Source organism: Quercus robur, chromosome 5 (genome assembly GCF_932294415.1).
Source record: "Quercus robur chromosome 5, dhQueRobu3.1, whole genome shotgun sequence".
NCBI classification, from domain to species: Eukaryota; Viridiplantae; Streptophyta; class Magnoliopsida; order Fagales; family Fagaceae; genus Quercus; species Quercus robur.
This window is the reverse complement of record NC_065538.1, coordinates 68066823-68211001: the sequence shown is the minus strand read 5'-3', so window position 1 is coordinate 68211001 and position 144179 is coordinate 68066823. Positions and strand designations below refer to the sequence as shown.

Here is a 144179-nt window from a genome sequence, read left to right as displayed (position 1 = left end):
GGATCTTACAAGAGTTTGGTTTTCAAATTTTTCTGGAATCATTTGCATGCTTTTGCAATATGAATGGTTAATGCTTACAGCTAGATGATTTGTCAATGGATAGTGTTTGTTTCAGTGAGATGTATCAATCACCAGGCCAATTGATTCAGATTTGTTTTGGTGCTGATGAATCCTGTTTTACTCAATACCAAAAGAGAGTCAAAATTCTGAAGACGATATATCATTTCAGGTCCCATGGCTTGAGTGGCTTTGGTACAAAATCTCGTAGTGGTAACCACGCTTATCTTGTCCGCATTGCTTAGTTTAAATTTGGTAATGGTCAGCAAAATAATGGGCCTACTTTGAATTTTTGAAGGCATGACCTGGTCTACTCTAGTCCCCATTTTGGAATTGAGATTGAACCCCCACTACACCATAAATATGTTCTCATATGAATTAAAATAGAAGACCCAATGAAAGCTTCAGGACATGGGGTATCTAGATTTGCTGTTGTCGTTTATAAGGTACTCTTGGAGTATGGTGTTTATAAGGTACTCTTGAAGTATGGTGATATGATGTCTCCTCAAATTAATGGTGTATTCTAGACATGGCAAAACGGGTCAGGATTTTCTAACCCGACCCGACTAAAAAAATATCTGGTCCAAACATGATTTTTTGACCCGAAGCAAAAACGGGTTGATTCGTGACCTGACCCGTGACCCAACCTAAACTCGAACCATTTTTTAAAACTCTTTTTTTGGTAAAAAAAAAAAAAAAATTAAGACAATATTGATTTAATTGTTTGTTGTGAGTTTTAAGGAAACAATTGAGACATTTACATAACTGTATATAAATTAATTAAAAGATGAATGATTGAGCATTCTGTAATTAGTAAAGATTTTTAGATATTAAATAACAAAGTGCATGCTATAAGATAATTTGGTTACAGTACAGTTAAAAGCATAGATATAAAATTGTAAATATGTATGAGAAATATTCACTAGTGTGAAAATAGTGAAGTCAAAGTATTAAATTAATATAAATTATGAATGCTTAGACCTATTTTTTAATAATTTATGTTCAAAATAAACTGTTTTTCAAAATAAATTATGATATTTCCTAGAGTTTGTGTTGTTTAGCGATGATATGATATTCATAAAAGAGACCATGTATAAATAAGTAAACAATTAAACTTTAATATATAACTCAAATTGAAATAGAGTGCCAACCACAATTGACATAGAGTGCCAACCACAATTGACAATAGATTATAAAATTAATTTTTAAGATTGTAAATTTCTTATATGTTTTTATTCTTTGTCAAATGAATTATCCAATAAGTCATTTGTAATTTTGTTTTATATTTTCAGATAGCAATGTTAGGATTTGTATAATTTTAAAATTATTGAATAAGTATTAATAAGTGTAATTCATTCTTGATATAAGTGGTGAATTCAAAGTAATGCATTTTACATCAAGTAATTTGTTACATAACTTTCTAAATGACAAATACATGTTTTCTTTTTTAAAAAAAATATATATATCATGTGAAAAATACAGGTCAACCCAACACGACCTGCAACCCGATTGACCCGAACCCATTTTTAACCAGCTTCAAATGACTCATTTTGACCCGTAATCCGATTAACCCGAATAGAACCTGATCAGCCTGTTTTGTCATATCTACAAATACCCAGCTCTTGCCACCTCAAAGCACCACAAATACCCAGATATGTTCACATGGCTTACACGGTAAAGGGGCCCATTTTTTGATGTCACCGAGTCACAATGGATAATCCAGATGTTTAAGCCGACTTCAATTAAAATTTTAAAACTTATTATTCTTTTACAAATTTCGCTCTGGAGCAAGAACTTCATTGAAATAATAAGGAAAATTATGGACTAATTGTGTTGCACTGTGTGCAGGCTGATAAATTGTGCATAAAATTCTTTTTGCTGAAGTACATTTTGCGGAGGAGATGCTGTTGATGGAGTTGTCATAATGGTCGCCGTTTTAAGGGAAAGAGGGCAGTGGCAGCCGTAGAAATATTTTTTAGAATGGTCGTTAAGAAATTTAAATTATTCAAAATCTAATAAAGTGATAATTTGAATATTTGTTACAATCACAAGTCAAGTTGCTAAAAAGAGCAAAATCATTGCGACTATAAAGCCAGAAAGAGTATAATTGTTGTTACCATTAAGGAGAATCCACAACAACAATATTTTTCTTGGTACCATTTATTAAAAAAAAAATGAGATTAGAAATTATTTTATTGAATAAGTTGAACAAGCTACAAATTTGAATGATTAGAGATTTTTATTTTTTTTTGTTTTATAATAGGCATTTTGTTCAATAATTTGTTCATTTGTTGTTTGGTTTTGTTATTGTTTGGTTTATGTTAGTTGTTATTTGAGGTAGTATTTATTGCGGTTATTTAAGCTTTTTTTTTTTTTTTTAATAAAATGGATTAAGGATTATGTTAGTGGGGGCAGAATTAATTTGGAGTAATATTATGTCCACAATAATTTTACAATAAATTTTAAGCAAAAAGCTAAGATTGGTGAGTAAAAAAATAATATCAGTATTGGGTCCAAATTAGAATCAGTATATTAGAATTAGTAGTAGCTTACCATATTAGATTTTTTGTGAAATTATTATAAAAATGTCGTGAATGTAACATTACTCTCAATATTGTTGAACCCAAATTTCTGTAATTCTCAAATCAAAATGTTTGACATTATTATTAGGATAGTCACAATAAATTAGTTTAACATATAATATTTTGTTGGCAAGGGTATATTTACATTTTTTTCTAAGTCGAGCCACCGGTGGAAGAGGGACTGGACTGCTTGACGTTGATGGCGACTTCGCGTGAAGGAATCTAGAGGGATGTGGGTTGTTTGGTTACAAGGTTTTGTTACGATGTTATCCATGTAAGAATTGCTTGATAGAAACATAAATTGCTGACTGTAGGAGTTGGGCCGGGTGTTTAATAGTTGTTGTACAGGTGTTTAAAACAAGGGACACGTCCTGTCCTTTTAATGTAAACATATAAACATTCAAAACAATAGTATTTTTAAGAGCAAATAGTTGGCACTTCGAACAATAGATCGCACAGAGAAATGCACTGCAGTTGCAATAGTTTTCTATGATTTGTTTAGTCAATACTAGCACAGTAAGTTAGATATGATATGAATATGTTTAGAGATGATGAAATCTTCCATTGTTGGTAAATGTTTAACTGATTGCCAGCTTTCTCACTTAATAAAATTTGATTTGATTTCAAGTATGTTTCCTTCCATGCTTGATGTGATCCTTAAAAATGTGTCAAATGAGTGTATTTTATTTAATGCAATAAACAAATGATTAGGATAAGGCTCCCTTAATTGTCTCATTATTTAAAAATCCTCTAACAACACTAAGTGAAGGCTAGTCCACTTGGTCGTACGATCTTAGGTGCCTAATACATTCTCAAGTTCGCACTCAAATTCTAGACTCATCGTTAGTTCATTAAACCTCTATTTAGAGGTCCAAAGTTGGTTTATTGTGCCAAACGAAATGACTACTCTCATTTCTCTAACTTAGCCCAATTGCAGGGACGAAGATACTCTTTGGTCGGGGGCCACGCCCCCTTGGATTTTGGGGAAAAAATTTTCTATGGTCATATTTAATGTTCAATTAGCCTTAAAAAAAAAAAAAAAAAAATCGTTATCATTGGTCTCTTCTTGCTTATTATCAACTCACTCTTAGCATTTTGGACCCAAATAAATTTATGGCCAATTGGGCACTCTGTGAACCACTACCCAGGCTACTCTTCATCTCCATTTAAAACAGAGGAGAAAATAAGATGATGGATCTGAGTTTGACTAAAGTAATCAAAAGGCACAGTGAGAGAAAGGAAAGTGAGAGCAAAATGAAGAACATGATATAACAAAAAAATTTAAAAAAAAAACATAAAAGAGACACATTGAAAAAAAAGACAAAGAAGAAGATTATTAGAGACAGATTTAGAGGCACACTGATGAAGAAGAGCAAGCGGAGATGAGAAAAGTAGGTAACACTTGTTTAAAGGCTGGATATGAGATAAAGAGTAAAAACACAGATGGGTGGGATTGGGGATAAAAAATGTGATTTAGTCAAGTGTACAAAATATCCTACATGTTTGTTTATTTACAAAAATACCATAATTGCTTTATTTTTAATAACAATCTGATAATTTTATTTGATTTTTGTAAAAAAAATATTAAATTCAATATAAATTATAATTTCATTTAGTCTAATAATGGTATGTGTCGTGTGGGTTTGTGTGTGTGTCAATATATATATTCAATGTTAATTGTGAAACAATGTATCAGTACACGTAGATACCAAAATATATAATTCCAATAGTCAATCCAAAATGGAATTAAAAATCTTGGTCTTAATCCCAAAAATTGTTGATATTTCTGTAGGAGTAAGGGTCCAAGATCATATATTGGGCCTTGGGTTTTATCCGAAAATATAAATAGGTCCGAGGAAGAGCAAATAATTATTAGATATTCCCAGTTCAAGTCCCATAAGTAGGGAGTAAATGAAAGGTTGTCCGAGAAGGAGCTCCTCCTCGGACTTGATGAATATAGTTCAAAGTATATAATCCAGCAATTAGAGTGATCTTCCAAGAAGTTCCAATGATAGGGACATGCCTCATGAACATACGAGAAGGAAGGAGACCTAGAAATATCAAATGGAAAGCTGCCACCACCATATTAAATGCACTGCAGCTGCTTTTCTGACCGCATTTATGTGGAGAAGACCTCTGAACAGTGCTACCTTGGCTACCACAACTCACAGAGAACCAGAAATGGTGTTTGATGGGACAGGTACTCAAGTAAAGGCTCGGATGATCAACAGATGTAGGATGAGGATGGTCTAGAGAAAGATATATAATGTGAAAGACTCTTTGTGAAGAAGGGATTGGAAAAATAGAGAGAGAACACTGTAGCAATCTAAATTGTCTTTGTATCCAACTGTGATCAATACATATAATTTTGACCTCCTCGAACTAAAAGTCCATTGATATCAATATCTCTTATTTGTACTTGATTGTCATTTAATTCAATACTAGCCGTTGTTCAACTCATTAGGGCCTAGTTTTTTGACCCATTCTCTACAAATTTATTGTATTAGGTTCATTGGGCTGAGATCCCATACACTTTGGGTTTGGGCCACAAATCGGGACTCTACAATTTCAATTCCATAAAATGTTGACATCCCACTTTTCAAAAATTCTTATGCGAAATTTTAAAAAGTTGTTGTTAAGTTGGGTTTTTTTTTAAAAAAAAAATACTGCAGCCCCACTCAATCAAACTCCTGACTCCATCTCTACCCACTTGACTAGTAGCATACTCTCAAGCCTATGTTTAAGATGAACATGACTACAACTAATCATGCATTATGGTGCTCACATCCACTAAAACACAAAGAAAAGATAGTGTGTACATGACTTTATATGAGAAAATTTGAATGCCTTAAGACTTGTAGCCTTTAGACTTGTAGCCTTTAGACTTGTAGCAAACAAATGAGAGGAAGGGGGACAAGGATAGATGGTTTATCCTTTTGGGTTGGGAGGATAGAAACGATTTTAATTTCTCCCATTTTTGTTTGGTTGGGAGTAGAGAAGTGGAAGGATGGAAAAATTTTTTGTTTGGTTGAGAAGAAAAATAGGAGGATAGAAAATCGAGTTTATATATATTTACACTTATATCCCTATTACATTTTTTTTTTTTTAGTTAAGATTAAATTTTTTTAATGTATATAAAATTGAAAGAAGTCAAAAGTGAATAAAGAAAGCAAGAGGAGCGGAAAAAAAAAAGGTAGATTCTACTAACATACATTGAGGTTTGGGAAAATACCAATTAGGTCAAAGACATTTCAAAATTAACAAATTTGGTCCCTTAAGACAATTTAATCCCTATCCTTGTTACCTTCCGTTACTCAGTTTTCCTTTTCTTTCTCAAACATCTCTCTCTCTCTCTCTCTCTCCCCAAGCCAACCCTTCCTCTGTCTCACCCTTTCATTGTATCTTTCTTCTCTTAGGCAACAACAATGGTGTGCTATCAGGTAATGGTAGTGTTGGGTTTTTGTTTTTTTTTTTTTTTTTTTTTTTTTTAAATATTTGGGTTTTATGGCTAGTGGTGGTGGTCAGTTCCAATCTGGGGTAGATTTGCGTGGAGTGGTTGTGGGTTCTGATGTAGAGGGTTGGTTTGTTATGGGTATTTTAGATTTGGGTTTTGTTGCTATGGGTTTGGCTAGGTTTTATGGCCAGTGGTGGTGGGTTCAAATCTAGGGTGGATTTGCAGTGGGGGTGGTGGTGGGTTTGTTATGGATTTTTTGGATCTGGGTTTTGTAGGATAATTTGGGTTTTGTTGCGGTGGGTTTGGCTAGGTTTTGTGGCCGATGGTGGTTTTTGGTGGCGGTGGTAGTGGGTTCTGATATGGGGTGGATTTGTAGTGGGGTTGGTGGTGGGTTGTGATGTGGTGGTGGGTTTGTTATGGGTTTTTTGGATTTGGGTTTCTGTTTGAGGATTTGAGTGGGTAAAGTTGGGTTATTAGTTAGTTGTGGTCGTGGTTGTGGCTGATCTGAGGTTAGAAAGATTGGGATGACTAAAGAGAGAAGAGAAGGGGAACGCAGGAGGAGAGAGTCACAATGAGAATAGAGAGAAATTAACAGAGGATAATGTGGTCAGGGATTAAATTGTCTTTAAGGACCAATTTGGTCAATTTTGAAATGTCTTGGATTTGATTGATATTTGTCCAAACCTTAAGGTATGTTAGTGGAATTTACCCCAAAAAAAGGGAGAACGAACAAAGAAGCACCAAGAAGCAAGGACCAAATAGTATCTGTTTTTTTTTTCCATTTTGGAGAGATTGCAATTTGGTTGGCCCGAAGAGAAAATATTCCCCCCCCAAAAAAAAACTAATCAACAAATCCAAAGGTGTCAAAAGTTTTCATAAAAAATTAATAAATGACGTGACAAAGAGATGGCAGTGGAAAAAGACTTTTTAGCTCATATATCATTAGTTTTATAAATTTATGTTATTGTTTTGTTTTAAGGAAATGTTTTATTTGGTTGGAATAAAGATATTAAAAATTGTAAAATAAAAAAAAAAAAAAATTGTAAAATCCAATTGTATTAATCAAAACCATTCGTGAAATAAAATTCTATATTTTCTAATGTTATAATTATTTTTGATAACTTTTTTTTAATTTTTATAAATTTATTATTATTTTTTTATAACTTAAAATTTTTTTAATATCCTTTTTAAAATTTATAATATTTATTTATACTTTAAATTGTTTAGCTTAGCTTAAAAGGTCGAGTCCATGAGTACATCCAGAATAAAAACTACAAATTGCAAAAGGCTCCAGGACCCAAGTGGATCATTTCTCTCATCGTAGAAATAAGAAACAATGAAGAAAAAAAATAAAGCAATAGCTTTATCTTATCCTCAACATCATCATCAACAAAACCACACTCTACTTTTTTTCTTCTTCTTCTGTATCTTGGTTTGTTACTTGCCCCGCTCAAACGGCAGATCAGAAGAAAAAGATGCAGTCCTAGTTGGGGATGGATACAGAATTCGATCCGTGTCTATTGATCCATCCGGCAAATCATTGATCGCATATCTTGGCCTCATTAACAGCTCCTCCATTTTTGGGCCTGACATTCAGAATCTCAACTTCATTGCCAGGTATGCTTGCGTATATGCTATTGCTCTCTGTGAATTATCTCCAAAAATCTGCTTATCATCTCCAAAAATCTGCTCGTCATATTCATATTGATATTTTCCTATTACCGTTGACTTTTTTGGATTACCAATGCTGTGGAGCCACGTAAGCATGTGAAACCTGAATAACAATAATTCTCCAACACGAATATTCTAAACTAAAGACATGTTTGGTAGACGGTAATAAACACTGTAATGTAATAGTTATTTATATGGTTTAGTTATTCTTTAATTTGATTATATTTTTATTATAAGAAATAATCATTCCTTATGAATTGTTATTCTTCAAAATGAGGAATAATTATTCATCTTTAAAAGATTGTATTAGCTATTCCTTAGTAAGAGCAATAATTTCAAAACTTAATATATTTCCAAATAAACAAGCTTTCCATATACATCTAACAATTATAAAAATAAAAAATCATAAAAAATAACACATATCTCTCTTAAATTTAAAAATAACAATTTTTAAGGAGATATAATTGTATGAGTAGGAAATTTCCTAAAATAAATGTTAAGTTTTATTCTAATGTTATAACTCACAACCAAACTAATGAATAGGTTTAGTTATTATATTACAACACATTTTATTCCTAGTAATAAAGATTACAATTCATATCGTAATCCTCATTCAGTGTACCAAACGTACCCTTATTTTTATAGCTGGCTCACTAAAGATTCGAGTGTTAGTCAATAGTCACATGCAATAGATGGTCAAATAACCGGTGGATGAAAAGTGAAAACACTCAAGTAAATAATGGAGGATGAGATATATATATCATAAATGATGATATATATAAATAAATAAATAAATAAATATATATATATATATATATAGGGTTGGGTTCAAGTTACCCTTAATATAACTTTAAGTAATGTTACACCACTTAATATTTTTTAATTAGATGCGAATATTGACAAATCCACCGTTAGATTACATTATTTTCGTATATTCTTCATCCAAACAAAATTTCGAGGTGATCAAACATTAATAGTCATGTCATCAATCAATTGTTAAATTTCAAATTTTTGTAGTTTAAAATAATGCATAAAATATGAGTTTATAGATCAAATGGTAAATAGTATCTGATTGATATAAAAATTGACATGCATATTAAGAACATATAGAATATGTAATTCAATAGTTGGATTTTCAAAATATTAATTCAATAACAAGTTATTGGATGATGTAACATTGCTTAGAGTTACACTAGGTGTAACTTGAACCCAACTCATATATATGGGTTAGGTTCAAGTTACACCTGGTGTAACTCTAAAGAATATTACACTACTTAATATTTTTTAATTAGATGCAAATATTGACAAATCCACCGTTAAATTACATTATCTTCGTATATTCTTCATGTTTGCAAAATTTCGAGGTGATCAAAGATTAATAGATCTGTCATCAATCAATTGTTAAAATTCAAATTTTATTTTATCTTTGATTATATATGTGAAACTCCCTCCTGAAAAGTGGAGTGACTATCGCGCCAAAGGTGCACGATGGTTTTATTTAATATTTATAATTGAAAGACAAGAGTTAGGTATAGTATCTCATTTTTTACTAAAATGTTAGGTATACTACCTGGGAAATATAATATACTCCACTTATGGTCCTATAAATCAATATTGCACATAATTTATTATTTTGATAAATTAAACCCTATATTTTAAAGAAAATTTTGGAAACTACCACAAATTTTAGTACATAAAACTTACAAATTAATGTGTCAATGAATATGATTGTTGGAATTTAAACACCAAGGCCACCAAATAGTTGCATGCAATAAATAGTCAAATAACTAGTGGATGAAAACACTTAGGGAAATAGTGGGCGAAGAGATAAATATATATATATATATATATCATAAATGATGACATCTAATATTTATAATTTATTTTATTTTAGATTATGTTTGTGAAGCTCCCTCTGAATAATGGGTTGACTATTGCACCAAAGGTGCATAGTGGTTTTATCTAATATTTATAATTGAAAAGTAAGAGTTAAGTATAGTATCTTATTTTTGCCTAAAATGTTAGGTGTACTACTTGGGAAATATAATATATTCCACTTATGGTCTTATAAATCAATTTTACACATAATTTATTATTTTGATAAATTAAACCCTATGTTTTAAAGAAAATTTTGTAAACTACCACAAATTTTGGTACATAAAACTTACAAATTGATGTGTCAATAAATATGATTATTGGAATTTAAATACCAAGCCCACCAAATAGTCACATGCAATAACTAGTGGATGAAAACACTCAAGGAAATAGTGGAGGATGATATATATATATATTTTGTAGGGTCACGTTTTGCAACCCAAGCCCAAGATGTATGGGATCTTGGACCAGTGAGCCCGATACAATAAATTTGTAGAGAATGGGTCGAAGAGCTAGGCTTTAGTGCATGGGCAACAGTTAACATGGTGTTTATCACGGTCAAGCAAGGATGAACTGAGTTTATCAAAGAGGGTTGGTCCTCGGCACGGTCCGAGGAGCTTTTTATGGTGCCTCTTGAGTGATAGGGGTTTCAGCCCTCCTTTTCTGCTTCTCTTCACCCTTTTTATAGTAGTTTCCTTCCTCATGAATTGGGTTCCTAGTGCTGATACTTGTCTCATCAGCTCTTCTCCTAAGTGATTGGGAGTGGTTGTAAAGGCAGAAAAGCATGGCTATGTCAAGTACAAGGCACTGAATGCAATAATGGCAGCTTTTCCCTTAGACATTTCTATTCTCTTCGTTATCCTTTTCTGTTTTGGTACTTTTCCTGTTCCATGGAGTGACCCGAAGTGCCACTCTCAGTGATAAGCCGTTTCCTTTGTCCTCGGCCATAACTGGCCGATGAGGGATTCTTCCCATGGCCGAGGAGGGGTTCTTCCTTGGACTGGCCCCCTGGCCTAACATGTATATTGATATGGGCTCCCCAGTTTATTACTCCCACAATAGCCCTTCGAGATTCTTCTTTTCTTCCCCATGGGAGGAAAGGAGGATCTCGATGTGATGATAGTCCTTTTGCGCCCATTTTGCACTATGTCTGATTGTAAGACATTCTTTTAGTTTATCCAAGCTGCGTTCCTACCGTTTCGGTACACGAGACGCACTTTCATTAAGGTCTTTTTACAAGGTGACGCAAATCCAACGGTTGGAGACTGCTTTGGAAATTGAGCGAGATTTATCTCGCTTGTAATTCTTTCTTGGAAATTTGGGCGAATTAATTGTCACCGGGTTTGCCTCCTATATAAGACACATGGGGGGGGGTCGCTCCTCTTCATTTACAGATCCTTGAGTTCTACGAGAGTTTCAGGCTCTTAACTCTTCAGAAATTCCCAAGGGCCCCACCAAGGTGGTGATTGAGATTTAGGGAATGAAATGGCCAAGGATAAGGGTGAGGGTGGATGAACTAAGCCCTCTTCAGAAGCCAAGGGCATCGCCAAGATTCAGAATGATACAGTTAAGGCAAGGAAAGCAGAGACCAAAGATATTTCTTCCCTTCGACCAGATAAGAAAGAAGTCTCTCTTCCTTCAGCCAAAATCCGAAGCTGGTGTAGGTCACATCAGATTTTTGGTGCGACAAAGTTTGGATTTCATCCAGCGCCGTGTGTCACGTGTGTGCGGATTGGGATTTCTCATCACCGGTACCATCCATACTTGCTCAGTCGCTGCTAGAGCAATACTTGCTCGATTGCTGCTAGAACAAAATTGTGGATCTAGCGTCTCTACTTCTTCTTCTCTCTCATCGCCGGTACCATCCATACTTGCTCGATTGCTGCTAGGGCAAGATTGTGGATCTAGCATATCCACTTCTCCTTCTTTCCCATTGCCGGCACCACCCATGCTTGCTCGATTGCTGCTAGAATAAGATTGTGGATTTATCGCTCCCATGGACTGCTTTTATAGTTAGCTTTTGAAACAGGCTTGTCTAAGCCCTTTTTTGTACAATGTACCTCTTCTTTATCTAATAAAAAGATGACTTTATTTCACTTTGCAAACCTTTCCTTTGTACAATTGTTTTATGAATGGGTGTGTTGGTATCTTTTCTTTCGAATAGTATTTATAATTGAGGCCGTTGATGGTAAAGAGTTGTCACCCTGAATTTATCAAAACTGACGGGCACATGACCGCTAACTTTAAATTAGTTAACTATATAGGACTAATCAGGAAAATAATTGCATGTTCTTCATTGCGAATAGCGCATTTGCCGAAGGACATGTAATCTAAAGTAAACGGTCCGAGGGGATCATCGGGTACTAAGGTTCTTTTCAACATTTACAATGATGTTTCTAGTGTTAACCTCCCTTAAGCGTCTGGTCCGAGGACCGAGGCGTGATTGAATTTAGCTAAAACATTTAGAAAGTTGCCAGTACGGGTTAGTTTCCACAAAGCAGGAGGTCCGAGGACCATGCAAGACCTTGGTTCTGTCTAGTACTTAGGCTCTTCTTGAAGTAACTAATTTCCCCATAGGTTTGAGTCCGAGGACCATGCAAGACCTTAGTTCTGTCTAGTACTAAGGTTCTTCTTGGAGTAGCTAGTTTCCCCATAGGTTTGAGTCCGAGTACCATGCAAGACCTTGGTTCTATCTAGTACTTAGGTTCTTCTTGAAGTAGCTAGTTTCCCCATAGGTTTGAGTCTGAGGACCAAGTTAACGCATCACTGCTCTTCCTCTTCCTCTTCCTTCCTTTTTTTTTTTTTTTTTTTTTTTTTTGCTGTGATTTGATGGGTGGGTTTAGTCAGTGATGTGTGCGTTTAGATGGTGTCGGCGGTTCGGTTCTAACGGTGGTGGGTGGGTTAGGCTGTGGGTTCCGATGGATGGGTTGGCGGTAGGTCTCCGACGAAACCCAGGCCGGAGCATCAAGCTAGGCCGATCTTTATCGCATTGGTTTCTTTTCTTTTCTTTTCTTTTTTGTTGTGATTTGATGGTGAATTCGACAATGGTTGTGTGGGTTTTGGATCGGCATTCTCTGTGTGGGTTGTGGGAGGATTTCGACGGTGGTGGCTGTGAGTTTGTGGCGTTGGTGGCTATGGGTCTGTGTTGGTGGTGGTTGTGGGTTTATGGCGTTGGTGGATGTGGGTTTGTGCCAGTAGTGGCTGTGTATTTGTTGTGGGTATGAGTTTGGTAATGGGTTTGTGTTGGTGGTAGCTGTTGGTGTTGTTGTTGCGGTACTGGTTGTTGTTGGTAGCCATTGTTGGGGCAGTGGTGATTGTGCCGTTGTTGTTGTTGTTGTTATTGAGGAGTTAATATGTTATTTTAATATGTTATAAATATTATTTTAATATATAGAATTGAAAAACAAAACATGTGATGTAGGAGATATTGTAAAATGATGTGGTAAAATATTAAAGTAGGTTTTTAGTGTATTAAAATGACATTTTTTTTATAGAACAGCTAATGGGAATGCTCTAGCCAGCACACCCCAACACACCTCACTTAATGGATTGGCACAAATTGGGCCGCATCGGTTTGGGTTGGGCGGGCTAGCGGGTTAGGGCTTTTTTATTTATTTGCACAGCCTGATCTATAGACACTCATAATAACACAAAAATTTTGGCTGATCGGTAGCTGCCTGTCCACAGCTTTGAAACCAAGGATCGGCTGAGAATTCAAATAACAGACTCCGACCACCGCAGATGGGAGATCCCACAAGACATCATCCCGCGCCAAGCCCACTCCCCACTACACCACTCTCTCCTCGAAACTCCGTCATCTCCACCCCATTCCCATTCCACCACCTCCTACTTCCTCTCCGACCCCAACTCCGACCTCATCCTCACTCTCCACACCACCTCTCCCTTCACCTTCTCCATCTCCCGCAAATCCACAAACGATACAATCTTCGACACCGCCTCCACTCCCTTCATCTTCAAAAACCAGTACATCGAGCTCTCTTCCTCGCTCCCCAAAACCAAGTCCTCACTCTATGGCCTTGGCGAGCACACCAAGCGGTCCTTCAAGCTTGTTCCCGATGACACTCAGACGCTCACTTTGTGGAACGCCGATATCGGCAGTGCTAATCTTGATGTCAATCTTTATGGGTCGCACCCGTTTTACATGGACGCTAGATCAACATCACCGGCCATTCAAAGTCATGGTGTTTTGCTGTTGAATAGTAATGGGATGGATGTGATATACAGTGGTGATAGGATTACGTATAAGGTGATTGGTGGGGTTATTGACTTGTACTTTTTTGCTGGGCCATTGCCGGAGTTGGTGATGGAGCAGTATACGGAACTCATCGGCCGCCCTACGCCTATGCCTTATTGGTCCTTTGGTAACTTCTATCTTCTCTCTGCTCTTGTCTTGTTTGCCTTTTCATATATTGTGAATAGAAAAATGCTGAAGACTCCGTGATAGAGTTCTTAAAATCTTATCAATTTAGTTTCAAATGAGTAGATTGGATTGTAATAGTCAACATTCTTTTTAATATTGATGTATTGTTTTAAGAATGAATGCATAAACATATTAAGAACTCTACAGTGGAGTTACTTTGAAAACTCTAGAGAATCTTAATTTGTTATTCTTATGATTGGAATTATGAATTTACAACATCACCTTCATATATCATGTCATATGTAATACATTCTTTAACATTATATTTTATTTCTAAATATTGGTAAATTATACATGCAACTATAGTGCCATCACTTCTGACTCCAAAAGAACTCAATTCCATCGAGATAAGAGCTATACTAAGAATGTCATTTGACACACTTCAACATTAGATTTTTTTTTTTTTTTTTTTTTTTTTTTTTTTAATTTTGATTAATGCACTTCAACATTAGATGTGTTTAGCATATGTGATAATGAACTTCTTTTTGCAATCAACAAAAGAGTAGCATGCCTGGCAAGGAGTGCATCATGATCCCATTTCCATGTGTGACCCAAAACATAAAAGTGACAAAGCTTAAAAGACAGTACATCGTACATAAGTGTTTCTTTAAGCTTGCTTCTTTCAAATGTGAAGGCACAATTTATCAACATTTAATATTGTATTAGTGATCCATATCATATGATAAGAATCCAGATGTGACTCTACTTCTATTCTCAATTTCTACACCGCTTTCTTAGATATTGCATTAATATAATTCTCAATGTCAATTCCGAAGTAAGGTAGTGGTTCACTTGAACATCTTGTTTAGAGACTGTAAGAAGTAGATGAATGACACCTATCTTAACCTCACCATCTAGATCTAGGTAATTAAAGTTAACTTTCAAGTTAGCATCAAGGGATTCACAAATCTCATTTTCAAGTTGTTCTAACTCTTTACTTTTTAATTGCCTTTTGACTTCTTTTAGGATTTTTTCTTTTCAATTATAATAAAATTGATTTTGAAAGACATGGTCAAAACTGACAAGTGTGACACTTCATTCTGAAATTAGATCTATTACTTCCTTAGAATGAAGAAGAATTTCTAGAACAAGAAAATATATGTTTGTCCATCACATAGGGCAATACAAATCCTGACCAAATTGAAGTTTAATGAATACTACCAGTAATAGTCACCTTTATAGAAAGACACCATATGTAATTCTATTTGGGAACATAGTGGGTTACAGAGTACTTATAAAGAAAAAGAAAAAGAAGACTTTTTGATGGACCAATTGAAAAGATTGATTTCTGTAATGCGTTGTTCTTTTCTAAAGTTAATTTTAGGACATTCCCTTATATTCAGGCTCAACTGTATGCCAATATAATCCTCACTCCAAATTAGGATTTGACCTGCAATGTTTTTATCGTGACGTAGTTTATAAGAAATGCTAACCTGAGTGGTTATTGTTAACTTTGTGTAAAGGATTTCATCAGTGTCGATATGGTTACAAGAATGTGGCTGACCTTGAAGGCGTGGTTGCTGGCTATGCAAAAGCTGGTATACCTCTTGAAGTTATGTGGACAGATATTGATTACATGGATGGCTATAAGGATTTTACCCTTGATCCCATCAACTTCCCATTGGACAAAATGCAAAACTTTGTTGATACTCTTCATCAAAATGGTCAGAAATATGTGCTCATCTTGGATCCTGGTATGCTTTACTTGACATGCAATTGTTTTCTTCTGCTGTAACTATTCTCACTCTCTTTTTTGATGTAAAAATGTGTTATTTTACAGGTATCAGTGTGAATAAGACATATGGAACCTACATTAGGGGGATGCAAGCTGATGTGTTCATAAAACGTGATGGTGTCCCTTACTTGGGTCAAGTTTGGCCAGGCCTAGTCTACTTCCCTGATTTTTTAAATCCAGTTAGTGAAGTATTTTGGGGTGGTGAGATAAAAAGATTTCAAGATATTCTTCCCTTCGATGGTCTTTGGCTTGACATGAATGAGATTTCTAACTTTATAACTTCTCCTCCTACTCCAAATTCTACTCTTGATGACCCTCCCTACAAAATTAACAATGCTGGAGTTTCGCGGCCCATTAATAATAGTACTGTCCCTGCAACATCCTTACACTGGGGTAACATTACGGAGTATAATGCCCACAACCTATATGGACTCCTGGAGTCCAAATCCACTAATGCAGCCTTAATCAATGTGACTGGTAAAAGGCCATTTATACTTGCCAGGTCAACTTTTGTAGCCTCTGGCAAGTACACCGCACACTGGACTGGAGACAATGCTGCTACATGGAATGATTTGGCATATTCAATTCCAGGAATTTTGAATTTTGGACTTTTTGGCATCCCAATGGTTGGAGCAGATATATGTGGGTTTTCAAGGAATACAACAGAAGAACTTTGTGGGCGTTGGATTCAGGTAAAAATTGATATATATCAAAACGATTAGTTGATATTGTACTTTTTTTTTTTTTTTTTTTTCTCTTAAGCTTTTACTTGGCTTGGCTTTTGATATGATATTTTACTGTTTTGTAGACTTGTAGTAGATAAAGGGAGAGTATGACCTGATTTTGTGAAACATCCCCCCCCCCCAGTTTCTGCTTTCTTTATTAAGTAAAATATATTTTGTTCCTGCTAACTTTAGACTTGTTGCTTTTTGAACCATATAGTTCTAATTTGAGTAATTTTGATCCCTACAAATTTAAATTGTTGTCAATCTAGTCCTACTGTTCAGTTCTGTTAATTAGTGCCGTTAAATGTCATATGATCTGTATACACCCATATCGAGTGCACAAGTCTCAACATTCACCTGTTGCTAACAAAGGTAGTGGAGAAGGGATAGAGGGCACTTGCACGACAGACATTGTAGAGGAGGAAGGGGTTGGTGTTGTTCTTTTGCTGTGGTCAAAGTAGGCCTTGACATGAGTGGTGAGGGTGTTGGACTTACTATGGTGCCTCTTCTATTCATACTCAATTGGGATGAAGCAACTCTGAATACTAGCTATGGATCTTTTCATTATGGTCATGTAATATTTATTGATCTAAAGGTTACTGTTGGTGGGTAGTGAATTGTGAAACATATATCTTTGCAGGAAAGTTTGGATAGTAAGGTTGTATGTGAGTGAGGTTGATGGTTGGTGGTTGAGGGTTGAGCACCTGATCTTGGTGTGTCCTTTTTGGAATATCATGTTGCTCAAATCTGGGGATCCCAATGCACTTCCCTATGAAGCAGATGAGGATGATGATGAAGAAGAGGAATTCCTCATCTCTCTTGAAAAACAAAAAATTTACATGATTTTTCCTCACAATATTACAATTTTATTTACCCTTTTTTGCTCATAACATTTTCACCAAATTGATATGATTTTGATTTCTTATGTAGTCATGTGACACTTAATGGCATTTAGTGAATAGTGTTAGGCTGAAGGACTATATTGACAATAATCCAAAGCTTTAATGATAATATGATATAAATTAACTATGGGGATTTAGGCACCAAATTGATTGTTTGTTTAATTTTGATGAGAAGCCAAAATGTATTATATCTGTTTTAATTTTATTGTTTGTTTGTTATTTTATAAGAAGTGATGCTTCCAAAGTTTGTATAACATTGGTGGTTAACTCTCTCTCTCTCTCTCTCTCTCTCTCTCTCTCTGCATGTTTATCTTTCTGGTTTTTTAATATCATTTTGTAGAAATATATTGAATATCTTTGCAAATGCTATGCGAGACAAAGTGATTAGGCATAGAAGTCTGAGTGCCATTAATAGGGAATAAAGAAAAGTCGTGCATATTATTTGATTGAATATATTTATGCACCTAATATCTGTATTTTGTCCAAATGCAGCTAGGGGCTTTTTATCCCTTTGCAAGAGATCACTCTGCTAAGTATACTATTCGTCAAGAACTCTACCTTTGGGATTCAGTTGCTGCAATAGCTAGGAAGGTGCTTGGGCTTCGCTATCGGCTTCTCCCCTACTTTTACACGTTAATGTATGAAGCACACCAAAGAGGAACCCCCATTGCACGACCCCTTTTTTTCTCTTTCCCTCAAGATATCAACACTTACGAAATCAGTACCCAATTTCTGATTGGTAAAGCTGTAATGGTCTCACCAGTATTGAAGTCAGGAGCTGTTTCAGTTGATGCATACTTCCCTGCAGGAAACTGGTTTGACCTCTTTAACTACTCCCATTCGTTGAGTGTTAAATCAGGAAAGTATATCAAGCTTGATGCACCACCTGATCATATAAACGTGCATGTTCGGGAAGGTAATATTCTGGCTATGCAAGGAGAGGCCATGACAACACAAGCAGCTCGGAAGACTGCATTCCAACTCTTGGTGGTTGTCAGCAATAGTGGAAATAGCAGTGGAGAAGTTTTCTTGGATGATGGTGAGGAAGTGGAGATGGGAGGAGCGGATGGGGAATGGAGTTTAGTGAGATTTTATGGTGGAATAATAGGGAATAAAGCATCAGTTAAATCACAAGTTGTGAATGGAGCTTTTGCTTTAAGCCAAAAGTGGATCATAGATAAAGTGATTTTCATAGGATTAAAGAAGGGTAAGAGATTGAAGAGATATGAACTAGAAACTACAAATGGAACAAACTTGAATGGAAACTCGGTTGTAAAGGAAAGCTTCGACAGCTTGGGATTTCTTACTGTAGAGGTCTCAAAATTGTCACTTCTTATAGGAAAGGAGTTCAAGTTGGAGGTAAACTTCTGAAATAGTGAGACAACTCGTAAGAGAATTATCAGTTGCACTCAACTGTAATAACTGTTTGAAATTGTGTTGCTGGAAAAAATCGCTATTTTAATAAATTTCTAAGTAATAATTGAGTAATTTTTTCGAGTGTTGGTAAATTCTATTAACATGTATTGTTTACGTCAAATGAGCATTTGGTTGAAGTTGAGAGCAAATTACCAAAAGCAAAAAGGATATAAAATAAAGATAAAGGGTCTCTCTTTCTTCTTTTTTAGAGTGATGCCATTATCTAATTAATTAATGAATGTCACTCACAAGAAAAAATAATCAAATAAATATGTTCATACATAAGGAAAATATTTCACTATATCATAGGCAAATTGCCAACTAATACTACAATTACCAGAACTTATAGCTAATTGAGTTTCAATTTATCATTGCGCAGTCATCTATCTATATGACATCTGAAAATTGAATCTTTGCATTTATTATTGTGACAGTTTTGTTGGCTATTGACTACGCATTTATTATTGTGACAGTTACCTTGGACTAGTTTTTTAGTCCATTTTGATCTATTTTAATTTATTTGGTTTATTTCAATATAGTTATTTATAGTTATTTAAGGATGTGAGAAGATAAGTTTAGGCTGAGATTAGACTTATTTTAATATTTGAATTAAATATATATATATATATATATATAGATCTCAAACTCCAATAACTAATTATCAAATATAACAGCTTGTCGGTACCTTCAGGCTCGACGGATCTGGTTGGGGTTTGGGCCGCTGCGTCAACGGAGATCTGAGACAAGTCTAGATCAGGGAAGGAGGCCTTGATCTAACGGAGGCAGTCGTTGAAGCTGTCAGCAAAGCAACCGCCGAGCTCGTAAAGGAAGGCGTAAGAGTTATGAAACTCCGTTTTCCCTTCTTCCTTAGCCCAAAGGACTTGCTTCCTCAACAAGGAGATCTCCCCCTCCTTGTTCTTAAGCACATTTTTCAGCACCTCAGCTTGTCCCTCCAACTCCTCCAGGGCTTTCTTCGTCAAGTCAAGCTTCTTGATCTGCACCTCCCCTCAGGCCTCAAGCTCATGTAGCCCCGTTTCCACGGTCTCAGCCCTCTCTTTCAAATGCTTAACCAACTTCTCTCGGGCCATGCAGCAGTCTATCAAGCCCTTCATCATTAGTACCCCTTGCAAAAATCAAAACAAGGTTAGAAATAAGGGTAACAAAGTGACGGGAGAGAAAGAAGGACGAATACGCACCTGAGCCAAGCTGAAGAGGCTTGTCTCCCCCATGGCCTCAGTTGCATGGTTGCCCAAGTTTTCATAATCATAGTCCTTAATGATGGACGAGAGCTGCCCGATAGCATACCACGAATCCTTGTGGAGGAGGGTGGGGCACTTCTCAGAGACGGGACCTTTAACCATCATTAAACCCTTTCCTGCCCCATGATGGGGCGGAGGAGGCAGCTTGGCAGACGAAGGCGTCTCCTCGACGGTTGGACCAGTCACCACCTTTGGCTTCTTGGCAGGGCAGTCAACTTTGTCTATTGTTTTCCTTTTGATGAATGGCTTCAGTGGACCCGCTCCTTTAGGGGGCATGCCCTCCTCTTGCTTTTTCTTCGCCTATGCGGCGGCTTGTTGGCATATGTAAGCCCTCCTCTTACCGTCTTCCATTTCTGTACCAAAGGAGATGGAAAGAAAGAGTTAGACAGAAAGCACTAAAAAGTTTTAATTTTTTTTTTTAAAAAAAGGAATAGGCGACAGACTCACGTTGGCGTGCTTATGAGTCATAGCGACGGGCAATAGCTGTAGGCTTGGGACCCTCATAGTACCAGTGCAGGGTGTCCAAGGTGACGAGCTTCTTCCACGTCCTCTCTTTTAATGAGATTTTGAAGATCTTCTCCAAAAAGCTCCACTCTTGAAGGTTAACCTCTAGACGATCCTGAGCTGCAATAAGAGATGGTTAGACTAAAAAGTAAAACAGACAAAATAAATAAACGGGCAAATTTAAACAAGCAGACGCTTACCAGACAGAGGCATTATACCCTAAGTTCTATCAATAAGGGGCATGTTTTCCCATTCATCAGGATGGCACATCCAGTTGTCCCCCTGGATGAAGAAGTACCAGTTCTTCCAATTTTGGTTAGAATTAAGAGTCTTGTACACTAGCCTGAGCGACGGCTTCCTTGGTAGGAAGCTGTAAATGCCCCTAGGCTTGACAATCTTGGAAGGACGGTAACAATGGAAGAACTCCTAGACGATTAGTTGACGTCTCCCTTTAGTTAGAACCCCATATAGCACCTCCGCACCAAGGAAGATTCTCCAAGCATTCAAAGCAATCTGGGTGATGGCTAGTCCTAGGTATTGGAATAAGTGATGGTGGAGAGCACTTAAAGGCTATCTAAATCCTGCCTTGAACATTTGCTCATACACCACGACGTCATTAGCACCATGGTAATAGCACTTTTCAAACTTAAAGGGTAGACGGATGGGGATGTTGATGGGAATCTAATATCTCTCCCGTAAGGTGTAAAAATGTTTTCTTTTAATGGTCGAGTTAAAATCGTTGACCGTCCACATGAGGGGAAGAACAAACTTCCTAAGGCAGTCAGGGCCAATGACGGATCTAATAGGAGATTCAACGTTCTCCTTGCAGTTTGAGTCTTCATTTGTCTTACTCTCTGACTCGTCCACGTCCAAATCCTCATCCTCCTCCTCGGAAGGTGAGTTGGCAGATGGAACCCTTTCAGAATAAGAGGCGCCGGGGTCGTCTTGACCTGACGGGTACACCTCATTGTAGCCCGCTCCTTCACGAACACACGATTGTTCACTTGACGCTTCACTAGACATCTATTACACCTACATGTGATGGATAAACTCCTAAGACTCTACAGGTTTGCATATGCGATGGACATACAGTACTTAAAGAAAACAAAGAAAAGAAAAATATGCGTATAGGACGGAGAGCACTTACAAGTGTACGATGTAGAAAAGGGACGGAAACAACATGGTGAACGAATGCGCTAAGGTGACGGAGTAACAGGTGACAGTGGCTCTTTGACACTAGAAAATGGTTGCGAAAAGTAGAAATGAAGAGGAGAAGCAACATATATATAGAAGAAACAGCACGGAAGACAAAGAGACACTTCGGTTTGAGTAACCAACCACTAAAATTGTGCCATGTGCCCCCCCAGCATTTATGACTCTCAACTGGCCCGTCAATCAAAACATGACTCCTTAGAAACTAGGTGAGATCGTCACTCTAGGTGTTCGTCTGGGATACCAGGCGACAAACCCATAGAGTGAGGGGGCAGCTGATAGGGATAAATCCCAAGATAGATGAATCCAATCAATAGAGTTAGTCATAAGTGACAGTGTTGCCAAAGGAGATGGTCTAGATGGCCTGACAGTCAAAGAACTAGTAGAGGGGATCGTATGTCAGACAGAAAGGCAGAAAAACGAACAGACCCTTCGAAGTAGACGGACTTAAGTAAGACGGGCAGATTCTTTGTAGAGAATGGATTCCAATGAGACGAACGGATGCAAGGGAGACAGATAGTGAAGCCACGTGGCACCCATGTGGCCTAAATGGTCTCTAAGAAACCTAATATGGAAATGTCTTGCATCTCACGCCTAGAATCCCTACAAGGAAATAATCCCATGATATATGGGCATTAAAAAGGATCTTCTCTACAAGGAAATACCTTCTCCATCAAGAAACGAAGGTCAACTCTATACCACTATAAAAATACAAAATCCCTCACAAGCCAAGGTATGCGTAATTTTTTCCAGCTCTGGCATTCTAGAATCTAGAGTTGTAGAAATTCTCTCTGAATTAACTTTCGGAGGGTATTTGGCCGGTACCACACTGGTACTCTATGTAGGGTTTTCTTTGTTTCCGTCTCGCAGATTTTGTTTAGAGCACGTGAGGGCTGCGCAACTCATTGACAATTTTTTGGCATCATCACCATATAAGATTTTGATGATTAAATATTTTACATTAATTAGAAACTGAATGTGCATCGAGGTATTTTTATACAACAAGAAAATAACCAAATCCCTAAAACTAACTCCAAACTATACTGATCTTCCCTCCAAAATCTGTTATGAACTATCCTAATCAGCAAAAGACACGTACCAATAATTACAACTACCTAACTATTACAAAACCTAAACTACAAGTAGTATTACAAAGATACAAGCTAAGCTACTGCCGTCTATACAGAAGCAATTGTTCCAGTGCTCTGTTTTCTGCAGAAGCTCCAGCTTAGGTTCTTTGATCAGCTCCAATTCAAGTCCTTGGCTCACCTTTAATATGATCCTTCTGATAGGGTTTACAAATTTCAATTTCAAGTTGTTCTAACTCTTTACTCTTTAATTGCCTTTGACTTCTTTTAGGATTTTCCTTTTCAATTATAGTAATTGATTTTGAAAGCCGTGGTGAAAACTATGACAATAGTATGACACTTCATTCTTATTAAGATTAGATCTACTAATAGAGCAAGCAATACGTTGGGCCATCACTTAGGGCAATACAAATCCTGGCCTAAATGAAGTTTAATGAATACTATCAGTAAAAGTGACCTTTATAGAAAGACGCCATAGTGGGTTACAGGTTACTTATGAAGAAAAAAAATAGGTGACAGTAGGAGATGTTATGCGATTTTTTGAAGAAGATTTATAACTGTATTGTCAACATATATTCAGGCTTCCATTGTATGCCAACATAATCTTCACTCCAAAATAAGATTTGACCTGCAATATTTTTTATCCTGAAAAACTTTATAAGAAATGCTAACCCAAGTGGTTATTGTTAAGTTTATATAAATGATTGCATCAGTGTCGATATGGTTACAAGAACGTGGCTGACCTTGAAGGCGTGGTTGCTGTCTATGCAAAAGCTGGAATACCTTTTGAAGTTATGTGGACAGATATAGATTACATGGATGGCTATAAGGACTTTACTCTTGATCAAAATCAACTTCCCGTTGGTTCAAATGCGAAAATTGTTGATACTGTTCAGTCTTCACCAAAATGGTTAGAAATATGTGCTCATCTTGGATCCTGGTATGTTTTACTTGACATGCAATTATTTTCTTCAGCTGTATTAGTACACGCAGATAACAAAATATTTCATTCTAATAGTCAATCTGAAATGGAATTAAAAATCTTGGTCTCAATTCCAAAAATGGTTGATATTTCAATTCCATAAAATGTTGATATCCCACGTTCCAAAAATTCTTATGCAAAATTTTAAAAAGTTGGTGTTAAGTGGGTTTTTTATGCAAAATTTCAAAATTTTAATACTCCAACCCCCACTCAATCAAACTCCAGGCTTTGTCCCTACCCACTTGACTGATAGCATACTCTCAAGCCTATGTTTAAGATGAACATGACTACAACTGATCATGCATTATGGTGCTCACATCCACTAAAACACAAAGAAAAGATAGTGTGTACATGATTTTATATGAGAAAATTTGGATGCCTTTAGACTTATAGGAAAAAAAAAAATGAGGGGGAGGGGACAATTATAGATGGTTTATCCTTTTTGGTTGGGAAAAAATATAGAAAAGATTTTAGTTTCTCCCATTTGTGTTTGGTTGGGAGTATAAAAGTAGAAAGATGGAAATTTTTTTTGTTTAGTTGAGAAGAAAAATGGGAGGATAGAAAATCGAGTTTGTATATATTTACACTTATATCCCTATTACATATTTTTTTGAGCTAACATTAGTTTTTTTAAAGTATATAAAATAAATACACACTTTATTATAAAATTTCTAGATAAAAAAAATTACAATGTCAATAAAAAAAAAAACAATTCAATGAAGAAGAATAAAAAAAATAAGTATGACTATCAAATATTAATTAACTACAACCATATCCCAAAAAATTAAAAATATTCTTCAATTCAATTAAAAAAAAAAAAAAAAAAAGAGGCATCCAAATTAAAAAAAGAAAAAGAAAAACAAGAGATAGAAGCGAAGAGAGGAAGCGGAAGGTAGAGGTAAGTAAAAAAAAAAAAAAAAAAAAAATGAAAAGGAGTTAGAAGTTATTAGAAGTGAAGGAAAAAAAAAAAAAAAAAGAAGAGAAAGATTTGTAGAAAGGAAAGCAATAGCTGACCGAAAAACAAAAAATAAAAGAAAAAGGAAAGAATTCGAAAGTGAATAAGGCTTCGTTTAAGAGTTCATAAGGGAATAGAATGAAATGATCATAAAGGAATAGAAAAGAATAGAATGGAATGGAATGTATTTAAGTAAGGAAAAAAAATGGAATGAAATTAAGTAACCTTGAAAATGAATGGAATGTAAGTAATCTTGTTTGGGAGTAATATGGAGGGAATAGAATGGAATCATTTTATGACAATATTACTATTAGACCTCTATTTTAAAATAAAAGATTGAATATATAAGGGTGTTTTGGGAGTTTTAATAAAAAAATTATTAAATCTAATTCCATTCCCTACCATTCCTCCCAATTTCGGGGGGAATGAAAATTTGAGGTTTTAAGGGAATAGAGAGGAATAAGTGTTCTCTCCTACCCATTCTATTCCCTTCCACTTAAACTCCCAAACGAGAGAATGGTTCCATTCCCTCCATTAAAACTCCCAAACAAGGGAAGGGAAGAATATTCTAAAATTATTTTTTTCATTCATTTCTATTTCATTCCATTCCCTCCTCCCAAACAAGGCATAAAGAAAGCAGGAGGAGCGGAAAAAAAAATGGTAGATTCCACTAACATATCCTGAGGTTTGGGCAAATACTAATTAGGTCAAACACATTTCAAAATTGGCCAATTTGGTCCTTAAAGACAATTTAATCTCTATCCCCGTTACCCTCCATTACTCAGTTTTCCTTTTCTTTCTCAAACATCTCTTTTCACTCTCTCTCTCCCTACTCTCTCTGTTCCAATACTCTCTGTTTCTCTCAGGCCTTTCTTCTCTCTTAACCCTCTCTCTCCAAGACGACCCTTCTCTATGACTCACCCTTTCATTGTCTCTTTCTTCTCTTAGGCAACAACAGTGTTGTGCTCTCAAGTAACGATAGTGGTGGGTTTGTTGTGGGCTTTTGAGTTTTTTTATTCAAATTTTGTGGCCAGTGGTGGTGGTGGGTTCCAATCTAGGGTAGATTTGTAGTGAAGTGGTTGTGGGTTCTGATGTTATGGGTTGGTTTGTTATGGGTTTTTTGAATTTGGGTTTTGTTAAAGGATTTGGGTTTTGCTGCGATGGGTTTGGCTGGGGTTTATGGCCAGTGGTGGTGGGTTTCGATCTAGGGTGGATTTTCAGTGGGGGTGGTGGTGGGTTTGTTATGGATTTGGGTTTTGTTGCGTTGGGTTTGGTTGAGTTTTGTGGCCGGTGGTGGTTTTTGGTGGCAATGGTAGTGGTAATGGGTTCTGATGTAGGGTGGATTTGCAGCGGGGTTGGTGGTGGGTTGTGATGTGGTGGTGGGTTTGCTATGGGTTTTTTGGATTTGAATTTTTGTGTAAGGATTTGGGTGGGTAAAATTGGGATGTTAGTTAGCTATGGTTGTGGTTATGGCTAATCTGAGATTAGAGAGATTGGGATGACTAAAGAGAGGAGAGAAGGGGAACGCAGGAAGAGAGAGTCACCTTGAGAAGAGAGAGAAATTAATAGAGGGTAATGTAGTTAGGGATTAAATTGTCTTTAAGGACCAAATTGGTCAATTTTGAAATGTCTTGAACCTGGTTGGTATTTGCCCAAACCTTAGGGTATGCTAGTGGAATTTACCACAAAAAAAAAAAAAAAAAAAAAAAAGGAAAAACGAACAAAGAAGCAGCAAGAAGCAAGGACCAAATAGTATTTTTACATGCACACAAGTTTTCTCTCCATTTTGGAGAGATTGTAATTTGGTTGGCCCGGAAAAAGAAAATATTTGGACCCCACCAATTTTCTCTCCCCCCTCCCAACCAATCAACAAATCCAACTGTACCAAAATTTTTCATAAAAAATTAGTAAATGAAATGACAAAGAGAGAAAAAATGGCAATGGAAAAAGACTTTTTAACTTATATATCATTAGTTTTATAAATTTATGTTATTGTTTTGTTTTATGAAAATGTTTTATTTGGTTGGAATAAAATATTAAAAATTGTAAAATCCAGTTGTATTCATCAAAACCATTCATGAAATAAAATTCTATATTTACTAATGTTATAATTATTTTTGATAACTTTTTTTAATTTTTATAAATTTATTTTAATTTTTTTAATATCCTTTTTAAAATTTATAATATTTATTTATACTTTAAATTTTTTATAAAATTATTGATATCATTATCATGGTATTTCACTGTTAATTAATCAATATAAAAAAGCAACAACTTGTTTGTCTTAGCTTAAAAGGTCGGGCACAAGAGTACATCCAGTATAAAACTACAAATTGCAAAAGGCTCCAGGACCCAAGCGAATCATCTCTCATTATAGAAAATAGGAACAATGAAGAAAAAAAATAAAGCAATAGCTTTATCTTATCCTCAACATCATCATCAACAAAACCACACTCTACTTTTCTTCTTCTTCTGTATCTTGGTTTGTTACTTTCCCCGCTCAAACGGCAGATTAGAAGAAAAAGATGCAGTCCCAGTTGGGCATGGATACAGAATTCGATCCGTGTTTATTGATCCCTCCGGCAAATCATTGACCGCATATCTTGGCCTCATTAACAGCTCCTCCATTTTTGGGCCTGACATTCAGAATCTCAACTTCATTGCCAGGTATGCTTGCTTATATGCTATTGCTCTCTGTGCATTATCTCCAAAAATCTGCTCATCATATTCATATTCATATTCATTTTATCTTATCACCGTTGAATTTTTTGGGATTACCAATGCTGTGGAGCCACGTAAGCACGTGAAATCTGAATAACGATAATTCTCCTACGCGAATATTCCAAAAGAATCCAAACTCTTATTTTCATAGCCTGCTCACCAAAGACTCGAGTGTCAGTCAATAGTCACATGCCATAGATAGTCAAATAACTAGTGGATGAAAAGTGAAAACACTCAAGTAAATAGTGGAGGATGAGTTATATATATATCATAAATGATGATATAAATATATATATATATATATATATATATAATCTTAGATTATATGTGTGAATCTCCTCTTTGGAGAGTGAAGTGACTGTCGTGCCAAAAATGTATTGTGATTTTATCTAATATTTATAATTGAAAGGCAAGAGTTAGGTATAGTATCTCATTTTTGACTAAAATGTTAAGTATACTACCTAAAAAATATAATATACTCCACTTATGGTCTTATAAATCAATTTTATACACAATTTATTATTTTGATAAATTAAACCTATATTTAAAGAAAATTTTGGAAATTGCCATAAATTTTAGTATATAAACTTTACAAATTGATGTGTCAATGAATATGATTGATGCAATTTAAACACCAAAAGCCCACCAAATAAATGAATGATTGAATTATTATTATTATTTTTTATTTCAATTAATGACACAACAATTTGTAAGCTCTATATAATAAAATTTATAATATTTGTGAAATGCTAAAAATACTGCAAATTTTACTACATAAAACTTATAAACTGATGTGATAATCAGTGCGATTGTTGAACTTCAACCACTTAAAAAAAATGAATGTTGGAATTATGAAAAATGCTAAAGTTATACTAAAAACTTTAATTAATAATTTTTAAATTATAAAAAGATAAATTGTTTCTAATTAGTTATGTCTATATTTAACTTTGATAATGTTTATATGTTTTTATAATAATTTTTATAATGATGATAATTTTACGCACAACTAATAAATAATATTTAAATATTAAAAGTAATTTACATATAATGATAATTCTCCTGCACTATTAGATTATCTTATCACAGAATATTGAAGCATGTGAAATCAGAACAATGATAATAGGGCATCACGTGATAATACTTTTTTGGGATTATTAGTGCATCTCGTGTCTAAGAATTTTTTTTTTTTGATAATCGTGTCTAAGAATATTTTAAATAAAGAGGCATATTGACAGGTGGATCATTTAATGATTGAACGATGAGGATTAAAGCCACTTTTAGAGCATCCACATCAGTGGATATAAACATTTGCAAAATACAAAAAGCAACTAATTTTACATATTTTATCCCAAAAATCTTTCACATTAGTCCTTCTAAAACTATACATATTTACACATTTGTTACAGTAACTGTGCATATATACATGGTTACTATAGGTGTGTATCCTATTATTTTATTAATTTCCCATTTCGCTCTCTTTTTTCTCTCTTCTCCATCTACAAAAAAGAGACTCAGACTTCTTCTCTTCCTCATCATCTTCTTCTTCCTCTGATACACACAAATACACGCACACAGCCAAACCAACATAGAGACGCACAAAAACACACCGACCATTTGATGCTTGTGGATCGGTGCTGCAACGGAGATTGAAGCTTGTTGGCAATGGAGATCCGTTAAAACAACGGAAACCCAAAATCAACCCAAAATCCACAGAAAATCAACTCAAAATTAAACCATTAACTGAAAACCCATAACCCAAACCCAAAATCAAAATCAAATACAAACCCAATGGTGGTATGGACTTAAGGGATCTGAGAATTAAGGAGAGAGACGAGGGATTTGAGATGTAGAGACTTTAATGAGGTTCTGCTCTCAGATAAAGAGAAGAGGGGTGGAGATCGTTCTGAAATCCGTAACCCCTCTTTTCTCCCTAAATGCATGTGGAGCCGATGATTTCCTTATGTTTCAATCGTCTTCATCTTGATCATCATCATCATCATCATCATCATCTCTCTTCCTTGTAGCTTTCAAATTGTCAAAAAAAGAAAAAAGAAAAAAAAGATGTAGAGACTTTGAGGGATTAGAGAGAGGCAAAGACTTTGAAGAATGAATTTGTGGGTTAGGGAAAAGAGAGAGGCAAAGAGTTTGAAGGTTAGGGATAAGTAGAATAAATATATATATATATATATATATATATAGAGTGTATAATAGATAAACTGATGTGAGTGTTTTGTAAAAATGAGTGTAAAATAGAAAAGTGTGTTTTTTCTTGTAAAATAGACTGAAATTATGCACCATTTGATGCGGTTGCTCTTAGTGCCACTATCAGGTTACATTTTCACCATTTATTACAGTATCTTCCAATTATCTACTAAACTTGCAAAAGCCAAATCAGTTCTCTGTTAAAAAGATCTTTGCCGCGATGGTACTCCATAAGTATAAATGTTTGTGGGGTGTGAGAGTTAAAAGTCACGGTTCAAGTCTCTAGAAGAGAGTTTCATATATTTATTTACTTAGATTATGATAAAGTAGAATTTCTAATTTGTATAAAAAAATTAAAAAAATTATAATAAAAAAAGTGTTGCTAGTGCATATATTGGCTCTTCCATTTCCAAAGGCTACTTCATCCTCTGTAATACAGATCAAGTTTTCCATTTTGTTCCATTAAAAAAAAAAATCTTGCATCTTGTTTTGGAATATTGGTTCGCCACCTGTCTCTGCCATGGTGCAATTGGTGTTCTACTTTTATGCTTGGTTTTGTGTTGTGCACAAGAACTTTGCCCGAACTTTCCAAAACCTATCAAACTAGAACGCTTCTCAGTTTTAGCGATCGAATAGGAGGTTTTTGGTTAAAGCTACTTTTTCCTTCATTTTCGGTTATATTAGTGTCTGGTTCTCGGTTTAACCGATTGGTCCAGTCATTTGACAGTATATTATTTTTCGATGGTTGAACCTTTATGGACTGAAAAAAAAAATGTAAATTACAGTAGTTTTATGTACTTAAAGTTGTAAGCTTTTTTAAAAATTATTCGCTAATTATTGTTTGCATGCTAAGCTATACATTATTGTACACAATCCTTTATTTTTTTTTTTTTGGATAAAAAACTGAAATTCCATTAACATAAACTAGAAACAAGTACATTAGTTGAGAGAGCACGTTCTAAGAAATAAGGGCTCTCCTCAATCCAAGCAACATATTGCTCAACACCCTGAGCATGTTTTGCTCACAAGTGGGCTACTTGATTACCTTTCCTACCATGTGAAATAGAAAATCTCCGAAAAGCACTTAACATAGAACTAATTCCATACACAACTGATGTAATCGAAGATGGAGGAGAAGAAATGCCAGCAATAGCATTTGAAACCATAACAGAATCTCCCTCAAGGACAATCTCATGAAATCCCATATCTTTAGCAAATGTAATGCCCAATTCATAAGCTTTTGCTTCGACTTCCAAGAATCCCAGATGCTGATTTAGCTTCATTGACAAAGCTCCCATGAACAAACTCCAATTGAAATCATGTTTTGATAATCAAAACATGATTTCAATTATAATTGTGAAATTGTTTTACAATTATAATTAAAATTGTGTTGGCAAAACACTATTTCAATCTACTGCCCATAGTGAGTGTATCTATTATTTGACATGCATTCAAATTTTAATGGTTCTAATACACAAGAGCTAGTTCCATAAATATATTATAATATAATATAAGTGGACGGGCAGACCCCAGCACACCTCTCATAATGGATGGGCACAAATTGGGTCGCATCGGTTCGGGCTAGGAGGGCTACCGGGTTTTTTTTTTTTTTTTTGGCACAGCCTGATCTAGACACTCATAATTAACACAATAATTTTAGCTGATCGGTTGCTGTTTTGTCCACAGCTTTGAAACCAAGGATCGGCTGAGAATTCAAATAACAGACTCCGACCACCGTAGATGGGAGATCCCACAAGACATCATCCCGCGCCAAACCCACTCCCCACTGCACCACTCTCTCCCCGAAACTCCGTCATCTCCACCCCATTCCCATTCCACTACCTCCTACTTCCTCTCCGACCCCAACTCCGACCTCACCCTCACTCTCCACACCACCTCTCCCTTCACCTTCTCCATCTCCCGCAAATCCACAAACGACACGATCTTCGACACCGCCTCCACTCCCTTCATCTTCAAAAACCAGTACATCGAGCTCTCTTCCTCGCTCCCCAAATCCAAGTCCTCACTCTATGGCCTTGGCGAGCAAACCAAGCGGTCCTTCAAGCTTGTTCCCGATGAAACTCAGACGCTCACTTTGTGGAACGCTGATATCGCCAGTGCTAATCTCGATGTCAATCTTTATGGTTCGCACCCGTTTTACATGGACGCTAGATCAACATCATCATCACCGGCCATTCAAAGTCATGGTGTTTTGCTGTTGAATAGTAATGGGATGGATGTGATATACAGTGGTGATAGGATTACGTATAAGGTGATTGGTGGGGTTATTGACTTGTACTTTTTTGCTGGGCCATTGCCGGAGTTGGTGATGGAGCAGTATACGGAACTCATCGGCCGCCCTACGCCTATGCCTTATTGGTCCTTTGGTAACTTCTCTCTTCTCTCTACTCTTGTCTTGTTTGCCTTTTGCTGAAGATTAGCCTTCACAACTGAAGTTCTTAGATAACTCCGCGATAGAGTTCTTAAAATCTTATCAATTTAGTTTCCAAATGAGTAGATTGGATTGTAATAGTCAACATTCTTTTTAATATTGATGTATGGTCAAATGACTCAAATCTAATAAATTGTTTTAAGAATGAATGCATAAACATATTAAGAACTCTACAGTGGAGTTACTTTGAAAACTCTAGAGAACCTTAATTTGTGATTCTTATGATTGGAATTATGAATTTACAACATCACCTTCATATATCATGTCATATGTAATACCTTCTTTAACATTTTATTTTATTTTTAAATATTGGTAAATTATACATGCAACCCATAGTGCCATCACTTCTGACTCCAAAATAACTCAATTCCATCTAGTTAAGAGCTAAAATAAGAATGTCGTTTGACACACTTCAACATTAGATGCTTTTTTTTTTTTTTTTGATAAGTACACTTCAACATTAGATGTGTTTAGCATATGTGATAATGAACTTCTTTTTGCGATCAACAAAGGAGTAGCATGCCTGGCAAGGTGTGCATCATGATCCCATATCCATGTGTGACCCAAAAAATAAAAGTGACAAAGCTTAAGAGACAGTACATCGTACATAAGTGTTTCTTTAAGCTTGCTTCTTTCAATTGTGAAGGCACAATTTATCAACATTTAATATTATATTTGTGATCCATATCATATGATAAGGATCCAGATGTTAATCTACTTCTATTCTTAATTTCTGCACCGCTCTTTTAGATACTGAATTATTATAATTCCCAATGTCAATTCCAAAGTTAGGTAGTGGTTCACTTGAGCATCTTGTTTGGTGACTGTAAAAAGTAGATGAATGATACCTATCATAACCTCACCATCTAGATCTAGGTAATTAAAGTTATTTATTTATTTATTTTTTTAATTAAAGTTGTTTAAAGTTAACTTTCAGCATTTCAGCTCCTCAGAATGCCTTTGTTCTAAATAGGCAAATTCTTGATTCCATCCTTATTGCTAATGAATGTCTTGATAGTAGATTGAAATCTGGTCATCCAGGGTTGTTATGTAAATTGGACATAGAGAAAGCCTTTAATCATGTGAATTGGGGATTTCTTTCCCACTTGCTTGAACATTGTGGTTTTTCGGATAAGTGGAGGTGATGGATTTCATTTTGTTTATCAACGGTTCGTTATTCTATCCTTATTAATGGTTCTCCTCATGGGTTTTTTGGGAGTTAAAGAGGGTTGTGGCAAGGTGATCCTTTATCCCCTTTGTTATTTGTGTTGGTTATGGAAGCCATTGGTAGAATGTTGGATAAGGCTATCCATGAAAGTCGTTTGTCAGGTTTTCATGTAGGTGATTCTGCAGGAAGATCTTTGGTGATTTCCCATCTCCTTTTCGCTGATGATACTCTAGTTTTTTGTGATGCCAATATTGATCAATTGCTGATTCTCCATATGGTGCTCATTTGGTTTGAGGCTGTGTCCGGTTTGAAGGTAAATTTGGGTAAGTCTGAACTGGTGGCTGTAGGGGTAGTTCAAAACTTTGATCTTTTGGTGGTTGTCTTAGGCTGTAAGCAAGGGTCTCTTAAAATGAAATATTTGGGTCTTCCTTTGGGGGCAAAATACAAGGACAAGACAATTTGGAATCCAATTCTTGAGAAGATGGAAAGAAAATTAGCAAGTTGGAAAAAGTTATATTTATCCAAGGGAGGTAGAGTTACTTTAATTAAAAGCACTCTCTCTAACCTTACTACTTATTTTCTTTCTTTATTCCCTATTCCTACTTCAGTGGCCAATCGAATTGCAAGACTTTAGAGGGACTTTCTATGGGGAGGCCTAGGAGATGAGCCCAAATTTCATCTTGTTAATTGGTCTACGATTTGTACTCCTCTCTCCTCAGGTGGTTTGGGGATTTGGAACCTGAGAACCTTCAATGTAGCTTTATTAGGGAAGTGGTTATGGAGATTTGGGCAAGAAAGTGATGCTCTATGGTGTCAAGTGATAGAGGCGAAGTATGGTTGTGATTGGGGTGGTTGGTGTTCTAGCCCTTTCTTTGGTCCTCATTAAGTTAGTTTGTGGAAAAATATTAGAAGAGGGTGGCCCTCTTTATCTCGGTTTTTTCTGTATGAAATTGGAGATGGATCAAAAGTGCGGTTTTGGCTAGATAGATTGTGTGGATCATCTCCTCTTGTTGACTGCTATCCTGATTTATATAGGATTTGTCGAAACAAAGAATCGAGTGTGGCTGATCTAATGAGGTACTCCAATGGAGTCCTTCATTGGGAGATACATTTTTGTAGGGATGTTCATAATCGGGAATTGGAAGCCTTCTGGAGCTTCATTATTGCCATTTATAGCACTCCTGTAAGGGGGACTAGGGGGGACAAGGGATGTTGGCTTCCTTGTAAGAGTAAGGGGTTTACAATTAGTGTGTACTACCATCTTCTAGTTGGCCACAGTGATCAGTTTTTCTCTTGGAAAAGCATTTGGAAGCAGAAGATTCCCTCTAGAGTGGCTTTCTTTGTTTGGACCGCTGCCTTGGGGAAATGTCTAACAATTGACAATTTAAGGAAAAGAAAGGTTTGCATTTTGGATTGGTGTTATACGTGCAAGTGTAACAGTGAAACCATTGACCATCTATTCCTTCATTGTCCGGTTGCTCTGGAGTTGTGGGATATGGTTTTTGGTTTATTTGGAGTTTGTTGGGTTATGCCAATGTCTGTTGTTGAGCTTTTTGTTTGCTGGCAAGGTTGTTTTGGTCGCCATCACAATGGGGATATATGGATGGTTGTCCCTCATTGTTTGATGTGGTGTATTTGGAAGGAAAGAAATGGTAGGTGTTTTGAAGACAATGACCGTTCTATGCCTGATCTCAAGCTTCTTTTTTTCAAAACCTTACTGGGCTGGTTCTTAGTATGGAGAAACCATCATTTTTCTTCTTTTTTGGATTTTCTTGATTTATGTAATCTATGTAATTGATTTGTACACCCCTGTATACTTCCTGTGTACTTGGGTGTCTCTCTCTTTTCGTTATCAATAAATCCTTATTACTTAAAAAAAAAAAAAAAAAAAAAAAAAAAAAAAAAAAAAAAAAAAATTAAAGTTAACTTTCAAGTTAGCATCAAGGGGTTCACAAATCTCATTTTCAAGTTGTTTTAACTCTTTACTTTTTAATTGCCTTTTGACTTCTTTTAGGATTTTTTCTTTTCAATTATAGTAAAATTGATTTTGAAAGACATGGTCAAAACTAACAAGTGTGACACTTCATTCTGAATTTAAATCTACTACTTCTTTAGAATGAAGAAGAATTTCAGAGCAATAAAATATATGTTGGGCCATCACATAGGGCAATACAATTCCTGACCAAATTCAAGTTTAATGAATACTACTAGTAAGAGTCACCTTTATAGAAAGATGCCATATGTAATCCTATTGGGTACATAGTGGTTTAAAGAGTATGACATTAGAAGATGTTATGTGAATTTGAAAAATAAATGTGTGACATTAGAAGATGTTATGTGAATTTGAAAGAAAACTTTTTGATGGACCAGTTGAAAAGATTAATTTCTGTAATGGTTCTTTTCTAAAGTTAATTTTAGGACATTCCCTTATATTCAGGCTCAACTGTATGCCAATATAATCCTCACTCCAAATTAGGATTTGACCTGCAATGTTTTTATCGTGACGAAGTTTATAAGAAATGCTAACCTGAGTGGTTATTGTTAACTTTGTGTAAAGGATTTCATCAATGTCGATATGGTTACAAGAATGTGGCTGACCTTGAAGGCGTGGTTGCTGGCTATGCAAAAGCTGGTATACCTCTTGAAGTTATGTGGACAGATATTGATTACATGGATGGCTATAAGGATTTTACCCTTGATCCCATCAACTTCCCGTTGGACAAAATGCAAAAATTTGTTGATACTCTTCATCAAAATGGTCAGAAATATGTGCTTATCTTAGATCCTGGTATGTTTTACTTGACATATGATTGGTTTCTTCAGCTTTAACTATTCTCACTCTCTTTTTTGATGTAAAAATGTGTTGTTTTACAGGTATCAGTGTGAATAAGACATATGGAACCTACATTAGGGGGATGCAAGCTGACGTGTTCATAAAACGTGGTGGTGTCCCTTACTTGGGTCAAGTTTGGCCTGGCCTAGTCTACTTTCCTGATTTTTTAAATCCAGTTAGTGAAGTATTTTGGGGTGGTGAGATAAAAAGATTTCAAGATATTCTTCCCTTCGATGGTCTTTGGCTTGACATGAATGAGATTTCTAACTTTATAACTTCTCCTCCTACTCCAACTTCTACTCTTGATGACCCTCCCTACAAAATTAACAATGCTGGAGTTTCGCGGCCCATTAATAATAGTACTGTCCCTGCAACATCCTTACACTGGGGTAACATTACGGAGTATAATGCCCACAACCTATATGGACTCCTAGAGTCCAAATCCACTAATGCAGCCTTAATCAATGTGACTGGTAAAAGGCCATTTATACTTGCCAGGTCAACTTTTGTAACCTCTGGCAAGTACACGGCACACTGGACTGGAGACAATGCTGCTACATGGAATGATTTGGCATATTCAATTCCAGGAATTTTGAATTTTGGACTTTTTGGCATCCCAATGGTTGGAGCAGATATATGTGGTTTTTCAAGAAATACTACTGAAGAACTTTGTGGGCGTTGGATTCAGGTAAAAATTGATAGATGTCAAAATGATTAATTGATGTTGTACTCTTTTTTCTTTTCTTTTCCTTTTTTTTTTTTTTTCCTCAAGCTTTTACTTAGCTTTTGATATGATATTTTACTGTTTTGTAGACTTGTTGTAGATAAAGGGAGTGTATGACCTGATTTTGCGAAGCACTCCCCCCCCCCCCCCACAGCTTCTGCTTTAGACTTGTTGCTCTTTGAACCATATATTTCTAATTTGATTAATTTTGATCCCTACAAATTTAAATTGTTGTCAATCTAGTCCTACTGTTCAGCTCTGTTAATTAAGTGCCATTAAGTGTCATATGATCTGTATACACCCATATCGAGTGCACAAGTCTCAACATTCACCTGTCATTAACAAAGGTAGAGAAGAAGGGTTAGAGGGCACTTGCAGGACAGACTTAGTGGAGGAGGAAGGGGTTGGTGCTGTTCTTTTGCTGTGGTCAAAATAGACCTTGACATGAGTGGTGAGGGTGTTGGACTTACTATGGCCGCCTCTTCTATTCATACTCAATTGGGATGAAGAAACTCTGAATACTAGCCATGGATCTTTTCATTATGGTCGTGCAATATTTATTGATCTAAAGGTTACTGTTGGTGGGTAGTGAATTGTGAAACATATATCTTTGTAGGACAGTTTGTATAGTAAGGGTGTGTGAGTGAGGTTGATGGTTGGTGGCTGTGGGTTGAGCACCTGATCTTGTTGTGTGCTTTCTGGAATATCATGTTGCTCGAATCTGGGGATCCCAATGAACTTCCCTATGAAGCAGATGGGGATGATGATGAAGAAGAGGAATTCCTCTACTCTCTTGAGAAACAAAAAAATTACATGATTTTTTCTCACAATATTACAATTTTATTTACCCTTTTTTGCTTAAAACATTTTCACCAAATTGATATGACTTTGATTTCTTATGTAGTCATGTGACACTTAATGGCATTTAGTGAATAGAGTTAGGCTGAAGGACTATATTGACAATAATCCAAAGCTTTAATGATTAAATGATATAAATTAACTATAGGGAGTTAGGGACCAAATTGATTGTTTGTTAATTTTGATGAGAAATGAAAATGTATTATAGCTGTTTTAATTTTATTGTTTGTTTGTTATTTTATAAGAAGTGATGCTTCCAATGTTTGTATAACATTGGTGGTTAACTCTCTCTCTCTCTCTCTCTCTATGCATGTTATCTTTCTGATTTTTTAATGTCATTTTGTAGAAATATATTGAATATATTTACAAGTGCTGCTTATTATTTGATTGAATATATTTATGCACCTAATATCTGTATTTGGTCCAAATGCAGCTAGGGGCCTTTTATCCCTTCGCAAGAGATCACTCTGAGAAGTATTCTATTCGTCAAGAACTCTACCTTTGGGATTCAGTTGCTGCAACAGCTAGGAAGGTGCTTGGGCTTCGCTATCGGCTTCTCCCCTACTTTTACACATTAATGTATGAAGCACACCAAAGAGGAACCCCCATTGCACGACCCCTTTTTTTCTCTTTCCCTCAAGATATCAACACTTATGAAATCAGTACACAATTTCTGATTGGTAAAGCCGTAATGGTCTCACCAGTATTGAAGTCAGGAGCTGTTTCAGTTGATGCATACTTCCCTGCAGGAAACTGGTTTGACCTCTTTAACTACTCCCATTCGTTGAGTGTTAAATCAGGAAAGTATATCAAGCTTGATGCACCACCTGATCATATAAACGTGCATGTTCGGGAAGGTAATATTCTGGCTATGCAAGGAGAGGCCATGACAACACAAGCAGCTCGGAAGACTGCATTCCAACTCTTGGTAGTTGTCAGCAATAGTGGAAATAGCAGTGGAGAAGTTTTCTTGGATGATGGTGAGGAAGTGGAGATGGGAGGAGCGGATGGGAAATGGAGTTTAGTGAGATTTTATGGTGGAATAATAGGGAATAAAGTATCAGTTAAATCACAAGTTGTGAATGGAGGTTTTGCATTAAGCCAAAAGTGGATCATAGATAAAGTGATTTTCATAGGATTAAAGAAGGGTAAGAGATTGAAGAGATATGAACTAGAAACTACAAATGGAACAAACTTGAATGGAAACTCAGTTATAAAGGAAAGCTTCGACAGCTTGGGATTTCTTACTGTAGAGGTCTCAAAATTGTCACTTCTTATAGGAAAGGAGTTCAAGTTGGAGGTAAACTTCTGAAATAGTGAGACAACTCGTAAGAGAATAAGTATCAGTTGCACTCAACTGTCATAGCTGTTTGAAATTGTGTTGCTGGAAAAAATCGCTATTTTAATAAATTTCTAAGTAATAATTCAGTAATTTTTTCGGGTGTTGGTAAATTCTATTAACATGTATTGTTTACGTCAAATGAGCATTTGGTTGAAGTTGAGAGCAAATTACCAAAAGCAAAAAGGATATAAAATAAAAATAATGGGTCTCTCTTTCTTCTTTTTTAGAGTGATGCCATTATCGAATTAATTAATGAATGTCATTTGCAAGAAAAAATAATCAAATAAATATGTTCATACATAAGGAAAATATTTTACTAGAGAGGTCTTGTACGCTTTTGCAATGGAAAGGATCTAAAATTGAATTACAAAAGTGATCGAGAGGTGCACTACATTCACAATATTTTCACAACATGACTTTCATAACAAATTTTCTGTGGCAAGTTATTATTAGTTTTAATTTATATCCACCACTGAGATTATTTTTTTACCCTCAAATAATAGCAAGTAATAAGTTGCCACTTAGGATTTGTTATGAAAATATTATGAACTTAACATTTCTCAAGTCATCTAAAACTTTTTCTTATCAACCATATTCTCCTATGTAATTTCAAAAAATCAAATCAGAACACATCCAATTTATGAATAATGTACCCATCCAAAAATATTGAAGCTCACCTTGTTTTTTCCACCTTGCTATAGCCTAGATAGAGGCATTGAAAAAACACCCAAAAAAAAAAAAAAATCACCACCTTTACCGTTCAACCCAGTTGCGTCCCATCACAATATAAATAGCAAAAGGCATTTAGTGATTTTTTTCAGTGAATTTTTACGTGCGTCTAAACTATTTACCAACTCAATTTACTTATAGTGAAAATGGCAATCAACGATTTGAGAAAGCATTTGTAAGACAAGCAGATAGAGATACAAAGATATAATTTAGACCCTGGAAGAGGCAAACCTAAAAAAGGCAACGCCAATTGCTCGTTCACTACTAAATCAATCAATCTAAACCCAAAACTATAATCAGAGGAACAAAACCTCATTGCTCTATCTCTACCTTAAAGCAACTGAAACCTGGAAAAAAACTCTAAACATTAAGCCATGAACATGAAATTGAACCCACCTTAACTCAGACCTCGCAAGTTTAAATGCGCATCTCACTGATCTCATCTTAATAGCAAGACGATAAGATCTTACAAACCAAGCTGTGAATAGGATTCTACAGAACATGACTTGTTAAGAGTATATATGCAGCATAATATGAAGCATCTTTATCAGGAGGGAGAGACTGACTGATAAAAAGGACTTGTAGAACAATCCCTGAAGAAAGAAATGGAAGCATGAAAGCTAAGTAATCTTTAATGCATGCAATCTTATACCGTACCGTTAAGGGCATGAACAATGTATTTACGTGCCTTTCTATCACATAAAACCACTTTTGATGGTTAGTTAATTGCATGGAAGGTCATTACAGAATTAAGGACTTACATAGATCATATTCTAAAAAACAAAAATCAACAATAATGTTAAAACTTACATGACACCCCCCAATCATAGTACAATATTCAAATATTAATTTCAAAAAAAAAAAAAAAAAAAAAAAAAAAAACTCTTAAACTACATGTTGAATCTTAAATTTGACTATCTACACTTAAACTTTATCTCAATTTAATTAGTTAGTTGTAAGATTAGATTATTAGCCAAAGTGTAATGCCCTCCTTTTACATCCAGCGATAAGTCAACCAAATGTGTGAACTAAGATCGATGAGACAACTAACTAAATTGGTGCAAGATACACACAAAGCACCACTAACGTGAGCTCACAATGCACACAACAAAATCCTCCACACTCATTATTGTTTTTTGAAACTTCCATTCAAAACATGGCAACAAAAACATTATTGTTCTTGCTAATGTTTATGTTTATGTTTATAATGTTCTATTCGTGTTATATTGATATGTACAAATTCTTATCATATATTCATAATCCTCATAAATTTCTTAACTGTGCATAAAAAAACCAATGGAATTTATTAGGCTGTCAGTTTGAAAAACATTTATTAGGCTATTTATACAGAACAATACATATTAGAAAAAAAAAAAAAAAAAAAAACATTTAAGTACGCTAATAGTGGATGCATAAGACATTTTACAAAATTTAATTTACTTTTGTGATTATGTATAATAATATACACATTCAATTATAAAGAAAAAGAAAAAGAAAAAAAAAAAAAACACATGCTATAAACAAGAACAGTAACAGATAGACAAAGTTTATGTACAAACTGGTTATGAGAAACAATTCCTCCAAACCGCTAGGTAGAATTCTATTAATTAGATAGGTTTTCTTGTCATGTGAATGACATAAATCTCAATTTTTTTTCTATTAAATTTTTATTATTTTTGTTGTCAGTCATATCTGTTGAATGTGACTTACACCATTGGACTAATTATTTTCATTCTTGGTTTTGAATTGAATCTAGACCACTACAAAACCATGCATAATCATTTTTTTATCTTACAAATTGTTCTCCTACAAATTTCTATTGCTGCAGCACACTATGATATATGTTTATTTTTTCCCAGTCTATTTATTTCTTAATTTTTTCTGAGGAAATATTTATTTCTTAATTATGTGGTGATGAGTTGTGAATGTCATGTATCAATTAATATAATTCAAGAATTCTTTCCACTCTTTGGGTATTTTATAGTAAATTACTAATTCAAGTTTAGCAAATTTATGGCGTACAATAACAATAGGCTTTTGGTTTCCACTGGGAAGGAAAGAAATATAACTCGAACTGCTATCTTCATTGTAGTCCCCCGATTGGTATTGCTATAATACAGGACAAAATGGGCTTCTGCCATTTTCAGGAAAACTAATTAGCCTTTTACCCTTCTTCCCAAACTAAATAGGAAAATGTCCCTATTTTGAAACTCGACTTTTTCAAAATCGAGTTAAACCCTATAGTGACGTTTTCAAGGACCTATAACTCGATTTCATGGATATCAAGTTATAAAACGTCACTATAGGTCCTGAAAAACGTCACTATAGGGCTCTAGAATTTTTTTTTTTTTTTTTTTTAACTCGATTTTGAGAAAGTCGAGTTTCAAAAAAGGGGCATTTCCCTATTTAGTTTGGGAAGAAAGGCAAAAGCCTAATTAATTTTCCTGAAAAGGACAAAAGCCCATTTTGTCCCTATAATACATGTCATTAGTTTTTGCATTCTTTTAGCATATGAAATCAATTGGCTGGCTGATTTGCCATGATAGTTTCTAGATAAATGTGTAACAACTATTCCAAAAAACACATATACTTGAAAGTAATATATAATTATATAATATTAGATAGCTCACATGGACCCACTCCCATAAATATTATATTATACACACACATTATAAAATCCATGTGGGACTAATGGACTAATTTAATGTATCTTCAATTGGGCATGTTAGGAATTAATTTCTCATTAGTAATTCAATGGTTTTTGTAATTGACTACATAGAGTTAACTTAATATTTATTTGTCATATAATTTTTAAAAACTTAGTACAAATCACCCAAGTGAATGGCCATGTGTGACTTAAGACACACTCCTACAACATACACTCATCACTATAAAACATCACAAAAAATAATAATAGAATTTTAAAATATTGCAATCAACTAACATAGACATAGACAAAAACAGAAACATAAACATTAGCATTAATGTAAATTTTTTTTTTTATTCGAACACAAAGAAAAATGTATATGAAAAAAATTTATGTTAATTAGCGAATTTATTAAATTGTTTACACATTTTATTCCTTTATTTTTCGTATATAAATTGATTTAAAACTATATGTGCGAGAGATGGTTAATTCATATGTTTATAGTATAAAAATAAGAAAAAAATGCTCAAACATTCCTTAACTTTTAACTACTAGCCAAAACACTCCTAAACTTTTATATTAGCTAATTTTCTCCATAAACTATGCACATCGGCCAAATCAAACCATCTATTACTTCGGTATTAGAAAACTAACGGGTAACTCACGTGAGAGACCACATGAGAATAAAAATTAGCAAACGTCGAGGGAGAGAGAAAGCTAGCTTTAGAGAGAGAGAGAGAGAGAGAGAGACAATCAAACAAGAATTCCAGAACCACCATCGTCAACCTTCTCTCCTGTGCTGGAATCTTTGTCCCGCAGTCGTCTTGCCATTGGTATTCTTTTTTTCTTTTCTTTTTTTTCCTGTTCTCTGTTTTTCCAATCCTCCATGTGCAAGTTTCTATTGCAATTTTTTGGTTTTGGTTTACTTTTTGGGCTTAACCAATGTATAAAGCTTGATAGACACTTACCTAAGTGTTTCAAGGTTTGTGGTGGATTGGGTAGAGTTGGTTGTGGTAAAATTTCCATTTGATCAAAAATGGTTTTGAGTGTGCTGTACAATTGTTTGATGAAATGCCTGAGAGAGAGAGATGACTAGGGCTTTAATCTGTTTTTCAATCCTCTATGTGTGAGTTTCTATTGAAATTTCTTGGTTGTTTTAATTTTTTGGGGTTGGGGTTTATGTGAGCTTGTTTGCAAAGGCCTCATCAATTACTTGTCCTGTCAATTGTATCAATATTGGTGAGCCTTGAATTTGGATATAAAACTTATTTCTATTAATCACTGGCACTTCTGATCCTTTGGCCACTTTAAATAATTAGATTTTGATATGAGACAATTTCAGATCAACATGAGCTCATTCATTTACTGTACAAAAAATGAAATCTTGCAGGGTTTTATGATGGGAAGGAAACAATGGAAATGAAAGTTTCTTCTTCCAATTATTTGAAGTTGATAATGTTGCCATTCCTAAACAAGAGATCTATTATTATTTTTCTTTGTCCTTTTTTTTTCCTTCTTAATTTAAACCAAAAAAAAAAGAAGTTAGCTGAGTACCTCATGCAGTGCCATGCTATCCCTATTAAAGTTTGCAATGCAGTGGATAAGCTGATTAGGGACTTCCTTTAGGGATCAATCCTCTGATGAAAAAAGAAGGTTTCATATGGTCAATTGGCTTCACATGGGAGGACTAGCCCAAATGAAATTCAGGAATCAAGCTATTCTAGCTAAGTTGTGTTGGAGGCTGGCTAATGAACAAGATGCTCCTTGGGCTAATTTGCTGGCTAAGAAAGATCTGTCTGCTTCGAGATTGACTGAAGAAGGAAAAAAGCACCCATGCTCAAGGATTTGGGCTGCTTGCAAGAAAGGAGGTCCAGTGTATGTTAAAGGGTTGATGATCTATGAACAATGGTAGTTCTATCAAATTCTGGCAAGATTTCTGGCTTTCCTTGGGACCCATGAGAAATCTTATTGAAGGTCCTCTCTCAAGAGATGAGGAACAACTCACAGTGCAACAATGCTTTGATATGAGCATTGGTTAGAATTTACAAAACATGTCTTTCTACTTACCGGATCATATTATTAATTCAATTCATGCCACCCCTTTCTCTTGTGACCAGACTACAAAGCATTCGTTAGCCTGGGCTTTTTCGAAAGATGGCAGCTTCGCTCTCCAATCATCTTACTTATTGGCAAGAGATTCGAACCTATTTCACTTGGAGTCTTGATGAAGATACTGACTAATTTTTTTGTTTCTACTTACCGGATCATAATTTTTTTGTCTTGATAAAGATAACAACTATTTGTAAACACTCATTAATATTTCAATTTATGGCAGATTGGGACTCATTCATTTTTTGTGTAGTTATGCTATGATATGATATTATTCCCTTACAAATTTGAATTAATTACTGATGACTAGATTTTCTTTTTCTTTTTTCTCTGGTTGTAAAAAAATTGATTTTTTTTTTTTTTTTGAATTATACCTCACCCGTTATCAATGAATTACTCAATGTCTTTTAAGGACATTGTAGATCTACACTGGTTGAGACTACTAGTCAGATGCGTGGTTCAAGAAACACAACCAATGGTATTGACTAAATCATTTGTTAATTGTGAAAAGAATATGTTTCATAACTCAAAAGAGTAGTAGGACAGAGCAAATTGTGAGACAGTTCCTCACAACAATGAAATCATCTATTGTGGGGATCAGGTAGTCCCGAGAATTCACAAAGCAAGCCTCATGCATGGAAAGTTATGATTACCAATTTCGTTGAGGACAATGATAATTCCCAATTTATATAACTTGTAGTGACTTAATGCAAGCCATGAATCTATATATAAAATAATAGGTGAAGCAGAGAGAGTGTGAAATTGAATTCCAAATTAGAACTCTAATTTTGTGCCATGTGTCTATAATCTGAAATTGAAGTTGAATTTTGCATCATGTGGTTAAATGTATGTGGGCTCATTCTCATTAAAACCACTTCTATGTATCGGGTCAAGTGGGTTACTGTGCTAATTAAGTTTTTTCTTGATTTTGTAGTCAAACGTGAAAACCAAAGAGATTAATATCGGTGATAAGAACTTGGTTTGGGTACATTGCATAATTTCCAAAAAGATAGCAAAGCCAGAGTTTGCATCTTTGTTATAAATTGCTTACAAAGTTTGCATCTTTACATTTGCACTGAGTTTCGGATTAAAGTGTTTTCTTCTTGGTTCTGACACTGAGTTTTGTTTACTATTTACTTACAAAGTTTGCATCTTTACATTGTTATAAATTGCTAATATGTGATTAGATGCACATTATGCCTAAAATTCACTATCCTTATATTTGGCTTATTGTTCAGGTTGGGCACCTATAACAATGAAGAAAGCACTGCTATGAACCGATGGATGATACTTTTTATAGGCTGCAAAGGAACTTAGTGATCAATGGAATCTCACGCGAATTGGAGAGGACCCGACTATAGATGTCTGGATGGCAGATGTGAGTCACTATGTTTTTAAAATGTTCAGTGAAGGTAAAGATTATGAACAATGTAAATTTTCCGGAGAGAGATTTATTATTCTATATTTACGCAAGTTTAGTCGCCTTCTTGGAGTGGATCACTCCACCCTGTTTTTCTACTGGAATTTTTTATTTAGATTGTTGCAATTTAATTCGAAATTTTATTTGAATTTTCCTATTATTGTTACTATCATATATTATCATTCCAATTTTACTATACACGTGTACAATCTAATTATTTTTAATTTTGCTATCATGTGCAGAAGCCAATGAGATGAAATTAATAACACATTAAACACTCATGCTTTGGGAATCGGTAGTACCAATCTAAATCCATTGGACCTGCTTCATGATAATACAACTATGAAGGATGTATAAAAACACGCACAAACCCATCTCTCTATAAAAAGAGATTGGAGAGAATTTCTTTTATCAGCCATGGAACTTCAGAGGTTTTTTTTCACACAAACGCCCATCATGTTACAAAATGACCCATCGTAAAACTACAAAATGAGTACAACTCTGAGGATTTTTTTTTTTAATTTTAAATTTTTTAAGCTGCGAAAATTTCAATCACCAATAGAGATTGAAGATTCAAAAACGTGAATGGATCTTTTGGATAAACATTGTCACCAAGGTTCATCTTTCTGTGTAAAATCTATATACTGCTAAGTTTTGTTAATGAAATTTTCTGGTTAATAATATGAATTTAGACTTAACTAAGCCTTTTAAACATGAATAAACTCATGATTAATAATATATTCATTCCTGTGCGGTAGCACGGGGCTACATACTAGTTTATATAACTCATGCAAGTTATATATTGGCCTCAAATTGATATAATAAATTTCCATTAACTCATACAATAATGAAATGCCATTAATTTCATAAATTGAACATTACATAGTTCTAAATATTTTTATATTATATTACATCTAATTTAAATAGGTAGATACATTACATTACAAACCCCTTTTTTTGAGACTTTTATATAAATAGTCACTGCAAATAAAGACGACTTTCAACATTAACATTTGGACACCATACAAAAGGCTATCAAAATCCCACTGTTGAATTAAGAAACCACCAATAAACACCAAAGCCATTTAGGGATTCTCTTATGCATTGTAGCTTCGTTCTTCAGCTTTCGGTTAGTGTCCAATAGTCCATTAATAACACATTTTCTTCTTTGTGTGAATTCAATGCCATGCTTCTCAAAGTAGTTCCAGTCGCATGAATGCTCTTAATTGCACACAATTGATCAATTCTTCACACTTTCTCACACACAATCTTTACATTATTCCCACCTAAATACAGGGTTTCAAAATGCTAAATTACAAGCAAATTTGGCATGGCTATAAAGCCAACACATAGTTAAATAAATTCAACCTTACAAAATAAAAAATAAAAAATTTTGATCTTGCTTTTGTGTTCTTGTTATAACTCTTGAAGCTTCCATTTTTTTTTTTTTTAATAAAAACCATTTTTTAATCTTGTTTCTTTTAACTTTGTTATTTTTTTTGTGTGTTTTTAACAATGGTGGGTTACGGAAGCCTAATGGAGTGAACCTTAGGTTGGCAAAGTGCCAACTTTTAAACTATAGGTAAACAACTTAAATTTCGACTAAACCACATGTGGTAAGTTGTAATTTACCCTATTCTAAATTATGAAATTTTACTAGGCTATTTATACCACAAAAAAAAAGATTACATATTAGAAAATAAAAAATATTTAAGCCCAACAGTGGATGCGTATGTTGTTTTTGTTGGATATATTACCAAAATTAATTCAGTTTTGTGATTTTGTAAATAAGAATACAAATAGATTACTCTATTTTCGCCACCACTAGAGAGCCACTCTCACCTCCACTGAAACCAAATTGTCACGTCTCTCCAAAAAAAAAAAAAAAAAAAAAAAAAAAAAAAAAAAAAAAAAAAAAAAAAAAAAAAAAAAAAAAAAAAAAAAAAAAAAAAAAAAAAAAAAAAGAAGGTTAAACAACACTAAGTGAAGGTTGGCTCACTTGGTTGTACAAGCTTAGGTGCCTAACACATTCCCAAGCTTGTACCTTAATTCTGGACTCATAGTTTAGTTCATTAGATCTCTACATAAAGGTCCGAAGTTGGTTCCTTGACCAAAACCAGCTAACCACTCCCTTTCTTTACCTTGGCACACTTGACTGGTACTGTACTTTTGAGCTTAAGTTTAAGATGGATGTTGATACCGTATTTTGTCCGCCCTCAATTTGTGTGTCGAACCCCCGAAAATCCAAAAATATTGTTTTCTCTTTACGGGGCCATGAGGACATCTAGAACAACGTGGAACAACCCGTTCGGGCACCGGAGCACCCGAAGTGCCTTTTTCAGCCAAAATGACCAAAATGCCCCTAGTCGTCCCTAGGATTAATGAAAGATCAAATGAGGTCCAAACTCTCGCAAAACAACATTTTTCACAGTTTTACTTCAAACCCAAGCTTCTTAGAGATTTTTAACAACTTTGACTGAGTTTGAGCAAGTTTGGCCCGAAGTCGATCCTAGGTAGGCCTAAAAACCCTAATTTTGATCTAGCTGTCATAACCAAGGTTATTGATTCCGTACCATACTAGCCGATACTGCCGGAATATACCGTACTGGCCAGCAATCCGGTATGCCCGACCCCCTTGTTTTGTACCGGAAAAAATACCGGCCGAACCGGCCTCGTACCGGCCAATTTCGGGCAATACCGGTCGGTACAGAAAAAAGTTTTTTTTTTTTTTTTTTTTTTTTTTTAAGTTTTGTAATTTTTGAATTTTTGTTAGGACAGAATGGTAACTTATTTGCATTAACTTATTAGTATTATTTGTTTTCTTAGTATGCAATGGTAACTTTTAAGCTTTCTATTTTTTTTTTTCCCTTTTAATTGATACTAAAGTCTAAAACCATGAATAATTAGTTCTGAATTGAGGAAATGTTTTATGGTAAACTTTTATATTTATTATAATATATATACACAGACACATATATACATACATACATATATATATATATATATATAAAATAGCAGTAAACCCGAAACGGTACACCGGTATTGACCAGTATCTGAAATATATCGTACCGGTGGCCAAACCGGTACGGTATTGACATCCTTGGTCATAACAGATTGAAACCAACGCCATTGTGAAAATTATCAAATTCTCGTTCCAACGACTATTCATGGGTTGAAATCGGAGTTAGAACGGCCTAGATATCACAAAAACCGGGATGACACACCAATCGACGCACCACAAACTTCCGAGAGCCATAACTTTTGATCCGACCGTTGGATTTTTGAGTTCCATACCTTTGTAGAAACTAAAGATCAAGATCTATCCAAGGGTGTCAAGATCAACCAATCAAAGAAGGTTTTAGTTATCATCCACAACCCTAACCCTCTAAATCTTTTTCTTGCATTTATCTTGCTTTTTTCTTTTTTCTTTTTTTGATTGAATAACATGATTTATTGCTTTCTTTAGCATGTTTCTTGCTTTATGTGTATTTCTAGCCTAGATTTCTTGGTTGTTATGTTTTATTCCATGTTTTATGTTTAGATCTATGTTTTTACATGCTTGTATGTTTGTATCTACATACTTAGGGTTTTATGCCATGTTTCCTTTGTTTCGATCTTTTCTTGGCTTTGCGTTGATGTTAGAGTTATGTGCTCACATGCTTGATATCATGTCTATGGTTATGCTTTGCTTGAAGCTATGTGTTCGTATGCTTTTCACCATGTTTTATGCTTAAATCTGCATCCGTACATGCTTATATGCTTGGATTCATGTTCTTCCATGTTTATGTGCTAAGCTTTCACATGCTCACACACGTGTTGCCATGCCTATGCCTAGATTTATGTCTATGTGCTTAGATCTATGTTTTCACATGCTTGCGTGCTTGGATCTCGGTTTTCACATGCTTATATGTCTAGATCTATGTTTTCACATGCTTATGTGCTTGGATCTATGCTCTGCTTGCTTTATGCCATCCGCCATGTGCTTGTGCACTCCATGACATGTTTGAGTGCTTAGACCTAGGCTATATTTGTCATGCCATGTGCTATTGTAGCCCTTTTGTCTCTTTATCTTTCTTTCTTGTGTTTTAACCTAATGGTTAGGACTCAATCTAGACCCTATGGTCTTTGTCATTGTCCATACACCTTAGCCCATTTCAAAGGGTTTGGATCACTTTTTTTGCATGTCTATGCTTGCTTGCTTCTATACTTTATGCTTGTGTTAGCCTCTCTTGTTCTATGCTTTGCCACATTTGACACCTTCAGCGGGTTTGTGGTTGTGTGTTTCCATCTAACGCCCATAAGGCCTTGTTTGGGTGTAACCACTTGGGATCAGGGACGAACGCAGGATTTTAAGCAGGGGGGGGGGGGGGCCCAGAGATAAGCAAAAAAAAAAATTTTCAAATACGCATCCATATAGTATTAATAAACTATCAACTAAGCCCGTCGAATTTTATCACGTTGATTAACATGATATTCCCATATTTGTTTGCGTGTTCCGGGATCATAATCCAAAGAATCAAGGTCAATTCTTTGAAATTGTGTTTGAGAGATTGGAACATCCGCATTTTCCGGAATTGGAACATCCGCATTTTCCGGAATTGGAATAGCAACATTAGTTGTTGGCAATTCCACGTTGACTTCGGAAGAATTTGAAGTTGAACCTTTTCTTTTGAAAAAATCAAGCATTGTAGTTGATTTTTTCATGATCTACAAATAAAATAAAAATTATATAAGAATTACCGTTATTTTTTAAAATTTGTGTGATAATTTTTTATATTATATGATTTATTTTTTTCTTTTTGTCTTTGGTCTGCCTTTAATGTCTTTGTGTTTAAATTGCCTTTATTTATGTCTCTGTGTTGTCTCTTTCTTTATTTATATCTTTTATGTTTTTTTATCTTTGTGTAATTGTGTTGTCTCTTGTCTTCATCTTCCTAATTCTGACCCACTAACCCAAATATCCAATGAATCCCACTACAGACAGTCAAGCACTACTAACAAAAACTTTTCTTAATTTAACCTTTTTTTTTTTTTTTCTCCCCTGTCACTTGCCTTTGCCCAACAGCAACTCCACTTTTCCCTATTCCCTATTATTATGTCCAACTAATGTCCAACCACCGGTCAACAAAGAAAAAACCATCTGACTTACTGACTATCACTACAATCTCTACTCTCTCTATCTATCTCTTTTATCAATATAATGCAAGAGCCACAAACACAGAGTCACAAAGCCAAAACCCAAAAAAAAAAAAAAAAAAAAAAAAAACAAACAGTTCAGCCGTAGCACAAAGCACCAAATCAGTGAAATCACCAAATCAGTTCAGTAACTTCAGTTCATCAGTAAAAACACAAACAAGAAACACTTAAAACACCACAAGCACAGTTTCTTTGATTCTCAGAATCTCAGATCAGATCACAGATTCACAAGGTTTTGAAATTTGAAGGAAAAGAAAAAGATAAGAGAGAGTAAATACCTGTGATTCTGTGGACTGTGATTCTGTGAAGGCTTGAAGCTGGGCTGGGCAGATCGGGAAACGGCAACCGGCGGCAGCGGCGGCAAGTGGATCTCGTCTCGCGTGGCAGCGTGGGTCTCGCTCTCGTTGGCGTGGGTCTCGCTCGATGCTCGAAGCTAGGTTCGCAATCGCACTTCGCACTCTCTCACAGTCTCGCTCTCGTCTCGCTCTCTGTCTCTCTTCGTCACGGTGTCATGGCGACACCGCTGCGGCGCTGCCTCTCTGTCTCTCTCCGTCTCACTCGTAGGCTCGTAGCTCTCGCCTCTCGGTCTCTCACTTTCCTTTTTTTTTTTTTTTTTTTCTTTTTTTTTCCTTTGGTTTTTGCTTTCTCCGTTTGGTTTTGGACTGCTGAGGGCTGAGATTTTTTCTTTTTTCTTTTTTTTTTTTTTTTTTTTGGTTGTGGATTGACATGGGTTATGGCCTTATGGGCTCTGCTCTGACTTCTAAGCTGGCCGGATGATGGGCTAGGGGAAGGGGGGGTTCATGCCGGATGATGGGCTAGGAGAAGGGGGGCCGGAGCAAAAATTTCAGGGGGGCCCAAGCCCCTTTTTTTTTTTTTTTTGGAAAAATTTTACTTGCTAAAAAATTTTTTTTTTGGGCCCAGGAGGGGCTCGGGCCCCCTTAGCCTTGTACGTGGGTCCGTCCCTGCTTGGGATGCATCACCATGATGCTGGTTGCTTCATGCATACCTTTCCCCTTTTTCACTCCGTGCGATGATATGCTTACCTTGCTTTTTTCTGCCCCCCGTTGGCTTTGTATGCATCTTTACACACTTTCTTACATGTCCATGCATGAATCTTGCTTGCTAGTGCATTGTCCATGCTTCAACACAATAAAGCTATGGACATTCAATCCAAAACTACATTTGTCCCTCGCGAACACCAGCTTTTGTTTGTTTCCTTGCTTGTTTGTTTGCTCGCTATCTTGCTTGTTTGTCTACTCGCTTATTTGCTCGCATCCTGGTTTCTATGCTTGCTATGTCTATCATGTTTACCTGCTTTATGCCTCATTATTGTGCTTTTTGCATCTTTTCCTTCCATAGCTTGTCTGCTAGTTTCTTGTCTTTGCCTTTGCATGTAGACATATGAAGTGAGGACGTATGGAGTTAGGGCACAATCTCTCGGGCACAAGCAAAGGGGCGAGGATGTGAGCACCCAGATATGAGCCAAGCAGCTACAGTCAGTAGGTTTAGGAGTTTAGCTTTTCCCTTCGATTATGTACTCTTTTAAACCCCCTCCTTTCTCTTCCCTTTTTCCCTTAGATGGTTTGTATTAGGTATATCATACTTTGTACCATTCATCCTCATCTCTATAGTATGGAAACTCCTGTTTATTTTCCTACACTTATATTTTGGGCCATGCTCTAGGGATATAGGCATTTACTTTCTTGCTTTGTGTACTAGCATTGTGCATGATGTATGTATATATATACCTGCTCGCCCCCCTTCGGTGTGACTGTCACAGTCCATGTCACCTAAGGCAAAGCAATGCCTAATTTCTGCTGCGAAAGTAAAGTGATGTGTCGCCAAATTTTTGCCGTGGAAATTTGGTACTCGACTCGAATGCCATAGGAAAGCATAGATTGGGACCACGCCCTTTCAAAAGCTAAACCTTAAAGCCCCCATGCATGCAAATCCCCGAAAGCTAATGCCAAAATGATGTTTTTTACTGCCAATCTCCAAAAATTAAGATTTTATCAAAACAAAGGACTATCCTTGGATAGGCATTGTGGGGTGCCTAACACTTTCCCCACACGTAACCAAACTTTCGGACCTAAGAATCAAGATTTTTTTTCCATCCACATTAGATTAGGAAAAATTTCCTTTTTCTTAACCTAGGATCAGTAATAAAATAAACTAGAAACAGGTGACCAATCACACCTTAGAAAAACCCAATGATTAGTGGCGACTCCACTTACCTTTGGTAATCCCTTAAAATGTGGCCCAGATTCCTGCTACAATGCCAGAGGTAGACCTACCTCCCTCCACTAAGATAGAGAGCACCTGAAGCTCCACGCGAAGTGAACAACACGCGCACCATATCAAGAGGGGCCCTCCAACGGGGCCCCGTGCGCACAGGAACTGTCACCACGGCGGGTGGTCGAAAGAAGGCACAGCGGCAACGGTCTTTTCCACTTCAGTTCGATTGAGGCCGAGCATCGACAATGGACTGCTACTAGCTACGTGTAGTGACTTTGACCTCCGACTTTGCTGCTTAGTCACTGAGAGGTTTTTTATTTATTTATTATGTCTTTGATGCATGTATTTGGATATTCTTATAAGGACAAAACTATTTTATTCAAAAAATTTTAAAAGGGCCAGGTTGTTTGTGGAATCTTATTAAATTCATATAAAAGCTATTTTTAGTGTGTTATGGAGTCAATCATGTGTGGTTCCCTTGTTGCTCTGTTGCTGCATTATTCACAAGTTGCTGCTCTACACCTAGTCTAGTTCTAGTGTATTAGTTATTTGGCCATCTAGTCAACTACCTAGCTAATATACTTATTGTGGGTCCAAATGCTAACACCAAAGCAAAAAAAACAAAAACAAAACAAAAATAAAATAAAATAAAGCATCAAAAATACCAAATTGTAATCACCCCATCAACTTTTTTTTCTCAACAAAGAATAGTAACCAAATAACACCACCCAAGCAAGCAACAAAAACCTTAAAACCCAGCAAAATAAAAACTATACGAAACAATTATGAAGTTTAAACACTATACTCTAACTTTGTATACCTTATACATACCTTCAGGCGGTTTAATTCGTCCAAAAGTCTTTCATAAAGCTCTCTGGACCTTTCAAACTTATCCTCTAATATTTCAAAATCAACGTATGCTTGTTATTAAAAAAAAAAAAAAAAGAGAAAAAAAATTAATGGTAACAAAATTCTTTTACAATACAACAGAACCAAGGGCAAGTATATAAAACAATACTAAAGAGAATTGCTTTTTGAATAAATAGCTTTCTCCTTTTGTTTTCCTAAACTCTGTGGTTTTTTAGATTTAATAAACTCAATTACTTATAATAATAAAAAATCTTCATTTACACATACCTAAACAATTATAAAAATAAAATTAAACAGGCAATTAAGCTAAAGCTAAACCAAATCTACTAAAAAAAACCTAGATAGCAAAAAAAGAAGAACATGAAACTTAAACACATGAAAGTAAAGAACATTAAAGCAAAAGCTATAGGATTGTTGTCTCCAAATTGTTTAAGATATTGAGGGCTGAGAGGCTCTTCAATACTACCCCCACAGCCCCTCTACCAAATACATCCAATCCACAATATATGAGGGCCATAACTTTGATAATGACCCATTTAAAATTTGGACGCCAAGAAGAGAATTTGAGTGAATAGAGTTATTGAAACTCAAACTTTAGCACAAAATCAAAGTAAAAGAATGCTATTAGTCTTATTTTATTGGTACCTTCTTGATGAGAAAAGAATGCTATTAGTCTTATTTTATTGGTACCTTCTTGATGAGAAGCAAATGCAAAATCCACAAAAATAGTTCCATTTTTTGGTCTTCACTGCTAAGAGATCACCAAAACAATCAAACAATTAAAGTAGTGGGATCTTCATTTTAGATGAATTTCAAATGAGAGAGGGGATACGCTTTGCATATAGTGTAAATCTAAATTTGGCTTTTAAAAATAAAAGGTTAAAAAATAAAAATAAAATATTGATGATGTAGAAAAACTGCAAAAGCTGCAAAGCTGACAAACAACCTTCTTCGGCAACAATTAAAAAACCTAGCAATTGAAAATTCAAACCCATTCAAAAGACTCAAGATGAACAAACCATAAAGCGGGAGAGCTCCAATTAAAAACTATCCACACCACAGCACAAAAGAGGTGGTAACAATATGGAAAAAGGAAATAAAAAAACATCAAGCAAAAGAATAGAGTACAAAACAAACTAGGATTTAGAGATATCTCAACTGAATCATCTAGCATTTTTCAGTATTTATATTTTGTGAGGATAGGAGGAAGGAAGACAAAGAGGCTATCATTAGAAGGTGGGGAAGGAGAAGGAACTAAATTTGACAAGGTGAAACAAACATGGGGAGACTGGAATTTTAAACCGTGCAACAAAAGGGAAGGAAATACAAAAAGTTGTAACCGTGATTTTCAAAGGGTTTTCGATAGAAAAGGCTTGGGTTTGAGCTTTATGGTTGAATTAAATTTATATGAAGTGGGCTGGTGGAATTAAATTTATAAGAAGTGGTTTTATGGTGGAGATAGGCTGGAAATTATTTTAATTTTATTTGTATTTTAAAATTGATAAAAACTATTTTAAAATTATAGGACAAATTTAGAAAATAGGATGGGAATGACATGGTTGTTTATGTGGCTCAACGTGTGCATAGCAACATTAAATACTATGCTTCAGCTTTTTGTATTATATTATATAGATATATTGATTGATGGTATGGACGTGATATATAGTGGTTGATAGGATCACGCATAAGGTGATTGGTGGGGTTATTGACTTGTACTTGTTTGCTGGGCTATTGCCGAAGTTGGTCCTTTGGCGACTTCTCTCTTCTCTTCTCTTTTCTTGTTTGGCTTTTCATTTCTGTGATTATTATGATTGGAATTTTGAATAGGAAAATGATAAAGATATTACAAAATTCACTATGTAATTTTTACAAACTGATATGATAATAAATATAATTGTTTTTTCATATATGTGGTTACTGGACTATGATCTTCTAGAGGTTTTAGTTAACTTCAATGTAGAGTTCTTAAAATCTTATTAATTCATTTTGAAATAAGTGGATTAGTTTTTTGTCATACCGTTAATAAATCAAATAGAATAAATACTGAAATGGTAATAGTCAACATTAGTTTTAATATTGATGTGTGGTCAAATCTAATCAAATTCTTGGCCTAACTCTTAATGGAATCAAGTTCTTTTGGAGGCGAAAGAGATTCAAATGATTCGTTTGAAGAAACATTTTCTTTCTTTGAATATGGAACGTCATCTTCTTCAAATTCAACATTTTTTTTTTTTTTTTGCTAAAAGAAAAATGAGTAAAGATGGGTGCCCTGAGTTAGAATTTTTCACCTAGGTGTGACCATCTTCAACTTCAACATTAGATATGTTTAGCATATGTGATAATATACATCTTTTTGCCATCAACGATGGAGTAGCATGCCTGGCATGATGACCATCATGATCCCATATCGAAGTGTAACTTAAAACAAAAGAAAAGAAAAAGTGACAAAGCTTAAGAGACAGTACCTCAACATGTCCATCATGATCCCATTTCCAAGTCTATTTAAGCTTGCCTATTTCAAATGTGACAGCACAATTTTTCCACATTTAATATTGTATTAGTGTATTTCAAAAAAAAAAAATATTGTATTAGTGATCCATGTCATATGATAAGCATCTGGATGTGACTTTACTTTTATGACATTTAATTTTAATTTCTACTCAGCTTTCTTATCAGAATCTCATCATCCAGACCTAGGTAATCCAAGTTAACTTTCAAATTAGAATCAAGGGGTTTATAAGATTTTGATAATTGAATTTTTTGCATTAATTAGAAACTGAATGTACATCGAGGTATTTATACAAGAAGAAAATAACCAAATCCCTAAAACTAACTCCAAACTATACGGATCTTCCCCCCAAAATCTGTTATGAACTATCCTAATCAGCGAAAGACAGGTGCCAATAATTACAACTAACTAACTATTACAAAGCCTAAACTACAAGTAGTATTACAAAGATACGAGCTAAGCTACCGCCGTTTATGTAGAAATAATTGTTCCAGTGCTCTGTTTTCTGCAGAAGCTCCAGCTTAGGTTCTTTGATCAGCTCCAATTCAAGTCCTTGGCTCACTTAAAGATCCTTCTGATAGGGTTTAAGAATTTCAATTTCTAGTTGTTCTAACTCTTTACTCTTTAATTGCCTTTGAATTCTTTTAGGATTTTCCTTTTCAATTATAGTAATTGATTTTGAAAGCCATGGTGAAAACTATGACAATAGTATGACACTTCATTCTTATTAAGATTAGATCTACTAATAGAGCAAGCAATATGTTGGGCCATCACTTAGGGCAATACAAATCCTGACCTAAATGAAGTTTAATGAATACTATCAGTAATAGTGACCTTTATAGAAAGACGCCATAGTGGGTTACAGGTTACTTATGAAGAAGAAAAAAAAGGTGACAGTAGGAGATGTTATACGAATTTTTAAAGAAGATTTATGACTGTATTGTCAACATATATTCAGGCTTCAATTGTATGCCAACATAATCTTCACTCCAAATTAATATTTGACCTGCAATATTTTTTATCATGACAAACTTTATAAGAAATGCTAACCCAAGTGGTTATTGTTAACTTTATATAAAGGATTGCATCAGTGTGGATATGGTTACAAGAACGTGGCTGACCTTTGAAGGCGTGGTTGCTGGCTATGCAAAAGCTGGAATACCTCTTGAAGTAATGTGGACACATATAGATTACATGAATGGCTATAAGGACTTTACTCTTGATCAAAATCAATTTCCCGTTGGTCCAAATGCGAAAATTGTTGATACTCTTCAGTCTTCACCAAAATGGTTAGAAATATGTGCTCATCTTGGATCCTGGTATGTTTTTTTTGATCCTGGTATGTTTTACTTGACATGCAATTATTTTCTTCAGCTGCATTAGTACGCGCAGATACCAAAATATTTAATTGCAATAGTCAATCCGAAGTGGAATTAAAAATCTTGGTCTCAATTCCAAAAATTGTTGATATTTCAATTTCATTAAATATTGATATCCCACTTTCCAAAAATTCTTATGCAAAATTTTAAAAAGTTGATGTTAAGTGGGTTTTTTCTTTTTCTTTTTTAATACTCAAGCCCCCACTCAATCAAACTCCAGGGTCCGTCCCTACCCACTTGACTGATAGCATACTCTCAAGCCTATGTTTAAGATGAATGGGACTACAACTGATCATGCATTATGGTGCTTGCATCCACTAAAACACATAGAAAAGATAGTGTGTACATGATTTTATATGAGAAAATTTGGATGCCTTTAGACTTACCACTTATAGAAAAAAAAAAAAAAAAAAAGGCCGGGGGGGTGGTTGGGGGGCGAGTATAGATGGTTTATCCTTTTTGGGTGGGAGGATATATAGAAAAGATTTTAGTTTTTTCCATTTGAGTTTGGTTGGGAGTATAAAAGTAGAAGGATGGAAAACTTTTTTATTTGATTGAGAAGAAAAATGGGAGAATAGAAAATCGAGTTTGTATATATTTAAACTTATATCCCTATTACATTTTTTTTTTTGAGCTAACATTTTTTTTTAATGTATATAAAATAAATACACACTATAGAGAGGGCAAATTCCTGGCCTATCACAAGCTGACACATCATACTACCAAGTCCACAAAATACGGCTAATTATAAAGCGTCACGTACCGCTACTAGGTTTTGCTATCACTACTCAAAAAACCAAAAAAATTTGCCAAGTGTCATTGAAATACGGGCATAAAATGCATGCGAAAACCAATCACACATTAGCGCGTGTAAGTGATGGCATAAGCAGCCCAGTGCGTGTAAGCGATGATATAGGTAGTCCAATCGAGTGCATCAATGTGTCACCTTGAAAATCAAAACATTTCGGCCAAATCAAACTGTCTTGGAGAAAAAGTCTTAAAGCTCCTCCAATCAAACTGTGACACATGTCACCAACCAAGTTTCGCCACATGTCGCTCACCCACCCCTAAACTCCTATAAATAGAAGCCTTCCTAAGTTATTTCTACACACCAAGGCATCCATGCGACAAGCAGCATCAAAGAAAATTTAGAAGTATAGATGCTCTGCTAGAATCAAGCCATGAGGCCTCCAGGAACTTCAAAAACTTCAACCTTCGAATACGAAGAACATTCAAAGAGAAATCATCCAAATCATCTTCCTAGATCTCAAAGTTCACTGGAATCAAGCTCGAAAGCCTCCAGAAACCTCAACAAACCACAAATCAACGAAGCTCTACAGATTCAAACCTCTAAAGCACCAAAGAACTTCCACACAAAACCTTCAAAGATGAATAACGCACCAAGAACACGAAGAACAAAGAATTTCTAAGCTCATAGCCAGAGATTCATTGTAATTCTGTTTCAAGGGTCTTCGATTCATCCTTCAACCAAATTGAAGGATATTTGGTGTTTAAGTCAAAATCACATTATTACAATTCTAATCAACAAGTCTTTCAAGTAGATCGAATCAGAGGGTCACTCTTTTGTAATCATAGAGAATTGTATCATACATTCATCAACACAAATTCGCATTTGTGAAACTATTTTACTTGTTTGATTTATTTCAAACTAAGAAATTTAGTCATTCTACACACACTTTATTATAAAATTTCTGGATAAACAAAAAAATTACAATGTCAATAAATAAAACAATTCAATGAAGAAGAATAAAAAAATAAGTATGACTATCAAATAAAAATTAAATACAACCTATCCCAAAAAATTAAAAATATTCTTCAATTCAAAAAAAAAAGAAAAAAAGAAAAAAAAGAGGCATCCATATTAAAAAAGAAAAACAAAAGCAAAAGATAGAAGCAAAGGGAGGATGATAGGCCAAGAATGTATTGACCTCTTGGGTAAATTAACCAATTAATTAGTCAAGTGAATTAATTAAGTCAATTAACATGCACTACACGTGGTAGCACAAACAAATCACCAAATAACTAAATGCAGCAGAAAATAAATTTGACACAGTGATTTGTTTACGAATGGGGAAAACCTCCGAGGTAAAACCCCATCGAGTGAATTTAAGGTCATCACTCCCTATAATCCACTATTATTAAAACAAGTAGTTACAAGTAAAGGAATCTCAGTACCTTATACCAACCTACAGTTGAACCTTCACCCCAATACACAATTGGACTTGTAATGTAGTGACAGTCTCTCCTTTCAATTCATGATTCCCAGTACGTGGCTAACTAATTGATGCACAAATCCAAGTATGTGACTAACACACCAACTTGAGAAGGATGTTGGCTGCAAAGTTCTTCAGTTCATCCACGCGATGAAGATCAATAAGAAGCTCCATGGTCACAAAACCTTACGACGTACAAACGCAGCAACTTCTTCAAGAGAAAGATGAACTAAGGCAAATTTTCTCCAGTCACAATATGCAAGCATGAAACATTTGCATCAAGTGAGATGGTCCTTAAAATAATTCAGATATATATGTCTAGGGTTGTGAGAAAGGAAAACCTAAACACGTAGCTTGGATATGCATGAAAAATAGATCTGAAAAACTGATTTTCGTAATTCTCGATAGATACAGCTGTCGAGCCATCTTTCGAGCTTCACATTTTAAATCTCAATACATACATCTGTTGAGATATCTATTGAGCTTTGATGAACAACACTTCTTCACTTGATTCTTGGACAAATTTGCATGGCTTCAATACTTGGACTTGAACTCTTATTTCTTGAAGTATTAAACGCATCTTAGATCTACCCAAATACAAGTAAAGTGCATTTTTTCAAAGGATAAGCCAATTATAAATGACATATGTTCATAATATGTTCCACATATATCCTAACAAGCTCCCCCTTTGGCAATCCGTGACAAAACCACAACAAACAAATGAAATATGATAAAAGTCATAAATTACTCAACTCATACTCACTTGTTGAATACAATAAAATCTACCCTAACACAAACTCTTGAAAAACTTTGCAAGAAGAGAGTTCATGGCATGGAAGATTTTGACAACCTGTATTTCTGAAACACTTTAAACAAAACTCATCATAACATTTTAGTTTGAAACAGAAATAAAAGATTGCATACATAATAAGAAGCATGTGTATAAAGACAGAAAAGAAACAACACATGGAGAGATAGGTGAAAATGAGATAACAACCTCAGCAAATATATATATATATATATAAAAATATATTTATATCAATAATGAATACAAGGTTTACTATCACTAGGTGGTCACAAGACCAATTTACAAGAACAATGTAACTAAAAGATAAAATAAAATAAAATAAAATAAAAAAGATACAAAAGTCCTCACTACATCCCTCAAAAAATAAATACTCACCCTAACAAAAATATCCTATGCTAACACTCCCCCTAAGTATGTGACTACTCTCATACCTAAAACTATTTCCCCTTTTTGTCACAAATGACAAAGGGCAAGTCATTGAGAAGTAGTCATCTCCTCGTCACCGGAAGAGCTAGCATCCTCATCATCATCATCACCAGAGCCATTATCATCGCCCTCATCCTCTGAAGCCTGTGGAGATGGAGATGGAGAAGCGATAAAACCATCTATGACAACCTGTCGTCGTGCGATACGACCAACACGGGTGTTCACTTGACACAACTCATCACTGAGAGTGTTAAGGTGAGCATCCATGCACCCAAGCTGAGCCATGATGGCCTTGAGAGTCACACCACCCATGGAAGAAGAAGGAGCAGAGGTGGATGGAGCAGAAGAGGCTGGAGGAGTCGTCTTCTCAGTCCGTGGCTACTCCGATCGAAGCTGGGCCTCGCTCTGTCTAACGAATGCGCCACTAATGGCACCCATGATGGTGAAATAAGTAGACTCAGGATATGAGATAGAAGCATGGCAAAGGATCCTCATGATAGCAGAATGGAAGATAAGCTTATCATGGGTCATCATATCCTTATAGACATCTATAAGGGAGAGTATAAAATGAGAGGGAAAGTCAATGGTAAGCCCCTCAATGAGGGATAACAAAAAGCGAGCATGAGGCTCAGTAATAGAATTATAGTGAGATAAAGGATGTAAAACAAATTTCATCACCATATTTAGGAACCTCAACTGTTGATGACAGTGGGTAGATCAGTTTTGGAAAAGTCCAAAAGGATAATGTGGCATTTCGAATGAATGCCACGTCTAAAGAAGTTCTCTAAGAAGTCCTGATGGGCCTTCTCATCACAAGATCGGATGTGAAGAGGAGTAGAGTTAGAAAAAGAAGATGCCCCGGAACGAAAAGGGTTCTAGGACGAAAGGGTTCTGGGACGGAGTGGATTTACGCTTGGGTGCCATGCGTAAACTATCCGAGAGAGAGAGAGACAAGCAGAAAAGAACCAATCAACAAAAATACCAAAAAGAAAGAAAAGAATGGTACGTAGGCATGAAAAATGCATGATCATGTGACGTGCAACAAAAATAACATCAAGGGCTCAGCCCAATCCAAACCTACCAATACACAAGGTTCCAACATATAAAACACACATCTAAAATGCATGAAATATTGTGAAAATGAAAATGTGATACAATGCATGAGCATATAGGATCATTTAAACAAGACCCAACCCAAAAATTTCACAAATAACTCATCAATTTTGAAAAACCCCAAAAAAATTTCAAAAACCCAAAACCTAGGTCTAAATGTATGAAATGCATGAAGAAAGAAGGAGAAAGAGATCATACCAAAGGTAAAAACCGAGGTTTAGGCCGAGAATCAAGTGGGGAAAATGAAAAGAGTGAGAAAATAGTGTTTGTGTAATACCCCAATTTTGATTTTATGATTATCACTATACCTTGTCAATTTTAGTACATACAATTTGGTGCAGCAATTAAAATAATAAATAAATAAATAAAAGATGAAGATGCTTTATGGGCTTCTTGGAGACTAAAGAGATAAGCTCAAGCGGATTTTAAACTCTAGCCCACTATCTCACCAAGTCCACATCTCTGATGTGTTAAAATATAAGTTGGAGGAAAAGATAAGTTAGGGTTTTCATAGGAAGGGTTTTATCAAAGAGGCTAAGAGGTTTTCCTTGGAGTTAGAACACATACAATTGAAGAGGCGATCAGATTTTTCAAGGTATGATTTCTCACCATTAGAAACAAAGAATTAAAAGTTTATAAGGTTATCTTGGAATTAGTTGTGATGTTAGATTGTTTAGAAGTTTGATTTTGGTCCTAAAATTCTACTTATATTTTACGGTTAGATTGTCGCTGTGTACCCATGAACAAAGGCATGACATATGACTTCTACGTTTTCATTAGAAGAAAGGGACTCCTTGTAGTCTCTAGAATTTCACTTCTAGTGCAACACGTTGGAAGATTTTTTCTTTTTCCTTGAATAAGCTCTGATACCAACTATCATAGGGGAAGGGAAACAGAGGGATGACTGAAATAGAGGGTGTAAGAAGATTATGGAAACTGGTTAATGAGGTAGATTACTAGGAACATATAAAAGAAAATATGGAAATGTGGAATAGAGCACAACACTAGATACAACAAACTGAAGGATATTATTAGATTTAACAACTTTTTCACATTAGACATAAGAAACACTGGAATACATTTTACAACAAGAGCTTTCTTTTCTTTTTCTTCACTCTCTTGCCTCTTCAGAATTACAAGAGTCCTATTTATAGACCTTAGAGCTTGCAGATAATGTACAATATTCATATCAGGACAAGTAGGGGTTGTCCTTATGGATCTACAAGTGTCCAGAACATAGTGGCCTGGTTGGATCTTCATCTTCCTCCGGATAAGCTTGCCATGGGATAAGAACAATCATAGAGATCTGGAGTGTTGGGCTGGCGAACATGTGTCAAGTGAGGTGGGGGCATATCTGCATTGGTGATCTTATTGAAGTATCTCTCTGACAGGGAGAAGATATGGTACTGTTGGGAGCTGTTGGGAGGATTATGTCTGAAGACGTTTCTAGGACTTTTGACTGGGGTTTTTTTTTTTTTTTTTTTAGTTAGTTAAAGATATCTAGTCCCATCCATCTCTTCCTTGGAACCATTCTTCATCAACATCTTCATCGGGATCATGATTATAATATTGCGGGTCATCAGAGGATTTGGCAAAGTGTTCACATTAGATTGCTCACATTTTGTCAAAGTTCAAGTTTCTCTGATGGATAAAGTGATGGCCTTGGTAGTCTTTGCCTAGACTTTGACTACAATAAATCATTAGAGATGGATAAAGTAATGGCCTTTGTAGTCTTTGCCTAGACTTTGACTACAATGAACCATTAGAGATCAACACGTTTACAATTCTTTCAAAGGTTAATGGCAGACTTATTCTTTTACCCAAATTCCATTTTTATCTCAAAATAATGCTTAGATATTTAATACATTAGGGCCAATGATATTAAGTCCATGAACAAGTCATATTAGTTTTGGCCCACGGTCTTCATTGGGGTTATATATTAAATCCTAGGTTTGCCCATAATGTGTATTTTAGAACAAAGTTTCAGTTATAGAGTCTAAATTCAAGTTTTAGGTTTTACTTTTGTTTAGGACATATATTAAATCCTAAAGTATTGGCTGCTGGCTCTGAGTTTTGATAATTCAAGGAAACATATTCTTGGGTAGAGATGTTTTGCAATAGTGTTATCATTTAGTTCAGCACGTATAATTTTAGTGAGTCAATTTGTATAGGTCAATAAAATTTATATTTTGTGAAGGATATTAAGCAATTTTCATGATTGAATCTAGGTCCTATCTAAGAGTATTTTGAGACTATTTGGAGGGTGTTTCAGCTAGACTTTCAGAGTGATTCAAGTGTTGTAAGTAATTATGCATAATATGCACAAGTTTTGTCCATTAGGTTCTTAGAAGTTAAAAGTTTTCAAAAGTTTTGTATTTCAAAATTATATTTTCTAAAGTTTGTCAAAAGTATTTTTATATCATTGAAAGAGAAATTTCGACTATTAAATAATATTTTAAAGAGATACTTCGAATTTTAAATAAGTTTCGAAAGTCCAAATCTCATTTAAAAGGTGATTTCTAAACTAAACTATTTTCCGTAAATAATTGAGTTTCAATATAAGTTTTCTAAAAAGGTTCTTCTTCTTTAAATTTGTTAAAACCAAGTGATTTCAAGGTCATATTCCTATTCTCCAAATGGTATTTAAAATGTTTCTTTCAGCAAATTTAATTTTCAGATTTACTCAAGAATTGTAATATATTTACATAAACTCCTCAGTCTCTATTCGTTCCCCAAGAGAGTCAAGCATCCTTTGATTTATGTTCTATTCGATATTGTGATCTTTGATATGCCTCTGTATTTGAAAATAAATTGTTAATATCAAGTAAATTATTATATTTTGTATAAACTTTGCTTTGTGATATGTGACTCAAAATAAGTGTTTTTTTTAATTGATCAGATATATCAGATATATGTGTAAATCCGCTCACAAGATTGTATGTGAGAATATGTGATGATCCCTCACCAGCAAGGGTTAGATGTTGGTATCTGCTCACAGGATTGTATGTGAAAATATGTGATGTGTATATGTGACACTGTGCTCTAGTTAATTGTATGTATATGATTTCAAATGACTTTAAGATGTGATTACATATGTATTAAGTGATTCATTATATGTTTTGGAATAATTATTTTGATATCATTGAATGAGTTTGTGAAAAATCAAAATACTCGTGCTTTGCTTGACTCTATTTCGTTGTGTATTCTGTATAATTACTTACTGGATGTGTGGCTCACCCCATCAATTACAATTTTCATATTAAAGTTTAGTTAAGGAACAGAACCTTTGGATTGCTTCGTAAGGTGCAAGGTAGAGCGTGGGAGTTTAGGCGAAGTCAATAACACTTGAAGTCTGAAAAGATTATTAGTTATTTTTTTATTCCGCTTTAGATTTCACAGTATTTTGGAGATTATTCTAAATTTTTGGATTTTAGTTATTGTAAGAGATTTATCAATAGCATTGTTTATTTGGAGTTTTGAATTATGTTTAAATTAATCCTGTTTATTGAGTTATGTAAGATCAGTAAGTTAGTCATGCATTTAAATTCATGTTCCATGGATTTGGGCCGTGACAGTTTGGGAGAAGTTGGATAGCTTTTTTGTCAAGAAAGATATGAGAAAATGAAAATAGAAATAGCGCTGAATCTATTTAAAGAAGTCGCAACTCGATGGATCGAGGATCTGTCGAGCACTAATTCTCAATAGATAAATCTGTCAAGGTGTTGTCAAGAATCTGTCGACGGCAAAGAAATCTCGATGGATCGAGCAGCTATCGAGCAAACAGAAACTTTCTCGATGGATCGAGAAGCTATCGAGACAAATTCCAGAAAGTTTCAATGAATAGAAAATGCAATAAGATTTGTCGAGAAAAGCAGTCCAAGGGTCTCGATAGATAGCTATCTGTCGAGAAGCTATCGAGCTTGGCAAAAACAGTTTTTAATAGAAGAGAAAAACACAGAAATGAATGCAATCAAGCAAGCTACTTAACCGAAGATCCAAACAACATTTTAAACTTTCAGAATCATCTCTCAACAAGAAAAATGTCAAGCATTTAGATCCGAAACACACACACATACACACACACACACAACAAGTCTAACCAATTTATATTTCAAAAATAAGTCAAGACAGTTTAGTGAGTATATATTAACACATGTATTCCTTGTGATGGCCAAATCACATTGTACCTGCACATGTATCAAAAGTAGAAAAGAATTTTGCGTATTTTGTGTGAAAATATCGCAAGATTGCATAAGTGTCTACATGTTATGACGATTTGAGATATGAGAAAATCAATTTAACTCACACACAATCATAACTGCTTGATGGGGACTTTCGAGGTACATCCTTTAACTCCCACATCTCCTAGAAACACGCTTGCAACCATATTTAAAAGCACTTTGATTCTTTTTGCTTTTGATTTTTCTTTGCATATAATTTTTTTTTTTTTGAGCATATCATGCATGGGCATATAAGAGAGAGAAGAAAATACTCGATTATATTAAGCTTTTGACATTGAACTTTTGCTATGCTGAAACATACAGATGTCATTGACATTGCACTTTTGCTATGCCGGAGCATACAAATGTCATTTCATGATTGGAGGGCAACAATGGTGAGATGGTTATTTATGCCTTTCTCTTAAGATTTTCTAGTCATTCCAATCAAAAATAGTGATACGAGTGTTAATTACAAGAGATTACTTAATCTTACTCATCACAAACACGAGCCACAAAGCTCACTTGCTTAGTTGTGCATAGAAATGCTCATCTAACCTACAAAAGATACAAAGTTTAGAAAACTTTGTTTTAATGGCAATCCAAGGTACACAAGTACCAATGTACACAAAACACACACTATTTTTTGTATTTTTCTGATTTTTCATTTTTTTTTTAATGAAAAGCAAAATAAAGCAAAACTGAAAACAAATAAACAAAAAGATGTTAAAACAAAGCATAGAATAAAGCTAGACTGACTAAAAAACAAAACAGCAAAACACACAAGTAATGCACAGATAAAAAAAGAGGGAGAGAGAAAAAGTGACTAAATCACTTAGAGCCTTTTTCCTTTCACACCTTGGAGGAACCTTTCCATTTAGTGAACCCTTGATCTGGCGGTGAGGGGGAAGAATTGAAACCATTCAAGTTTGAAAGGAACATGAAGGCCTTAAGAATATCTCCAAGAATAGCAAAAGAGGATGGAAACTGATTTTGGTTTCCAGATGAGATCATACTGTTGCTTTGTTGAGTGGCTAAACACTTGTAGCAATTTAGTCGAGTATGTCTAGTAGCTCCATAGTGATGACAGAGATGTTGCTTCTTCGACTTAGACTTTTGGTTATTACCCTTCTTAGTCCTACGGTTTTTAGTCACTTTCTTTTCAAATTTAGGGGGTGCTCCTAAGATAGATTTACTCTTATCTATTCTCACTAGCTAAAACGGTTTTCAAATCATTGTTCTTAGAATCAATATTATTAGCAAGTGAAATAAACACTGTAGTACTAATAGAAGCAATATTAGAAGAAGAGAAATCATATCCCAAACATATTCGATCAGAAGCAAATTTCTGAAAGCTGAGCATCTCATCAAGCTTTGCACTCAAAGTTCTCTCCAACTAAGTTCTGACTTGAAACAGCTCCGCTTCAAGCTTCTTGGTCCTCTTAGCCAAGAAATTGTTCTCAAACTGTAGTGTTCCAATAGTCTAATTAGCTTCATCAACCTTAGTGGAGAGCTTTTCTCGGTCAAGTTCCACATCACTTTGTTTGTTGGTGGCAAGCCTATACAATTTCTCATGCTTTTCAGAGACCTTGTACAATTTTGCATAGGCTGTATGGATGTCATCCTGTTCATCCATCTTTTCAAACTTAAACTCCACCAAGTCCTCTTCTTCATTCACCTCATCAACGATCCCTTCAGTAGGATTCACAGCGGCAGTGAAGGCATTCAAGATTCCCTCGTCATCATTATCTGAATCATCCTCAGTCTTGGTGTCACTCAAGGTAGCAGTAAGGGCCTTGCTTTTCCCAATGGTCTTGAGGTAAGTTGGACACTCTTGTTTCATGTGTCCAAAGCCTTGACATCTGAAGCACTTTGGTCTGGAGGGAACAATGTACTGACCGCCATCCCTAACATCCTTCTTCCCGTTATCTTGGCTCTTGAACTGTGAAGAGCTAGATTGCTTTTGGTCCTTGTCAAATCCTTTCGCATTGGCATTCTTCCTGAAATTTTTGAACTGTCTTGTGATGTAGAATTTCATTTTAAAATCTTCATCATTCGAAGACTCATCCTTGTCACTGACCCAGTTCATAGGTCCACAAGTTGCCAACCAATTTTGTCAAATAAATTTTGTTAATGTCCTTTGATTCCTCAATGGGGGTGATCTTGACATGAAATCTCTTAGGTAGAGATCTGAGCACCTTTCTAACAATCTTGGGTTCGAGAATGGTTTCCCTAAGATTAAAGGCAGAGTTTACTATGTCCTTGAGTTTGGCATAGAACTCATTGAACGACTCATCCTCCTCCATCTTAATCTCTTCAAAGTTTGAGGTAAGCCTCTAAAGTTTTGAATCCTTAACAGCCTTGGTTCCTTCATAGGTTGTCTGGAGGATGGTCCATGCTTCCATTGCAATTTCAGTGGAAGATATGTTCTTAAACTCCTCATTTGTGATCGCACTGAATAGGGCATTCAATGCTCTGCTGTTGAAGTTAGACTCTTTGATCTTTGCATCATCCCAATCAGTTGGCGCTTCTTTTGGTCTAGTCCAACCAATCTCCACAGCTTGCCACACTTTTTCATCTAAAGACTGCAAGAAAGCTCTCATGCGTACTTTCTAGTATGCATAGTTAGTGCTATCAAATAAAGAAGGTATAATTAAAGATTGTCCTCTATCCATGCCAAACAAGGGTCAATGGATCACACAGTAAAGATTAACCATAATCAGAGTGTGTCTACTTTGATACCACTTGATAGGCCAAGAATGTATTGACCCCTTAGGTAAATTAACCAATTAATTAGCCAAGTGAATTAATTAAGTCAATTAACATGCAATACACGTGGTAGCACAAACAAATCACCAAAAAACTAAATGCAACGGAAAATAAATTTGACACGGTGATTTGTTTACGAATGGAGAAAACCTCCGAGGCAAAACCCCACCAGGTGAATTTAAGGTCACCACTCCTGAAAATCTACTATTATCAAAACAAGCGGTCACAAGTAAAGGAATCCTAATACCTTATACCAACCTACAATTGAACCTTACCTCAATGCACAATTGGACTTGTAATGTAGTGACAGTCTCTCCTTTCAATGCACGAGTCCCAATACGTGACTAATCAATTGATGCACGGATCCAAGTACGTGACTAACACACCAACTTGAGAAGAATGTTGGCTGCAAAGTTCTTCAGTTCATCCACACGATGAAGATTAATAAGAAGCTCCTTGGTCACAAAACCATATGGTGTACAAATGCAGCAGATTGTCTCCGGTCACAATATGTATGCATGAAACCTTTACATAAAGTGAGACAGCCCTTAAAATAATCCTTATATATGTCTAGGTTGTGAGAAAAGAAAACCTACACACATAACTTGGATATGCGTGAAAATAGATCTAAAAAACTGATTTTCGTAATTCTCGATAGATATAGCTATTGAGTTATCTGTCGAGCTTCACATTTTAAATCTCGATAGATACATCTGTCGAGATATCTGTCGAGTTTTAATGAACAGCACTTCTTCACTTGATTCTTAGACAGATTTTCATGGCTTCAAAATTTGGACTTGAGCTCTTGTTCTTTGAAGTATTAAACACATCCTAAACCTATCCAAATACAAGTAAAATGCGTTTTGTCAAAGGATAAGCCAATTCTAAATGACATATGTTCATAACATGTTCCACATATGTCCTGACAAAGCAGAAGTTGGAAGTGAGTAAAAAATAAATAAATGACAAAGAGTTAGAAGTTATTAGAAGAGAGAGAGAGAGAGAGAGAGAGAGAGAGAGAGAAAGATTCGTAGAAAGGAAAGTAGAAGCTGACTAAAAATAATAATAATAAATAAAAGAAAAAGGAAAGAAGTCGAAAGTGAATAAAGAATGCAGGTGGAGCGAAAAAAAAAAAGGGTGGATTCCACTAACATACCCTAAGGTTTGGGTGCATACCAATTAGGTCAAACACATTTCAAAATTGACCAATTTGGTCCCTAAAGACAATTTAATCCCTATCCCTGTTACCCTCCAAAAGATAGTTTTCCTTTTCCTTCTCAAACGTCTATTTTCTCTCCCTTTCCCTACACTCTTTGTTCCCACACTCTCTATTTCTCTCAGGCCTCCTTATTCTCTCATCCCTCTCTCTCCTGGCCGATCCTTCTTTATGACTCACCCTTTCATTGTCTCTTTCTTCTCTTAGGCAACAATAGTGGTGTGCTTTCAGGTAACGACAGTGGTGGGTTTATTGTGGGTTTTTGAGTTTTTTATCTGGGTTTTATGTCCAGCGGTGGTGGTGGGTTCCAATTTGGGGTAGATTTGCAATGGAGTGGTTCTGGGTTCCGATGTTATGGGTTGGTTTCTTATGGGTTTTTTGGATTTGGGTTTTGTTAGAGGATTTGGGTTCTGTTGCTATGGGTTTGGCTAGGGTTTATGGCCGGTGGTGGTGGGTTTCAATCTAGGGTGGATTTGCAATGGGGGTGGTGGTGGGTTGTGATGTGGTGGTGGGTTTGCTACGGGGAAAATTGGGTTGTTAGTTAGTTGTGGCCATAGTTGCTCAGGTTAGAGAGATTGGGATGACTAAAGAGAGAAAAGAAGGGGAACGACACAGGAGGAGAGAGTCACAGTGAGAAGAGAGAGAAATTAACAGACGGTAATGTGGTTTGGGATTAAATTGTTTTTGAGGACCAAATTGATCAATTTTGAAATGCCTTAAACTTGGTTGGTATTTGCCCAAACCTTAGGATATGCTAGTGAAATTTACCCAAAAAAAGAAAGAACGAACAAAAAAGCACCAAGAAGCAAACACCAAATAGTATTTTTATATGCACACAAGTTTTCTCTCCTATTTTTTCTCCATTTTAGAGAGATTATAATTTGGTTGATCTAGAAAGAAAATATTTGGACCCCACCAGTTTTCTCTCCCCCCCTCCCAACCAATCAACAAATCCAACGGTACCAAAATTTTTCATAAAAAATTAATAAATGAAATGACAAAGAGAGAAAAAATGGCAATGGAAAAAGACTTTTTAACTTATATATCATTAGTTTTATAAATTTATGTTATTGTTTTGTTTTATGAAAATGTTTTATTTGGTTGGAATAAATATTAAAAATTGTAAAATCCAGTTGTATTCATCAAAACCATTCATGAAATAAAATTCTATATTTACTAATGTTATAATTATTTTTTATAACTTTTTTTTTTATAAATTTATTTTATTTATTTATAATTTAAATTTTTTTAATATCCTTTTTGAAATTTATAATATTTATTTATACTTTAAATTGTTTATAGAATTATTGATATCATTATCATGGTATTTCACTGTTAATTTTTTTTTATACAATTTCACTGTTAATCAATATAAAAAAGCAACAACTTGTTTGTCAGCTTAGCTTAAAAGGTCTGGTACATGAGTACATCCAGTATAAAACTACAAATTGCAAAAGTCTCCAGGACCCAAGTGAATCATTTCTCTCATTACAGAAAATAGGAACAATGAAGAAAAAAAATAAAGCAATAGCTTTATCTTATCCTCAACATCATCATCAACAAAACCACAATCTACTTTTCTTCTTCTTCTTCTGTATCTTGGTTTGTTACTTGCCCCGCTCAAACGGCAGATTAGAAGAAACAGATGCAGTCCCAGTTGGGCATGGATACAAAATTCGATCCGTGTTTATTGATCCCTCCGGCAAATCGTTGACCGCATATCTTGGCCTTATTAACAGCTCCTCCATTTTTGGGCCTGACATTCAGAATCTCAACTTCATTGCCAGGTATGCTTGCTTATATGCTATTGCTCTCTGTGCATTATCTCCAAGAATCTGCTCATCATATCTATATTCATATTATCACTGTTAACTTTTTTGGGAGTTACCAATGCTGTGGAGCCACGTAAGCATGTGAAACTGAATAACGATAATTCTCCTCCACGAAAATTCTGTACTCGTATTTTCAGAGCCGCCTCACTAAAGAGCCGTAGCATTGGGGTGTAAATACTCCCCAATTACTACAGTAAGGTTGCATATAGCATATATATATATATATATATATATAACCTTACTGTTCATAGATGGTAAAGGAAAAAAAAAATATTTGTAAGGTAAATAGTAAAATGAGTTAGTAAAATAAATAAAGTGGTATTTTAATATGCAATATAGGCATTTTCTTGCATCCTCAAATGCTAGTGCTCTAAAGACTTGAGTGATAGTCACATGCAATAAATAGTCAAATAACTAGCTGATGAAAACACTCAAGTAAATAGTGGAGGATGAGGTATCTATATCATAAATGATGACATCTAATATTTATAATTTAAAAAAAAAAATTTATCTTAGATTATGTGTGTGAAGTTTCCTATTGGAAAGTAGAGTAACTATTGCGCTAAAGGTGTTCGGTGATTTTATCTAATATTTAATAATTGAAAGGCAATAGCATCTCATTTTTGACTCATTTTTTACTAAAAAGTTAGGTATGGCATCTCATTTTTTACTAAAAAGTTAGGTATAGCATTTCATTTTTGACTAAAAAGTTAGGTGTACTACTTGAGAAATATAGTATACTCCACTTATGGTCTTATAAGTCAATTCTACACATAATTTATTATTTTGATCAATTAAACCCTATATTTAAAAGAAAATTTTGGAAACTACCACAAATTTTAGTACATAAAGCTTACAAATTGATATGTCAATGAATACAATTGATAGAATTTAAACACCAAGCCCACCAAATAAATGTATGATTAAATTTTTTGTTTCTAACTAATGACACATCAATTTGTAAGCTCTATATAATAAAATTTATAGTATTCATGAAATGCTAAAAATATTACAAACTATACTACTTGAAACTTATAAACTGATGTGATTGTTGAATTTCAACGGTTCAACCGCTTAAAAAATAAATGTTTGAATTATGAAAAATGCTAAAGTTATACACTTATACTACAAACTTTAATTAATAATTTTTAAATTATAAAAATATAAAGTGTTGCCAATTAGTTATGTGTATATTTATCATTCTCAAAAAAAGTTATGTGTATATTTAACTCTGAAAAAGTTAACAAGTTTTCATAATTTTAATAATGCTGATAGTGTTACGCACAACTTGTCTATTAAACATTATTTAAATATTAAAAGTAATTTACATATAATGATAATTCTCCTGCACTATTAGATTATCTTATCACAGAATATTGTAGCATGTGCAACTATTTTTTTTTTTTTTTTTTGGGAAGGAAGACAACTAATATTATTGATATTATTACTTTATTATATTGGCATCTACTAGTGCATCACGCGTCTAAGAATATTTTAAATAAGGAGATATATTGACAGGTGTATCATTTAATGATTCAACGGTGAGGATTATATCATCTGATATTGCAAGGGTTTGATTTATGACTTTAAAAACCACACTTTTGTTCATTAAAAAAAAAAAAAAAAAAAACAAAAGCCACACTTTAGTGCCACTGCCGCTGCTGCCAGATTACATTTTCACCATTTATTAGAGCATCTTCCACCTATCTACGAAACTCACAAAAGCCAAATCAGTTAAAGAAGTATTGCTAAACCACACACCCTTGATATAATAGTCATTCTACACGTATAAGTATTTGTAAAGTGTGCGAGGTAAAAGTTAAAATTCAAACCTTCAAGAAAAAACTTCACGTACTTATAAACTCAAATGAGACTAGAATATATAAAATAGTGTTGCTGGTGCATACATTGGCTCTTCCATTACATAGATCAAGTCTTGCATTTTGTTCCATGAAAAAATAAAATAAAATCTTGCGTTTTGTTTTGGGAAAAACGGTTCCATGGTGTATTTAGTGTTCTACTTTTATGCTTTGTTTTGTCTTGCGCACAAGAACCTTGCCTAACATTTCCAAAATCAGTCAAACCAGAACAATTCTCGATTTTAGTGATCGAATCGGCGGTTTTCAGTTAAAGTTGTTTTTTCCTTCATTTTCGGTTATTAATGACAGCAGGACTAGATTAGCGTCCAGTTCCCAATTCAATCAGCCGGTCCGGTCATTTGACAATAAATTATTTTTCAATGGTTGAACCTTTATGGACCAAAAAAAAATTGTAAGTTAAAAGTAGTTTTATGTAATTAAAATTGTAAGCTTTTGAAAAAAATTATTCGCTAATTATTGTTTGCATACTAAGTTATACATTGTCGTACACAATCCAATTAAAATAATGTTTTGCTAATCAAAACATAATTTCAATTATAATTATAAAATTGTTTTATAATTATAACTAAAATTACGTTTACGATCGATTTTAACTTAATGTCCCGTAAAGTGTATCTATTATTTGACATGTGTTCAAATTTCAAAAATATAAGTGGACGGGTGTAGCACACACCTCACTTAATGGATCGGCACAAATTGGGTCGCGTCAGTCTGTTTTTTGCACAGCCTGATAATTAACACAATAATTTTAGCTGATCGGTTGCTGTTTTGTCCACAGCTTTGAAACCAAGGATCGGCTGAGAATTCAAATAACAGACTCCGACCACCGTAGATGGGAGATCCCACAAGACATCATCCCGCGCCAAACCCACTCCCCACTGCACCACTCTCTCCCCGAAACTCCGTCATCTCCACCCCATTCCCATTCCACTACCTCCTACTTCGGAGATTGTAGGAAACTAGCATTTAAAAACTAACTATTCAGTTAGTTGGCCCCGTTTGCAAACAATTTGTAATTGTAACAACTCGAGTCTTAGAGGGTCGATTTAGGGCCTCTAAATCGAGCCTCTAAGGCTCGGTTTACCTGGGTTTCTATGCGAAAAAGCCCACAACACTCCACGCAGAAATCGAGTGTCTGACAATCGATTTCCACGTGTACTCCACGTACAAATCGATTGTCTGAGACTCGATTTCTACGTGTTCTCCACGTAGAAATCGAGTCTCAGAGACTCGATTTACTTAAAGTGAAATCGAGTCTCAGAGACTCGATTTTCACTCAGTCAGACCACGTCTTGGTCGTGTCTATGTTTTGTCTTGGGCGTGCAGGCGTGCAGAGAATATCTGACATGGAATCTGTTTTTGAACTGACCAGCTACTGTGTTGATTTTTGGTCTCTTGCGTGCCATCAAGTCAGCTAGTGTGTTGTATTTCTGTTTTTGAAAAACTGACCAGCTACTGTGTTGATTTTTGGTCTCTTGCGTGCCATCAAGTCAGCTAGTGTGTTGTATTTTTTGTCTCTTGCGTGCCATCAATTCCATGCAGAGAGAATATCTGACATGGAGTCTATTTTTGAACTGACCAGCTACTGTGTTGTAATATTTTTGGTCTCTTGCGTGCCATCAAGTCAGCTAGTGTGTTGTATTTTTGGTCTCTTGCGTGCCATCAATTCCATGCAGAGAATATCTGACATGGAGTCTATTTTTGAACTGACCAGCTACTGTGTTGTATTATTTTTGGTCTCTTGCGTGGCATCAAGTCAGCTAGTGTGTTGTATTTTTGGTCTCTTGCGTGCCATCAATTCCATGAGAATATCTGACATGAAGTCTGTTTTTGAACCTTACGCTGACCAGCTACTGTGTTGTATTTTTGGTCTCTTTTGGGTGTGCCATCAAGTCCATCAAGTCTGTGTTTTTGTGCAAAGCTGACCAGCTACTGTGTTGTATTTTTGGTCTCCTTTGGGCGTGCCATCAAGTCTTTGTTTTTGAGTGGGTCATGTCATTTTGAATGTGCAAAGCACACAACCTCTCACACAACTCTCAGAAAATAATTTCACTGCCTCACACAACTCACACCTTCAGCAACTTCTCACAAAACCTCTCTCAACAACTCTCACAAAACATCATACAACTCTCATAAACTCTCATAAACTCTCATACATCAGCAGCAAAACATTGCTCCTCTCACTCTCATACAATATCAGCAGTATATTTGCTCATCCTCATGTCAAGTAAGGGTCTCCTCCTCACTATCTAGTTGGTTGTTTAGTGTATATAGCTGCTTTAAAAAGTGTTGCTTGCATTGAATTTGTCATGCCATTTCTTGATAAAATATTTGTTTGTATTAAATATTTATATTTGTTTCGTAAGAAGATATTTGTTTGTATTAAATATTTATATTTGTTTCCTGATAAGATATTTGTTTGTATTAAATATGTATATTTGTTTCATAATATTAGTTTTTTTTTTTTTGAGTAATCGGCCTGGAAGCCCAAGCAGGGCTCCTTATGTATATTAGTTGGTTGTTTAAATATGTATATATATTTATATTTATACAACTATATGTTTAAATATTTATATATATATATATATATATATTTTATATTTATTTATATTTATATTTATATATTTATAGAAATATATTTATATATTTATATATTTATAGAAATATATTTATATATTTATACAACTAAATGCAAATATAAATATAAATATAAATATATATATTTATATAAATATAAATATATATATATATATATATTTATATAAATATATAGATTTATATTTATATATTTATATATTTATAGAAATATATTTTTATATTTATACAACTATATATTTATATATTTATAGAAATATATTTATATATTTATACAACTATATATTTATATATTTATACAACTAAATGCAAATATAAATATATATATATATATTTATATATTTATAGAAATATATTTTTATATTTATACAACTATATATTTATATATTTATAGAAATATATTTTTATATTTATACAACTATATATTTATATATTTATACAACTAAATGCAAATATAAATATTTATATAAATATATAAATATAGTTATATAAATATATAGATTTATATTTATATATTTATATATTTATAGAAATATATTTATATATTTATACAACTATATATTTATATATTTATACAACTAAATGCAAATATAAATATATATATATATATATATTTATATAAATATATAGATTTATATTTATATATTTATATATTTATAGAAATATATTTTTATATTTATACAACTATATATTTATATATTTATAGAAATATATTTTTATATTTATACAACTATATATTTATATATTTATACAACTAAATGCAAATATAAATATTTATATAAATATATAAATATAGTTATATAAATATATAGATTTATATTTATATATTTATATATTTATATATTTATATATTTATATATTTATATTTATATATTTATATAAATATAAATATATGTACATATTTATATAAATATAAATAAATGTATATATTTATACAACTATATATTTATATTTATATATTTATATTTATATATCTATACAACTATATATTTATATTTATATATTTATACAACTATATATTTATATATTTATATAAATATATAAATAATAGACACATAAGGAAAGAAAAAAGAAACAGGTTCAAAGAATTGTGCAACCTCCAACTTTTATGAAATTCCAACCATGAGAAAGACATTATTGAATACAGTAAAAGCTATGAAAATAATTGGATCACCGGTCCAGTTGCACCTAATTAAGCAGCTAGCATTTTTCCATTTTCTGGATGACATAAAGCTGATGACATATTAGCAGATTCGAAACAAATTTACTGTCATGACGGATTTTTTATTGTATGATTTTTATGATTCAGAGTCAAAATTTGAGTTTGTATATCACATCTAGTATATTTCACTGTATATTAATGCCTTGATTTTCAAATTAGATGAAATGTCTAATTTGATTGATCATGATCATATTCACATTAGTGTTTTTTTTTTTTTTTCTTTTGTCTGATGAACCCTGCTCTATGTTATTTCATTAATAGTAGTGTAATAGGGTATGCCATTAATTTCCGTAGCACTGGAATGATGATATTTTTATTTATATTTTTGTTAGAGCTGAGTTTAAAATTTGTAATGGGGGTGAGTTTTGTTTTTAGTTTGTTTATTTGTTTGAGTACGAAATTATAATGATTGAGTGTGTTTGTATGTGATGTGGGGTGAGTATATGCAATTGTTACACTTTTAGATCCCTTGTAATTTTTGTACTTTGAGTAGATAGAAAAGGTTTTGTAATTCGAACATAAATGAAAGAGATAAAATATGTCACTAACATAAATTTCCTTGGCTTGGCTCTCTAATAGGTTCACAATCTTTGAAGAATATTGATATAAATGTATACTTCGGTGGACCCGTTCACAATCCTGAAGGGATTGACGGATTCCCATTTAGAGGGGAGGGTATCGAATGCTACTACATGATGTTACGTCGTAAGTTGAAGACGTTGAATGATTTGAAGAGGAAAATAATGGACGAATTGAAATTGAATCCTGCTTGGTATGACATCAAGATTATTTATCGTTGCCCACAAGAAGTCCTTCATGAACGGATAAATTATGGGTATATGGCGATCAAAGAAGATAAACATGTAAAGATGATGTTTAATAGGATCCAGAAAATGCCCCAAGTAAATGCTGCTGAGTTGTATGTAAGTTTGGAGGCGCCTGCAGATAACACTACTGAGGTGGTGCAAGAAACAACTACGGCTTTACAATTTACAGCCCTAGATGATGGATGCACTACAATGGGAGGGTATACGATGGGAGGGTATACTACACAAGAAACAACGATGGGAGGTTATACGCTCCCATCTCAAGATCATGTTGCTAATACTAGTGAAACCCTCTATCGTGAAGAGACACATTTAGAGGAGGAAGACGAAGACGAAGATCATGTTGCGAATGATGGTGAAAATGTTGAGGTTGTGGATGAGTACGAAGAGAGGATTGAGCAAGGCGACTTTGAGAACGATGTGGATGAACATGAAGTCGTTCCCAATTTTGAAGAGGAAAATATGGAGGACCATGATGAAGGTGATGCAAATGATGATATTGGTGTCCAGTATAATAGAAATACGACCACTGGCTACAGACCTCCTGCTGAGTCATTCTACTCAAATACTTGGGAAGATATGGTTGATCCTTCACGTCTTCAAATACCATTTGTCTCTACTTGGGAAGATGGGATGCATTTTTCTAAAGGGTTGACTTTTGCAAATAAAGATGCGGTGAAGCATGCATTGATAATATACGCAGCAAAGGATAATAGAAATTTTATAATCCGGAGGTCGACCAAATCGAAATTGTGCGCCGCATGTGTTGATGACAACTGCATGTGGTATGTTGGGGCATACATGAAGACTAAATTCAATGGTATGTGGATGGTTACGTCTTATGTGGGTCCACACACTTGTATACCCTTTGGCCTAAAAAGAGATGGTAGAATGATGGATTCGCATTTTGTTGCATCAGAAATTGTGGGAAAATTGCAAAAAAATCACACTACACGTATTGATGACCTATGGGAGATCATACGTACTAAGTATAATCATGAGCTTTCTTACTATAAAGTATGGGACGCAAAACAAAAGGCAATTGCTAAGATATTTGGGGATTGGGAGGAGTCTTACCAAAAGTTGCGAAAGTTGTTGTTGGCATACTTGGATGAGGACTCAGGTACCCAGTACAGCTATCACACCATACCTAGGCCACACGAAGGTACTGCGTTACTACGCTATGTATATTGGGCATTCGCTCCATGCATTGCTGCATTCCAATATTGCAGGCCAGTGATTAGTATTGACGGGACTCATCTGTATGGTAAATACAAAGGGGTATTGATGATTGCAATGGCAACCGATGCTAACCAAAAGGTTTTGCCTCTCGCCTTCGCTGTTGTGGACAAGGAGTCAGGGGCTAGTTGGGGATGGTTTTTAGAGTGTCTCAGGATTTCCATAGAGCATGTCATACCTAACGATGGCATTTGTATTATTTCTGACCGACATAAAGGTATTAAATGTGCCATTCGAGAGTGGCCTAGACGTGAGGACGGAAGAGAACAGGTATATCATCGATATTGCCTTCGACATGTTGCTAGCAACTTCAACAGACACTTTGATAACCCGATTCTAAAGGCATTGGCCTTGAAAGCTGGATATGCGAGTAATGAAGCTAAATTTAAGTCCATAATGGAAACCATTAAGGAGGCCGAGATTAATTTACTGAGGGGTGTAGACCCTACTGATACGCGGATTGAACGTTATATGCCGTACACATATCTAGTGAGTGAGGATGTGGAGAAATGGACCCAGTCACATGATGGTGGAAGACGTTACGGGGCAATGACAACCAATATCTCCGAGTGCTTTAATGGGGTACTTAAAGGTGCCCGCGGTTTGCCCATTGCTGCAATGGTTCATTTCACTTGGTGCAAACTTGTTGCATATTTCCACGATCGACATAAACAAATTACTTCTGATCTCTCTCGAGGTAAGCTGTGGAGTGATTATGCAATGGAGATCTATAGCAGAAATGAGCAGAAAATTGCAGGACACACTGTGAGGAATTTTAATCATGCAGAGGGTGTATATCAGGTGGTTACCCCATACAATGACCATAGAGGTGGAGGGGGAAACCACAGTCATCAAGTGCGCATATTTGCTAGAACATGTGGTTGCAGAAAGTGGCAAAACCTGAAGATCCCTTGTTCACATGCAATTAAAGTTCTTCAAGATCTGCATCTCAATGCGACCAACTATATTGACCCATGTTACAGTTTGAACAACGCCATTCTCACATATTCACATAATTTTGTGGTACCAAAGTCAGAGTCTGAGTGGAGGGACGTTTCCGGACCACGATGGGTGCCTGACCCACTGCTGTTGCGGGGCACAGGTCGTCCTGTGAAGTCAAGAATAAGGAATGAAATGGATGGGGTACGGCGAGAACAGGGAAGCCGGAGGGAAGATCCGGACTTGAGGGAGACTCAACCGAGGCAACGATGCGGAGTGTGTCATCAAGAGGGGCATAACCGTAGAAGTTGTCCCAATTCCCGTGGGGCATCGACAAGTGGTACTGCTATAAACTAGGCAAGTGCCCTCACTGTTTTTATATAATATATTCAGAATTTCATTTTGTTATAGTTCTTTGCATTTGGAAACTAATGACCGTATTTTAATTTTTGGCAGGCAAGCGGAAACTCGATTTTGCTAAGTGACATTGTACGTGGGACTTGTGGTTATCTTCTGTATGGACAAGTGCTAGGTGACTATGTAGAGTCTGTTGTATCAGTATGGAGAAGTGCTTGGTGACTATGTAAAGTATGTTGTATCAGTATGGTTTAGTATGGACAAGTGGTAGGCAAATATGGGGACTATGTTGTATTTATTAGTTGTTATTTTGGTAATTGTTGAATGTTGTTGTAATTGAACTATTTGCTGTCTATTGTACTTGTTACTATAGTTGCGTTGTGCAGCTTTTGCCTCTAATGCCAGCAATTATATTACGGCTGGCATTAGTAGCTACTACTTTAAAGCACATTCAACCACAGGGCCCTCCTTTGAAGCATTTTGTTGCTAGTATTGAATGTATTTTGTCCGTTAATAGGGAACCTATAATGGGTATGAATAGTAACTGTTTGAATCCAGTTGTTTGCATATGATGTACGAGCCATTTACCAGTATCATATGCTTTGTATCTACTTGTTTATCGCTGCTCATGTTATGTGTTCTGGATCTAGTTTACTGCTGCAGGGGAAGGGAAACCAATTATGGTTTACTGCTGCACGAGTGGGTGCCAACAACAAAAAAAACACAAAAAAACCCCAGTAGAAATCGACTCTGTGATAGTCGATTTCCCATGAAAATCGACTCTCTGAGAGTCGATTTCCTATAGAAATCGACTCTGTGATAGTCGATTTCCCATGAAAATCGACTCTCTGAGAGTCGATTTCCCATGAAAATCGACTCTCTGAGAGTCGATTTCCTATGGAAATCGACTATAAGATAGTCGACTTCCACTGGGGGATTTTTTTTTTTTTTTTTTTTTTTTTTAATCCAGTTCGGAACTAATTTCAACAGGCAAGTCAATAGGATTGAAGTGGACTAAAATAGACTGAATGAACCTAATAGACCGAATTGGACTGCACTGAACCGAATGAACCTAAATGGACGGAATGGACCTAGGTGGACCGAATTGGACCAAAATAGACTAAAACGACCAAATAGACTGAATTGGACCGAATTAACCAAAGTGGACCTAAGTGAACCAAATTAGACCGAAATGGACCCAAGTTGAAATCGACTATAAGATGGTCGACTTCCACTGGGGGATTTTTTTTTTTTAAAAATCCCAAGCATACACAATCTACAGGCAAGTGAATAGGATTGAAGTGGACTAAAATAGACTGAATGAACCTAATAGACCGAATTGGACTGCAGTGAACCGAATGAACCTAAATGGACGGAATGGACGTAAGTGGACCGAATTGGACCGAAATTGACCAAAAGGACCAAATAGACTGAATTGGACTGAATTAACCAAAGTGGACCTAAGTGAACCAAATTAGACCGAAATGGACCAAATGGGACTTAACATAAAGTCATAACCCTTGTAGGTCTTGCATGAAATACATATGCCAGATCAAACGAGCGCTAAAGTTGATGCCAAAGTTGGCACTTGTAAATAAAGTCATAACCCATGTGTTTATAGTTTTGATCTTCATGGCGGTCAACGTGAGACCTATTATTGCCCAACTATAAAATGCTCACTGCTTGTGACTAAAAATTAAAACTGGTTTTTCAAACACTTAGATAAACCATCTTGCTTGTACAAAACCATCAGTCACGAATTGCTGAAAATGAAGTCTGGAAATTTTCAAACACTATTTGAAAGAATCTTAACACAAGTTGATCGGACAAGTTCACAAAATATAAGCCAAACAATGTATAGAGGAAGTTCATACATCAAAAGGCACCATGCTATTCTCTCATAACTTGACCAATCAAAGACTTAAAAATAAAACGTATTATGCAGCTCTTATATTAGTTGCTGGGAAGCATAAGCAGGTCTCCTTCCATTAAGTTTACGCAGAATATGGTATCCTCAAGGCCATTCTTTGGGCAAGCCAAGGTCTTTCTGAATCTGGGTCAATGAAACGAGGCATGAAGAACTGTTCTGCTTCTTCGTCTATCAATTCTCTAGCCCATGCGACCCTCTTTGATGGGCAACTACCTGGCCCATAGCACCTGCATTTTTAATTGAAGCATTCCATACTTATTTAGTGTGCTATTAAGAATAAACTTTCATAAAGACAGCAGCATCCATTTCAGAAGAAAAGTCAAAGAAAAGAAAGTACAACCAACTCCACCAAAACAGTAATCCAACATGTTATCAATTCATTTTCATTTTCATCTCTACTCAGCATCAAAAAAAGGTTATCAATAAGCATCTGCACTTGTTACAAGCTACCAAATCATAATGGTAAAATTGCCGAAAATTTTATTGCAATTTATTAATTATATGGTAAAAAATGCGATGTTCATAATAAAGGCTTATGGTCATTAAGCACAGGAATTAGCAAGCAAATAATTTGAGAAGCATGGTGATGTGTGCTGGCAGCAGCCACACCAAATTGACTATGCTGGGATTGGACGCTTACCAAGTTAATTGAGTCATACTTTTCATCAGCATCTGTAAAACAAGAAAGGTATGTTGTAAGCACTTCACACACTAATGTAGAATGACAACAATTGAATTTAGCGGAAATTCATACAATCAATCTAGTATCAAGTAATTACATAATTTTTTAAGGTAAAATACAAGAAGCCCAACCTGCACTGTGCTTTCTGCTGCTTTTGATGCCAGGTACAACCAGGTTGGAGCCACAAGACGCGGATCATATTCTGTCATACTCTTTCTGAAAGCACAAAAAGAAGTTAAGCTTAGCAAGCAAAAGAGGTGATGCTATTTTTGTTTTTTGTTTTTGTTTTCTTGTTTTCACTTTCATCACTCACTTCATCAAATTCAGAATCCTCAGTGGCATGTTCACTTTCAGAGTCACTCAACACATACCTTGTTTTCTAACTTGGTTCACCCTTTGAGGTCTTGCTCTTGCTGGTGCAACTTCAATAGTTTCTTCAGTACTGGCAGAAGTAGAAGCAGAACCCGAATTTTCTTCATTTTCAGTCACTTGATTTACCTTACCAACCCTTCCCAACACAGAACCACTTTTCTTGTTGAATGGAGATGCCCTCATGTTTCTCACTTTCTTCTCCAGTGAAATCCTGGAATTTTCAGCAGGCTTTAACATGTCAGTTAAAAGCTTCTGGGCCAATGTCTGAGGCTGCTGCTTATTCGCTGCACCTCTCTTCTTTGCCGCTGCAGGGGCCTTAACTGCCTTAGCATTTGCAGCCAGTTTTCCCCGCCCTTTTTCCTCGCTTCTGGAGTAGCTACAACTTCTATCTCACTATCTTCATCATCATCATCATCATCATCATCATCAATGTCATTAAAGCCAGTTTAATCATCATCATCATCATCAGATATCTCCGAAACAGTTGCCAAGGGCTTCTTCTTCTGTGCAGCAGCAGCCCTTTTGCGACGTTCTTTCTTATTGGCTGGTACTTTGGGCACTTCAGTCTCCATGGCTGTCAGGCATAAAAACAAAGAGAAATTTACTGTGGGAATACTTACAGAAAAAACATTCCAACACATTCCCAATGATCACGGTAAAAGATCATGGAAAAATTCACAAGAGTAACCCATTATTTTTAGTGATGCTGAATCTCAAGTGGAAATTTTAGTTGGTGCTTGTAACATGGAAAATTTTTATCTATGTACATTACAGTATTTTCTTCTCTTATAATTGATTTTATGAAGAATATTGTCAGAAACACAATTTCTCACACAAGATCATATATTAACTGGTTTGCAAACAATATCCCCATATCATCCACTGTAATTTTTCTTACATTACAGCTGAGTTGTGTAAAGATCATAATAACACAACCTAATGAAATATAATAATATATATTTAACGGCTGATTGATCAGGAGATGCATCGAGGTTATAGGCAGCAAGTCGTTCTTTAAGCTCATCCTTTCCAAGGAAAAATAGAACATAGGAACAGAAACAGACCTTACCAGGAGCTTTCCTAGAGCCTGCTCTGTCTTTGGGTTTTGCTGCCTCAGGAGCTTTCTCTGGTAAATGAAGCAGAAGTAAACCAAAAATCAAACAAAAGAATCATATTCCCATATAATAAACATAATATTTTTTTACACTTACCAATTTCCCTTGCAGCCACAGATGACGAGACAGCTTCTGCAACAGATTCTGCATTATTTGCCTTCTTATTATTGTTCTTCCGTGGGTTCTTGGGTGCTTGTCTAGCAGACTTCATAGCAGCTTCACCCCTTGCTTTGCCTCTCATTTTCTTTCTTAACTCCTCTGACTCACATCACTTCTCTCTAGCTCCTAAATGACATAAAACTAAAAACAGTCAACAAATAGAAAGACAGAAAAATAAACAAATCATCACAAGGAATTGCTAATTTTTCAGTCATACATCGAGTTGCCCCTCCAAAGCATCAAGATCTGTCCTCCAAAAGGACTTTGGAGTTTCCTTTCTCAAATCATCAACCTCCTTATTGACCTTATCCCTTTCAGCGCATAACTCCTGAACCTTCTCAATGGTCAAGCTTCCAATTGCCATGGCCAGTAGATACTCATAATCACTTATCTGTACCCCATTACTACTGCTGTCAGCAGGAGATTTCACTTCTGTTTCTTCTGTATCATCAGTTGCACCAGCAACTTCTGCCTCAACAACTTTAGTTTTCTTTGGAAAAGGAGTGAAACCTTTTGTTTGCAGGTCAACAAACAGAGCAGCTCTCTTCCTATTACTTACAATGATCTCTCCCTTCACAACTGCAAGGATAAACCTAACCTTGTTTTCTAACTTCAACAACTCCATTTCACGTTTGTTCAGTAGAAATTTCTGCACAAAATACAAAAACTGCAATTAATAATTGTTTCCCTAATTTATGGCTGAAATTATTGAGTATCAGTGTTCTATTTGTGTTCACACAACAGGCCATGACATCAAAGGCAAAATAGACCCATTGTAATAAATTTGTTTTCACATACTCATTCTTCATCCCAACTATACACAAAACATTTTTTTTTTTTTTTTTAACAAGAAAGGTGTGTTCCAAATCACTCATCACTAATACATTGCCAATGCCAACTGGTCCACACCAACATTCTTTCAAATTTCCTCTCAAGATATAAATTCTATGAAGCAGCTTAACAAGCTTGCAATTTCTTAAAGCAACAAAGTTTTTCAGCAATTAGATTCTTCTGGAAAAAAAAAACAAAAAATAATAATAATAAACAAAATAGATTCCAATATGTTTGACTGTAAGTCTGCTATAAGATGCTTCCAAAAAGAGAATTTACTTACTACATTCAGGATTTCCTAGAGATTAATATTCATGGAGGAAAAAAATAAATAAAAATAGACCTATGTGGAATGTGGTCAACTTGTAAATAAAAATAATTCAGAATACTTGGGGATGTTGAACAAATTACTGGGAACTGTCAGCGGTAGAAGAAAAACATATGCTTCTCATGACGAATACCACCTCTATTTGGCAATAAAAATAAGTAGAGAAAAGAATGAAGCTGACATGGTAATCATCCATGTAATCACGACGGTCCTGCATAACAAATTAAACCTTGAACTTAGGACAAACTTTGAAACAATCATACAAGTCTTTTGAGTCCAAAAAATAGGGAGAGTTTTAGAGAGCCAGGTAGGGGGGGGAAGCTGTCTAAAACTCTCCCTATATGGAATGTGGTCAACTTGTAAATAAAACAATCATCAATCTGCATCAGTTTCCTATTATAAAATTCCATTAAAATATAGAACTGTTTCCATCAACTGATTGGCAGTACCATTCAACAGTATTTAGAAAAAAGGCCAAAAGCTTCCAATGAAAATCTTCGTTGGACACAACCACAGAGGAAATTCATTGTATTATTATGACATCTTCACAAAAAAAAAATCTTGATATGAAAAATGTGTTTTGTCACGTCTGTAAAGAAGCCTTTGATGGGGAACAGCCATTAAATACACAGAAAATGCAACACAATCAATTAATTAATCACAGAAGACCAAAACTTTCCTAAAAAATTAAAGGATTGGCTGGCCCAAGCCTATGATAGGCTTTATCACTTTTATCATAAGGGTGATCATCAAACAACCAATCATAACCAGATGAAATCATGAAAAATTTAAAAGGAGTGATGCCAATTGTACAAACCCTTCTGTATCTGTCCTTATATCTATCCCTGTACCGTCGATCATAACCCCGCTCTCTTCTCCTCCTTTCACCTTCTTGTCTTGCTCTTTGAGCTTCCTGCATGATGTTTGAAGATTTACAATCACTTCGAATGAAATTCAAGTAAGACTAAAGAAATTGCAATCAGCAGTAAGTATCGTTAAGAACCTCTTCCTCTCGTGCTTTTCTCACTTTCTCTGCTTCCTCAAAGGCCTCTTTTTCAATCTGAAGTTACAGAAAAGATATGCAAATAAGGAACTGCTATTGATCTAGAATCTAAGAATAAAGTTTAAGGAGAAGGGCCACACCTCCCTGTTTGCAAATACTTCTTCCACAACTTGTGTTGCATAATCTGGGTCATCACAGATCAAAACATTGTCGTAAACTGACCCACCCTTTACCTGCATTATTTGACCCCATTAATCATATAGTTTATTCATAACAAGAGCAACATAATAATCAGTCTATCTAGCATAGTAGATTGAGACTTATGTCCTACCTGCCAAACCTCAATTCCTACATACTTAATTGGCTTAAGCCCATAAACATCAGGGTCATCTTCAAACTCTGGACATAGGAAAAAGGAAACCACTTAATGTCAACTTCAAATTTTTGTACCTGCGGTCCAAATTATTTTATATTTTATAATCAACCAGTAAGTTATATAGGTATGCTTCACAATACCTGGATTATCAATCCAAGGAGTCTTCCATTTTCCTTTATAATTGGGGTTCTTAATTTTCTGTCAACTCAAAAAAGCAAGCTCATGAGAAACTGCAAAGGAGAATCAAGCTTCAAGCATTTTTGTGTATCTCTTGAGCTCAATTGGCATACCTTGGGCTTCCATGGTCCTTTATACGCTGGATTAGGTACCTTTGGGGGTTTCCACGCACCATTCTCTTCATCATCCCAGTTATGAGGCTGATCAGGGAAACTAAATTATGAGATTTTTTCATCTTCTATCATATTTTTCGTTTTCTTTTATCTTTTCTATAGGCACCATATCACAAAATAGCAGCATTAAACAGCAAACTGGAAAATGGGAAATGAGGAGAGAAGTGGAACGTAAAGCAGCCTTTTGAAATATAGAGTGTACTGAAAAATAATGACAATTAGTAGTAGTGTTGGGTCCAACATCATTAAAGCCAGGCATTAATGATTATACATGGCTTTGCGTATGCATGGCTTCTTAAGCAATCAACTAACCTCTTTAGCTTTTGGGTCTGGAATTTCTTTTGGAATTGAATCATATCCCTGCAATACCAAGATAAACATTAATGGAAGCACATAATTTATACAGATACTAATGCCTGGCTTCAGTAGTTAGAAAGAAATATTTTTCGTTTTAATACCTCAGGTTTAACCTCACTAGGATCATCAATATATTCCCTATCCTCCCAGTCTGCAGGCTGTGAGATATGACAAATGACAGTCAAATTTCTAATGACAATTTCTAGAACTTGAATAGTTGTCATAAGAACAAGGTGAATCACAAACTATCGTAGGTCCACTTACAGATTTTCTGCTGTTGTTTCCAAAGTCCTCCAAGTCTTTAACAATTTCTTCATTCATCACACCATTGGCGCCAGCAGCATCACTATTCTTTTTCAAAAATTCATCCCTGTTCAACGAGCTGAAGATATCAAGTAATTTGCGTTCTCGAAACTTGTCCTCCTTCTCACGAACCTTCTTATGCAGCCAATCAGGATGTAGTACCCTCTAGGGACGGGATTCGCAACCTGTTATAATCAACTCATCTTACTTCAGATCACACAAAAGAAAAAGGGAGATATACAAAGGAAAAAAATAACAATGAACAAGCAACAAAACCTGAAGCATTGCTGCAGGAATGGTAATAACTTTCTGAATTGCTGAACTAAGCCTTTGCTTGTAATAAGACCAGTCAATAATGGATCGAATGCCCACATCTGAGTATTACTTGCACCATCTCCGCACAAAAAGAAACCATTATTTCTGTGAATTCAAATGTGTACATGCTTTCTTTAGTACATAAACAAGAAGCAAATGAAATTACAGAAAACCATGGCAGAACTTTACCAGCATCAGTTTCAAATATTGCAACAGGAACAGCACGCTCACTTAAGAAAACCTTGGATGATGCATTTAAATTTGGCTACATGCAAGTGGTATAATTAAAATAAATGTCAGATAATTGATGAGGATTTTGACAGTTGACATAAAAAAAACAAACACCAATATGTCACTTTATAAAGCATGAAGAGCAGAATCGTACTTGGTTTTGAAAGTAAAGTTCCCCGGAAAAGATCCAGGGAGCACACACCAGATACCATCTCTATCTAATTCAAGTGGTTTTCCAATTTTTTCAACCAATACGCGAGCATTCTGAATTATTTTTGCTCCTCTATACGTAACTACTCCAGCCATTTCCATTGAGTACCATCTTGCACCCCTGGAAGAAATAAATGTTTGAGAGATAACACAAACACAGAAGCCACTGTAACAACAGGCTCCATGCAATTAATACATTAAACCAAATGGAAATCACCAAACTCAGTTGCGCATGACGTAACCATAGAAGGAATTCAGTATACACTTATGGGCAAGTTGTAATGAATCATAAAGCACTACCATATCCTGCAAAAACAATATGAGACTATGTAACTCATCATCACAAATTGACTATATTCCAATTGTTCCAAAAGCTGATGAATACAACAACCACCTTGTGCTTCCTGGATTTTTATAGAATTTCCACTAGCCTTGGCTTCTGACAACTTCCCTTTCCAAACCTTGTGAAGTCCTTTGTATTCATACCTTCTGTCCCGAAAGCTTGAACAAGATCAAAAGAAATGCGACTTAGTGAAAAGAAAATGTAATTCAGGAATACACAGACGCACACAAAAGGACTTTCCTTTTGAATATTACAAATTCAGAATTTATAGCATACCAAAATTTTGAAACCCAAACGATTCTTTGTTAGTCACTACTACACATAGAAGCTTTTCTGGGCTGGAACTCTTTCAAGCTGACTTAGGTTTTCTATTATTTGCAAATCATATTGTAAAAGGGAAAATAATAATAAAGTTACCATAATCCATCTAGGAAAACACTATTTATTGGCCAAAAGTATTTAGCACAAATGCAAATATACGTTTCATTTTCTCTTCAATTCACCCCATCTGATTGCTCTAGTACAAAGTTGCTCCACCCTCTTGTGCAGAGCATGTGATTTTCCTGCAATCACATTACATCGTTAATTAACCCTTAAGAAAGAGGGCATCTGAGATAGAGTGTACTGAATTTGATGGGAAACAAGACAAGGCAACAATAAAACTACTTCAGCTCGTGTAATAAAACCATTTAAAATAAAATGTAATTTATGGTTAAGTATATGTGAATCTGTACTTGTTTTCAGAAGTAAATACTGCACTTGATTTAAAAAGCTGAGGAAGCTTTTGGTTTTTTCCTGAGAGCATTTCCAAGGTGATGACTTAACTATAATCAGACTATATAAGCAATAACAATAAAATGAAATTCCAACAACAATAGAAATAATTGATAAGGAAGATATACTTGCCTGTTCTAGGATCCCGACCGGCAAAAACAATGGGCTCCATGCCTCCATCTAGCTCTGGCAGAGCAACTTGCAAAGCTACCTGAATTGGGTGAAGCCCCAAGGTACTATTCAACCATTCCTCAGTTGTCTGAAATAGCAGAGGCAATGCAACAATATAAGGCACATCAAGCTTCCTCAGTGCCTCAACAGCCCTGGGATGATCCTGCCTGGCTGGCCCCCCGACAAGTGCAAAACCAGTAAGTGATATCACTGAATGCACAAACGGCTTCTTCGTGATTGGATCAATCAAATACCTCTCCACAGGCCCTGAAAAGTCAAGCCCACCGGCGAAAATTGGAATCACTTTAGCCCCTTTTGCCTCCAATTCCATAATCACAGCCACATAGTGACTCTCATCCCCAGTAACAATGTGACTCCTCTGCAAAATCAGACCAACAATTGGTGCATTTGGACCCTTAAGCTTCTCATTAGCATCCTTTTCTAGTATCATACCAATTCAAATACTCCTTCACATCCTCATACATACAAGGAGCCAAAGGATGACAAACCCCACTATCCAAATATAAAACCGGGTCCGAATACTCAATCTTGATCCCCTTCAGGGCAGGCACATAAGACCCAGAAATCATTTTCAAGAAAGTTTGCAGGTTATCAGGTGAGGCTCCTAGCCAAAACTGCAAAGTAAGTATATAAACCCTAGCATCCTGCGCCTTATCAGTAGGCAAATATTTCAAAACCTTAGGCAAAGTCCTTTCAAACTAAGTTAACATACTCTCTGCAAACCCAGCAGACTGCTTCTTTCTCTTAAAGAGCTGGAAAAAGGGGCTCTTTGACTGTCCCAGCTGTGACATACTGAAAGACCCCAGCTTGTTGAGTCTCATTACCTCAGGCATTGAACGAAACACCAACACTGCATCAAGTCTTTCCCTTTCTTTCTCCACAGCATCCTTAACCTTCAAAGCAAGCTCCTCTACAAAAATGAAAGACCCAATAAAGATATTGGCATCCTCAAGGTCTTTACAGAAGGCTTTATATGTTGATTCATCACGAAGCTCTTCAACCAAGTAATCAACAACTTGAAAGGAAGCGTTCCTCTGGTTTTGGTTGAGAGCCTGAACTGCGGCTGTGAGTGATGATTGGTATTGTGCTAGGGAGTACAACTGCAGAAAGAAAACAATAACCTTTTCACTGAAAAATATATAATGGCTGGTTCAACGCAAATGGAACCTGAATGAAGAATACAGCCTTACCTTTTCCCTGCTATAATGGACTCATATGCTTCTGCAGCATCAAATTTTGCCTGGTTTCTTTGAACGACATGCAATAGGTCACTCTTCACATTCATTAATTGTTGAACCGTGTCAAAAGATAGCTTCAAATAAGGTTTGTGCAAGCCAGAGAAATGGTTTTTCTGTCCAGAAGCATACAAAGATATCAGAATGCATATATAGGGATACAGAATTAAAATTGGACAGAAGAATAAATAATGATAATGATGTGCAAGGATATGACAATTAAATAACCAATCATAACAAGCCCACTATAGTAAATTAAGTCTGCAGGTGAATGATATAGATTATAAAATTATCTGCAACAATTATTTTACCATGGTACGACCTAACACTCCAAAAAAGATGATTAGCAAGAAAATGGGTTGAATAGACAACTATACACCCTAACTGCAAATTTGATGATTTCTTTTGCTTGACAAAGAATATTTAATCATGAAGCATACAAGGAAAGATAACAAAAAGGTGGAATGATATAGTTTAAATATTCTTTGTCAATCATAAATATATCATCATATCCTATGCATACTTCCAGAATTTCTACAATTTAATGATAGGCTAACAAGAAAAGGCTAATGACCAAAAAGCAGAGCATAAGCCCAACTTCTGCATGAAGTACAAATTCAAGCAATAAAGATTAATTACCTGAGCCGCAGAAGTTGCACCATGCCGTTTTGACAGCTTACTCCGATCAGGTGCAATAATTGGATTCTCAAAGTTACTCACCAGTTCATCTTTCGGAGGTTCATATGGAGACACGTTTTCAAGTTCTGCTTTACAAGCAGCAAGAAAAAGTTAGCTGTAATGATTCTTTGTTACCGAGATTCTTCTTGCAACCTCACGTGTTCCACTTCTTTATATTTCTTTCTAATACCCCTTAGGAAAAAATATAAAGAAATGGAAGACCTGAGGAAGCAAGAAGAATATCGGAAACATAGAATCATTAAAACTAACTTTATCTTGCTGTTGCTGAAGCAGGACTTGAAAACATGCCTCCATATGAAGCTCCAAAAGATGAACTTGTGAGTAACTTTGAGAACCCAATTATTGATTTATGCCTCAGGTCGTGGGTTATGACGTGAACCCACGACCTGAAGCTTGAAGCCCATTTTGACGAAAATACTTTTCAGTAAAAAAAGATTAGAAACCTATTAGAAATAAGTCATGCCATGGAAAACAACACACCCACGAACCATTTACAAATTTAATTGTATGAAGTAACCAACCTCAGTATTAATCCTTGCTTTGGATATGGCATCATCCTTGAGCAACTTCTTCAATACCTGCACAAAGTTCACTAACCATTAGCATCAGAAGTTGAAAATCTCTATACACTGCCAATAACCAAAAAACCTGACAACATAGTCACTTGCCTTACGAAATGGAGAAACTATAAACCCAAAGGGTGACCCTCGAAGCTTTTTCTTGGACTCCTCAAGACACAACTTTTACATTTCTTGTATAAATATAGCTGAAAATAGAGCAGGAAAATTCATTGTATCATCAAGGGACAATATTTCATTAATGTACAATGAAATAAGTCAAGATTCAAAAAAATAAAAAAAATCATTAATAAAAGAAATAATTTAGATTCATATGTTGCAAAGAAAGATTAATACGTCCAGAAAACTAACAAACAAGCAACATATAACCCAAAATTACAACGTACATCCTTTTTGTCAACTCGATGCTGTTCCGGAGGTTGGCAAAAGAAATCAGCATCAGCACGCATAGGCCAACCCAGCCGGAAACAATCAACTGACCTACAATTCACGCCAACATAACTTTTAATATACTACATTCTGTACATACGAAACTCATATAAACAAAGAAACACATAGTACCAGAAATATTCATTTAAATCATCATAATTTCTCCACTGAGAAAGCTTTGCTTTTCCTTCTTTGCTTCTTTTAGCTTCCTGTAAATCACAAAACAAATGGTAAGACAAAGCAGTCATATATCAATATAATAACATGCATTTTTATATACCCAAAAGAATGTGCAGAAGCAACACCTTTGCTATCGTCAAGAAAGGTATGGGAGTTACCACCTTCTTTAGAAAATACTCATCGTCACCACCATAGGCGGATGAAGATTGGTGATCGTCATGACCTTCTTGATGTATTCCTTGATAACCGAGTTACTATACTATATGAATGGCTTCTTTCATCAACAGGCTGGAAAGATACTTTACTATCAATGATTACTTTGCTCAACGAACCTAAACAACAATATCATTTTTACCTGAAAAATAGAAGAGTGGAAGACCTTGAGGAGAATATAAATGAAGGAAAATCTAAAAATGCAAATAATAGATAGGAATCAAGGGAGGGAGGCTGATGATCAATCCGCCAAAGACAAGAAGAGCAAGAAAATTCTGAAGAAAGTTATCACTCAAACCTTAAATGAAAACAAAAACAAGAAAAGACAGAAACAGATATAAATAGTTCGATCCTCATCATAATAACAAATGCTTCTTCGTATTCTATTGATTTATTTAATTTTTTAAATTACATATGGAAAATCAGGGTAACAGTTTTATCCTTATCAGCCAATCCTTATACATGTACATACAATGTAGAGACACAGTAAATGAACTTATGAAAATTTTGGAGACCGATATAAATAGTCCAATAGTCAAAATGGAACTACATCAAGACTAAGTTATAAACGAACCATGCACAAAAACAGGCAGTAACAACAGCAGTTACCGTCTTGAGTAACGATCTACAAGTGCCTTAGCTTTCTCTGGTGCAAAGAACCGTGCCTGCACATAGGCCATAGATACTAGCTTACATCCTTGATGTGTGCAATGTGTGTACGTTCTATATAAACATAATATAAGTGCCAAGGTTCCACAAAAGCATGATAATCATTGCAATTACATAAAAAGATACAAAACGAGGTGACCCCTTCCCAAAGAGATCCATGGTTTTAAACTTCAACTTGTACCCAATCAACCAAGCTTATACAAAGAGGAGTCAAAAGTCGTGAGGCTTTGCATTTGAGATACAATTATTCCATCAAAGTCCCTTAAAATATTTTAGTTGCAAATTAGGAAAATTCAACACTTCAACAGTTGCTCTAAACTTCAAGCCCTCCCATGTTAGTTCAAAAGAGGAGAGTTCAAAAATAAATAAATAAATAATTTTGAGTAGAATAGAAAATATATGCACAGGCATGCTCATTACCTGTCAACATAAGCTGTAATCTCCCCAACTCTTTTACCATTATATACTTGGAAAATAGTCAGCATGGATCCACAATTACACAACAAAACAACCATAACAATAATAAAGAAAAGAAAAGAAAATAATGCATCCACAAAACATAGAAAGCTGTAGTGCCTATTGTAGCTTGCTGGTATTACTTGTGCGATTGAGGTAGAAGAATGCGCATATGAACATAGACACATACATGATTACATGTATATTGACACAAAAATATACATATATGCATTTCAAAAGACACTATTATCGATGCATACATACATGTGTACATGAATTTCCATATACATGCATATGCCAATAAATATTCACATACTCACCTGAATAAACATCCTCTCTGCATCTCCAACTTTACCGTTTTCTTTGAAAATGATTCCCTGCAGAAGAATAATACCGACAAAATTTATATGCAAGTTCAGTTCATCTCAAAATATCTAAACTAGAAGCATAACCATCAACCAGCGGGAAAGAGGGAATCAAAACCAATAAAGAACAATGACGGATTGTGAAGAACAATGTCAGTAACCATTTTGCATGCATTTTTTGGACTGTGCACTCCATTCAATCAGTAACCAGTTCTTATTTTTCCATTGGCAATTTCCTCCATATTCTTGAAAGATTCTATTCTCACATATCATGCATTATTCAAACAGTAGTCACACAAATCTGAATATGCTTTACCAAGAAGTAATTCAACCTGAAATAATTCTCATTGCAAAGAAAAAAATGGCAAAGACAACCAAGAAAAAAGCCACTGAAAATCAGATTTCATTTAAGAGAAAGCAATTAAAGGATGTCTGATGATGAAAAACATTAAAAAAAAAATTGTCAAAATTTTAAATAAAAAAAACATTAAGGAACCTGAAAGATTCAGTTAGCAAATAATTTGGTGCATGTATTCTTGAGATATTTTTCACATGTACTCTTATATATCCACGGAAAAAAGGATTTAAAAATTGAGGATACAACAAATATAAAAAAGGAAAGGCATGTTTGAACATCACATATAAAGGAGCTCTAGATTTATTTTCTAGAATAGGTTAAAAAGAATTCCTTTTGCAAGCTTTCAAATTAGATTGGAGTGACAAACAAAGAGAAAGCAGAAAATTAGAGAAAGTAGCTAACTTGTCTGTACACAAATAATACAAAATGTCAAATAAAAAAGATTGAGATGCATTCCCTCTTTTTTTTTCCTCCCACAGCTATTAAGGCTTTCTTTATAGAGAGAATAAGAGAGGAGATGAAATGTTGTCTTTCCCCATACTATTTTAAAATTTTAATATCATTAGTATTTATTTTTTTGAGAATCAAATTTGAATACCATTATTATTATACATTTTCAATGATATCATTCCTGAGGCTGCTTCTTTAGCTAAAATAAACAGAGGTTTTGAGCCCTTGTCACAGCCCCAAAGGACCTCACTTCTGAGGAGGCACACAATGGAAAAGAATTCGGATCTTACTATAGATGAGTTTTTAAAAATAAAAGAGTAATAATCAATTTTTTGTTTTAATAATAGGGTTGATGACTTGGTCTTACTCCTTTGTTATTCAGTAGCCTTTCACTTGCTAATTAGTAAGTATTATAAACTAAAAACACGATCACATAATAACATGATTCTTGGCTGCATTTAACAAAGAAAACTAATGTAAAAAATTGAATGCATAAATGCTGTTTCACATATATGACTTATCATTGTCATATATATGGTATCTTATTATTACTCCATAAGTATTAAAAGAGATGATGACAGCATTTTTGTGAAGGCATGCTTTCTAAAAACATTATCCACATAAAACCAAAGTCATTTTCATTGGTTGAACAAATGTAATACTTTAGTGAATCTAAAGGGCTAAAACCTTAGTATTGTAAGTTCTCTAGAACACTCCCTGAAAGGCAAATCAATTATGATGCAACATATTTTAAAAGGCTACACCCAAATCATAATCAAATTTCCTTCAAGTTGCTGATTTATGATGCTTAAAATCCTCCCTTTTCCTTTTACTTTTGTAATTTTGGAATCTTAGAAGTGTAATCTGTGATTGAGAAACTACAACTCACTTGATTGAGAAACTACAACTCACTTTCGCTGCTGCACTACAACACTGTTGAATTGTTGGTAACCTGCCAATTAAAAAAACCATAAAGTTAGAGCATGAAAGAGAATAGACAATACACGAACTGTGAACAATAAGGTGCTTTTAAGTACCAACTACAGCAGAAGGAAGCAGCAGTGTAGCACTGTACATGAATATCTACCTCCAACTAATGTCCCAGCTGTACCTTTCACCTAGTTCAAATAATGTACATTAAAACCATTTCGGCCACAAAAATAATTTCATGAACTTTTCAACACCAGCTTGAAATGTCCAGTTAAAGGAATAAGGTATGATTTCAGTTACCTTTTTTGAACCTTACGCTTTCTCGTATAATAAGGAGGAGGTCTTGCATGTCCTTCGTCAGATGCCTCCGGCCCAGCATTGTGTCCATGTTTGTGCCCCCCTGTCCCACATAGAGGTGCCTTAGATATGCGTTTTGGCCGACCTTCTGCCGCTGCAGCTAACCCAACAGGCTGCTCAGACTGAACATGGGGTGGGTCAACGGCTGAAGAAGGGCCAGTGGACGTACTGTGGGAAGGTGGGAGGGGTTGCAAGTCAGGAGGGGTTTGATCAAGACCCAGGTCAAATGATGGAATAGGTGATAGCTCAGGAAATGACCGTGGGGTGGGTGGAGGGATGGTGGGACTAGGGGACTCATGTGGGGTGGGTGGAGGGATGGTGGGACTAGGGGACTCATGTGGAGTGGCTAAAGGGATGGTGGGGGTAGGGGATGGATGTGAGGTGGGTGAAGGGATGGTGGGGCTAACGGATGGATGTGGGGTGGGTGAAGGGATGGTGGGGCTAAGGGATGGATGTGCGGTGGATGGAGAGGGATCGAGGGTAGGGAGAACCTGAGGGGTAGCAACAGGCGGACGAGAGCAACGTCCGGTAGGAGCTGTGCTCGTGCTTGGGCTCTCAGTAGTGCTTGGCCTCTGAGTAGGCGCTGCCGCAGGAGTAGCTGCCGGTTCGTTCGGGCCCTCAGGTTCCCGAGGTCGTACACGGCCAATCTCATGCACTGCCTCCAGCACATTAATAATGTCATTGTGGGCCTCCGTACCCACTGGGTGACGACGCATCATACGGACATATCCTTCAATCTGCACATAGAAAAACCAAATATATTAATAATGCAATATCAAAATGAAGAAAGGCAATCAATAGATTAATATAGGCCGCAAGGTGAAGGTTAGTTAACTTCTTGATTTCTTTAGGACATGGAGATTGAGCTATGTACAGAAAGGTTGTAATGTAGTTGCTTTAAGGTTAGTTACATTTTCTACTAAAATGAAAGAGTGAGGGTGTAGTTGGACGAGACCCCTGCCTTTGTGTGCCAGGTGGTGGATACGGATATAATAAGAATAGTTTCTATGAATAAATTATGATATTTCTTATACAGAAAAAAGGGATTGAAAAAGTTAGTTTAGGGGTGTTTGTGCAACTAGAATAAAGTTCCTCAGGATATCAACGCATTTTATCCTTGCTTGATCATATCAAAGTTATCTAAAGAGATGAAATATTATTTCATGGTTCCCTATTAGAAATGACTAACACTATGTAGATAAATAGTTCTAACACATCATAGGCAGGATTCATAATCCATAACATTTTATTCAATGTACATTCATGATAAAACCAGAAAACAAGATCTAGTACACTATCTTTGCCAACAATTCTTTCTCGTCTCTTGAACAACATGAACCTGTGTCACTCAGTGAAATATATGACAAAGACCTGCAATCATCAATAATAGTGCATGACAACCTAGCTTAACTTCAAATCAAATTGTCCCTACTGAAATTCTTAGAATTCTGTTAAGCCCAGCACAACTTTGATTTTGTACTCATATTTTTTTGATGATGTATGTAAATGAGAATAAAAAAAAAATTATGCTTAATATAAAACCACTCTAGTTCTATCAATGGTATTCCCTTGACTCCAGCCCCCCAAGCCTTTCTAAATGAAATCTGTACTTATCAATAAATTATTTTAGAGCCAATGAGCTAGTTGCACAATTAGATTGAGTCTGAATTAAATCATGTATTAAAATTTGGAGACTATAAATAATAAATCAGTAATTCCCTAATCCCCTACTCTAACTGATTGATACAGTAACCACTAGCCAACTCTCACACCCAACTCACAGCTACCAATAACTGCCAGTAATTGTCACTAACTGATTTCCCTTCTTCTCATTATAATACAATAGCAATACAGTCCCTAACAGTTGTTGCCACTGCCATTGCTAGTACCACTACCATCACTTGGCAGTGTCACAGCCATCACCACTGCCACAACTAGCACTCATCGGCATTACCACTACGACCACCACAATCATCACCACTGCTAACATTATGTTACCATATGATCATAAAATGACACATTCCCTACGGAATTTGAACTTGGGATTTGGATACTTGATTCCAAGTTCAAAATTCTGCAGGATTTTGGGATTACCTTTCTTGTTAACACAAGCAAAGGAAACCAATATTGGGAACTATCAAGTTACAACTTTGAGTACAATTTCACCTCAAACTTCCTCATCTAAACACAATTTTTTTGAGAATTTCGAAATTCTTCTAAAAATATAAACCCATGATAGGTTCAAGTAAACTGATTTTCAATGATTTAGTACAGAAGTTATGTTGAGTATATTGGGAGCTTTCAACCTTGTAATCTAATCTAAGATTAACAACAGCTATTAATTAGAGATGAAACAAGAGGTTAAGCATGAGCATAGTGTAAACTATGAACCACAGAAAGAAAGATTATTGTTTGTCTATAAGCAATCTTACGCAGACAACAATTTAAAAGGGAGGTTTGATGCTAAGCAAACATTGGACCACATAAGAAGAGTTCTCTAAACAGTGGTAAACTAAGTAACAAGTACGGTAAAATGTAGAACACGTGGAGAAGTTACCATTACAATGAATCTAGCACCGGGGATATCGATAAACCTTCGAGTTATCCTTGTGAACCAATCGAAGTACTGGTGCTGTAGAGGCATATCACCAAGCACTGCTTCACAACGATGTTGAAGGCGATGACCCCACTCCGTGAGATGCATAGCATGTCTCCGCATCCAATCAACACCCATCTTCCCCCTCAAATCAATGGCATGAAGCACCGGGTCCGTGTTAACATGGCGGGGAATTTCTTGGATCATCCCAAATTGCCGAACGACACGATCCGGTGTATGTTTCTCTACTAGATGGAAACATACAAGCGGCACCATTGCCGTCCACACTGCCCTCCCTGCAACGCACCACGGCGGAAGGTTCTCGTATTCATCTTCATACGGCTGCCACACCACCTACAACAGCCCAAAAACAAATATGCAACACATTAGGCAACTATCTTTCTATTTCAAAGTTCAGCAAATATATATCTTCTTGTTGAACATGTTGAACAAAGCATTTTCATACCTGGTTTGGCAACATTAACGCTATTTGCTCCCGATACCTGTCCCTAAAGACCTGGGCGGGCCTATTTTTCTTGTTTGGGACCCACATCCACCTACAATCAAGAACAGGGGATCAATATCTACAACTTCCCAAGTAAGATAATATTATGATTAAAACTATAATGTAATCAGATATAACTACTAATAGAATCTTATAGAAATTTACTCAATTAATAATATCACTAGAATAAAAAAAGTCCTTAAGCCAAACAAAGCACATACAAGCCACATGACAATGACAAAAAATTAGAGTATATTAACGTAATCATATATATTGAAACTCTGTTTAACATTTTTAAATGTTGACATAAATGTTTTCACATACCGTTTTAAATAAAAATGAAAATTTATATTTTAAGTTACATGATTGTAAGCTTAGGTAATGATCACATATTGTAAATGAAGTTACTAAGGTACAGACTTACTTAAGGGACAGTGGACCACGCACTGGAGGACCATAAGCACCCACTGGTGGGCCACGCTCAACTGCCGGGCACAAAAAGGGGAATCTGGCCCACGCCCAATACTGGACCAACAGTAAACACCCACCAATCTGACTGGCTCTCTTATCGCTTGCCCTGCATAACTGTCGGTACAGCCATGCAAGGCAAGCACTTCCCCAACTATACCTTCGTGGGTTGCGAAGGTCTTCCAACTGCTGCACCCACATTAGATGCACCCTATCACCGGATTTGTCCATGAAGATTGTGTCCCCCAATAGTGCTAGGATGTAGCATCGTGCGTACCTATGCACTTCATCGTCTTCAGCATTAGGCGGCAGTGGATTGGCAACTTGCTCCAAAAGCCGTTTGATGAGAATCCTCTGGCCAGTACATTCCAGATGGTCTTCATTGGCAGGTCGAAAGCCAAGGTACTCATCGCACACAGTCTCCCATATTTTTTGTGTGCTCCCTGTTATAGCGTCACCATCAACAGGAAGTCCAAGAAGAACCTCCACATCCTGCAATGTGATGGTGACCTCACCATGCGGCATGTGGAATGTGTGAGTCTCGGGCCGCCATCGCTCCACTAAGGCCGTTATCAGGCCATGATCAATCTCTCTACCCGGAGTCCTGAGAAGTCCCTCCAAACCAAGTGCCTTAATGATGTCAATCACTCGATCATCCACCATTGGCTCTCGATTCGAGAACTCTTCACTACGGGCACGACATTTAAGGGACCCTGGATCCTGCACATAAGAAAACCATGGATTAACATATGACAGCAAATTGAGTGCAATAGAAGTTGTTTATTATTTTTAACTTTGAAAATTGAAATGATACTTTAGAGTAACCCGAAATCGACTGTCAGAAACTCGAGATGTTACTAACCCAATTTCTTTCAAAACCGGACCTATTAACTAGATAGTTGGGAAATTAGGCCTATTTTCCAATTTCGTTCATTTTCACTCAACCAAAGGCATAAAGTAGACAAATGGTAGGAAGAAAATTCATGGGTGTTAACTGTTGGAGTGAAAATATATATTTATATTTATAGATAGTAAACATAATATAACAACAACCCAGTCTCAACATTCTCTAATCTTGTTGGGAAGCAAGTAGGAGTAGGTGACCGCCCGGCCACCTTTGTCCCATACTGCCATACATAGTATACTATAGGGTCTAATTCCCACAACATACCCCTATACTACACATAATATAGGACTGCATTTGATGTAGAACTGCTTGAAGTACTTCAAGCACAAAGTATAGGGTCTAGTTTCCCGAACATACCCACTTTTCTACACATAAATAGTATGGCATTCGATGAAGAACTGATTGAGGCCTTGAAGTACTTTAAGCACAATTGCAAAACTTGGGTGTTAGAGGTTGTAATTTCGGATTTTTAATTAAATTCAATCATGTATCAATGAATTACAAAAAAAAAAAAAAAAAAAATTCAATAAGAATTAAATTCAATTGTGTAGTTTATTGATCAATACAACTATATATTTAAACAATTGTCCTTTTGTTTATACAATAAAAAGATTATGGTTTTTTTCTTCCTTAAGGGCATTCAAAGTACTTGTATCTTCGTTTAAACCTTAAATGTTTCTATTGAAAACGCTAGGAGATGTCAATTAATTTCCAAACTACAAGACTCTTGACAATATACTTATATCCTTGTCACTATAAAGAATCACAACTAACATAATAGACAATGCAATTTAATCACTTATTTATTTGTTTGATATGAATTTTTTATTTAGATTATTTTATTTAAAAAAAATATTTGATGTAAGGTTTTAAAAAGTTATATATATAAACGAAATAAGTTGAAAATAAATAAATCAATCAAACAAACACGTCTCCTTGTTCATAAAAGACACTATAATTCACAAAATGGCAGAATTTTGATAACTTGCCCAATTCAAAATTTTCAGCTGCTAGACCTAATATTTCCAACCTTTACCAGGATCAATCTTTTTTTTTTTTTTTTTTTGAGAATTACCAGGATCAATCTTTACCACCCCATTTTTCCTTCAATCAATATATGGACCTTACTTGAAATTTGCGTCACTAGTAGTTATTGGCAGTGATAAAAACCATGTTGCAAAAGTTTCATATAGTATTAGCTGTCTCACAAATGCCTAATCCAACTCAAGACACTTTTTGACCAATGTATATTATCATACATCCAATATATTTCTTTTCTTGCTAATAAAGCTTAATGGCCGTTTAAACTAATAACGTCAATGTTTATGAGAATCATTACTTTATCAACTTTTTTTTCAATCAACTATTTGGTATGATGACAAATATATGTATCTAGTACAAATATATAAAGATGAACATGATTAATTTGTTTTAATTAGGGAATCCACCTGTTAAATCATAATATATCCAATTCAAAGCAGACTATTAAATAATAATAATGAGTAAAAAAACAGTATATCAAAACTGGATTATATTCCACCATGATTCATTTACAAAAGGGGGTCACCTCAAAAGGGATGAAAGGTGACTAAGGTGAGGTATAAAGGAGACATTGGATACTTAAAAGGAAATGAGGTTTCGTGGGGGGGTTTTTTCCCTTTGTCTCTATAAATCTCTGTTTGAAGAAATTAAAGAGATACCCAAAAATTGTCCTAGTATCCAAAGAGACTTAACGTTTGTCAAAGAATCCACCATATAAAAATACTATAATTACTTCTATGGCGTGACCTTTTCCAAGACCAATACAAAAGAAAAGGGTGACCTTTAGAGTAATACCTTTTTTCTATATATATATAAAAAAAAAAGAATCATACCTCAAACCTTAAAAAAAAAAATCCGAATATATAAAACTATATAATTTTTATTTATTTATTTTGGTGTCTAATGATTGCTAATTTGCTATTTAAATAATTTTATAATAATATTGCTATGAAGTGACTTACAAATATATCCAAGCCAACAAAAGTAACTGTAGAAGCATCCAAATATATATTAAAACAAAATGAACGGTAGAAGCATCCAACTATATATTAAAACAAAATCAACGGCCAAATATTGACGTGCTTTTTTGCAATTCATTAAAGTCAACACATGAAAACTTTTTCTGCAAAAAAAAAAAAAAAACCAGACTTTGTGTGCATGCTCTTCATTTTAAAATATTTGATTAGTGTTTTTAATGAAAAATATTTTATTAGTTGATTTAATAGGTTTAATCTTTTATCAATTATCATGGATTTTAATATTAAGGTTGTGTTTGACATTCATTGAAAAAAGCAATTTTTTTATTCTATTCAACTTATTTTTTACTACTATTTCGGAGTCCCATTGCATATTGGAGTCCCATTGCATATTTTGGTATTATTTATGGGTGTCATTGTATTATTTCAGCTAATTGTTAGTTTTATCTATAGTACGTTCAGTAAAAAAAATTTCAGTTTTAGTTAAATAAGTTGTTCTCAAACAAACTCTAAGTGTTTGTTTGGGAACAACTTATTACTAACAAAAATTAAAAACTTTAAGATCACTTACATTAGGAGAGAATAATTTAAAGAGTGAAAAAAGTTTTTATTTTATTGGTAGTAGAGATTGAAAGAAGTTATCTCCCAAGTATGGTCAATAAATTAATATATATATATATATATATATATTCATTTTATCATATTTATAAACTACCATTTTTATACTTGGGAAGTTCATAATTTTATAATTTAATAGTTGAGATGAGGGATTTGAATTCTGGATATCTAGAATTAAAAGACCAAAAAATACCAACTAGTTGAGTTACAACTCTAAACTTATGCATATTGGTTTGAATTATGTAACAAAAATAAAGTAACCCAATAAAAGCAATCATCCAAGCATGAAACATTCCACCCAACCTCAAAACGAAGATAAAGTTAAAGAATTTTCACCATATTCTTTTTTGCTTTTAATTGATATACTACGAACAAAAAAAAAAGAAAAGAAAAGCAAAATAGAATTACATAAAAAGGTCTACAATTAATACAATATGTTATATTAAGTCCCATAATTTTATTTTATCAATTAAAGTTTCAAAAATATAAAATCATTTCAATTTGAAGTATATGTCTATCTCCATTATTAAATTTATAATCTGGATAAAACTATATAGAGCAAGAAAAGGCAAAAGTTTATTAATTAAAGCTGCATTTCTCTTATGATTTGTTTATAAATTAATTTGGCAGCAACTAAATAGAAATAATATAGAGAGAAAACTCAAAATAAAGAAAGTTTCACTTAGATTAAGAGAGTGAGTATTAGAAAATGGTTTGGCAAAAAAATTTTAAAAATTGAAACCAATAGAAGAGATGGTAAAATATATAATTTATTAACAGTTTTAATTTTTTTTTTTCCTGTTTCATTATTGGCCAAAAGAATGTAATTATGAAAATGAATAGTGGAAAGGACAGTTTATGATAAGTTTAAAACCTTAATGGACAAAATGAAAAATTACTACAATAAATTAAGAGGTCGATTAAAGACATAATGACCACGTTTACAAACCAGCAGGACTATGATGTGGGCAAAATAGTAATTTCGCCACCACAAATGAAATTTATTTATGTATTTTTTGATAACATAAATGAAATTTATTATTCGTACACGAGCGCAAACTTACTTTAATATATTAAAAAAAAATATTTATATTTTTTCAATTTTGGTTTTACGGGTTTCACATTCAAAGATCCAAGAAATTTCCAAACTGTAAAAGGAAAAGGAAAAATAGAAAATACAAGAGAATTGGAATATAGTTCTCACATTTCTCACATTGATTCTTCACTGTGATTCTCTGTGCTTTTTTTTTTTTTTTTTTTTACACTACTCATATAATTTTCAACTACTTATACCTGAATTGGGTATGTTTTATTCCGAACTAATTTCACAGCGTTTGGTCACCAATATACTCTTAAATTCACAACCTTTATGTGAGTTCATTTTTTGTTTTTTGGGTTTTCTTTTATCTGAGTGATTTCAGGGTCTGATTTATGCGAAAGATTGAAGATTTTTTCTGGGTTTGATTGGAAAAGAAGTCTGGAAAGTGGGGTTCATACAACTTCTGAGCTACCGATGCTAGATAACCGGCAGGTTCAGAAGAATGCTATGCGTAATCAATCCGCAAACAACATTGAAGGTAGGACTGAGTTTTCGTGCACCCTTTGAGGTGTACGGAGATCTGATTATAGTTTTGTTTTAAGGAATATGTTTTATGGTTTTTGGTGTTTGGTTTTGATCATGGTGGTTTTGTTTTAACTATTGTCAACTTTTCTTTTTTGTATTTATGGTTTTAAGTTTGAGATGGTTGTGTTTTGTATTAAGTGGGGGGGTTGTTGTTTTGATGAAGTTTGATCCATGGTACAATGCATATTGAGGTTTGGAAGATTCTGGTTTTTGTTTTTGGTTATAATGAATTAAGTGGTATTTTGCCTTGTTTAACGGGTTGTGGGTTTTGAGTTTGATGAACATATGTGGTTGAAATGAATGTTGACGCTACTTATCTTGTTTTTGTTGTGATCAATGGTTAAATATATGTATTTTAAGTTTGAAGTCTATATAGAGATTGTTTGGAATTAGTTCGCTGGCCTTATCCTTCTATGACTGATGATGACATGTCGGTTTGTGGTTTTGAGGAAATTTAATAACACCCAATTAATTTATAACACCCACCATGGATTAACATAACCATGGAATAACATACAACTTATAAACATACAACTTATTATTAATTTCTAAAAGCTAGTTAATGACTTCATGCTAACTAAGAAAATTACACTTTAAAAATATTTAGGTCATAAAATCTCTTATTGGCATCAATGTTAAACATTCGTTTTTTCTAAATAAACATGTAATATTCATAGAAAGAAAAGACTTAGAAACAAATCACAGGGGGAGGGAATTAATCCCTTCTCTATCTTGTGATTTAAAACGAAAATTTAGTGAGGAAGAGATAGTGTTAAAATGTAGACACAAACCCGATTATGTATGTGCAATTTTGGAAATTGACCATATTATAGATGCATGCAGAAGTACCTTAGAGAGTAAAGAAAGGATTTGAAGTGCTGCACTTGTACTTCTGCACAGTTTTAATATATATACATGTTTGTAAGTAAGAATCGTTGGAAGCCTTGCGTGTTTGTACTACACGCAAGGCAAGTGCACTAAGGTAAGCCTTAACTCCTAACCCACCAACCCCATCACTCTTAAACCCCCATTTTTTGCTGCATTTGATGTTTATCTATCTCTCTAGCTTCAGCTTTTGGTTCTTCTATCGTGTACATGTGTTTTTTTTGTGATTGAATAGCCTTTATGTACTATTGTTGTGAAACAATAATATTTTTTTCTTTGTTCTCTATTTTGTCTTTTGGGTTATCAAACTTGGCTTATAATTGACCATGTCGTATTCAATACATATGTCAAGAACTATTGAAGTATGTGACTGTATAAAAACAGGTACATAGATAATAAAAAGGATGGAAAGAAAAAAGGGAAAAAAGGAAAATTTTTGGATATGGTGATTGGTGAAGTCATTAGTTGAAGACCCTCTAGAATTTCAGTTATTTGTAAACGCATGTTGAAACCAATAGCTTTATCTTAAGTAAAGGCAAAACAAAAGGTGCAACTATGACTATGGTTCTAGTTTCAAATTATGAAAGTGTTGTTGTCTTCTAAGAATTAGGGACACTTCATTTGGGATGCCGTGTACGTTTGGGACACTTCTGCACCCGTGTCCCTGTCGTATCATTTTTTTTTTTTAAATTGTGGGTCACGAGAGATATACTTATCTTTTATTTTTTTTAGTTTTAATCTTGAACACTTATATTGAACGTTATATTCTCATTATATTCTGCATGATATTGGTGATGGGTCGAGCGGTTGAAGTTTTGGCAAGACTGTTGTTGTGGGGAGACACCTCTTGCTGTCAACTTTCTTCAATTGTTTAGATTTTTCCTACATAAGGAGGCAAGTGTGGCTGAATGAAGTTCAGTAATGGGGTCTTTTTTGGGATGTTAGTTTCTTTTGTTGGGGGGGGGGGGGGGGGGTGGTTTCATGTTCAGGAATTGCAGGCTGTGTTGAGCTTCATGTATACCATATATGGCTCTCCAGTAAGGGGGTTTGGGGAGGATAAAATGAGCTGGAAACCAATATCATACAAAGATAGCTTTCCATACAAAGAAAGTTACCCTTTTTGGGGCCTTCATCTTCCAAACACTCTTCCAAGGGAAAGGAGAACCTGCCCTAGAGCTCAAAGCCGTATAGAAAGTTTTGGCTTAAAAACCATGACCTGTGTAAGGGACCCTACATAATTTGTTTTCACCAGTCTACCTAGTTTTGGCAGAATAAATAGTATGAAAGAAAGAAATAATGTTTGGTTTAACTACGGGTCTAGAACAGAAAGTTCTTTTCCTCCTTGAGACATATATCAATGCAGCTTTTGTGGTGTTCCTTGATGCAAATAAGACTAAGAGCTGCGTGGAAATTTTGAGCATCTCCCATGGTCTAACATAGTTACTATTTCTTCTTCTTAGCTTTCATCTGCAGGGTTTATTCGCTTGCCAAGGTTTGACATGGCAATGGCTAAATCTGAGGCTAACAGTAAGCCTGTCCTAGCTGCTGAAGATATCAATATTGTCACTGTGTAGGTTCTTTTGAACACACTGTCTAGGTTCTTACTGTTTAATTTCTCCTGCTAATATATTCAAATTGTTCCCTAAAGTCAATTATTTAATAATTGTCACTGTTCACAGCTATGGTAGAATATACTGCTTGCAAGTTGATAGAGTTGCGATGCTCCTCCACTCATATAGGTTTTACCGTGATGCTGTCATACAACAGGTAAGTTCTTGCCCAATTATTTTCCAGTCCTTTGATTCACTCAAGTTGGATTTTCAATCCATTAGTGGCAGACTAGCTGGATTCGTTTAAATAATTATCATGCCTTTAAAGCACATTTGAAAACCAATTTAGGATGTTGGTTATAGAGTATACAGACAGGCTTTATTACAATTTCTAAATGATAGAGTTGAACATGCATGAGTTTATTTTGTGATATGTTCATCATTTTGGTAAATTTATTTGACATTGTTCAACTAATGTATGGTTTTATTTTTTTTAATGAATCATAGCCTTCAAATGCTACTAGTAGGAGTGAGCACTTGAGCCGGCCCACCCAAAAACCGACCCGACCCAAACCGACCCGATAGGTTTTGGGCGGGTCTGAGAATATTCGGGTCGGGTTTCGGGTTATATTTTCGGGTTATTATCGGGTTAGGGTCGGTTTCGGGTCATATAAATACCCTATGTCTGAACCCGATTTTTGTGTTTGTGAAAAAAAACCGTACGTGGTCTCTATGCAATCTCCGCCTCCCTCATCTCTCTCTTTATTCCTCAAAGCCTTACAAGCCAATTTCAAGCTATTTGCTCCATTTGTCTCTGTGTAAGTCATAGAATAAATAGCTAAACCTATTTCTTGTTATCTCTGTTTCTTGTTAATAGAGTTGGGTTTTTAATACTTTCGGATTTTGGGGTTTTTTTCTATGTGAATATTCTGTTTGGGTTTGATTTTCTTGCGTTTTGTGATGTGGGTTTTGGCTTGAATCGTTTTTTTTAAGGACCCATTTTGATTTTTTTTCAGGTTTTAAACTAAAGAGCTCTTCTGCCTCTCTTTGGGGTTTCACTATTTTGCATTTTCGCCAAGGCAAAAGACCTCTGCCACTCCCATCTTTGAAAGCTTTACTCTGTTTCTCTGTTGGATTCGTGTACTTTTTAAGTGTTCTGTTTGCTTTATTTTCTTAAACCAAAGAACCCATGTCCTTTAAGTATGTCATGTTTTTTGCTGTTATATTCACATGTAATGGTTTTGATTTTAGCTAAAAATTCTATTTATTGACATTTGCATATAAATTATGAAAGGGGAAACTATATGTATACCTTTTATTTATTCATCCAAAGAATAAACAAACTTGGAAACTGTCAGAACAGGGTTCTTTGAGCTAATTGAGGAGTTATTTCAACTGTTTTTAAAGATTAAGACGTTGTATCTGCTGTGGTGCAGTCACTGTTTTGTGTAGTTTTCTGTGTTGGCAGAGTTGTTACCAAGTTTGTTGCATGTTCTATTTCAATGTTTGGTGTTGTTAGTTTGCTATGTTGATGCAACTTTTGATGCTCTTGTTCCACCCATTTCGATTATTTCTTATCCATGTGTGAAAATGTCTGCATTGAGCAGTAAAACTAGCACATGTTAATGACTGCTAGCAAATATCCGTCATGGGCATATATACACATTAAACTACCCATTTTGCATCCTTAAATGCTTATGTATCAGAAATATCGACATGACAAGTAGTTGGAGTAAATAGGTTGACCCACCTATATAATGCTCTAGCGTGTACACAACTGTGTTATAAATAGAAATAGTTGATTTCCATATGCTCTCATGTACCACTTGGTTTATTGGGTAAAGCTTTAAGCTAATAGGTCCGCATCTTTCTGATATGCTAATTATAGTACAAATATACACAGGCAATATAGTAGAAGTGCAAGTGCAAGTGCAAATGTCTTTTTAATTGTTTAGTTGTACATTTTTTTGTGCAATATGTTTTTGGAATATCAGGTGGAAGTTATTTTTAAGCTCTGTCCAAACTTAGAGGAGCTCTCTCATTCATCATCCAATGTTGTTGATTCTATTTGAACAAATTGCCTTAACTTTGCATTGGTCCTTTGTTTATCTAGCTTTTGGTGATGATTAAAATAAAAAGTTGTATTCGTATCCCTTGTTTTTATCTTCTTTTTGGGCAGTCGCTAGCTGAACTTAGAGAGGAGGAAAGTTTGCTATTGACGGAAAGGATAAATTTGAAAAATGTATGTTTCTTTGACTTCTTTTCCTGGGATATCTTCTTGTTTCTCCTATGTTGTTTCCTTAATCTAAATGTCTTATTGGAGATACCTAAATACTGAAATATTAATAATTTACTAATTCATTGAGCAGGAACTGCCAGCTTTGTGTCTCACTCTTGAGAAACAAAGAGCTACAAATGACAGTTTGAAGAGAATTAAGGTTAGTTTGCCTCTCTAATCAATTTCTTTGTCGTTTCTTTGATTAAAGGTGTTAGTACCAATTATAGCATCCATTCATAATTTAAAAGAATATTTCTTTTTTGCAGCAACCCCATGTGTATGAAGCCAAGTTTAATGTTGGAGCTTGAAGAAGTGCTTACATGCAGGATTACTGAAAAGAAACTTTTTTTTGACAACTAAGCATTCTGCCCAGCAATGGATTGCTGTAATCTGTTTCACGACTAAGCATTTTGTTGTAATGTAAAGCTTTAGATATCTTGCCATAGTTTTTCATTTCCGGCTCTTTAGTGCTTGTGTTGGTTTGTATGCATTTGTTTTGCTCTCTCAAAGTTCTGACACTGTTTGGAGAGTTCACAACAGAATGAAATGAATTAGAGTGGATAGGTTATAAATGAATGGAATGTGGAGGACTATATTATTTTCTTTTGTTTGGTGTGTTTTGGAGTTGCATAAGAGAAGGAATGGAAAGAAGAGATATCATACTTGCACCTCAGATGGTTCAGTGAAGATATTGTTGGTTTTGTGTTTTTATTGTGTGTATCCATTTAATAGTCATAAATGTGGCTTGCTAAGGAGATTTTAGCTTTTATTTTCATAAATTTTTTTTTAAATGATTTCATATTGGATATTTTTTAAATAGTATAATTTTTTTTTAAAAATGATTTGATATTGGATTTTTTTTTTTTTAATGAGATTATTATTACAAAAAAGAATATAGTAACTAAATGCTCATGGAAACCAACAAGCAGCAGCAGCAAAAAAAAAAAAAAAAAAACCAACCCGTGACCCGGAAAACCGACCCGATTTCAGACCCGATTTTCCGGGTCGGATCGGGTTTCAGACAGACAACCCCGATTTCTGTCGGGTCGGGTTTCGGGTCATAGTAAACCCGACCCAATATCAGTCCTAGCTACTAGTCACCTCATCAGAAAAAGCTCAACTGATGTATCTATTACATGCCGCATTTTTTGTCTAAATATTCAAAACTCATTGCAAAGAAGAGTAGAATACCCAAAATTTTGTTGCTAGACTCTGTATGGTTTGATGCTATATAAACCTAGGCAAGAAGTGCCTGGTAGAGTATCTATATCATGATAAACTATCACTAGCACCAAAAGCTTGAACAAATAAGAAATGCTGAATTTAATTAATCTCTTTGGGGGAAGATTTTTTACTTGTGATAATCTCATCGAGCGAGGTTTCTACTTAGCTGGTTGGTGTTACATGTGCCAGTGTAGTGGGGAGACGGTAGATCATTTGTTGATCCCTAGTGATATTGCATATGCTTTATGGATCTAGTATTTAGAGCATTTGGGATTTAATGGGTGTTACCAAGAAGGGTAGTTGATCTCTTGTTCACTTGGAGGAATTAGTTCAGGGAGCACTTATCAAATATTTGTAACTTTTCCTGTTATGTTTGATGTGGCTATGGTGGAAGGACTAAGATAGTCGTATTTTTTAAGATTCAGAATAATTAAAGGTGTAGTTGGAATCATTGCTAATTTGAACTCATGTTTGATTGGTCTAGAGCGTCGGGTCTTACATGTAGTAACTCCCTTCTAGAAATTAATAAACTGAGAAACTATTACTTACAATTCACTAGCCATCAATAAAACAATATAACAAGAGCAACAGCCTATGATTCGTTTTTTCTAAATAAACATGTAATATTCATAGAAAGAAAAGACTTAGAAACAAACTGTCCAGGTTCAAAAAACAAAATTCACCACACACAAAAAAAAGTGAAATCTTTAGTGGTGTGTTTTACCTGCCCATTCCAAATGGCTTCTGATCGATGGTTGGGCTGCAACGTCAACACTGACGTGTCAATGGGGCCAGGCTGCGCATGGTTAATCTCTCCAGCATTTGCAGCAGCCATACTGCACAAAAATGATAAGCAATTAGTACTAGACATTATTGAAAACAAAAACAAAAACAACCTAAAACATATTGTCAATAATAATACATAATGAAACCACAAAATACAAAATATAAACCAGCATATAATGTATCCGTGAACTTATCATAAGACATTGCAGAAAATCTACTAAATATACATAACCATTGGATACATTTTACAGGAGACAAGATTTAACACATATCTCAGATGAATCTGATGCATGTGTGTTATCTGCAATCAAATACCCAAATTCATCCCCTTCAAAGCTACACCACATGTCATGCCATTTTTTTGTCCTCCTTCATCACAATAATATACTCAAACAAAAAGAAATAAAAAAATACTGATGTTATCTAAATGGGTCTTCGAAATTTGTCTTAAGAACATAAAATTCGAATCTAAAAAACTAAGTGAGAAATGGCATACTTGAAAAATGGGAACGAATTGAAGCAACAATCTGGGAATGAAGAAGAATGCTTCTTATACAAAAAAAAAAAAAAAAAAAAAAAAATACAAACAAACAAACAAAACGAACTGACTCACCTTTTTTTCTTCTATTTCTTTCAGATACCGCGTAGGTGAGCGAGAGAGTGACTGAGGCTGGGTCGGTGAGGCTGAGAGGGTGAGTGGGTTGGGGCCGGCGTCGGCGACGGTGACGCTGAGAGAGTGAGAGGAGGAGAGGGTGACTGACAGTGTCGGTTTGCTGAGAGGGTGAGTGAGGCGTTTGACTGATGAGGGAGAGTGAGTGGGTGGGTGAGTGGGTTGGGCTGGCGTCGGCGACGGTGACGGTGACGCTGAGAGAGTGAGAGAAGGAGAGGGTGAGTGAGGGTGAGCGAGAGTCTGTAGAGGCGTTTGACTGATGAGGGAGAGTGAGTGGGTGGACGACTGAAAGAGAGCCTTAAATTCAAAAATATCCTATTGGAAATCGACCTTCACACACTCGGTTTCCAGGTCGTGCTCCACGTCAGTCCACGTCAATGGCACGTGACACCAACATGGAAATCGACTCTCTGATGGTCGATTTTTAGATGGCTGCCACCTGGCAATTTTGCCACATCAGATGTCACGGACAACCAAAACCGACTCTGTGAGAGTCGATTTACAAGGCCTAAAATCGACTGTCAGAAAGTCGAGATGTTACTGACCCAATTTGTTTCAAAACCGGACCTATTAACTAGATAGTTGGGAAATTAGGCCTATTTTCCAATTTCGTTCTCCTACTTCCTCTCCGACCCCAACTCCGACCTCACCCTCACTCTCCACACCACCTCTCCCTTCACCTTCTCCATCTCCCGCAAATCCACAAACGACACGATCTTCGACACCGCCTCCACTCCCTTCATCTTCAAAAACCAGTACATCGAGCTCTCTTCCTCGCTCCCCAAATCCAAGTCCTCACTCTATGGCCTTGGCGAGCAAACCAAGCGGTCCTTCAAGCTTGTTCCCGATGAAACTCAGACGCTCACTTTGTGGAACGCTGATATCGCCAGTGCTAATCTCGATGTCAATCTTTATGGTTCGCACCCGTTTTACATGGACGCTAGATCAACATCATCATCACCGGCCATTCAAAGTCATGGTGTTTTGCTGTTGAATAGTAATGGGATGGATGTGATATACAGTGGTGATAGGATTACGTATAAGGTGATTGGTGGGGTTATTGACTTGTACTTTTTTGCTGGGCCATTGCCGGAGTTGGTGATGGAGCAGTATACGGAACTCATCGGCCGCCCTACGCCTATGCCTTATTGGTCCTTTGGTAACTTCTCTCTTCTCTCTACTCTTGTCTTGTTTGCCTTTTCAGTTTTCATATATTGTGAATAGAAAAATGCTGAAGATGTTGCAAAATTTACTAGTTAACATTTACAAACTTAGACTTCACAACTGAAGTTCTTATTAGATAACTCCGCAATAGAGTTGTTAAAATCTTATCAATTTAGTTTCAAATGAGTGGATTGGATTGTAATAGTCAACATTCTTCTTAATATTGATGCATGGTCAAATGACTCAAATCTAATAAATTGTTTTAAGAATGAATGTATTAACATATTTATTTGTGATTCTCATGATTGGAATTATGAAATTACAACATCACCTTCATATATCATGTCATACGTAATACTTTCTTTAACATTATATTTTATTTCTAAATATTGGTGAATTATACATGCAACCTATAGTGCCATCACTTCTGACTCCAAAAGAACTCAATTCCATCGAGTTAAGAGCTAAAATAAGAATGTCGTTTCACACACTTCAAATGTGATAATGAACTTCTTTTTGCGATCAACAAAGGAGTAGCATGCCTGGAAAGGTGTGCATCATGATCCCATATTCATGTGTGACCCAAAAAATAAAAGTGACAAAGCTTAAGAGACAGTACATCGTGCGTAAGTGTTTCTTTAAGCTTGCTTCTTTCAAATGTGAAGGCACAGCTTATCAACATTTAATATTATATTATTAATCCATATCATATGATAAGGATCCAGATGTGACTCTATTTCTATTCTCAATTTCTACATTGCTTTCTTAGATATTGCATTATTATAATTCCCAATGTCAATTCCGAAGTTAGGTAGTGGTTCACTTGAACATCTTGTTTTGTGACTGTAAAAATTAGATGAATGACACCTATCACAACATCACCATCTAGATCTAGGTAATTAAAGTTAACTTTCAAATTAGCATCAAGGGGTTCACAAATCTCATTTTCACGTTGTTCTAAATTGCCTTTTGACTTCTTTTAGGATTTTTTCTTTTCAATTATCGTAAAATTGATTTTGAAAGGCATGGTCAAAACTGACAAGTGTGACACTTCATCCTGAAATTAGATCTACTACTTCCTTAGAATGAAGAAGAATTTCTAGAACAAGAAAATATATGTTGGTCCATCACATAGGGCAATACAAATCCTGACCAAATTGAAGTTTAATGAATACTACCAGTAATAGTCAACTTTATAGAAAGACGCCATATGTAATTCTATCGGGAACATAGTGGGTTACAGAGTGCTTATAAAGAAAAAGAAAAGTGTGACATTAGAAGATGTAATGTGAATTTGAAAGAAGACTTTTTGATGGACCAATTGAAAAAATTAATTGCTGTAATGAGTTGTTCTTTTCTAAAGATACTTTTAAGACATTCCATTATATTCAGGCTTCAATTGTATGCCAATATAATCGTCACTTGGAGTGACTCGCTCCAAATTAGGATCTGACCTGCTATGTTTTTATCGTGACATACTTTATAAGAAATGCTAACCCAAGTGGTTATTGTTAACTTTATGTAAAGGATTTCATCAGTGTCGATGGGGTTACAAGAATGTGGCTGACCTTGAAGGCGTGGTTGCTGGCTATGCAAAAGCTGGCATACCTCTTGAAGTTATGTGGACAGATATTGATTACATGGATGGCTACAAGGATTTTACCCTTGATCCTATCAACTTCCCATTGGACAAAATGCAAAAATTTGTTGATACTCTTCATCAAAATGGACAGAAATATGTGCTCATCTTGGATCCTGGTATGCGTTACTTGACATGCAATTGTTTTCTTCAGCTGTAACTATTCTCACTCTCTTATTTAATGTAAAAATGTGTTATTTTACAGGTATCAGTGTGAATAAGACAGATGGAACCTACATAAGGGGAATGCAAGCTGATGTGTTCATAAAACGTGATGGTGTCCCTTACTTGGGTCAAGTTTGGCCTGGCCTAGTCTACTTCCCTGATTTTTTAAACCCAGCTAGTGAAGTATTTTGGGGTGGTGAGATAAAAAGATTTCAAGATATTCTTCCCTTCGATGGTCTTTGGCTTGACATGAATGAGATTTCTAGCTTTATAACTTCTCCTCCTACTCCAAATTCTACTCTTGATGACCCTCCCTACAAAATTAACAATGCTGGAGTTTCGCGGCCCATTAATAATAGAACTGTCCCTGCAACATCCTTACACTGGGGTAACATTACGGAGTACAATGCCCACAACCTATACGGACTCCTAGAGTCCAAATCCACTAATGCAGCCTTAATCAATGTGACTGGTAAAAGGCCATTTATACTTGCCAGGTCAACTTTTGTGACCTCTGGCAAGTACACAGCACACTGGACTGGAGACAACGCTGCTACATGGAATGATTTGGCATATTCAATTCCAGGAATTTTGAATTTTGGACTTTTTGGCATCCCAATGGTTGGAGCAGATGTATGTGGTTTTATAGGAGATACAACTGAAGAACTTTGTGGGCGTTGGATTCAGGTAAAAATTGATAGATGTCAAAACGATTAGTTGATATTGTACTTTTTTTTCTCTCAAGCTTTACTTAGCTTTTGATATGATATTTTACTGTTTTGTAGACTTGTTGTAGATAAAGGGAGTGTATGATCCGATTTTGTGAAGCATTCCCCACCCCCCCCCCCCCCCCCCCCCCTCCAGCTTCTGCTTTCTTTATTAAGTAAAATATATTTTGTTCCCACTAACTTTAGACTTGTTGCTCTTTGAACCATATAGTTCTAATTTGAGTGATTTTGATCCCTACAAATTTAAATTGTTGTCAATCTAGTCCTGCCGTTCAGCTTTGTTAATTAAGTGCCCTTAAGTGTCATATGATCTATATACACCCATATCAAGTGCACAAGTCTCAACATTCACCTGTCATTAACAAAGGTAGTGAAGAAGGGTTAGAGGGCACTTGCACAACAGACATAGTGTAGGAGGAAGGGGTTGGTGCTGTTCTTTTGCTGTGGTCAAAGTAGGCCTTGACATGAGTGGTGAGGGTGTTGGACTTGCTATGGAGCCTCTTCTATTCATACTCAATTGGGATGAAGAAACTCTGAATACTAGCTATGGATCTTTTCATTATGGTCATGCAATATTTATTGATCTAAAGGTTACTGTTGGTGGGTAGTGATCTTTTCATACTCATGTTGCTTGAATCTGGGGATCCCAATGAACTTCCCTATGAAGCAGATGAGGATGATGATGAAGAAGAGGAATTCCTCTGCTCTCTTGAAAAACAAAAAATTAACGTGATTTTTTCTCACAATATTACAATTTTATTTACCCTTTTTTGCTTATAACATTTTCACCAAATTGATATGATTTTGATTTCTTTTGTATTCATGTGACACTTAATGGTATTAATAGAGTTAGGCTAAAGGACTATATTGACAATAATCCAAAGCTTTAATGATAATATGATTTAAATTAACTATAGGGAGTTAGGGACCAAATTGATTGTTTGTTTAATATTGATGAGATCGAAACCAAAATGTATTATAGCTGTTTCAATTTTATTGTTTGTTTGTTATTTTATAAGAAGTGAGGCTTCCAAAGTTTGTATAACATTGGCAGTAATCTCTCTCTCTCTCTCTCTCTGTGTATGTTTATCTTTCTTGTTTTTTAATGTCATTTTGTTGAAGTATATTGAATTATCTTTGCAAATGCTATGAGAGAGAGAGTGATAAGGCAAAGAAGTCTTGGTGCCATTAATAGGGAATAAAGAAAATGTCATGCTTATTATTTGATTGAATATATTTATGCACCTAATGTCTGTATTTTGTCCAAATGCAGCTAGGGGCCTTTTATCCCTTCACAAGAGATCACTCTGAGAAGAATACTATTCGTCAAGAACTCTACCTTTGGGATTCAGTTGCTGCAATAGCTAGGAAGGTGCTTGGGCTTCGCTATCGGCTTCTCCCCTACTTTTACACATTAATGTATGAAGCACACCAAAGAGGAACCCCCATTGCACGACCCCTTTTTTTCTCTTTCCCTCAAGATATCAACACTTACGAAATCAGTACACAATTCCTGATTGGTAAAGCTGTAATGGTCTCACCAGTATTGAAGTCAGGAGCTGTTTCAGTTGATGCATACTTCCCTGCAGGAAACTGGTTTGACCTCTTTAACTACTCCCATTCACTGAGTGTTAAATCAGGAAAGTATATCAAGCTTGATGCACCACTCAATCATATAAACGTGCATGTTCGGGAAGGTAATATTCTGGCTATGCAAGGAGAGGCCATGACAACACAAGCAGCTCGGAAGACTGCATTCCAACTCTTGGTGGTTGTCAGCAATAGTGGAAATAGCAGTGGAGAAGTTTTCTTGGATGATGGGGAGGAAGTGGAGATGGGAGGAGCGGATGGGAAATGGAGTTTAGTGAGATTTTATGGTGGAATAGTAGGGAATAAAGTATCAGTCAAATCACAAGTTGTGAATGGAGGTTTCGCTTTAAGCCAAAAGTGGATCATAGATAAAGTGATTTTCATAGGATTAAAGAAGGATAAGAGATCGAAGAGATATGAACTAGAAACTATAAATGGAACAAACTTGAATGGAAACTCAGTTATAAAGAAAAGCTTCGACAGCTTGGGATTTCTTACTGTAGAGGTCTCAAAATTGTCACTTCTTATAGGAAAGGAGTTCAAGTTGGAGCTAAACTTCTGAAATAGTGATTCAACTCGTAAGAGAATAAGTATCAGTTGCACTCAACTGTCATAACTGTTTGAAATTTTATTGCTGGAAAAAAATCGCTATTTTAATAAATTTCTAAGTAATAATTGAATAATCTGTTTGAGTGATGCCATTATCTTATTAATGAATCTCACTCACAATTAGCACTGATAAAATTATTATTTTTCTAATAAATAGATGTTCATACACAAGGAAAATAATTTAGTTCTTTCATATGCCAATTACCAATCAATACTACAATTACAAGAACTCATAGCTAATTGAGTTTCAATATCTACTTAGTTATGTATCTATATAATATCTAAAATTTGAAATGTAATATTTATTGTTGTTAAACTTTTTTTAGTTGTTGATCTTCATCATCATAGTATTTCAATCCATTTCGATTTACTTCAGTCCACTTTGGTCAATTTTAATGTAGTTATTTAAGAATAAGAAAAGAGAAGCTTGGGTTGATATTATCTATTTTTAATTTTAATTTATTAAAAATCATAGATCATTGATATTGATAAATATTAATTAACACATTATATATAGGAAAATAATTTTATATTTTTCTGTTGTTTTGCCTTTTCTTGTCAATTAAAAGGATTTCAAAAAATTCTTTACAAATTGTTTGAAAATTTTTTATCAACTATATTCTTATATGTAATTTCAAAAAAATAAATGAAAATCACAAGACATCCAATTGATATATATATATATATATATATTGCATAAATAAATATGAATCATTTACATGTCCAAAAATGATCAAGCTCGCTTTGTTTTTTCGACCTTCCTATATCCTAGAGGGGGATTTTTTAGAAAATAACAACAAAACCCAAACAATATCATTAGTTAGGAAACGTTTTAAACTATTTTGGTTTCTAGCAATTCGAGTTAAGGAGGGTCGATTTCTGGGTTTTTAGCTGAGATTGGCGGAGTGGCCACGTAGGCAAAAATCGAGTTTAACTCCGTCGGTTTCTAAGCCTGAAAAACGAGTTTAATGAACTTGGTTTCCAGGCTTGGAAACCGACAGCGTTGAACTCGATTTCCAGGCTTGAAAACCGAGTTCAATGAACTTGTTTTTCAGGCTTAGAAACCGACTCCTTTGAACTCGGTTTCTTTGTCTGCAGAACCACTAGTTCCTGACTGAAGAATCAGAAGCTGCAGGGAAAAATTGACAAAACCAGTCGTTCCAACACTCAATAAGAACAAGAAAAAATGAATTGCAATTGATCAGAAGACTCAAGAACAAGAAAAAATGAAATCAGAACAAGAAAAAATGAAATCAGAAGGTGCAGGGAAGAAAAAAAGAAATCAGATGCAGGGAAAAAATCAAATATACTCGCCTACGTTCAGTTCTGCAGTAGCCTAACCGAGTCCAATGGACTCGGTTTCTATGACGGCGACGGCGACGGCGACGGAGAGTGAGAGACCGGAGCTGAGACTGAGACGGAGCGAGATGGAGGGCCGACGGCGACGGAGAAGGTTAAGCGAACAACTTGAACTCCCAAAAGTGGAAACAGAGACCTTGATCGAACATATGAAGAAAGGAGAGAAGCTGGTTCGCAAGTGCTCGAAAATCCAGTGGTGGAACTACTGCTTCAAGAGTTGGACAAGGAGATCGACAAGTTCTGTCAGGTTGATTTGCACGTATATGGCACAAGGAATTCTTTGATGGCTTTGTTAAGTATGAATCGTGTGCTGCAGAAAGTGGATTCGGTCGTGGAGACACCAAGGGTGTCGTGCGCGGTTCCTGGACTCCGGGATTTAACAGTTGGGTTGGAAATGCCAATAATGGAGTTGAAGAGAGGGAGTGCGACGGAACGGCGACGGAGCTGGATCAGAGAGCGGAGCTGAGACCGAGATGGAATGGACGCACTGTGAGTGTGGGAGGGAATGAGAGAGTTTTGTTGAGTTCTACGTGTGGCAAAAGAAAATAGAAACCAAGTCCAGGACTTGATTTCTGTGTAGAAAAACCGAGTCTATTAGACTTGGTTTTTGTACATATAAACCGAGTCTAATAGACTCGTTTTTTATACACAGAAATCGAGTCCGTTGGACTCGATTTCTATGTGTAAAAACCAAGTGTATTGGACTCGGTTTGTATGCATAGAAATCGAGTTATTTTAACTCGATTTCTGTGCGCCGTTTCCCTGCATCATCTGCTGCAAAAAAGGAAAATCGAGTATATTAAACTCGATTTTACAACCCACAAATCGACTCCACCAAACTCGAGTTGTTATAAACCAAAATAGTTTGAAACGTTTGCTAACTAATGATATTGTTTAGATTTTATAGTTATTTTCTAAAAAAATCCTCCTAGAGGCACCAAAAAATGCACACAAAAAGAAAAGAAAAAAAATCGCTCCGTTTATTATTCAATTCACTTGGGTCCCACCACAATACAAACAGCAAAAGGCATTGGGTAAAAATTTTCAGTGAATTTTTATGTGCCTTTAAAAATTTTACCAGTTCAATTTACTTATAGTGCGAATGGCAATTTACGATTTGAGAAAGCATTTATAAGACAAGTAGATAGAATTAAAAAGATATAATTCAGACCTTGAAAGAGGCAAACCAAAAAAGGCAACGCCAATTGCTTGTTTAGTAAATCAATCAATCTATACCAAAAACTACAATCAGGGGAACAAAACCTCATTGCTATCATTAAAATCTATCTATTAAGTGTGACATGTACAAAAGTTTTGCTTAGAAGAATTTTCTTGCCGCAACATTAATTGAATGTGACTGAGTGATTAAAATGGATTAGTAGAATAATCCCTGAATAAATAGAAGCATGAAAGCTAAGTAGTCTTCAAAGCATGCAATGTTAAAACGTACTGTTAAGGACAGGAACAATGCATTTACGCGCCTTTCTATCACGTGCAACCATCTTTGATGGTCAATTGCATTGAAGGTTATTATAGAATTAAACATCAAAGAAAGCATTGTGTGTGCTTTCTTCAAACTTCCGTGACATTAGTTGGTATCAGAGCCTTGACTTACCCAGGTCTGATAGCTAACCGGTGTGACGATAACCACCACCACTTCAACGACAAAGTTGAAGAAGCAGTTCACACTAGAGCTGCATTCCACCAATTTCATGAAGAGACACAACAAATTATAGGCGAAATCAAGTAAATGATTGCTACTCTTCTTTCTAGGAAATCATCTCACAACAACAATAATCAATATATTCAAAGACACACTCCTAACTACAAGAAAAATCCATTCTTTGATGGATATATGTAAATTGGATTTTATTGACTGGCTTCTTGATTTGGAAGAGTATTTTAATTTTTGGAAGATTTGTGATGAAGAAAAAGTGCAACTTTCATCTAATAAATTGGACGATGAAACAAAGTAATGGTGGGAAGACATTCAAATTGATAGAAAGCAGCGAGGTAAGCATCCAATATGCTCCTAGCAAAGAATGAAAAAGATATTAATTTATTTATGGTTTCCTAATGACTATTATGATATACTAGATTATACAAGTGTTGATTATAAATCTATATAGTGATATAAAAAGCAATATGTTCAAAACATGAAAAGTCAACTACATAACCAAAATTATCACAGCTAAGTCTATGTATCAAGTAAAGGAAAGGGTTTGAGGGTTAAGATGAAGTAGCCTATTTCTAAAGAAAATTTTGAAGTGGTTAAAAAAGATCAAGACTTGCAACAAGTTATTGAATTGAAGATTGGAGATACCACTTGTCAAAAGTTTGATGAAGATGTCAAAGAAGAGAAGGTTGAGTTGATTATGGATGGTGATAGAAATCAAGAGATGATAATTATTGAGAATATTGTGGAAGATCCAATTGAGGTTAATATGATGATGTGTCCATCATCCACAACCCCCAGGTTTCAGTTGATTTGTTGAAGATTGTTGGGTTAAAATAGATTGACCCCGGTTAATTAATTCAATTACCTAAGTTGATTAATTAGGTCAAATTACATGCAAACCGTGGAGGCACCAAAAAATCACCAAATAAATGCAGCAAAAATTAAATTGATACAATAATTTGTTGACAAATGGGGAAAACCTCTCACAAGGCAAAAACCCCATCAGATGAATTTAAAGTCATCCCTCCCAAGAATCCGCTAATCAATAAGCAAGCAATTACAAGTATAAAGAATCTTACCACTACCCCGGCCTATCCCAAAATACAACCTACAATTGAACCTTTGCTCCACAACCCAATTGGACTTGATCTTGTAGCAACCTTCTTTCCTTTGTTGCACAAATCTCCAATCTGTGACTAACTCCTTTGCACAGATCCTAGTACGTGACTAACTATAGCAACTTGAATGGTTGATATTGGCTACCAAGTTGTTCACTTCATCAACAATGAAAATCAAGAAACACTTGGTTACAAAACTCTATGGCTTACAAATGCAATTGCTTCATACAAAGAATATATGATCTAGATCTCTATTTTTGTGTATAATGACTTTTGAAATAAGACTTATATATAACTAAGGTTGTGAAAAAAGAAACCCTAATCAAACAAGACATCATGGGCCGAATTTCAAATCTAGAAATTCTTGAAATTGTAGATCTCAATAAATCGAGCTTGTGTCGAGTTTCTCCATTAATCCTTGATAGCAGTATTTGTCGAGCTTGTGTCAGGACTTAATGAAACAGTTTTTTTTCACTTGTTTCTTGGATCAACTTTCATGTTTTTAATGAAACCTTTTGATATGTTTGAACAATAAATTTCTTGATATTAAACTCAACTTAGATCTACCCAATTACAAGTAAAGTGTATTTTGTCAAAAGATTAACCAATCATATAGAAAATATGACCCTAACAAAAATGACTACACAATATGTTGATTATCTTGGATTATAAAATTTTAATTTTCTTATCAACCCTATGTTGATTGATGTTGCAAATAAATTGAAGGTAGATGAGAAGAGAATTTATGCTACACTTTATGAAGAATTTAAGTTTCAAAATAGGATCAAGTTATTAAAGCATTCAAAGTATTTGTTTATTTGGTGCGGAAGATTTCAGATTTTGACCATCAACTTGATGACGAGTTTGTTTTAAGTGGAGGGGTCTGATGTAGGACACAATTTAATATTTAATTTTTGTATTTTTATTTAATTTTTGTTATTTTAGGCTTAGGTTATTTATTTCCTTCTTTTTAGGTGTTTTTAATGTTGTTTAGTCAAATTAGGGTTTTACTATTTAAAAGCATTGTAGCCTCCAAAGGCAATTCAGTTTTCAGACTATTATCAATAAAATACAGACGTTTTGTCAATTTTCTTATTTGGTGGATTCTAGTTTTATCACATTGTGGATTCAAAAAAATCCCTCGTAGATTCAAGGTTTACTACCCAGAAGCTAACAGTTTAATTTCTATTCATCAAAAAGAGTATCGTGTGTGTTTTCTTCAAACTTCTGCGATATCATATATATATATATATATATATATATGCGCATTACAAGCATGTGGCATGTCATGAACCCATGACTTTACCCCTATCTTATATTCAATATTATCTTGGTGAAATGAGGCCTGCTCTCCATGCTTGCATTACATAATTAGTCACTAACAACCACAACCAAAGGTATGAAATGGTTAATTTCTTACCGTTTTCTCAAAAGAAAAAAATAATATATATATATAGACTACAACATTTATTGGTTGACTGACAAATCTCATGATTCCTAAAAGTAATATTGTTTGACATCATGGAAGCATTTCAAGAAAGGGAATGTTGTAAAAAACTGAAAATAATTTAACATGGTTTGACAAACTCTTTTCTTATTAATCATACATAGGAAGATATCCATATAAAATTAACCACTCATACCCTTTTTCTGTGGTTGTTACTTATTAGTGACTAGTCATGTATAGATCTTTTCAATAAAGAATTTTACAAAATAATGTTATTGATGTGAAAATTGCTTCAAATATGAAAAAAATAGTTAGGTTAATGTAAATCTGACAGTCCTCAAACGCTTTGACTAGAAACCTCCATCTCCATTGCATGTTTAGGAGTCATATTTTATCCCTGTTAGAAATCAATTTAAAACAATTACAAAAAATAAAATGATTACAACTAAACACCTTTTATAAAGAAAATATTACATTTTTAAAGCCATAAAAAATGTCACATATTGGATTGTATTGACCCGTAATTTGAAACCACAGGTTAGAGTTTCAAATTACAAGATTCATAATTTTATGCATCATTGTGGTTGCAATATTTGTGTACAGAAGTCACCTCGCAGCACCTAGTTATCAATTTTTTATAGCAAATTCGAAACACGTTTTCGAATTATCTATTTGGATAGTTGTGTTAGAAAACAGAAAGCTCTTGCGTCTTATAATTGACGATAACTACCACTACAGTCTAACAAGGCAATGTTTGTCTTCTGTTACAAAATCAAGAACATTCAAAATGGATCTTAAAATTAACAAGCAACCGAGTGACACGTTATTGATTCTGTTATACACATTTGTTCTATGGAAACCCACACCCAAAGATTTTTTTTTTGGGGTGGGGAGGGGGGGAGAAGCAGACTATTGGGACAAATGCAATAGAAACTTTACTAATCAAAATAATCCCACTTTATAGGAGTGCAATACTTTGCTTATATAAGTATTAAACCTTAATTCTCTGGCATAGATAAATCCTAATTGTCTTATTAGAAAAATACTCTAGATTTTAAATAAATAAAATTAACTGATAAACATGATCAATTGGTTTAAAACAAAACTGTTTCTCAACCAAAAAAAAAAGGCTTAAAACAAAACTAAATTATTAATTTTTTTTTTTCTTGTACTTTCCTCATCAGCTTTGGTCTCCGATTCTTTTCACCAAGTATTCATCGAGTTGCCCCCCAATTTGGAATATTGGATCTACTCAAATTATTATAAGGCAGGGATCAGACACATCTAAGAATGTGCTTAATGTCTCGATACATCCTGATGCGTAAGATCGGATAAACTATTAATCATGGAGTTTAAAAGACTAAATTTAATTAACTACTAAAAACACTATATCCCAAGGGAACATAAAGCAATTGCATTATATGTTCACATAAAAACTAAAAAGTAGTACCTATCCTTCGTTTGTGGAGTGCTGATCTCTAAGCATGAAAATGCTTTTGAAAGTTGTGAATGAATAACAATAACCACTTGCCTGAAAATAGCACAAAAACGTAGCCGGATTTTTCAACTTGAGCAAATTAATCCTTTTTCTCTTTTTACTTTGAATACATAGAATTAACAATCAACTATTTTCGCTTAAGGGACTGTTAGGTTCACATAATAATCTTGACGACATTCCCATGCACTCTGGGAATTGTGTTGGATTCTTCATTTAGTTCCCATTTAAATTTGATGTTTTACTAAGAGATTTCTACTTTGAATGTGTCCCAAACTTGGAGTCTAAAATTAAGCTCTAATTTTACGCTATGTATTCTAAATTGTTTTTCTTAATTTTGGTGCACAAGTATTTGCTACATGCTGAAACTGAGGAGACCAATAAAATAGGCATTAAGAGAGAGAGAGAGAGATAAACAATGACTATTGATGGGGTAGTCATTGTTAACAAGAGGTGGGTAATGGAAGACAAACGGAGCTTACCTTAGATGAGTAGTGTCAATTTTTAAATCACGAGTGGGTAAAGTGTAATTTCTCCTAAAAAGAACCCAACCTTTCTCATCTCATCAAAATTGTTTAGAAAGGCACATGAGACACACGTCCCACAACAGAACTTGGTGGAGAAGATAGCAACTGCTCTCTCTCTCTCTCTCTCTCATGCAAACTCTGAATCCTTTAGAGAGATCTCAATCCACTGTGTGTAGCATCATTCATAAGACAAACACCATGAAAAACTTCTCCATGAAACCAAATCCAAAAGCCCTACTTCTTCTTTTAATTTGATCCAAACTATACGATTTTTTAAGTTATGGTTTCCATTATTGTTAAAAGAATCAAATAGTTTATGATGTTCGATTTTTAAAATTGAATTTTGGTTGAATTTTTTATTAAATTTAATTAATTGAATTAATGGTTTGCTATAAATTATCAGACTCTTTCTGAATTCAGCTGAGTTTCTGAATTCACTTTTATTTCTTGGAATTCCCAAATACTTTTATAAGAGGTAGAGGTGTGAGTTGAGGTAGAGCTCATTGGCATTTTTTCTGCTTTTAAAGAGTGAAAAACGCTTTCTTGAACCTTAGATACTCAATAGATCACCACAAAAAAATTCTTAAAAAACATATCCCCCCAATTATATCTTCTAGGTGCTTCGGCCCCCTCTTTCTATAGACCAACTGTTAACTGGTTGTTGACTGGCATTTACTGGCAATGGTAACTGACAAATGCATAATCACTGCTTCCACACAAAATTAAATTTCCATCACATACTTTCACATTAGAAATTACTAAAGTGGTAAACAGGTAACTTTAGTATCTTGAGTATACGTATATGTGTGTATTACCCAAAACTAACATCAGCATTATTGCTAAAGATTTTTGCTTTCTTCAAAACTTCGTAAATGTTCTTTTTTGCTTTCGATACAGCAATACAAATTCAGCAGTATTTTTCACACTGTAGATAACAGAGTTGAAAATGCTGATGCTCAAGGTCAAGTAATAACTATTATCCATAATCGATTCCCAATAGAGAAAGTTACCTTGGTAAGGGAACGAGCGAACTAACTGGGCTGTGTGTCAGCATCTTCAGGTCTATTCCATCCCTCAACAATTTGGGGCAAGCCACGCACATGAACTGATAACCTTTCTCTTATTATCTGAACAAGCTTTGTATGTATTTCATCTCCGTGAACCTTAAAATCCTCGGCCACTAGATCAGTCTCAGATAACAATAATGATTTTTGTGTCTCAGAAGCTTTCAGAAAAAGAATTTTCCTGATATCTTAGTCCACACAAAAAGGGTCATAATACCTTATCCAAGAAATTTGCCACACTACATTGTGTACGCAGATAATGAAAATTTCAGTAACTATATGCTTCTCAATTTCCAACACATGAAAAAAAAAAGGCCCAACAACAAACAAACTGCAATTTCAATGCAAAATTATATAAAAATACATCATCGTCAAAGATAGCTCATTGGCAAACAAAAAAAGGCCCATGATTCTTAGAGAATGCCAAATTCCTAATCAAATTGTTCCAAGGATATACAATATCAAAATTTATCTTGATTCACTTGACATATAACTTGGAGTACATTTTTGAAAAGCTAATTTCCTATGCAAACATGCTTATATGTCTCGTGCATTGATTAACTTTTAATGATACTATGATAGCAATCTAGGAAGGATGGAAACTATTGGACTCTGTTTGCCAACTAATTGGAACTGAGGGATGGGGATATCAGCTGTGCATAAATAAGATGTAACCTAATGGTTGCTTTCCTGATCTATATATCACCAGTCCTTTGTGTCCCTAATGTGATTCTATACCCAAGGCTTAATATGTCATTCTGCTTGAATTAGTATGCCCATTGGACCAACAGCACGATAAATTAAGCCCAATGGTTAGAAAGGTCCGTTAGTCTGTTGTCTTTTTATTTCTCTATGTAATGTTTTATGCATTTTTATTTCTTTAGTTGGCAAACAGAGTTACAAGAAATAATCACACGCCAAAGAAAAATAATCACACGCACAAGACAATATTTACATGGTTCGACAATTTGCCTATATTCATGGAGTTACAAGAATTTCACTATTATCAGGGAAAAAATACAAAGTGCGGCAGTACAGTTTTTTTTCTCTCTCAAAAAACTATGACAACTAGAAACCTTAATCTCCAAAAAAACAGTTTCTACATCCTGTGCACAGGATTCATAATGGGCTACAAATCTCCCATTCAAAACCACACAACATTATTCGGGTCAGGTCGGGTCGTCAACCAGATCAAACATAACTAGGCTCCACAAAGCCTAACAAATCTCCCACTTGGAGACTAGTTCAATCACCAACATCAACTATAATCCTCCAAAAATAATCCTTCATCCGGCAACTCATCCTCCTGTCCTCAAGTTAGAAGACCAACTGAAGCTGTACACAACTTCAACTTCTCAATAGTGACATTCTTAGTCAACATGTCTGCCAGGTTCTTAGATCCACAAATCTTCTCAAGTATTACCAGCTTATCTTCAACAAGGTAACGGATAAAGTGATATTTTGTTTGTATATGCTTTGACTTTGAATGAAAAGACGAATTTTTAGCAAGAAAAATTGCACTCTAACTGTCACTATGTAGAATGCCCATCTCCTGCTTCTTACCCAATTCATCTAAGAAGCCATGTAGCCAAATTATCTCCTTTCCAGCTTCAGTTGCTGCAACATACTCAGTTTCTGTAGTAGACAAAGTAACAATCTTTTGTAGATTTGAAACCTACGATATAGTTGTACCACCCAGAGTAAATATAAACTCAATAGTACTCTTTCTACTCTCAATATCACCAGCAAAATCAGCATCTACATAATCCTGCAATTTTAAACTTGCACCTATGAAGCAAGGATATGTATTTAATGAACCCCTCAGATATCTCAGAATCCACTTGACTACCTCCCAATGCTGCTTTCCTAGCCTACTCACAACTCCCACTGCATGTGCAATGTCTAGCCTTGTACACACCGTAGCATACATCAAGCTGCCAATAGCTGAGGCATAGGACACCTTGCTCATATGGTCCTTTTCTTCTTCTATCTTCAATGATTATTCTTTGCTTAGTTTGAAATGACTACCTAAGGGTGTGCTCACTGGTTTAGCTTCATTCATCTTGAACCTACTGAGAACTTTCTTCACATACTCTTACTGTGAAAGCTTCAATGTACCATTAGCCTTGTCTCTAATGATTCTCATACCAAGGATTTGCTTTGCAGCTCCTAAATCCTTCATTACAAACTGTTTTGACAATTGTTTCTTTAGATTATTAATCTCCTTAATGATAGACCCTACAATGAGCATATCATCCACATACAACAATAAAATGATGTAAGAATTGCCAAAGAACTTAACATAGAACCAGTGATCAGCTTCACATCTCTTGAACCCAATTCTATGCATAAAACTGTCAAATTTCTTGTACCACTATCTTGGAGTTTGTTTTAGGCCATACAAGCTTTTTCTCACTTTGCAAACTAGATTCTCTTGTCCCTTAATAATGAACCCTTCTAGCTGAATCATGTAAATGTCTTCCTCCAAGTCACCATGAAGGAATGCCATCTTCACATCTAACTGCTCAAAATATAAATTTTCTACAGCCACCATTCCTAGTACCAGTCTGATTATTGACATCTTCACAATTGGAGAAAATTTTTTTGAGTAGTCAATGCCCTTCTTCTGCTGGAACCCTTCAACAACTAATCTAGCCTTGTAACACTTACTACCATCATGCTCATTCTTTATTCTGTATACCCACTTGTTATGCAAAGCCTTCTTTCAGGTAATTCAATCAATTCACATGTTTGATTCCCCAACAAAGAATCCATCTGATCATTCATGGGTAACTCCCACTTGCTTGAGTTTTCATCCTGCAAGGTTTCATCATAACATTCTGGCTCACCACCATCAGTCAACAGGAGATAATTTAGAGTAGATAAATAATGCTGTGGAGGTCTAATGGTCCTGAAAAATCTATGGACTTTGGCTACAGGTGTACTCTGAACTACCTGTGAATTTACATTCTCCTTATCTTCCTCACCCATTTTCTGGACAGTACTTTCAATCAATTCATCTAAGTTGACAAACTCATATTTATTTTGATCTATCTCTGTAACATCTGGCACTACAGTTGACCTGTCCTTATACATAACATGTTCATTAAATATCACATTTCTACTTATGATGATTTTCCTGTTTTGTTCATCCCAAAACCTATAGCCAAATTTCTCATTACCATAGCCAATGAAAAACCATATTTTAGACTTTGCATCAAGTTTACTACGAGCATCAGAATCAATATAAACATAAGAAACACAACCAAAAACTTTTAAATGGGAAAATTTTACCTCTTTACTGCTCCAAACCTCCTCAGGAAGTCTAAACTCCATGGGAACTGATGGTCCTCGATTTATCAAGTAAGCTGCAGTTCTAACAGTATCAGCCTAGAAAGTTTTTGGTAGTCCAGCATGCAACCTCATACTCCTAGCACGCTCATTTAGAGTTCTGTTCTTGCGCTCAGCCACACCATTCTGCTATGGTGTCCCAGGAATGGTCTTCTCCATCATAAATCCTTGTGCAGCACAATACTCACTAAACCCTCCATCTATGTACTCTCCTCCATTATCTGACCTCAAACATTTTACTTTCAAACATGTTTCTGTCTCAACCATGGCCTTCCACTTCTTAAAAATTTCAAATACATCAAATTTATTTTTCAGAGAATAAACTCATACCTTTCTACTTGAGTCGTCAATGAAAGTGATGTAATACCTTGAACCTCCAAAGGATGCAACTGAAGAAGGCCCCTACAAATCAGTGTGTACTAACTCCAATTTTTCAATTTTCGGTGTCTTGCCAGTTTTCAAGAAGCTCACCTTTTTTGCTTTCCTAAGATGCAGCTTTCACACATGTCAAAATCAACGGACTTCAATTCTAGTAGTTTCATTTTTGATAGCAGCATCTTCATCCCTTTCTCACCCATGTGACTAAGTCTTCGGTGCCATAGGCTTGTATCAGTACTTGCTTTAGCAACTGTAATTATGTCTCTCGGACTTGAAGTCATATATAGAGTACCAGTCTTTTTTCCACGAGCCAATACTCTGACTCCCTTTGTAACCTTCCAAGTACCACCAACAAATAGTATTGCATTCCTTTCATCATCAAGTTGTCCAATAGAAATCAGATTCCTTCTTAGGTCAGGAATATGTCGAACCTTCTCCAGTAACCAAACAGACCCATTGGGTAACAATATCCGAACGTCTCCCATACCCACAACATTCAAGGCTACACCATCAGCCAAATACTCCTTACCAAAATCACCTGCAACATAATTCTGTATGATTTCTCGGTGTAGAGTAGTATGAAACGAAACTCCTGAGTCCAAAATCCAATCATCAAGTAAACTATCTACTGCAAGAAGTAATGCATCATGTACCTCTTCTGTTACAGCATTAGCAGAATCATCTTCATTCTTCTTCTTAGGACTTTTGCATTGCCTCCTAAAGTGACCTATTTTCCCACTGTTCCAGCATTGTACTTGTTGGCTAGATTTATTTTTGTTCTAATTAAAATTTCTAGATTTTGATATGCCTCGATTAGAATTTCTATCATTACCTCTACCTCTTGTCTCAAGGTTGAGGGCAGAACCAAATCCTGAGATTTCACTTGCATCTCTTCTACGAATCTCCTCAGCTAGAATTAAATCTCGTATGTCATTGTATTTCAACTTTTCTTTTCCTGTAGAATTACTTACTGCCATCCTCATTACCTCCGAACTATTTGGCAAAGAAGCCAAAACGATCAGTGCACAGATTTCTTCATCAAAATCAATTTTTACAGACAACAATTGATTTGTGATAGTGTTAAATGCATTCAGATGTTGTGCTACTAATGTGTTCTTTGCCATCTTCAGATTGAACAGTTTCTTCATCAGTTGCACCTTGTTGTTTACTAATGGCTTTTCATACATACCAGACAAAGCCTTCATCAGATCTGCTGTGGTCTTCTCCTTTATAACATTGTGTGCAACAGATCTAGACAGAGTTAACCTAATAACTCCCAGTACCTTTCTGTCAAGAAGAGCTCATTCCTTATCCATCATAGTCGTAGGTTTTTCCCCTAGAAGCGGCAAATGCAACTTCTTCCCATAAAGATAATCCTCGATTTGCATCCTCCAAAATCCAAAGTCTGTGCCCTCGAACTTTTTCTATTCCAGATGCCTTTCTTGCTTCCTCTGCCATTGCTCCCACTCAAACCTAACCCTAGATTCTGATACCAGTTGTAGGGAATTAACACAAAATTCCCAACCTGTGAGAAACAAAAATAGAGAAAACACACGTCAAAGAAAAATAATTACATGCACAAGACAATATTTATGTGGTTCGGCAATTTGCCTACGTCCACGGAGTTACAGGGATTTCACTATTATCAGGGAAAAAATACAAAGTATGGCAATACAATTTTTTTATCTCTCAAAAAACTATGACAACCAAAAACCCTAATCTCCAAAAAAACAGTTTCTACATCTTGCGCACAGGATTCACAATAGGCTACAAATCTCCCATTAAAAACCACGCAACATTATTCGAGTTCGGTCAGGTCGTCAACTGGATCAAACATAACTAGGCTCCACAAAGCCCAAGACTTGAATGGTTAGGATTTAAATGTTATATGTAAGATGAAGGGCTGGGATTCTAGAGTTGCTAAAAAAGCAGCCTTTATTGTAATGAAAAATTTATTGAAAAGAAAGAACACCACCCAGCACTCAAGCAGTATACTTAGATGGAAAAATCAAGAAAAAATTACAACAATCAATGAACTCTTAACAGATTGGGACATGAGTTACATGGTAAAAATCAATAAAAATTACAACAAAACACTTAGCAAATTGGGACACACAAGTGGCATGGTAAAATAGTCATCGATTCGTACAAGGATTGTAAGAAGAGCATCTAAAGTTCCATAGTAGACCGTTTGGTTCCTTCAAAAGCCGAATTATTATGCTCTCTCTAAATGACCCGCATAAGACATCGAAGGACTACCTTTCAACTGTCACCACTACAGTGTTTTGTAAACCTCCCAGTCCAACATCCCAGCAAACCAACAACTCGACAAGGCATGATCCATTGCATACCCAAAAAAACTCAATGTAGCTAGCAAAAAGTGATTTACACTCCCTTCATCCTTCTTACACATATATAGCACCAATCTACATTACCCTTCGCAGATTTTCTAGTCTAAGGATTTCCCTCGATGTGGCAGTCCATGCAAAGAACTAGTGGCGGAGCCAAGAATGTTTTTCAGAGGAACCAAGCTAAAACAACAAAATTCTATATAAAAAAAAAAAAAAAAAATTTTATTATATAATTAACATTAACTCAACAAGGTTGTGCTCTTTTTTTTTTTCATGGTTATATAGATTTTCAACTAAATTTTTTAGTAATATATTTTTTCAACATATATAGTTAAACAATTACTCAAAAGCTCATTCTTATATCTATCATCATTATTTATGATCACGTTCAATGAAAGTGATATCTATTTCTTTAAATTCACATCTTTGTACCTTACATATATATTAAGTTTAAGTATTTTTCCTCCAAATTTTGAATATTTTATTTCTTAAAATATGCCTAAAATGTGAATGATTTCTCCATCTACTGTTATTAAATTTAAATATGACATAAAATAATAGAACATAAAAAGGTTTATAAAATTTAAATATGAGATAAAATAGTAGAACATAATAAGTGCAACTGTGAACCACTAATCATCTATATATATATATATATATATATATATAAAGCAGAGGTCTCATGTTAGAGAGTATGAGATTATGACATGTGGCGCATTTTTTGAAGTTCTCTTTATTTAGGGTTCTAAATCAACAAAGCTTGCATTCATATCAAGTATTAGTTCATTAAATTAGCCAATAGAGTAAATGCATATATTAATTATCTATAGTTGTGCATTAATTATTTATATTGAATGAATTTATATGATTATTTATATAAACTCTATATAAGATAATTTTTAGTTGGAATAATCTAATAATAATAATAATAATAGGTGAAGTTAAGAGAAACTCAAATTAGAATTCCAAATTAGAGTTCTAATTTTGCGCCATGTGTCCTAAATTATTTATTCTTAAAGAGTTTTATTTCTTAATTTTAGAATCAAATGTGGGACCACATCATAAATATTCATCTAAATGAGTTATTAAGTACAAAAACTAAAGAGCCTAGAATAAATTAATAGTAAAAAAAATTTAAAAAAAAAAAGGTGCTTCACAATAATTAAAAAATATATATAGACAATTTACATTTTATACTTAATAATATCCTTACAAATTTTTTAAAAGAGTTAATGACTATTAATAGTATTTAAATTATACATATATGAATTATATTATACATCTTATTGTATATCTTTAAGTGTATCCATGCATATGCATGAAGTTACAAGCTAGTAATAATAAATTTAGAATATAACATTCTTATTCATGTTTAGTTGCTTTGACAACAATTGACACAAAAGCAATAAAAAAAATTAAATATTTGTGAATTCACTAACATAAATCTTAGTTCTTTAAATTTCCTAACTCCTTTCAGTCACACGTAATATATGTGTGTGTGTGTGTGTGTGCGCGCGCGCACGCACATGTGCAATAGAATAAATATATTTATTTTGTTATAGCATAATGAGATTTTAATATAATTTTTCTAAGATTTATATAAGAAACAATTTATTTTATGTGAGAAACAATTGAAACACTATATCATGCAACAATTGAAGTAATGTCCAATAGAAAGGGGAAAAATTAGTAACACATAATCAAGAATGTAAATAATAATAATAATAATAATAATAATAATTGAAGGATATATGCATTTTTTTAGTAGGCATGAAACATGCTTATCTATCAACCACTATATCATGCAATTTTCAATTTGTGAACACACATATATATAGTGTGATTTCTATTTTATCTATAAAATAAACTTAATATTGCAATTTTTTACAAGGAAATTTATTCATAATTTTTTTATATATCGATAATTGGGAGGTCTGAATCATGAACACCTTTATTGGAAATTGAGGTAAAAACCAATTAATATTCAAGATTCTTGATAAACTTATTGAAATATTGGAGAAAACTAATGATAAGTTGCACCGTACGTCGTGCGAGAATTTAGCTAATTTATATAAAATATAATATATGTCACTAATTTACTGTAGTAGTTGTACCGTGGCACACTTCCTAGTATCCTATACTACTTTGGTACACTTCCTGGCATCTTATACTCTAGACTACTTCATACTACAGTACTACACCAGAATGGAGAGAGGGTGAGAGTTTATCAAAGGGGAAATTCTTACTCAGTCTCGGACTACAAGGTCACCTTGCTGACCTTGTAGTCCCAGCCAATAGAAAAACTCCACATCATTAAAAATGGATGAAATCAACCTAATTGCCACATCATATCAACACTCTTGTCCATTTTATTACCGTTAGTCCATATCCTGAGGGAATTCAAAAAAATTCATTTGAGAAGTGGTGGGATTAGCAAAAATTTTCACTTTCAAAATCTATTCCAATTTCATCATTTTGGAACTCTCTCTATTGGATTTCCATCGCCTTCCCCTTTCTCTCTCGGATTTTCCTCTTCATCATCACCACCATTTAGTTGCCTTTTCCTTCCACTCGACACTAACATCGCTAGCGCAACAAGTATTTTTTTTTTTTTTTTATCTATTTCTGTCATTTTTAATGATTTTTTTTTCCAGTAAGCCCAGTTTGGTTGCTGGGAAAACGAAGGAAAGTATTTGTCGGATTTAGGGGTTGTGTTGATCTGTTCTTTTTCAAACCCCGAAATCTTCTCTTTCCAACACCTGACATTGCAAGAAGATTTTTTTTTTTTTTAATCTTCTCTCCTTTTCTGTTTCCTTTTGTGTGCCATTTTTCCCCAAAATTTCATTTGTAAGAAAAACCCTAACCCATAAGTTATGTAGAAAAGAAACCTGTACATGTTTGATGAAATGTCTCAATGAAGATGGAGATTCCTTTGTTCTCTATCAACAAAATGTATAATACATTGTAAAGGGTTTTTTGTTTTTTATTTTTTAAATGTTCTTTTGGATTAGATTACAGATGGATTTTTGTTGTAGTTTCACATGTAGAAACATAAAGCTTCTTTCATTGCTTGGCAAACAACTTGCTACTATGTTTGTCAATTTTAAAATAAATGCTTTGCTGATACGGTAATTGAAATTTTGGTCTTGAAGAAGTTCATTTTTTTTTCTGTGTGAAGGTTGTTGACAGTTGTATATGTGATGACCGTAATTCCATAATTTGTTTTGCCTTTGTTGAGTTTACTGATGAAGGTAGTTTGAAAGTGAGGTGCATAGTTCAATAGTTGGTGGTAATGAATTTTGATGTTTACTTGATTATTTGCTATGTTGTTTCTGTAGAAGGTGCAAGAGCTACTTTTAGAAATTTCATTAGAGTTTGATAATACCTATATCAACAATCAAGTATATTTGCAATGAATATTTAATTTGGTTACATAATTTTTATATTTATTGTCTAATTGCTTTGTATCTTCTTTTGTAAAATTCTTGAATTTATTTTTGCCTTTGGAAGTACAATACGTGATTGAAATTATTTGGATACAAGTTGTAGTAAGATCTTTGGTGCACCAATCTTTTTTTCATTGGAACATGTCTCTCCATACTTTCAATTAAAGGTGCATTTTATGCCTTTGTCAAATCTTGTTTCTTTTGGATATAATGTTATATTGAGACATAGTTGTCATGAGTGTTTGTAGATTTCACTTTTTTGGATATAATGTTATATTGAGATATAGTTGTCACGAGTGTCTGTAGATTTAACTTTTTTGTTCAGAGTCCAATGCTCAAATCTTGTTTCTTTTGGATATAATGTTATATTGAGACATAGTTGTCTTTTTGCTCTCTGAAAATGCCTTATATTTGGAATGCAGAACAAATGTTGTTGAAGGAGTCCAATGCAGAATAGGTGATGCTGCTAAAGGAGAATAGTTTTCAGATTGAAGAAAGAGATTTGGGTGGATCAGTTTTCTAGTTTATTGATAGGCTTATCAAATTAAGGCTCCTATCATTTAGGAAGAGTTATCTGCTTGTTAGTAGATTATTTTTCAAATGTAATTCTTTGTTATTTGTTTGTGGTTCAGCATATCAGATTGTGTGTAATTGGAGACATTGTATTTAGTTAGGAGTACTATTTAATCAATGCAAACTAAAAGAATCATGGAGTACTACAATTCAAAATTCTTATTTCTCAAATTCTTAAAGGCTAAATCACCTAAAAATCAACCAACTTACTCTTATTTAGTGCATTTGGTGTAGTGTATGTTATCTTACATAAAAATGGACTCCACAAATGGAATCCACAAATTTATGTGAGGCGTAAATACATTAGATGTACAAAAAAATTTCTCAATATTTGCAAGAACTTGATTTGAATAAACCAATTTCTAAAACCAGTAGTGTGAAAGTAAAGAGAAAAATAGGTTCAACAATATTTTTGCGCCTCCTTTCTATTATAGTTATTTATAAAATGAACTTGTACAACTAAAGAAAAGAAATTCTAAGGTTCAGATTGACCTCATCATTGTCTTCTATAATTAAATCTTAGTGTCCTAATTTGGGCTTCAACTCCAGCAACTTTACTTTTTCTATCACCATTGCTTCAACTTAGCCTTGAGCCCTCAACCTTCAATCATGGTGTAACTACAAATATGCTAATTTGGACTTCAATGATAATTATCTCTGCAAGTAAAAATTCATGATTATTACTTTTTTTAACACCTAATTTTATTTGGGTACCACCTATTTATTTTCAAACACCACTAATAAGTTATTGGGTTTTTCCAAATATTTTTTGCTCTATTATTATGTTAATCACAAATATTTCATATCTCATTATCTAAATTGGGTTATGATATAAACTATCACAAAAGGCCCCAAAACTCATATTTTATCCAATTTCATTATCATATTCTATTTAAAGCCTAAGAATACTTATGCTTGGCAATATTTGAGAAGCCCGTGATTCAAGTCCATGGCAAAACAATTTTATCAATGGAATTTAAATCCATGATCAAAGCCCATGATTTAAACCCATGGCAATTTATTTATCCAAAGCCCAATTCTCATTGGCAATATCAAAAGCCCAACTTACGTTGGCACTATTTAAAACCCAATTCTCATTGGCAACATCAAAACCCTATTCTCATGGGAAACATCAAAAACCCAACTTACGTTGGCACTATTTAAAGCCCAATGCTTGGCAACATTAAAACCCAATTCTCATTGGCAACATCAAAAGCTCAACTTACATTGGCACTATTTAAAACCCAATTCTCATTGTCAATATCAAAGCCCAATTCTCATTAGTAATATCAAAAGCCCAACTTGCGTTAGCACTATTAAAAACCCAAGCTAGCTACTTGGCACTATTCTATCAAAAGCCCAAGGTTATTAATACTTGGCAAAATACTATATTATAATTATTTCACTTAAAAGTCTGATAATGAACAATACTTTAAATTCTTAAACATATTATTATAATATTACAAGTTCATGGAATTTATGAATTATCTATTCTCAAAACCCATGGCAATCATCTTGTAAAAGCCCATGGAAAGTTATTATTGTTAGACCCATGACATATATTTATTTCATGTTATAAACCCATGAAATACATGGACATCATTTGCATCGCGACATCCATAATATACGTCTTCGACACTCATGGTAAACATTCAAACCCACAAGATCATCATTTAAGTTATGATGCGATTATTAGAAATCATGAACATTATTGCAACATGGAATTCATCAAAGTAAATATTATTTACAAAAGTATTTTGAAACTTGTCCTATTGTTTCAGACATTACAACTAATTGCCCAATGGCCCATTGCAAGTATTTATGAAAAACCCAAAAATATTTACTAATAAAATCCATGAGGAATAAAAGCCCATGGCAACATGTGCACACAACCCTGCCCATGTGAGCAAGCCCAAGCAAAAAACACAAGCAACTAACCAAAAGGCAACTAGAGACTCATACAAGGGAACCAAGCCTTTGAGAATGGACTAAGGGCTGTCCTATCAATTTTTTGCCACCCTCTACCTGACGTGAACAGTGCCCAAGGGCTGTCATATCAGCTAAAGTCAAAAAGATGAAGAGACTCCATGATCTTCCTCAAGACTGCACCTCCAGCAGAAGGGGAGCTGAAACCAAATTATCCAAACTTCAACAAATTGATGCTATAAATGTTAAAAACGATCAAGACATGATTCATGTATCAAGCCCATGAATCCTAAAGGGGAAAATTTGGGAACATGTGGTTTGGAGGGCATAAAGGGATCTCCAGCGGAACCCCCAAAAGTAGACTAGAACTTGACACCTGGCTTGGGGTGTTGAAATCTTACTTCTTAGGGGACCAAATCTTAGTTTGCAGCATTAGGATTCACTCTTGATACATAATAATTAAGCTCAGCCTCGAAAATCTTGGCACTTAATGCAAAAAGCTCTAAAATCCCATCATTACCCAAAAAAGCAAGACAACCCCTCAAAGTGGATTTTCCTACTTCTGATAAAAAATCTCATGAAAGTTAAACCTTGATTTCGTCACCCCTAATGAGTCATGCATTTTTTGGATTCTTGTCAATCAATGCTTCTCTAAAGCTCCATTATAAAAACATACACACCTCAGCCCACTGGGGGAGGAGGAAGCCTCTCTAAGAACTTCTATCATTGACTACATTCTGCAAAAATTCAACCCCTATTAAGCTTTCTTTAAGCTTCCCCAAGCTCTCTAAAGCCCACTCACAACCTTTCTTAGCCTATAGTCACCATAACACCAACATTCACCACCTTGCTTACACCTTCCTACTCCATAAACGTCCCATAACTGACCAGGACAGCCACTCCCTCTGAAACCCTTGGTTTATTTACTACTTTGCTCGTGGTTTAGCTTTCCTTAAGCTCGCCACTTGTCATCTTCAACCTACACTCATCTAATCCCAAATATTCTTCCCACCCCTCTACACAACCACAGCTCAAAAATGACCTCCAACTAGACACAAACAGCCCATTACTCATAAAAAACTTCAATCTCAATGTTAATCCCATTTCACTCACTCAAAATAGCCCACATTCACCTCATACATGCCTTATAATTATACACTCACCAAAATCTTAGTTTAATACTTGCTGCACTGAGCTAGGGATCTTTCTCTCCCTTCATTTCATCCTATTTTTCCTCTTTTATTTGTAATTATGGAGTCTTTAATTATTGTTTATTATTATTATGATGAAGGATATAATGTATTTGTAACAATTAAATTTTTCCCTCACATTGATGTAATGATGGCTAAAAGTACTATAAATTCCCTTGACCAAGACACACAAGGACCCCTAGGAGTGAACACTTTCCTAAATTTATTTGATCATTGACTGCTAGACTCTAAGTATAATTTCACCCCTATCACTGGAGATAATACCGTACCGTTAGATGACTGATTTGAACTATGATGCCGTAAAAAAACCAATAATATAACAAATTAACAACACTAACGTGTTTATTATGCTTTATTGTTGTCTTTTTGTTAGGGTGCAATCTTTATCTCTCACTTGGGCGGACTTACACCACACCGATAGCCTTTGGGCTTTATTTCAAGGGCCCATCGTTGAGTTTCGGCTTGGCTACCCCATATTCTATTTGGGAACATCAAAAATTTCCCCTCAACATTAGTAATTAAAAAAAAATGGCACTTGGTTGCTGGAATTAAAAAGAGATGCTTATACATTGGCACACGTGCTTCTTGTTCTAATTGTGATCCTCTCATCATGAATAAGATGAGCATGAAGCACTATAGTAGAAAGCCAAAGAGCAACCAATGAAAGGCAATCAATACATTCACAATTGATTTCACATCCAATTTCTCTGCAATCAAACAGAGGCTAGTACTAATATATAGGTATAATTCTTTCATAAATAATAATATCATCTTAAATTCCATTAATAACAGAGTTAGATATTATTAGAGCATTCTTATCAAGAGTGTTATAAATGTTAAAATGCTATTTTAACATTTATAACCACAAAACCTACTCCATCAAAGATGTCATATGCTAAAAAATTTGACAACTTGCTACAGTGAGCTCTCATTTTTAAAATGAGAGAGCTCACGGTAGGAAGATGTTATAATTTTTTACTAATATTTTTAATTCTCTCTCTCCTTAGACTCAGGCTCAGACTCACTCTGTCCTCTTTCTCACTCCCACTCTCTCTATCTTTTCTCTCTACCTCTCTACCTCCCCGTCCCCCTCTTTCTCACTAAGCTAAGATCTGACTCCGGTCTCTCTATGTCTCCCTCTTTCTCACTGAGCTACTATTTGACTCTGGCAACCAATGTGGATAGTGGTTCGACAAAACCGATGAAGAAGATGAGGTCGAGTTTGTGGTTCAAAGGTCTCTGCTGTTGATCAAGGTGGCCGGGTTGTGGTGGTTCGACGAGCGTGGCTGGGTTTCGACAAGTGTGGCTAGGTTTGGGTGGGTTTTGTGATTTGATTTTGGGTGAGAAATTTCAAAAAATATGCTCTTTCTGATTTTGGGTCTGTGATTTCTAACATGGGTTTGTGATTTGTGGTGGTATTAGGTTTGATTGGTGGTTTTGATGTTGGTTTGTTGAGTTTTTTATTTGGTTTTAGGTGGTGGGGGTCCCAATTTGCAGAGGTTGTGGGTGCCGCTA

At 35.0% G+C, this 144179-nt stretch overlaps 11 protein-coding genes and 5 long non-coding RNA genes across 16 annotated transcripts in view; 8 read left to right on the top strand and 8 right to left on the bottom strand.

The window, feature by feature from the left end:
• LOC126726810 (uncharacterized) overlaps positions 1–218 on the top strand; it is a 2382-nt gene extending 2164 nt beyond the window's left edge. The window contains exon 4 of the mRNA XM_050432175.1: positions 1–218. This exon is cut by the window's left edge and continues 93 nt beyond it. The gene's annotated coding sequence lies outside the window, so the exon portion shown is untranslated.
• A 7138-nt stretch (positions 219–7356) lies between these two features.
• On the top strand, positions 7357–39248 carry LOC126726802 (alpha-glucosidase-like). Its single transcript, XM_050432170.1, has 6 exons — positions 7357–7710; positions 13327–14021; positions 15544–15774; positions 15861–16507; positions 17935–18801; positions 39117–39248. The coding sequence occupies exons 1-6, from the start codon at positions 7430–7432 to the stop codon at positions 39126–39128; spliced, it is 2733 nt and encodes a 910-aa protein (XP_050288127.1). The 5' UTR covers positions 7357–7429; the 3' UTR covers positions 39129–39248.
• On the top strand, positions 27166–39248 carry LOC126726801 (alpha-glucosidase-like). Its single transcript, XM_050432169.1, has 5 exons — positions 27166–27525; positions 31468–32168; positions 35959–36189; positions 36276–36922; positions 38250–39248. Exons 1-5 carry the CDS (start codon positions 27248–27250, stop codon positions 39126–39128), a joined length of 2736 nt encoding a protein of 911 aa, XP_050288126.1. The 5' UTR covers positions 27166–27247; the 3' UTR covers positions 39129–39248.
• Positions 39249–43133: 3885 nt separating this feature from the next.
• LOC126726807 (uncharacterized) lies at positions 43134–44895 on the top strand. Its single transcript, XR_007656072.1, has 2 exons — positions 43134–43367; positions 43925–44895. It is a non-coding gene; the product is annotated as an uncharacterized LOC126726807 (long non-coding RNA).
• A 16873-nt stretch (positions 44896–61768) lies between these two features.
• On the bottom strand, positions 61769–69139 carry LOC126728602 (rRNA-processing protein EFG1-like). Its single transcript, XM_050434401.1, has 3 exons — positions 68950–69139; positions 68729–68799; positions 61769–61864 (listed from the first exon to the last, which is right to left on the bottom strand). Exons 1-3 carry the CDS (start codon positions 69137–69139, stop codon positions 61769–61771), a joined length of 357 nt encoding a protein of 118 aa, XP_050290358.1.
• A 3305-nt stretch (positions 69140–72444) lies between these two features.
• LOC126726805 (alpha-glucosidase-like) lies at positions 72445–75739 on the top strand. Its single transcript, XM_050432174.1, has 2 exons — positions 72445–72822; positions 75526–75739. The coding sequence occupies exons 1-2, from the start codon at positions 72542–72544 to the stop codon at positions 75722–75724; spliced, it is 480 nt and encodes a 159-aa protein (XP_050288131.1). The 5' UTR covers positions 72445–72541; the 3' UTR covers positions 75725–75739.
• A 2800-nt stretch (positions 75740–78539) lies between these two features.
• On the top strand, positions 78540–82384 carry LOC126726803 (uncharacterized). The gene is made up of 2 exons (XM_050432172.1): positions 78540–81926; positions 82026–82384. Exon 1 carries the CDS (start codon positions 79257–79259, stop codon positions 81924–81926), a length of 2670 nt encoding a protein of 889 aa, XP_050288129.1. The 5' UTR covers positions 78540–79256; the 3' UTR covers positions 82026–82384.
• A 1140-nt stretch (positions 82385–83524) lies between these two features.
• Positions 83525–90590, bottom strand: LOC126728600 (uncharacterized). Its single transcript, XM_050434399.1, has 20 exons — positions 90534–90590; positions 90237–90312; positions 90009–90106; positions 89694–89897; positions 89531–89587; positions 89385–89432; positions 89013–89099; positions 88863–88920; positions 88678–88745; positions 88487–88579; positions 88347–88403; positions 88161–88256; positions 87525–87554; positions 86402–86833; positions 86122–86310; positions 85980–86036; positions 84910–85484; positions 84670–84754; positions 84497–84528; positions 83525–84083 (listed from the first exon to the last, which is right to left on the bottom strand). The coding sequence occupies exons 1-15, from the start codon at positions 90588–90590 to the stop codon at positions 86275–86277; spliced, it is 1497 nt and encodes a 498-aa protein (XP_050290356.1). The 3' UTR covers positions 83525–84083; positions 84497–84528; positions 84670–84754; positions 84910–85484; positions 85980–86036; positions 86122–86274.
• On the bottom strand, positions 85357–86266 carry LOC126728601 (histone H1-like). The gene is made up of 3 exons (XM_050434400.1): positions 86122–86266; positions 85980–86036; positions 85357–85484 (listed from the first exon to the last, which is right to left on the bottom strand). Exons 1-3 carry the CDS (start codon positions 86264–86266, stop codon positions 85357–85359), a joined length of 330 nt encoding a protein of 109 aa, XP_050290357.1.
• Positions 90591–91297: 707 nt separating the features above from the next.
• LOC126726804 (magnesium-chelatase subunit ChlH, chloroplastic-like) lies at positions 91298–92242 on the bottom strand. The gene is made up of 2 exons (XM_050432173.1): positions 91738–92242; positions 91298–91394 (listed from the first exon to the last, which is right to left on the bottom strand). Exons 1-2 carry the CDS (start codon positions 92225–92227, stop codon positions 91315–91317), a joined length of 570 nt encoding a protein of 189 aa, XP_050288130.1. The 5' UTR covers positions 92228–92242; the 3' UTR covers positions 91298–91314.
• Positions 92243–94402: 2160 nt separating this feature from the next.
• On the bottom strand, positions 94403–94949 carry LOC126726809 (uncharacterized). Its single transcript, XR_007656074.1, has 3 exons — positions 94871–94949; positions 94696–94789; positions 94403–94497 (listed from the first exon to the last, which is right to left on the bottom strand). It is a non-coding gene; the product is annotated as an uncharacterized LOC126726809 (long non-coding RNA).
• A 673-nt stretch (positions 94950–95622) lies between these two features.
• LOC126726806 (uncharacterized) lies at positions 95623–96625 on the bottom strand. Its single transcript, XR_007656071.1, has 2 exons — positions 96577–96625; positions 95623–95796 (listed from the first exon to the last, which is right to left on the bottom strand). It is a non-coding gene; the product is annotated as an uncharacterized LOC126726806 (long non-coding RNA).
• A 1689-nt stretch (positions 96626–98314) lies between these two features.
• On the bottom strand, positions 98315–114522 carry LOC126728599 (serine/threonine-protein phosphatase 7 long form homolog). The gene is made up of 7 exons (XM_050434398.1): positions 114425–114522; positions 114114–114225; positions 102242–103005; positions 101779–101869; positions 101274–101666; positions 98660–99453; positions 98315–98381 (listed from the first exon to the last, which is right to left on the bottom strand). Exons 1-7 carry the CDS (start codon positions 114520–114522, stop codon positions 98315–98317), a joined length of 2319 nt encoding a protein of 772 aa, XP_050290355.1.
• LOC126726808 (uncharacterized) lies at positions 110601–112854 on the top strand. The gene is made up of 4 exons (XR_007656073.1): positions 110601–110705; positions 112067–112129; positions 112257–112325; positions 112432–112854. It is a non-coding gene; the product is annotated as an uncharacterized LOC126726808 (long non-coding RNA).
• Positions 114523–115222: 700 nt separating the features above from the next.
• On the top strand, positions 115223–120827 carry LOC126728598 (alpha-glucosidase-like). The gene is made up of 5 exons (XM_050434397.1): positions 115223–115261; positions 115440–116004; positions 117537–117767; positions 117854–118500; positions 119815–120827. Exons 1-5 carry the CDS (start codon positions 115223–115225, stop codon positions 120691–120693), a joined length of 2361 nt encoding a protein of 786 aa, XP_050290354.1. The 3' UTR covers positions 120694–120827.
• A 6675-nt stretch (positions 120828–127502) lies between these two features.
• Positions 127503–129694, bottom strand: LOC126729153 (uncharacterized). Its single transcript, XR_007656524.1, has 3 exons — positions 129375–129694; positions 127793–127873; positions 127503–127656 (listed from the first exon to the last, which is right to left on the bottom strand). It is a non-coding gene; the product is annotated as an uncharacterized LOC126729153 (long non-coding RNA).
• Positions 129695–144179: the final 14485 nt, after the last annotated feature.

Coding starts and splice junctions, on each gene's coding strand:
- LOC126726802 (XM_050432170.1), top strand. CDS start 7,430: ATGAAGAAAAAAAATAAAGCAATAGCTTTATCTTATCCTCAACATCAT. Junction 14,022..15,543: donor TATGCCTTATTGGTCCTTTG/GTAACTTCTATC, acceptor CTTTGTGTAAAG/GATTTCATCAGTGTCGATAT. Junction 16,508..17,934: donor TTTGTGGGCGTTGGATTCAG/GTAAAAATTGAT, acceptor GTCCAAATGCAG/CTAGGGGCTTTTTATCCCTT.
- LOC126726801 (XM_050432169.1), top strand. CDS start 27,248: ATGAAGAAAAAAAATAAAGCAATAGCTTTATCTTATCCTCAACATCAT. Junction 32,169..35,958: donor TATGCCTTATTGGTCCTTTG/GTAACTTCTCTC, acceptor CTTTGTGTAAAG/GATTTCATCAATGTCGATAT. Junction 36,923..38,249: donor TTTGTGGGCGTTGGATTCAG/GTAAAAATTGAT, acceptor GTCCAAATGCAG/CTAGGGGCCTTTTATCCCTT.
- LOC126728602 (XM_050434401.1), bottom strand. CDS start 69,139: ATGAACTGGGTCAGTGACAAGGATGAGTCTTCGAATGATGAAGATTTT. Junction 68,800..68,949: donor GAAGGATGTTAGGGATGGCG/GTCAGTACATTG, acceptor AGGATGATTCAG/ATAATGATGACGAGGGAATC. Junction 61,865..68,728: donor CTGAAGGGATCGTTGATGAG/GTGAATGAAGAA, acceptor CCATCTCCACAG/GCTTCAGAGGATGAGGGCGA.
- LOC126726805 (XM_050432174.1), top strand. CDS start 72,542: ATGAAGAAAAAAAATAAAGCAATAGCTTTATCTTATCCTCAACATCAT. Junction 72,823..75,525: donor AATCTCAACTTCATTGCCAG/GTATGCTTGCTT, acceptor TTTTGTCCACAG/CTTTGAAACCAAGGATCGGC.
- LOC126726803 (XM_050432172.1), top strand. CDS start 79,257: ATGATGTTACGTCGTAAGTTGAAGACGTTGAATGATTTGAAGAGGAAA.
- LOC126728601 (XM_050434400.1), bottom strand. CDS start 86,266: ATGAGAGGCAAAGCAAGGGGTGAAGCTGCTATGAAGTCTGCTAGACAA. Junction 86,037..86,121: donor TGTGGCTGCAAGGGAAATTG/GTAAGTGTAAAA, acceptor TTCATTTACCAG/AGAAAGCTCCTGAGGCAGCA. Junction 85,485..85,979: donor AGGCTCTAGGAAAGCTCCTG/GTAAGGTCTGTT, acceptor TATGCCTGACAG/CCATGGAGACTGAAGTGCCC.
- LOC126728600 (XM_050434399.1), bottom strand. CDS start 90,590: ATGGAAATGGCTGGAGTAGTTACGTATAGAGGAGCAAAAATAATTCAG. Junction 89,898..90,008: donor TTCCTGCAGCAATGCTTCAG/GTTTTGTTGCTT, acceptor TCCCGTCCCTAG/AGGGTACTACATCCTGATTG. Junction 86,311..86,401: donor CTTTGGAGGGGCAACTCGAT/GTATGACTGAAA, acceptor TATGTCATTTAG/GAGCTAGAGAGAAGTGATGT.
- LOC126726804 (XM_050432173.1), bottom strand. CDS start 92,227: ATGATACTAGAAAAGGATGCTAATGAGAAGCTTAAGGGTCCAAATGCA. Junction 91,395..91,737: donor CGGTCGGGATCCTAGAACAG/GCAAGTATATCT, acceptor ATGTGATTGCAG/GAAAATCACATGCTCTGCAC.
- LOC126728599 (XM_050434398.1), bottom strand. CDS start 114,522: ATGTGGTGTAGCTTTGAAGGGGATGAATTTGGGTATTTGATTGCAGAT. Junction 103,006..114,113: donor AAGCCATTTGGAATGGGCAG/GTAAAACACACC, acceptor TCTTATGTGCAG/GATCCAGGGTCCCTTAAATG. Junction 101,667..101,778: donor CGTTAATGTTGCCAAACCAG/GTATGAAAATGC, acceptor GGGCTGTTGTAG/GTGGTGTGGCAGCCGTATGA.
- LOC126728598 (XM_050434397.1), top strand. CDS start 115,223: ATGGCACGTGACACCAACATGGAAATCGACTCTCTGATG. Junction 115,262..115,439: donor TGGAAATCGACTCTCTGATG/GTCGATTTTTAG, acceptor TTGGGAAATTAG/GCCTATTTTCCAATTTCGTT. Junction 118,501..119,814: donor TTTGTGGGCGTTGGATTCAG/GTAAAAATTGAT, acceptor GTCCAAATGCAG/CTAGGGGCCTTTTATCCCTT.